Source organism: Canis lupus, chromosome 28 (assembly GCF_048164855.1).
Source record: "Canis lupus baileyi chromosome 28, mCanLup2.hap1, whole genome shotgun sequence".
NCBI lineage: Eukaryota > Metazoa > Chordata > Mammalia > Carnivora > Canidae > Canis > Canis lupus.
In genome coordinates this window covers 33,638,300-33,782,478 of record NC_132865.1, presented here as the reverse complement: position 1 = coordinate 33,782,478, position 144,179 = coordinate 33,638,300, and the positions used below count along the sequence as shown (strand labels likewise).

General features: G+C 38.7%; 2 protein-coding genes and 1 long non-coding RNA gene across 8 annotated transcripts; all 3 read right to left on the bottom strand.

Annotated features, from left to right (window-relative positions):
* Positions 1-29,356: 29,356 nt before the first annotated feature.
* On the bottom strand, positions 29,357-68,066 carry BPNT2 (3'(2'), 5'-bisphosphate nucleotidase 2). 5 transcript variants are annotated; one of them, XM_072804577.1, is made up of 8 exons: positions 67,036-67,296; positions 66,203-66,346; positions 59,780-59,994; positions 50,126-50,293; positions 49,485-49,647; positions 48,107-48,202; positions 37,210-37,371; positions 29,357-35,411 (listed from the first exon to the last, which is right to left on the bottom strand). In XM_072804577.1, the coding sequence occupies exons 3-8, from the start codon at positions 59,882-59,884 to the stop codon at positions 35,140-35,142; spliced, it is 966 nt and encodes a 321-aa protein (XP_072660678.1). In that variant the 5' UTR covers positions 59,885-59,994; positions 66,203-66,346; positions 67,036-67,296; the 3' UTR covers positions 29,357-35,139. The 5 variants fall into 5 exon arrangements, with proteins under 5 accessions (XP_072660678.1, XP_072660680.1, XP_072660679.1 ...); XM_072804579.1 differs by having other exon boundaries at positions 67,039-67,296; XM_072804578.1 differs by lacking the exon at positions 67,036-67,296 and adding an exon at positions 66,644-66,903.
* A 14,527-nt stretch (positions 68,067-82,593) lies between these two features.
* Positions 82,594-83,079, bottom strand: LOC140620012 (large ribosomal subunit protein eL43-like). Its single transcript, XM_072803803.1, has 2 exons — positions 83,059-83,079; positions 82,594-82,851 (listed from the first exon to the last, which is right to left on the bottom strand). The coding sequence occupies exons 1-2, from the start codon at positions 83,077-83,079 to the stop codon at positions 82,594-82,596; spliced, it is 279 nt and encodes a 92-aa protein (XP_072659904.1).
* A 32,443-nt stretch (positions 83,080-115,522) lies between these two features.
* Positions 115,523-123,968, bottom strand: LOC140620383 (uncharacterized). 2 transcript variants are annotated; one of them, XR_012020182.1, is made up of 5 exons: positions 123,673-123,968; positions 122,421-122,577; positions 119,799-119,990; positions 118,143-118,492; positions 115,523-116,090 (listed from the first exon to the last, which is right to left on the bottom strand). It is a non-coding gene; the product is annotated as an uncharacterized lncRNA (long non-coding RNA). The 2 variants fall into 2 exon arrangements; XR_012020183.1 differs by having other exon boundaries at positions 118,143-118,297.
* Positions 123,969-144,179: the final 20,211 nt, after the last annotated feature.

Genomic DNA, 144,179 nt, shown 5'->3' with positions numbered 1-144,179 from the left:
TTTATACTGAAGCTATAGCCAATATTGGCTAAAATTTGCTTCTTCAGACTCTCATCAAAATAGACTTCTACCATTAAGTTTAGACAAAGGATCAGGAAATATCAGTCCTAGAGGCAGAGAACAGCTAGTAGAAACTAATTCAGAATTTGAATTTCTAAATTTAACTAACTCAGAAGCTGGTTATTATTATTGTAGAAACCACAAAGCATTAGGATAGAATTCAGTAAACAAATTGGTGAATGAAAATGTCGAGAGGTAAGATGGGAATACTTAATGCTCTGTCATTGTCAGATTCATTCTTTCTCTTGTCATTCCTCAGAATTCTCCCTTCATTTCTCAGAGAAGATAAGAAGTTCCCCATTAGTCATGACAATCAACAGCTCAGCTCTGCAAGTAATAGAATTGAGCAATGTATAGAAGCATCACCATCCCTGGCCCCTTACCCTATTTTAGCACTTTGTCCCTGGGTGACATTGTGGGAACGGCATGACCAAGAGTGGGGTGCAGATATTCAAATAAGTAAAACTGTATATTCTGAGCATTCAGTTGCTCCAAAACAATGCACAATAATCCAAAGGTAGGGCTACACACCACTGCTGCTTAGGGGCAGAGCGCCACAGTAGAAAACCTGAGAGGTCCTGATGGAATTCTAGATTGATTGATTTTGCGAACCCTTCTTGTTCTCCTTCTACACACATTTCTTCACTAATGACTCTTAAAACTGGTGGCCAGAACTGAACACAGTACTGCAGGTGTGGTGTCTCCGCCATGCGGGCAGCGCAGGCTTTGAAGTCAGACAGAATCTGGGTTCCAAGCCAGGCTCCACTGTTAATAGTTGGGGACTTGGTCAGGTGTGGTGTCTGAGACTCAGTCGTCTTATCTGTCAAAAAAGGCAATAAATACTATAAAACATTACTGTAAAAATAAGTAGTGTAATGACATATTAAGTGGCTATTCCAGCTTTTTAAAATAAAACTATAGATCTTCTTATTATGTTGTCTATGTTTTTACAAACTACTCACTTATCTACTGCATGACGCAGGACCAAATACAATGCCTGTTTCAGGTTAATACTGAATAGTCAATTGGCATTTTAAGTCATTCATTTACTACTATTCCAACCTGAATTTATTTTCATCCACCTTACCCATATAGATCATATGGTAAAATGAAGAAATAATGTTTAAGAACTTAAGATCTTTTTTTGAAAAACGAGCAGAGCAGGGAGCCTGACTCAGAGCTCAATCCCAGGACCCTGGGATCATGACCTGAACAGAAGGCAGACGCTTAATGGACTGAGCCACCCAGGCACCCAGAACTGAAGCTCTCAAGTCAGACATAGCAGGTTCAAATCCCAGCTCTCTCACTAGCCGCAAGATGCTGGCCACAGTGCTTAAATTGCCCAAGCCTCAGCTTCCTCCTGTCTGAGGCGAGCATTGGGACCTACTAAACATGTAATATGTATCAGCTCTTATTCATAAGTGGCTTTCAATATTAAAATATCCTTAGTCTATACCATATTGCATACCCATAGTTAATTGGTCATGAATGCTGGCCCCTAGACTTCATATTCTTTTAAAAATGGTCATAAGTCATTTACATGTCTGAGCACATTCGTTACGGGAGCCCAGCCTACCCTTGAGTAATACAACCACAGATCAATTTATCAATCCCCTCCCAAGCTCTGTTATCCTCTTGTAATAATTCTACCCATACTGAAGCCTAGCTCACAATCTTCCCTGATGACGTTCTTCTTGGTCTGTATTTCCAAAGCATTTCACAGCATCTATCACTTTCCCAACACCTATCAGTACCATACATTATCCTTTTTTGGATGGGGGCTCTGCAATCTCTGAACTAGAACATAGGGTCATGGAAATAGAAACTGCTGTTTGTTTTAATACCTCAATCGTGCTCTGCTTATCATCAGGTTCTGAATAAACTTGCAAAGCAACTGAAAAAGTGAATGAATCCATGGTCTAGAATTCTGTTTGGTTATCTGAATCAAAATAACTGATCTAGAATTTTGGATTTCTCATCCTTCTTTGTATTTTCCTAAAGGTTCAATGCATTCTGGATTGCCTACTTGAGTCTATTTTATATGTTATGCCACATTTTGAGTCTCATTTTTTCTTTTCACTTCTGGTTATGTGATTTTTCTTACTACTTTCATATATGTATTTTAAATTAATGTCATCTGAGAGCTTCTTCCTGTGCAACTAAATGTGAATTTCTTTGGCTGCCTATACCTTTTTTTTTTTTTTTTTTTTTTACAACTGGGAACATTGATGTTTGTGTAGCTTCTTTTCAGAACTTTACATTCCTTTTAGGTGATATTTTCTGTCGAGTCTATGCCTGAGAAAGATCTGGGACCCATTATTGTCTGTGCTTTTTAAGAGACACCAGTTAGATATAGCTACATTATCATTATACTCCCAGGCACAGAAGTCTTCCTTCCTGGGGAAAGAGGCCTCTGGGCATTATGTGAGTCTGAGAGGCTAAGAACTGAGGGTCATTCATAAGAATGTGTGTTACTTGCTCTGGGCTTCCCAGGATTTCTACCCAAGAGAAGTTTCCATACCATAGGAAGCTAGAAAGCAGCAACTACCCTCCCAGAACCTGTGCTCATTATTTACTCCTCTAGCCCATCCACCCTACATGTCATTTTCCTTGTCAGTCTCTTCTGTTGGATCTTTTTTATTTCTTCATTTCTGGATTGATCTCTGTCTATCTCTCCTCTATTTGCCTTGCTCTCTCCATCTCTGCCTCTGTTTCTGTCTCTTTCTTTCTCAACTCTGTAATATCCATACTTTTATGTCTATGTTCCTTTAAATAATATTTTTCCTACCTCTTTTTGCTCTTGTATTTCCTTTCAGAGTCTCTAGCCATGGAATCATGCCAGCTTTTTTTATGAACTTCTGAAAAATCTGTTTTCCTAAAGTCTAGAATGCATGTCTGACTATGCCCACTGTTTCCTTTTTTTCACTGTTATTAATTCCAAAATGACTTGATTTCTCCCAAGGTTCATATAACTTTTACCTCAACAGTAGGCTCTTTCTTGTTAGTTAGAATTAAATACAGAATAGCAATTTTCCTTACTACTTCCTCTACCCACTACAAGATGAAATTGTCAATAAAGAATGTCAGATGTTCTACTTTCCACAGAATGTTTCCAGAATTGAATCCCCTTCTCTCTGGTACTTCTTGCCTCTGAGCTGATCTATATTTTCAAACAAGATCCATCCCCTGTACCTTCCACCTGGCCAGGAAATCTGTCCTATACATCACAATATTATCACCTATTTCTTTCCCTTTTGTCCTCACCTGAATGGTCTCTACTATTCTTTAAACTCACGGTAGTTTGTAAGTTACATGTATTTTTGGAAAAACATCTATTGAAGCTACTTCTTTTGAAAAATTTATCTTTTAATAGTCTTATTTTGGTCATGAATTTCACACCATCCATAGCTGGAAATACTAAATTTCTGTATTATAAACTACTTGAGGTCAGAAACCATGTGATATTCATCTTTGTATTTTCAGAGGCTAGAATAGTCCTGAAACATACCCAACATGAATTCATTAAACTGACCCAATGCTTGTTTTAAAATCACAAGTTTAATCGACTTTTACCATGCCCTGTGCACAGATACATAACCCTTGAGACCTTTAGCAACTTCCATATCTTCTGATTTTTCCTGATGATAACCTAATATTTCTTTCATATTTTTTTTATCCAGTTTTTCATGGTCTACAACATGAGAATTTTGTTTGCATTTTTATCCCTAGCTTCATACTTTAATTTCAAGAGCTTTTGAAATCTATCAGCCACTGATAGGAGATTATTATTGAGAAGCATCAATGTGCCCAGAACTATATTAAGTGTTTTAAGAATGTCATTCTTAATCTTTACCTCAACCTTACCAAACAGCCATTAGTAAACAGCTATTAGTATTGTTATTAGTATACATATATATAACAGTATATATATATATATATATATATATACTGTTATATATAAAACAGACTCAGGTTAAATAGCATACGCCAATCAGTGTAGCTATTGAGTAAAAGAACATACCAGAATTAGATCTCAGTGCTACCAAAGTTGTATTTCTTCTTCTAATACCATCCTTTCCACCTGGCTGATTGGTTAGATGCTCAGCATTATTTTAGGGCCCTTTCAGATGTCATAATCTTCTTAGCTTGACTATGCAAGTGAACAAAACTAGAATGAATATCCGCTGGTTCTGCAAGGGGATATTTCCATTGTGATTAAAGGTATGGTGACTCTTTAAATACTACACTATTTTGGGAAAACCATGGCTGCCAACAGTGACACCAATGGTGGCTTCAAGGACAGAATGCATAGTTATACCCTTTATCTTTATCATGGCAGACAGAGGAAAAAGATAAAAAAGCAGGAGGCAGCTCACCCATCCTCCTCCATACCCCCAGCAAGAGGGTAGGAGTGAATGATTCACTCCTCTCTTTACTATTTTGATCTGGCCTGGACTATAGTTGCAGGGCTGTTGGCACCAAGAATAGTCTCGGACCACTGCTCAAGCATGCAAGAAAGACATGCTTTATTTTGATATAATTCAACCTAATTATTATTTCGACCTCCTAATCTGCTGGCGTGACAAAAACTGAATTGTAGTTATTTTAAGAATTCTGATCTCACTTCTGATCTTCCCTTCTCTTGGGGTTGTGTCTAAGTTTCTGCAACATACATAGTACTGAGGTTGGGTTTGGACAGTACTGTGCTCTATCTCTTCCTCCTGATCTTTTGACCACATCACCCCTCTGAGGACACGTCTGTCACTCACCTGGTCCCTTGTCATCAGTCTGCACTAGTGATGACACAAATGCATTTTTTCTCACTTTTATTCAACTAGCATTCATTGAGTGCCTCTTATGTACAAGGCAAAACATGAATTCAGTCCTTCACATATGGATGTAAACGAGACAGGTGGGGCAGAGGAAAGCTGCCTTCTCCCCAGTGCATGCCAGCCTCATGGGTGGGGGGGTTAAAAGCCAGTGTTGCTATGAGAATGCAAAGTGAGGAAGAGAGGGGCCCAGGCTGAGTCCAACATGTGTAGAGTCAGAGCAGGTAAACCACAAGAAAGTTTACCATCTTTACCCTAAAGATAATGCAAACCACTGAATGGTTTTAAGCCTAGGCTAGTTCGATTGCCAAAAACATCTCTGTGGCTGCATGTACAGCCATGGTTCAGGGGAAGATGAAGATGGGTCAGGAGGTCATTACAATTATCTCTGCAGGAAGTAATGGTCTGTTAAAGAGAATGGAGAGAGTCACAGATACTTCAGGATAAAATATGCGGGATGGTATTGAGGGTTATGGAAGAGGTGGAGGAGGGAGGAGGAGCAGTCTTTTTGGGAATCATTCTTTTGTGATGTGCTTTTGTTTTCTGTAAGTCATGCCCAGGGCTGCGTATAACCAAACAAAAAAGCACAGCGAGTTAATGGCTTACAGTGTAGGAAGGAAATATGACATACATTAAAAACAATAGCCAACATTTATTGACATTTAATAAATTCTAAGAGCTTTGCATATATTAATTCATTTGACTCTTAAATGATCCTAACATGATGATACAGGGATAATAATACTCATTTTATAGATGAAGAAGACACAAAAGGAAGCGAGGTAATCTAGGCAGGTCTCACTCCAGAACTTAGACACTTTAACCATCATGATGGAATTATGGTCAGATTAGGGTGGCATAAAAAAAGGAAAGCATTGATTCCAGTCTGAACAAGGGGCTGAGGAGCAGTGAGAAAAGCTTTCACAGGATGAGAAACCTCAGAGTCTGCTCTTGAAAGATGAGTTGAGTGCACATTCCACAGGCAAAAACAATGACATCTGAGCTAAGTAAAGTACCCTGTTAGTTCACAAAACTGTTGGTCTAAGCAACATCTTTGACGAATACAACTGGAACAAATGAAGGGCAAAGTGGTAGGAGACAGAAACTCACAATTCAATTTACCTTGGATTGCTATGTATGTTTGGGTGAGTCACAAAGTTCTCAGTAAGTGAAAAGTTCTTGAGGATTAATGAGGCTGACTACAGTAACAATGAACCAGGAGCTAGATGTCTAAACAATCTTCTTCATTATATTTAAATAATATCAGAGGAAAGATGAGAAGAGGGAAATATTTAGATAAATGTCACTTTTTGAGATAATAAGTGTCACATTAGGTTATTTTTTTTAAAAATTATGTTATATTAATTTACCATTCTAAGGACTGGAAAAGTCCAGAAGAGTAGAGAATGGTTTTAAAATTCACTTCATTTCAAATTTGAATTCAAACTCAGATTCACATTAGACCGTATTTGTCTACTATTTCCTGAACATTAGCAGGTATTAGCTTTTGCTCTTTGCATTAGAGCGCTTTTGTTCATTGCATTAGAGCGCAATGAACATTGTAGTACCATTTGGACAGGATTCAATTATTTATTAAGTTCCAAAATTTCTCCCCTGACAATGTAAACAGCATGTAGTGATGTGGAATCAAGGTGCATATAAGAAGTTAATTGGAAGGAATGAAAGACTGAGTAAATCTGCTTTCCTCTCCCACTAATGACCCTCCTCTCCCAACACTGTGGTTTTAAGGAAGACTTTTCTAGCCTTTCCTCCCATTCCTTCCAAATCCACTGCAGTTTAGTTCTGAACACATTTCTATTATCTGTTATTGAAGGATACCAGGGCCTTGCAAACTGCCAGGTAGGAGGACCTCTCTCAGTCAGGGTTCAATAGGTTTGACTTGACCTCCACACATCATTCCCTGCTTCCAAACTCCTCAAACTCTACTCAGCTCCTCAGTGGATCATCCTTGACCTTCCCTCGAAATTAACAGCCCCCAGGCTCTGTCTTCAAAGCTTCATATCATGGCTTCACGGACCCTGGGCACTTTGGCCTTTGGGGCCCCTTCGTCCATAAAGCCATATTTAGAAGTTATATTTTACAACTGTGTTGGTATAAAGTAAATATCACCTTTGACCTTAAAGTTTATGTTTTTCTTCTGACTTTAAATAAATTAAAGGGGATCCCTGGGTGGCTCAGCGGTTTAGCACCTGCCTTCGGCCCAGGGTGTGATCCTGGAGTCCCGGGATCAAGTCCCATGTTGGGCTCCCTGCATGGAACCTGCTTCTGTCTCTGCCTCCCTCTCTCTCCCTCTCTCTTTCTCTCTCTGTCTCTCATTAATAACTAAATAAAATCTTTAAAAATAAATAAATAAATTACTTAATTAATTAGAGCACTAGGTGGTCAGTGCCGTGATGTCAGGGAATCTGTTACCACAGTCACTGTTCTATTCTCCACCCTTAGAAGAATGTCTAACATATTTAGTCTTTTTTTTTTTTTTAAGTTTTTAGGACTTTTTATAAATTGTAGTGTTTTTTTTTTTCAAAGATTTTATTTATTCATGAGAGACACAGAGAGAGTGGGAGAGACACAGGCAGAGAGAAGCAGGCTCCCTGTGGGGAGCCTGATGTGGGACTCGATTCCAGGACCTGGGGAACATGACCTGAGTCAAAGGCAGATGCTCAACCACCGAGCCACCCAGGTGTCACTAAATTGTAGTTTTAATAAGTGCCTATTGGATGAATCGATGAATGGATGACTTTCTCTATGTTTTTGAGTTTCTTCTGTTGGCTTCTGGGACTACTCTTACTCAGCCTTGTCTTTTTCTTCCTGTTTGTGTCCTCTTCCTCCAATGTTCCTTTGAATATAGTCTTGATTCTCTCCAGAGTTCCAGGCTCACACTTTTGCTGGCTATTTTACATGGTTCTCTCCACAGTATCATCCTATAGGAAACAAACTCACCAGCTTCTCTGGCTCTCATTAATGTTATCATTAATATCATCATCATCATTATCATTATTCCTATTAGTGGCATCTCCATAATGGAGGCCATCATTGTCTTTTGAGTTTCTCATGCCTGGTAGACAGAAGTCATCTTCCGATTCCCCTTCTACTTTATACCAGGTCCAATTTGTGCCCAGATTTTTGCTAATCCTATCCTTACCATGTCAGGTACATCCATTTCACCTTCACATTGACACTGTCTTTGCTCTAGACCTTTGGTAAACCTTACTAGTACAAGCACAGCAGCCTCCCAATCAGTCTCTAGGTCTCCTGCCTTTCCCTTCCCTGTTCTAGTGTTGTACCACTTCTTTCTAGAAAATTCTCTTGGTTAAAATATTTGGTTGAGTGCTCGCTTTGGCAGCACATATACTAAAATATTTGGTTGATATCCATTGCACACAAAGTGAATTCTAAACCCCTTAATTCAATATTCAATTCAATTCTAAGCCCCTTAATTTGAAATCAATTCAATTCAATATTCTTGGCCCCAATTTATACACATAGCTTTAATTCTACCACCCAAACAGAATCCTATGGTCCTGCCACACCATACTGCTTGATAGTTCCTAAAAAGGATACTATAATTTTCTGAATTCTTTTTTCAAACGATTCTTTCTGCTCCAAAGGCTACTCCTCTCCCTCAACATACATGCACTATCTGAATATTCCCTGAAAGCACAGAACACTAGCAAGTAGCAATTAGATCTTAATTCTGTGCCCCTCCCTGGTACTAACACAGGGCTTTATAGAGAGGAGGAAATTCGTAGATGTTTATTCAGTTAAAGTTAAAATGAACGAAAGGAAAGTAAACATAAATAGCATTAGTTTCTACCATGATATCATACTTTATGTCAAAAGATGACAATTTTAACTTTTTAAGAAAGAATAAAGCAATAACCAAATAGCAATAGTCCATGCAGGTAAATCTACTTATATCAGTATCATTCTGTATCAGTATAATCTAAGCTGTATAACCATTTAGCATGACAAACTCAGGCAAAGCTAATTTCAACATGGATGAATATTTCCATTTCAGAGTTTAATCTAATCAACCTGAGTAAATTAATCAGAAACATCTGCCTTGTCTCAAGAAATGCCTCAATCACTAAAACAACTTCAATGAGACAAGCAACTAATTATATTATACTTCTAATACAAGACAAGGAAAGGTTAGGGTACAGGAGGAATAATGGGCTTTTATGTAAGAAACACAGATGATGTGAAATGATAATTCAACTATCTAAGGATTTGGAAATGAACTTTGTAATAAGATATAAGACAATTCCATCCTTGGTAAACTGGAAATTTTCTTATTTTATTAAAAAAAAAAACAAAAATAAGTGGGTTTTTTGTGAAAGTTTTGGATAGCACAGACAGGTAAAACTAAGAAAATGAGAAGAATAATAATCTCACTATCCAGAGAAAAATCACTGTTTATATTTTGTCGTAGAAATTTCTAGTCATTGTTTTGCTTTGCCCTTTGTATGTATGTGTGCACATGCGTGTGTATGTGTGAAGTATATGTGTGCTGTGCATGTTGTGTATTTTTAACAGCTGAATAATAATCCATTTCATTACTGTGCTATTTTCAGAATGTTTTCAATCTTTTATATAAACAGTGCTTTGAAAAGAATCTTATACTTTATTTTATATATATACTATCTTTTTAAATCACTTTAAGATAAATTCCTATACAGGACCAGAGATACAAACTATTAAGTCCTTTATAAGTAGAGTCAAACTCTTCACAGTTCTCTTATATCAAATCACATCAACATTAGCATTCTCACAATCTTTTTTTTAAGATTTTATTTATTTATTTATTTATTTATTTATTTATTTATTTATTTAAGAAAGAGAGAGAGCACAAGCAGTGGGGAGGGGCAGAGAGAGAGAGAGGGAGAAGCAGACTCCCCATTGAACAGGGAACCTGATGCAGGGCTCAATCCCAAGACTCTGGGATCATGACCTGAGCCAAAGTCAGACACTTAATCAACTGAGCCACCCAGGTGCCCCCATTCTCACAATCTTTTCAATAACGGTAGTAAACTGTTATACAGATAAGACTGAGTTATTTAATATGCTTATTCATCATTTGTATTTCTTCTTCTGTGAGCTTCTTTGCATATCACTTGAACATTTGTCAACTGGAAACATTTTTCTTTTTCATTTTGAAGGGCTCTTCATATTCTTTTTATTATGAAATATTTCAAATAAAGTATAAGGACTAATATAAAATGCATCAAACCTACCTCTAGCTTTATTAGTCTCAAGAATTTTCCATACTTACTCCAGTCTTTTTTTTCTTAAGCTAAAATAAATTATGTATCAAGTACAAGCCCTTGTTAATCTCCACTCCGAGACAATCACCTTCTTCCCACCTGAAGGGAGTCCCATTACTTTCTTTGCTCCCTTTGATATTATCGCGGTTGTAGGTATTTATATACTTATAAATTACAAAGTTTAGGTTGATAATATATATAATCACTGATGGATTTGACCCACTGGTGTGGAGTTTAAGATTTTGCAATCATATTTATAAACGAAATTGGTTTATAGCAACTTTTTCTTATGCTTTCATTTTCTGGTTTTAGTATTAAGCTTATATTAACCTCATAGTCAAGTTGGCTATGTTTCTTACCCTTTTTGATATAAAATATTTTAAGACATTGATTTTTTTGTTCTTTGAAGTTTAGACAAAAATTTACCTACAATATTAAGTCTCTGTTTCATCTATAGTTATATTTGTCAATCATTGGAAATATTATTTATTTATCCATTTTCTCTCTTTTCCTTGCTAATAGTTGCTAGAAGTCCTTTCAGTTTATTTGGGATATTACTTTTTTATCTGTCCTGTATGCTGCAAATATTTTTTTCTAATTGGTATCTCAAGGATCAATTTTAGTTTTGGTGCATATTCATGTAAGAGAAATTATAAATTTGTACCTTTGTTTATATTTTTACATGTAAAAATACTTACATATATCTTTGTACTATTTATTTTTAAAATTTAAACCCTAACATACTTAGAGATTTTTAAATTTTTAATTTATATTAGAAACTGGAGCTCTCAAAATAACTTTTTTTCTAAAAATGCTGCCAGTCTTCTAACATTATTGAATTTTTACTTCACTAAACTGAAAAGCCAGTTTATAATTTCCTAAATTCTATTTATGTTTGGCTCTATATCTATTTGAATTCATAGATCTGCCCCATTGTTTTATTATTTAATATTTTATTAAATGTTCTTAAATGAAAGGAAAAAGGTTTCCTCCTCCATTTTCTTCTTTCTTTAAAATTACATGGTCTTTTCTTTCAGACTCACTCAAATCATTTTTATATTTTAAATTTAACCAAATTTTGTCTTAGAATATAAACCAATTTGCATTAAATATATTGACTAAGATGGATTCCAGTCACATTTTTATGGTATTAAGTTTTCACATCCAGGAAAGCAGTACGTCTTTTTTATTCATTCAAATTTCTGCCTTCACGTTTGTTGGTAAAGTTTTGTTGTTTTTTCATAAATATCATTTAAGTTTTTTCTAAAGTTCATCCATATATTTGATATTTTCCCAACTATTGGGAATGGCATTGTTTCATTCAGTTTTTTATTTGTTTGTTTTCACCAATTTTCATACATATTCTAGGTGTTTGTTTTCTTTCCAGAAAATTTTAAACCAATTGCAAATAATTATTGACATACATTCTCCAGCCTGAAAACATTATTTGAAATCTACCTTTTAGCACATGTTGCTGAAATTCAGCCATGGGAACTTTTTCATTTTCAGGTGGCTTGTGATGTTATTAAAGATCCCACCCAACTGGGGCTTGGGGCACTTGGTGAGCTTGTCCCTTGCTTTGGGGAGGTTCCTAGCCTTTCCCAGCCACTCATTTCAAACAGCTCTATATTCAATTTTACTCTGTTCCTAGGACTGTGCTAAATGACTCCACTTGCCTTACCTCATCTTCTCCCAACAATAGTCTTGTGAGGCTAGAAACATTTTTATCACTCTGAGAACAGTCTATGGTTCAGGAGACATGTCAGGGTCAGGCCACTCTTCTTGTCATGTAAGATGTTTTGGCAATTTCATCAACTGCTTCCAAGAGTTGAGAGAAAATAAAAATAATATTTTGAGTTCTTTCACGGAGTTTAGACTAGCTTTATGCAGCTAATTTACTACCACAAGAAACTTGGGAATTAGAGAATCTAACCCTAGTGTGCATGCTCATAGAAACTATGCAGCCTAAATATTGCCACTAAACATGGCATGTTGCTCCAGCCCATATGAGGAGGTCTCTTAGTCCATTCCAAACAACTGGTATTCTGTTCCCAATTATACTATTTGCTTATTGAATAAACAAGTATTAAAGTCTGTTGATCTTCAATAAGAACTATTCTTATATTCCTAAGTGGCAAATTATACTCGTATATTCTTTTTTTCTCATAATTGCTGACTGAATGTGATCCATTTTTTTTAAAGATCTCTGTTTTACGCGTATTGTTTTTTAATGAGAATCACCAGGGCCTGACCTTTAAAGGCTTGAAGAACTAATCATTAGTTTAGAAATAGAAAAGCTTAAAATGACATAAATCCATGAGTATATAGCAGAAGAAATTGAGTTAGGGTGGGCTTGGTTTTTTTTTTTTTTTTTAGCAGTATTCTCATCTAAAGATATTATTAATGAAAATTTGAAACTCTTAAAAAACTGGACCACAGAGAAGAATGGGGTCAGCCTATATGATTTATTTTCAGCCAGAGATAGCTTTTCAATTTTAAAAAGAAAATGTTGCTACTCAACTGTTAATACCTATCGTTTCTGTCACTATGATGAAGTAAATTAACATAACTGAACACCTCTGTGTACCAGATGCTTCCACCATAAATTGTCCCACCAAAACTTCAGGATCTAAGCCTCACATATTCTGCTCTTGGGAGCTGAGGAGAGAGGAAAGGATTCCTCTCTGGCCTTGACAACAAATCAATCTCAAATGGAAGATTGGACAGTACATGGGGAGAAATTATACTTTCTGTCCCGGAGTCAGGCCCCTTTGCCGACCCTTTTGGAACAGTGTAAGATCTTTGTTCGAACCCCAGAAACACTGGAAGTGACACAGAGAATCCAAGTCCTGAAAGATAAATTCTGAAATTTAAGCAAGGGACAGGCTTAGATCACCCCTGGAGCTTAAAAGCCTTCCCCACACAAAGTTCAAAGTATGAGGACTCATATGCTTACCTGAGGTGAGAGATTCCCAAGGCCTCCCGGCCCTGCCCACCAGCAGGTCTTTCTCTAAGAGACCTTTTGAAGGGAACTAAGGTGAAAGGGGAAGAGTGGGGCAGGGAGTTTGAGCCTGAGAGAACTATCATACCTCCCTGGGTTTCCCTGGGCTCCCCTGGGATGAGGGGATGTTCTAAGTGGTACCCACAAGCCTAGGTCAGCAGAGAAGATGGTTAAGAAGTGACAGCTAGAGAACTAACCAAAAGGATATTTAAGTATAAGCCAAAGAGCCCCGAAGCAGAAGCTACAGAGTTGGGAGTCCCAGTCAGGTCCAGAGAGATGACAAGGCTGAGCCTTACAAAATCAGCATGCACTACATTCTGAGATGGGGCCAAGTCCAGAGAGAGACCAGCAAGCTCCCTGGAGAGCTCCCCACTATTGCCTGTGTGGAGAGAATTGGCAAGGGTTTACTTTTATTGCATGCACTAGATTAACCCAGAAGCCAGAGATTCCTCCCTCAACCCTGGGGCCACACTCAAAGCGGAGGACAATCATCGTATGGTTTCACTCATATGGGAAATATAAAAAATAGCGAAAGGCGTGAGTCTTTTGCAAATAGACCTTGCTTTTCTCTGCCAACACCCTTTTTTTAGGAACCCTTAGCTAATTACAAGTTGTGCTGAGAAATTATGCAGGGTTTTGTGCGTGTGTTTTATTTGTTTTTGTATGTTTTTGTTTGTTTGTTCGTTTTCCTAGTGTTTGGCTTTAAGAGGTCTCAACCTACTTCTTAGCCTTTGTGTGGTTTTGAGACTCTAACATTTTGGCTTCTTATTTTCTATGGAGTAGGGAAGAGATCCCCCAAATTAGGAACACAGTAGATAGAAAGGTCTAATTTCTAAAAGAGAGACCAATTGGAAAATTGTCAAAAATGCGAGTGGAAAGTTTGTCCCGTTCTCATATCTCAGAAACAAACATTTACTTACTATGGTTTGTGAGCTACAAGGTGCTTGAAGCCTCTTAGAATGTTTGGAGTTTTTTCTTCCCATCTCTTTTCCTTGAGAAATACGTAATTTTAGCTAAAAGGAAGGCAGACTAGAACAGATGAAGGTTAAATAGAAAAATAAATTTTCTCAATGCACCCAAAGGAGGGAGGAAGTGGTTGAGAGCGACAAAGGAGTTGTCTTCTCTGGTGTGGTACAAATCCAAATCAAGTGCAACTTGGTTTCTCTTAAGTCCAGCAGAAAACTTCATTTGTTTTTGAGAGTACTCTAAATTAGAGTTTGAAAATAACTGGCTAACAAGCTTAAAGTGTACCTTTGTACTTTCTCTGGGATAACAGCTTACAAAGCAACCTAAAACTGTAAGCAAAGGAAATGCTAAAAGCTCAAAAGTATTTTAGGGCAATTTAGAAAACCACTTTATATGTAAATTTTGTTCCTAAACACTGAATATACTCATAAATTATCCATTTTTTGAAGCATCCACTTACTTAGGAGTTTTTTTGTCACTACCCATCAGCATTTGCAGTGTACTTAATGTATTTCAAAAAAATTAAATAAGATTTCTTAATGTTTTAAAGTCAAAATTTTTGCCTTATCATATCAATGATTATCAAATTTTGCCCTGCAATGGATTTGCAGACAAGGCAGTAGAATGATAAGTGAAATCCCATGAGTAAGTGAGAGAGGATACAGCTCATTGAAGGACTCTCCTGCATGTGTGGGTCACAGACAAACCAACCACAGTAAGACATGTGGCAGTCCTGAGGAAAAGTTAGTGCAACCCATTCATAAGCTATTCTTGTTGAAAATAAATTCTCCTTTAGTCTGTCAATTATTTTGAGCTCATGCTAAATGATAGCAGGGTTTCCCATATTATCAGTCTAGGGCCAAATCACATTTGATCTGAGTGTCTACCAGTTGATTGGTCATGAATTGAATGGTGCCCCCCAAAGAGATGTGCCCTCACCCTCAGAAATTGTGAATATGGTTTTTAAAAAGGTGAATATTATCTTATATGGCCAAAAGATGTGATTAAGTCAAGGATTTTGGGAGGGATCTAACCTGGATTTTCACCATGGTCCCTAAATCCAGTGACAAGGGTCCTCATTAGAGTGAGGTAGAGTAGTGTTACACAGAAAAAGAGGAGCCAATGGGACCCCATGGCAGGGATTGGAGTGAGGCAGACACAAGCCAGGGAATGCTGGCAGCTGCCAGGGCTAGAAGAAGCAAGAGATTCTCCTCTAGAACTTCCAGAAGGTGGAGGCCTCAGCAGCACCGTCATCTTGGACTTCTGACCTCCAGAACTGGGAGAAAGTAAATCTATGTTGCTTTCAGCCATGCAGCGTGTCGTAATTTGTTAGAGAAACCCAAGGAAATGAATGCAGGGTCTCACTTTACAGGTGAGGAAACCAAGACCCAGGGAGGTCTCTGCCTCCAGTCACACAACTACTTGTGACAGAGGCAGAGCTGCAAAGCAGACCACCTTTTCCCATAGAGCTCAGGTCAGCCCTGGAAGCTGTCCAGCCCTACCTGACCTGTCTACTACCACGTTGAACCCAATTGATCTTTTGCTCCCGTGAGTCCAAGCTTTACAGATTGCCTCCTTTTTCTGACCTTGTTTTGTCTCTCTGTTTCTTTTCACTTCTGTCTCTGGTTGTTTCCACATCCACCTTGTATGGCTCACCCCAAAGATTGCGCCCTCTACTTCCCAGGCTAACCACCGCCCCCCCAGGTGCCCCCACTCCATGCCAAGGTGGCAGGGCCCTCCTATAATGCTGTCCTGTGGTGACAGCCTTGACTTCCCTGAACTCTTAACCCATGTTTGCAACTGGTTACCCCATGGCTGGCTCTAGTTGGAGGGCCCCTGGCATCTCGATTGCAATATCGGAACCGGAACCCGTTCTCACCCCATACACTGCTCCTTCCTCCCCCCTTCCTTGCTCAGTTACCTGTACCAACCTGGCAATCCTGCAACCATTCACGTGCCTCTGTCTCCCTGGGCATCTGCAGGCAGCATTTTCATCTCTTCCCACCATTTGCATTTCTTCTCTAAGCTAAGCACTTCTCTAACAAATCTCACTAACTGATTCAACCAAAGACTAAAAAGTAGCTAGAAAATAACCAGCTTCCCCTTCAAGTCTGCCTTCGTATGTCTCCCACATCACCCCTTGTATGAATTAGCAGATTGCTGCTGTAACAAATTACCACAAACTCAGTAGCTTAAATGACGCATATTTGTTATCTCACAGTTGCAGAGTGCAGAATTCTGACAAATGTCACTGATCTGAATGACATTAGGGCTGTGCTCCCTTCTGAAGTTTCCAGGGGAGCACCTACTTCCTTGGCTAGTCCAATTTCTACAAGGCGCCTGTGGTCCTGGCTTTCTGGTCTCCATTCCTCTATCTCCAAAGCCAGCAGGGACATTAGGCTGAGTCCTTCTCCTGCTGCCATCTCTCTCATTCTCTCTCTTCTGTCCCCCCACCTTACTGTTTTTAAGGATGCTTGGGATTGCATTGGGTCCTCCCTCCAATAACCCAAGAGAAACTCCCCATCTCAAAGTCAGTAGGCGAGAAACCTTAATTCCATCAGCAAACTTAATTCCCCTTTGGCATGTGGGGTAACTGGAAAGTTCTGGGATTCCAGACACAGACATCTTTGGCCTGCCCACCCTTCCCCAGTTCCTCCCACAGGCCCTGCTCCTACAGTCCCTCAGACCACACAGGCCTAATTGCAGTTGCTCAGGCCTGTGGTTGACAGAACTTTCTCTCATGTTGTGCCCCCTCCTGGCTCACCCAGCCCTCCATCCCTCCCGGTTCACAAACCCTTTCATCCCCAAACTCACCTCTTTGCGGGATTTCCGAAAGCCTCCCCCAAACCCAGCACAACTAATTGCTTCTCTCTATAACACTTACTCCACTCCGTAGTACTGTGGCTGTTGGGTTGTGTGTTTTTCTCTCTAAGCTTGACAGTGAGCACAACGCTCACCCACTCATCCATCCAGTCCACACGTTTGTGGAGCACTCGCTGTTTGCTAAAAGTAGGAACCATATGAATGGATACAGTGGGATCCTGGCATTCAAGGAGAATATAGTCTCTTGGAGGAGGTAGACCAATGATGAGACAAAATTCATGGTTCCTGTCTTAAAATATGAAAACATGTTGTTGGTAGCACAGAATACAGAGCAAGTAATTCTGTGAGGGGACTTAAGGAAGGCTTCATAAATGGTGCTATTAATCTGGTTCCTAGGTTAAGAAAAAAAGAAAAAGAAATACTAGACATAATTGAAGTAAAAGGATATGTCTCTCCCCTTTATAGTCCCAATGACTAGGAGGTATTTGCTAAAGTGAATGTTGAATGGACAGAGTTTGGAGACTCAAATGGCATGCCCGGGGTGGCTATTAAGTGGAAAATAAGCCTGGAATGGAAAAGCACGTGCAGAAGGGGGCTTTTCAAAAGGCAGGACTCAATACCACTCAAAATGCAGCCTGCAGCCTGCAGACCACCCCAGGGGTGTGCACGGTGGGCTCGGCCGGCTGCTCACCTACAGATCAGAATCTCTGCAGGTGGGGCACATGAACAGGGTTGTGCACCAAACTTCAGCACGTTTCGGCTCTATAGCCACCGAACCAAGCCAAGAAGACAAGGTCAAGAATGTAGAGTGAAATGAAAAGGAGGCTTAATTAGGCTTAACGGAAAGATACGTGAGGTGCTGTTTGTAAAATTCCTTCAGCAAATATTTACCGAGCAGGGATTATGTCTTGGGCACTAGTCCAGGGGAATAAAGAGCAAAAAGGCTCTAATTTCAAGAAGCGTACCTTCCAACGAGGCATTGCATACAACAGGCACACATAGTAGGATCACCTTGTTTGGCGGGGGGTTCCGTGAAGGACCGTGGAGTTGACAAAGCCAGCGTGTGAAGGCTGGGGGAGAAGTGCCACACAAGAAAGAGCAGGGACACTGAGGTCAAGAGGAGCTCAGCCTACTGCAGGGGCCGTGTGGAGGGCAGCATGGCCAGAACCTGGAGAGTACGTAGCCAAGTGAAGTGGGATGTGCCTGGAGAAGTAGGAAGAGAAGGAGTCACAGAGGTTTAGATGACTGGCCAGCTGGCCCGATCTGTGGGGATCAGGAGTGTCCTGGGACAATGGACTTCACTAAAACCCAGAAAGTCCCAGGAAACCAGGACAGGACTTAGGGACTTCCGAGAGAGGCCATTGCAAGACATCTGCATGACATAAGCAATGGGCTTAACCCAAGGGCCTTAAGTAGGTCCAGAATATGCTATGATTTATGTTTCCCAGGACCACTCAGAACTTCGGGTGGAAGATGGGCTGGGAAGGGGCAGCCAGAGAGGACAGTCTTCCTGGATTTGCACGCGATCGTTCTGGGATGTAGTCGTGGTAATGGAGATGGAGTGAGGCAGACAGGCTTGAGGTGCGTTTTGAAAGTAGAAAGAAAAGTTGTCGGTCACACACAGGGGAGAACGAGGAACAGGGGAAGAATCCAGATCTGCTCTGGTCCTGAATTAGGCAGCCCTCAGGAAGCCACGAGGTTAACTGGGAAGCGACAGCTTCAGGGGGTGTCTCAGGTGGGCAGCTGCATTTATGGGTTTATGGGTCACCTGCAGCTCAGAAGCTAAGTCCCAGCTGGTCTGATGAAATGTCCTGGAACTGACGAATTTACTGGATTTACCAGCTGGCAACCCCCACACTGGAGCACCCTCTGGCTGCAGGTCACCTCGGAACCCTGTGTCTGTGATAGGTCTGGGGAACTGTAGCCACGTTTTCAGCCAGGTGACAGGGCTGTGGTTGCCAGAGAGCCGGGCCCAGCCCCACATCCCGACTCTACCCTGAGTTACCCCAGGAACCGCCGAGGGAGGCTGCTATCACAGCCATTGGGCGGCCGGCACTGCTTAAAGGCCCTCCTTGGCTTCAACCTTCCAGCCTTGAAAGACAGGAAGGGGATGCCCTGAGAATTTACACCTCCCTTAAAAAAAAAAAAAAAAAAAAAAAGATATTATTTGTTTATTCAAGAGAGAGGCAGAGACACAGGCAGAGGGAGAAGCAGGCTCCCTGTGGGGAGCCTGATGCGGGACTCGATCCCAGGACCCCGGGTCACACCCTGGGCTGAAGGCAGATGCTCAACTGCTGAGCCCCCTGGGCGCCCGAATTCCTGCCTTCCTGCAGAATGTAGCTTTCCCTGCATGACGCCAGGCCACAGCTGAGTGACAACGCAGAATGAACCTGCATGCATGCGTTTTCTGGAACCTCAACCACCCCTCTTCTGCCTGATTCTCTACCTGAGAACACAGATGAGTAAGACGGTGTCAGTTTGCATAGAGACAAAATACAAGTACGTCCAGAGCTGAATGCCTCTGAAGGCCAGCCTCATAGCCTCAAATAAAAAAATACAAATAGACGCTATCCCCTTCTGGAACAGCCGGCACTCTAGATAGCGCTTCAAATGATCCAAATGTTTCCAAACTGATTCTAACAGGCAAAGTTGTTTTTCTGTTTAAAATGATTCTTTAAGATTGCCTTTTGCTTTTGCTCCTTAGACCCAGTAGTCATCCAAATCCGTTTTCTTTCCTCAAAGGCTTCGTGTCTCTTTTTCTGCTCCTGAATTGAAATATCCTCTTGTATTTTGCTAGAAACCTGTGTGGGGGCATCCTGATGTCCTGGGCTGCAACTAAAGTCATCGGTTCCCCACTCTTTCTGCACCACCTCCCCCATCCTAACGGCCCCGTCAAGACAGGTAGGCCCAGACATAGTCACAAAGAGACACCAGCTGCGCCCCCCAAAAACAGAGTTTACTTTAAACATGAGTCTTCAAGTAAACTTATAAGTTAGAAAGTTATACCTGGGAATTTCAACCAGCCGAAGAAGGTTATGACTAGCAAGATCATTTCTGTTATTTTCAATACTGACTTCAAGATTTTGAAATTCAGATCCAAACTCAAAACACAGCTTTTTTGTTTCTTTCCCTAGTCAGTGTAGAAAGAGTGATGCTCTGCTTCCCCTTTGTGGCAGAGCTTGATACTTCACTCTCTAGAAGCCAGATTTCTAGCCAAGACAAAAGGAGGAAGCGGGCGCTGTCAGGAGGTTTATTTATTTTTATTTTAAATTACCCATATCATTATTTCCTTTTTTGAATAAAAGAAGCCAATAGCTATTTCATAATATCCTTAGAGGAATTTCCTTTTTATTTTTCTTCTAAATTTTGAAAGTCAGCGAGTAGCCCTCTACAACTATAAAGGTGGAGGGTGTTATTCAAGGTTTCTTTTTAGCTCATGGGACACTCAGGGGAAAGCCAAGGTGAGGTCATATATCTCTCCAGATTCTCTACTTTGTAAAGTAACAACAATAATATCTATATCAATGAAATAAAGTTCCTATTGAAAAAAATGGCATATATGGCAAGCAGAAAATGGAAGTTTAGAAGTTCTGGGAGCTGGGACAGTACCACTTGCTTCAGGAACTTTTCTCTGGAACCCCTGAAGCTGAGGGCAGGCAGCAGGCTCTCTTGGGTGGTGTAGCCTAAGATTCGGGCCCTGTGGCAAGAGTGACACCTATTGTGTGGGATCCAGGGAGAGCCACACAGAGATACCCCATTTTCTTGAGCCTCCTGTCTCTGAGTGTGCTTCCTATACAGGCAGCACAGCAGTCCCCTGGGAGCATTTGGGAATGAGGCCTCTCCATCCACCCCAGCAATCCAGAGTCTGAACTCTAGCGAGATTCCCAGGTGATTCCCAGCGACTTTAATGTATGGGAACCACTGGCTAGAACAATTGGAAGAACCAAGACCCACCAGCTGGGAATGTGGTGGGAGAAAACTTCTGTGGTTAGAATGTGAGCCCCAGACTAAAAGGAACATTTGCGTAAGGCATCCGAACCAGCAGGGATGATTTGCAATCGAGGCTAGTGTGGAAACTTCCAGGGAGACTAGAGGCAGGAATTTGTTTATTTAGTGGTGACGATTAATTCTCCTGAGCTCTCCCACCCAGGTCAACGCAGAAGTCCTGGTAAGAACAGGTGTGGTTGGGACGCCTGGGTGGTTCAGTGATTGAGCATCTGCCTTTGGCTCAGGGCGTGATCCCAGGGTCCTGGGATCCAGTCCTGCATCAGGCTCCCTGCAGGGAACCTGCTTCTCCCTCTACCTATGTCTCTGCCTCTCGCTCACGAATAAATAAATAAAATCTTTAACAACAACAACAAAAAAAACCAATAGGCATGGTAGTGATAAGGATGATGGTGGAATTAACAGTGATAATAAATACATAGTGAGCACTCAGCAGACTGAGCTCTGTGCTGAAGGCTTAACGTGCATTGTTTAGCAGGACACTTGGAACAATCTTTGAGGTAGTGGAACTGGGGTACACTGGTATTGTGCCCAGATCAGGAACTATGAAGTAGATGAAGCAGGGTTCAAACTCAGACTCTTAGTTTAACATGAATTAAGCCAAATATGTGCCAGAACATATATTAAGCTAAAGAAAGAAGCAACTCTCAAACTTTAGTGCATATATGAAAAATCCTTGGAAGTGTGTTCAGATGCAGACTCCTGGGCCCCAAGAAAAAAACACAGAATCATGGAGTCTACCTAGGCCCACTAATCAACCACTTCAGGGATCTCCAGGTAATGCTGAGGGTAAGGATACAAGGACAAGACTCAACAAAACACTGCTCTGGTGACCATGGAGAATGTTGGCTGCAGTCTCCTTTATAGACTAAGTTTACATATTATTTTTGCACAAAAGTTCTGTAGTTAAAAGGTGTTGGAAAAACGATCTCAGCTAAGCATTCAAAGCCCTCACAACCCACCTCTCAGATCCAGCTCCTGCCCTGCCCAACCTAGGATATGGCAACCCAGAGCATGACTCTTGTCTTTACTGAGAGGATGGGAAGTGGGCAGAGACATTTGTGAGTTTCAGGATACTCCATATCAGATTCTTTGCTGCAGCCTCCTACTAACAGATTCATGAATATCTTTGGGACTCTCTCTCCTGGAGAGGAACACTCAATACTATTTTTCTAATATTCAATTTCACATTTTGAGTAAATTATATTCATCTAAATATGCTCATACAACTTATATGAAAAATACACCAAGTATTTGAATTTAATAAATTGAGTAGCTCAAAGCACTGAGACATTAATTGAAGCTTAAACTTTTCAAAAGCCAAAGATGTCAGATGCTTTGAAATAGTTTTAATTCCTTAAAAAGCAAACAAAAAACTCATAAAGTATTAAGATCATGGAAAACTGGCACTAAATGCTACTACCATGGATTTAGAGTACTTCTACATAATCTCCATTTCATTTTTATCCTTATCCTATTTCTTCCTAGGTGTATTATTAGGAGGTACCTTGTTTCCCCATCAAATACTTCATATCTTATAATGTTGACCTTATTTGGAAACAAGATCTTTGCTGATGTAATTAGTTATGATGAGGTGATACTGAAGCAGGGTGAGCCTCTAATCCAATATGGCCAGTGTCCTTCTAAAGAGGAGAAATTTGGGCACACACAGGAGAACACCATTGTGAAGATGAAGGTGGAGATCAGAGTGATGTTCTACAAGCCAAGGAATGCCAAAGATTGATTAGAGATAATAGAGGAGCTGAGGAACAAACTTCCCTTCACATCTCTCAGGAGGCACCAAACTTGCTGACACACTGATTTTGGACTCTGGCCTCCAAAACTATAAGACAATATACTTTCTGTGATTGAAGACACCCAGTCTGCGGAACTTTGTCATGGCAACCCAAAGCAAACTAATGCAGGTGTAATTTTATTCCCCATAACCAGAAGAGTCGGGGCAAGGACTCCAGTTAATCAGGACTGTGGGTTCAGGTTGGCATAAAATAACTGAATTCATGGAACTGAACAAAATATTTATTCCTAAGGATAAGGAGTACCTCCCTGGAATGTTTACAATCTTAGAAATTGCTAACAGAAGTCAAGAATATTAAATAAATAAATTTATAACCAAGTTTTTAAAAATGCCTTTTTATTTGCCCATTATAATAAAGAATTCTTAGGATGTAGGCCATTAAAAAAATCACTTCAAACTGTTAGTGTTTTGAAAGCACAGAACTTTTAAATGTCTTAACCCTTAAAGGACTATTTTCTGGTGCCCTCTCAATTCTTGTGGTTGGCTCTTATCAGAAATATCATCTCTGTTCCCACAGTGCTTCACTATGCACTCAAGTCCTCCCAAAGGAGGGCTGATGTTGACTCTAGGGCATTCCTGCCCTAGTCTGTTATCCATTTCACAGGGCTCTCTCATGCTTACTCTTTGCCTGTTAGTTAAGAATTATTAGATCTGACAAATCTGGAGTATTCCATTTTTTTAAAACCTCTATCTTTCCTAATACTTCATCTGAGTTCATCTGCCATAATGAAAGCCCACAAGAGGACTTGGGACCTCGCATTCTCCTCTTGCCAGGATGAGACCAACCCTTTATGCCAACACGAGAGAAAAGCAAGAAAGACGGACTCTGGCCTCTGGCCACCCAGTACTCAGCACACTCAAACCTTCAGTGCTCACTGTTTTCCACTTGCCTTCTTCCCTGTCCACCGACTTCCACACAGGTCTCCACATGCCAGCAGGGAGCACAACCACCTGCTACTCAGACCAACATAGTACTAATAACTTTTGCTTTGATTCCTAGAAATCGTTAGAAGAAGGATGGGGGATCTTGAGAGGAATACAAATTCTGAGCATTAATACAAGGGTGTAGGCCAATCTCTGCATCTTCTGCCTCTCTCCAGCCCAATACCTCACAGAACAGCAAGGTACCAAAAAGTGGCCTGTCGGGCTTTAGGCAATGGAGGCCATAGCCTGCTGCTGCAGAGCTGTGGTGTTGTTGAGACCTGGGCCTCCAATCAGAAAAGCACAAGTGAGAAACCTGATGGGACAACAGTTGCCAGCTGCTCTTCACAGGCAGGCACTGGCTAAGGATGACTGGAGTTCCTTCACCTCATCCTCACAAATAAATCCTTGATTCGATTTTAGTAGCCACTGTTTCCTCTGTCAGACTTTCTTCCTTTTCTTAACAGATCCTTGCTTGTCCCTTGGACAGAGAGCTTAGGATGGGCAAGGGTATGCGTCCCAACCAAACCAATCACTGTCCTTTCCAGGACTTCCCTGTAAAGTTACTATAGAAGACTGTTGTGTGCATGTGGGGACTGCTGGAATAATGTAGATCTGGACTCAGTGACAGCCATGGTCCCTGTTTTGTGGAGCAAGACAGTCTATAGGAGCAGATGAGCATGACACACTAGCAGATAGAGCCAAGGGAGAGACAGAGAGAGACAGAGAGAGAGAGAGAGAAATGACCACATCATCTAAACGGTCCATCTTCTCACCCCTGACTTCATCTTTCTCAGACACTTGAGCCAATAAATCATTTTCTGCTTAGGTTAATTTGAGCTAATTTTTGTTTCGAGAGAGCAAGAGAGCCTGCCAAATAAATACAGCATGGAACAGAAGCCTTCAGAGCAATTATTAAAAATAGCTCAGGGGGCCCGGCGGGGGGAGTGTGCATCCTTCAGGGCTTGCATAACTGTCTTAAGGTTGTTCCCTTATTTTACCTCTTTTCATCTCACAGCACCCCTGTGCGTGGTACTGCTGTTATGCCCCTTCACATCTGAGTGCCTTTGTCAAGATGGTTACAGCTAGTAAGAGACATAAGGGTGTTCAGATGCAGGCACTGCTGCACCGGATTCCCGGTGGTGAACGTCCCTACGCAACACTGTCTCTGGACGTTCCCAACTCCTGTCTCTCATACTGCTCAAGAAACATGGGCCACAAGTTTAGGAGATCTACCCTGTCACTTTCCAGGGGTCAGGGCTGAGGGTGACCTATCTCTACTGGAAATCCAGCTCTTACTGTTAGTACAGTATTATTTTGTTGTCTGACATACTTTACGATTTTAAATATTTCCTTTTGTTGAGATTTTTAATCCACTGAGGTTTCCAGGACGTATTTGGCTTGCAGTCCAAAACAACCGTTTGACACGCTGAAGAATGTTTTATCACTTCCCCAGAGAATAAAAAGTGTATTCGAGAAAGATCATTTTCCTCCTGCCCCATGACACAACACTGCTTACCTACCAACAGCTGCTTTAGGCAAAATTACATCCACTTTTAAAAATATTTTCCATGACAATGTTCTCTTTGAAAAATTAGGTCTGGTCTTCTGCCAATTGGAGATTTGATGTAACCAAAGATCTTAATCCAGCTAGAGAACTAAATTCACTGAAAACAGAAAGAAAACTTTCACAAATGTGCTGTTTGCATTCCTACCGTGAAATAAGATCTGACCTAGTACTTATCTGGGAAGAACTCCCACCAGAGCTGTGGAAATCTTGTTTCATGATCAGAAATCTTGTTTGAGAAAGAAACCACTCTGCTCTCTGTCCAAAAAGACGGACTCCTTCGTTTCCTGATGTTCTCATGTTAATCCCCAAAGCACGATTGGCTGGTAAACAGCACTGGCTGGGAGGAAGGGATAGAAGTTCTAGAGAGTAAATGGAGACCATGTGAGGTGCTGGACTCCACCAGTGATTTCACTGTGAATCATGTTTTTTTTGTTTTTGTTTTTGTTTTTTTCTTCATGGTCTGAGCTCCAAAATGAGCAAGACAAGTTAAAATTTCTCAGAAATTGTAAAGAATAAAAAAACGGTTATAATCTCTGAAATATCAGGTGGCATTTGGCATTCACAAGGTCACCCTTTTCTGGGAAAACTTGAATCCATGTTGAAGTGCTTTGGAAACTCTGAAATGATATTCCTAAGAGCCACCCAAAGGGATGTCTGGGTGGCTCAGTCGGTTAAGCATCTGCCTTCAGCTCAGATCATGATCTCGAGGTCCCAGGATCAAGCTCCACGTTAGGATCACTGCTCAGTGGGAGTTCTGCTTCTCCCTTTCCCCCTGCTTGTGCACTCTTTCTCTCTCAAATCAATAAATAAAATCTTAAAAGAAAAAAAAAAAGAGCCACCCAAAAGAGTTAAAGGGGAGAAAGGAAATAATCCTTGAAGTTATTAAAGAGCTGAGACATTTAAAAATGTTTCTTTGCTAGTCTCATATTTCAAGATATACTACGAAGCTATAATAATCAAAACAATATGGTACTGGCACAAAAACAGACATGTGGATCAATGGAACAGAACAGAGAGTCCAGAAATCAATGGAACAGAATAGAGAGTCCAGAAAGAAACCCATACTACATCAATTAATCTATGACAAAGAAGGCAAGAATATACAATGTATATTGTATACACAATATACAATTAGGTCTGGTTTTCTTCCAATTGAAGATTTGATGTAACCAAAGACCTTAATGAAGCTAGAGAACTAAATTCATGTGTCCCTTCAACAAAAGGTGCTGCATAAACTAGATAGCCACATGCAAAAGAATGAATCTGGACTGCTTTCTTATACCATACACAAAAATAAACTTAATGGACAAAAGACCTAAATGTGAGACCTGAAACCATATAACTCCTAGAAGGAAACACAGGCAATCATATTTCAGACATTGGCTTTAACAACATTTTTCTACATATGTCTTCTCTGGCAAGGGAAACAAAGCAAAAATAAACTATTGGAACTACACCAAACTAAAAAGCTGTTGTGCAAAGAAAGAAACCAACAAAACAAAAAGACAACCCATGGAATGGAAGAAGATATTTGCAAATGGCATATCCAATAAGGGGTTAATATCCAAAATATATGAAGAAATTATACAGCTCAACTCCAAGAAAAGAAATAATCCTATAAAAAAATGGGCAGAAGACATGAACAGACATTTCTCCAAAGAATGCATTCGGTCAGCCAACAAACACATGAAAAGATGCTCAACATCACTTATTAGGCAAATGCAAATCAAAACTACACTGAGTTATCACCTCACACCTGTCAGAATGGCAAAAATCAAAAACCCAAGAAACAAGTGTTGATGAGGATGTGGAGAAGGAACCCTCTTGCACTGTTGGTGGGAATGCAAACTGGAATAGCCACTGGGGAAAACAGGATGGAGCTTCCTCAAGAAGTTAAAAATAGAACTATCCTAACATCCAGTAATTGCACTGCTGGGTATTTACCCCAAAATACAAACATTAATTTGAAGGGATACATGCATCCCTTTGCTTATAGCAGCATTATTTACAATACCCAAATTATGGAAGCAGTCCAAGTGTCTATCAATAGATGAATGAAGAAAAAAGTGGTATATATACACAATGGAATATTATTCAGTCATAAAAAAGAATGAAATCTTACCATCTGCAATGACACAGAGCTGGAGAGTATTATGCTAAGCAAAATATGTCAATCAGAGAAAGACAAATACCATGTGACTTCACTCATATGTGGAATTTAAGACAAATGAACAAAGAAAAGACACAAACCAAAAAACAGATTCTTATCTCTAGAGAACAAACAGATGGTTACCAGAAGGAAGGTGGGTGGAGGGATGGGTGAAATAGGCGATGGGGATTAAGGAGGGCACCGGGTGTTATATGGAAGTGTTGAGTCACTATACTGTACACCTGAAACTAATATAACATTTTATGTTAATTATACTGGAATTTTAAATAAAAAAAGGATCCTTCCAGCTCTAGTGTTCAGTGTTTCTTAGAAAAAAAAAATGGGCACAGGAACTTAAAAAAGCATTATTACGAAGAAGACATACAGATGGCCACCAGACACATGAAAAACTGCTCAACATCACTACTGATCAGGGAAAATGCAAATCAAAACCTTGGGATATCACTTTATACCTGTCAGAATGGCTAATATCAAAAGGACGAGAAGTAACAGCTGTTTGTGAGGATATGGAGAAAAAGGAACCCTCGTGCACTGTTGGTAGGAATGTAAATTGGTGCAACAAGGTTGGAAAAAGGTATGAAGATTCCTCAGATTTAAAAATAGAAATACCATGTTAGACAATAACTCCACTACTGGGTATTCACCAAAAGAAAAAAAAAAACCACATAATTTAAAGAGATATATGAACCCCTTTGTTTATTGCAGCAGATAAGATATAGAAGCAATCCAAGTCCACTGACAGATGAAGGGATAAAGATGCGGTATGTGTATACCATGGAGTATTACTCAGTCATAAAAAAGACAGATCTTGTCATTTGTGACAACATGAATGGACTTATATTACTGAAGTAAGTCAGACCGTGAAAGACAAATACCATAGGATTTTACTTATATGTGGAATCTAAAAAACAAATGAACAAACAAAAAGCAGAAACAGACTCATAAATATAGAAGAGAAATTGGTAATTGCCAGAGGAAAGTGAGTAGGAGAAAGGGCAAAAAATAGTTGAGAGTAGGAGGTACAGGCTTCCAGTTATATTTGCAAATGGCATATCCAATAAGGGGTTAATATCCAAAATATATGAAGGAATTATACAACTCAACTCCAAGAAAAGAAATAATCCTATAAAAAAAATGGGCAGAATCCCTAGGGCTGTAGAATCACTGTGTTGTACACCTGAAACTAATGTAATACTGTGTCAACTACACTTCAAACAAAAGTTTCTGGGCTTTCAAAATACTCAGAGTTTTAGAAACAATTCTTAAAATAATGGTCTATATCCTAATTGTTCCATTAGGATGTAGCATAGAATTCTCTATTTGTATAAGCAAATAATATACATCTGCTGATGCATGATATAGAATAACCAAATTCATAATACAGGGCTGATCTTTTTTATCATCATGGACTTGAAAACAATACCCTCTGGTATCTTTCTCATCATACTGTTTCTATTACTACTTTTCTATATCCTTGTCTCTGCTTCTTTTTTCTATCCTCCCTCCATCTTAGAACAAATCAAAGAATACAAGATATAATTTTGTTATGGCTGTTTGCCTTGTAAGCCCCTTCTCAAACTGATGCCTTTTCTGTACATGGTGAGAGAAGACAGAGACTCTCAGAAAACTAAGACTTCAAAAGCAGATGCATTCATAGAGGAAGCAGAATAGTTCCAGGGTGGAGGTGAAAGGGTTATGAATAAGGAGGGACTCAATGGGTAGGGTTTATGTTTGGGATGAACAGGTTCTTTAAAAGCACAGTGGTGATGGTTGTACAACATTGTGGATATATTTAATTCCACGGAATTGTGCACTTACAAATGGTTAAGATGGTAAATTTATAGGTTACCCTAGTTAAAAAAAAGAAAGAAAAAAAAGAGGGGAAAAAAGCAGATGCAGCACACAATCTCTTGCAGACATGACCAATTTATTCCGAAAATTCAAATTTCAGTTTGGCAAAGTATATCCAGGGACAGAGCATTTGGGATAGTCATTTCATTGGAAGCAATCACATTTTCTAGAGCTAAATGTCCAGGGGGTAGTATCTAAAAGAAAGAAAGCCAAACTTTAAAAAATAATTTAGTGTGTGTGGGATGATAATCATAAATATTTGCAAAGTCAACAAAACAATCAGCTTATACAACCAAGGCATGAGAAATGCTTATGCTAGTAGTACTCTTTTATTCAATTTAGTTCAACATAAAGTAAGCACCTAATTTATTCAAGACACTGGGCTAGCTGCTGGGGTTGAGGTGGAGATACAAAAATCACCAAGACACAATCCCTGTCCTTAGGAAGTTTACAACAACACATATAAAAATGAGTACTATAGGTGAGGTATAAAATAACTTCTAAAAACATGGAGGAGAGTTTACTTCTCAATAGAGATTAAAGTCAGGACTCCCTTAAATTTGGTGCTGTGGGTGACACAGGATACAGCATGCCAAGTGAAGAAAGTCTGGTGTTTTATGCATGGCTTGGCAACAGGAAATGGACTAGCTCCTCTAGAGCAGCTTTAAATGTGTGAATAGGGAAGGTATTTATTTTTATTTTAATCCCTCTTGTCAATGTTAGCCCATTACAAGAGATGGACTGGAAGTGAGATCCATTAAAAAAAGAGTTTGAGGAAGCAGGGACATGAACAGGAAACACCATTTCATAGTTCAGAGTAAATTCAACCCCGTGTGTATGTACATCTAGTAGCTTAAGGAACATCATCAAATGGGGGGTAAATCCATCTGGAGCACCACAGTTCATCATGGCAGAACATGGTGTCTCTTGTCAGACTGTAAAACTAGCTTTGGCTCTTGCCAGTGGAGGATGTAATGCTACATGGAAATTGGGAGTCCATATTTTTACGCATGAATTAAAGTCTTTAAACATTACTATGTCCTCAACCCCGCAAAAATGAAGAGAGCTTAGAAGAGAGAATTTGGGGAGAGAGAGAAAGTCGTTCTAGGCTAACGGATCTAATGATGACTTGGCATGCTGTATTTCCTATTTAAAAAATACAGGATGAGCAAGTCTTTCCTGAATAACTTACTATGTGTCGAACATACCTCAAGAGGAATTTTAACGGAACATACTACTAATCAAACATCACAGTTTCTGCTTTTGTAATTTACACAAATTACCTTAATTATAATACTTTAGGGAACATTTACAAACACAGTATGTAACATTGTTTTAATATTATTCATCAGCCTTAACTTCTAAAAATTTGGCTTATATTATCCCACCCCCCCAAAAAGAAAAACCCCTACTTATAAATCTCATTTTCCCACAGAATTAATTCACCATCCAACTTTAAAAATAACTTTAAAAATAAAAAAAGAGACCAATAGTAAATTGGAATGCTAATACCTGCCAGGCTTTGATAAAATAAAAATAAACAACTTACATAAACAGCACCTCATGAAACCAAAGCTTTCTTTTGAAATACAAAGTTCAATTCTTCTTGCCCTCTTAGAAACTGCTAATCAGAATCCCCCATTCGCCCCCCACTTCAATCCAGGAGCCATTCTGGTTAAGTCACGTAACACACAATATTTTTAAATTAGCATTAATAAATTATTGACATGGTACCATGAATAGCTATTTTTAAAAACCAAAGCAAGTCAGAGGACTAGTAGAACAGATATAGTAACACACTGAAATGATTTAAAAGAAAAAAAAATTGTTAAATGTACCTTATCCTGGTCTTGTATTATTTCAAATTAAAAATCAAAGGATGAAGTATCATTTCAGACCTATATACATCAAGATGCCAGTTCTTATAAAAATGTACTTTAGTTGTAAATGCTAGGTTATGCAAAAATAAGTTTATATCAATTGTATTTAACTTCAATGAATTTCCCCCAACTCTAATATTAAAAATGTTAAAAGAACTTAAATTTTAATGGCAAAAAGTTCCTATTTTCCCCATCTATTAAAAAAAGATTTTGTTTTCCCTTATTAACATACAATGCCCTATTGTTAAGGCACAACTTTTTTAGGATAAAAATGAAACCATAGTTCAGGTTTATTTTATACAACAGTTACGAGACAGACTTTTTGTAGGCATATACTGAAAATAACACATCTCAAATTCAACCAAGATCAAAAATGAAAATTCAGTTTCTATCCAGGACCAGTCAACACATAGCAAGATAAACAGTTACAGCTAGAAAAACCCAAGTAGTTTCTATTTTCAACCTGCCAAGGATTGTCTCCATAAGGCCATTTTCAAGGTGTTATCAAGGAGAGGCAAGCTGGAGAGAGATATATATACATATATATATTTTTTTGAGGAATAGGGGGTGGTGGCGCCCCAGCTTTACTTATGCTTGTCACCTTCAAAACCTAAGTGAGATCCAATTTTTGAACATCTGAGACAGCGGCAGAGTTCCTGATTCCAAGGCTCAAGGCAGATGTTTGCTCTGCATCCTCCCTCTGCTACTCTTCCCTGGAGCTGTCTTTCCTCTTTCCCACCCTCTTCTTAGCCACTGCCCCTCCCTTACTTCCTCTGACCTAATTTTCACAATATTCAAAGGGAGCGCCCAGCAAACAGAATTTGCACAACTGTTACTTAAAATACATGAATCAAAACATTTGTTAGCTTCATCATACAGCCATAAACAGTTCATTTGAATGTTGCTTTAAAATCAAGAAAACACACTAAAATCAGAGGAAAGAGGACAATTGAATACCAGACAAGTATGATCCACCTTGTAGGCCCTTTGTAATCTCAACTGAAATAAGGACAGAAATATGAAAACAGAAAAAGTAAGTTTTCTTAAGCAGGCTTATATACCTAATTCTCATACTTTCTGCATTTTTCATTCTATGAAGAATGGATCTGAAGAAATGCTTTGTAAAGACAGAAGCACTAGATTAGACTTGACAGTGTAAATATTATGGTTTTGAAGGTCATTTTCCTTTACCTTTTGAGAATAGTCTTTGAGAAGTAATGATGAACCAGAACTCTGGCCCGGCTTCATCTCCCTGACCAGGAACTTAACTAGAATCTCAGTTCCACCATAAGACTTCAGCAGTCTACCTTGAGAGAAGTAGGTCCAGGAGAGAATTCAGGGGTTTAGTGTTGGGAAATAATACTAGTGAAGAAAGAGGGGCAGATTTGGAAGAATATCAATGGGCTGGGGAACCAGGGAACGAGGTAGAGATGAAGGGCAGAGCAAGGAGACAGCTAATAAACACTGAAATCACTGACGCTACTGCTTTTACTAAATGTGATGTGTAAAACTCAAAGTTTAAGGGAACATTGTGCTCTAAATGAGGGCAAAGATAAAGGGAACGGAAGGAAAGACTAGGAATTGGAGAGGTGAGGCTCACTAAAAGTTCAACTCGTTATTTTTCTACATTTTAAAAGTAATTTTATTTATGTAATTCTGGAAGATACTACATGCCTCACTTATTCATGGTGTTTTACTTTTACTGGTATGTTCTGGCACAATAATGTCTCACATAAATAAATATAAATACTGTTCTTTGTACTTATATTAGTTCTGTGACGTTTATCAACTTTTAGAAACAAAAAAAAAATTAAAGATGAATTTTCCAAAAAAGCACTTAAAAACCATTAGTAACTAGACTATCCCCAATAAATTATAAAAATAACACATTTAACTGTCAGCCAATATCTTAATTTTTGCACATGACACAAGCCCTTTGCAAAGTTATTATCTACATGCAGATTAATGGAATAAAAATAAAAACAAAGCAATCATGCTTGCTAATATGATCTAGTTTCATTTCCATTAAATTAGAAAGTTTCCATATATTGAAAAAAAACTCCAATTAAATGCCATTTCCTAATATGCCAGCCTTCTTGCCCCATGTTTGACACATTACAATTAAAATAAATGTTTATATCATGACTCTGGAAACAGTATATGCCTTTGCCATCTCTCCTGAGAAAAAAATGCTCTCATTTCATTGCAAAGTAAAAAGATGAGGTCTCTAGTATTCTGTTCTAAATCCCTAAGTCCTGTTTAAATATCAAGTGATCCAACTACCAAAAACTTTGTATTTTCGCTGAACAAAATCATACCTATCGAGGCCCACTACACTATCAGGTTTGTGACCAGATGCTAGAGACTGAGTGGAAACTTGTGCATCATGCTTGATTCAGTTCCCAAAGAGCAATTCAAGGGCTCTGGAAACCGTGTAAAATGCAGACCTAAAGTTGTATGCACATTCCACCAGATGAGGATGTCCATTCTTTGGTCAATTTTACCTCCAAGATAGGAAAAGAAACCATTGTTTTAAAGAAAGAAAAGAAGACAATGAGCAAACCCCTCTCCCCCTGCTATCAGTAGGTTATAAAATATAAGGACATCTAAGTCACATGAAATAACAGTATTGTTTACACGAAATTTCAATACCACACAGACAAATCCAACATCCCAATGAACTTTCACAAAGCAAGGTTCTGATTACAGTGACATAGTGAACATGCCACCACTTTTCTTCAACCAGATTCTGCCTACTGAAATAAAACAAAAATTAATCAAAAAGTAACATTAACCTTCATTATTTTAACCTGAACAGAAACTTTAAAGTATCTTAAAATTTACTACTTTGACACTATGTTAGATCCATTTATTAATGGTAAAAGCAACCATGTATCATTCTTGATGAGAGAATCTCTACATATAAACCTGGCAAATTTTTTAAAAAGTACTAAAACAGAGCTTTTGAAAATAACGAAAGCTAGCTCAATTTATATAATATTAAATGACTCAATTAACAGAATAATTTATACTTTTATAGTGCATAATTTATCCCTAAGGAGAAAGCGTACCAAAATCCTAGTGTTAGCCCTGAAACCTTAATCCAAACCTTACAAGTTAAAGACTAAATGTTGGTCAGGAGGGAAAGGATGGAACCATGCATTGTCCACAGAGCAAACAAAAGCAACAGTAAGATGGCAGAAATGTTGACCCCATGGGTACAAATACACTTTTCTGTACCAAAACAAAACACACGCACACGGAAATTACAATTACAACGCAATCATCATATAGCTATACTCTCGACTAGCTGGTGAACCTGTTATTAAAATTTCAAAGAAAAAAAAAAACAAGTTAAGCGTTTTCTGTTTTAATCCATAAGAAATATTCATTAACAACAGATAAATAGAGCACTTGTTGCATATTAATGAACATGTGGCTTCTTGTGCTTTCCATCTGAATTAGGAGTAAAAACCCCCAATTACTTTAGTTTCAATGAGATACAATTGTAAAGTAGTATTAAATCTACACAAAATCAATCCTTTCTTCAGCCCAATTATGTAGGAAAGTACTAACAAATAGTGAAGATTCATGATGTTGTGTGAAAATGGTGACTCATAACAATGTAGACTCAGCTATAGATTTTAATTCATATATATGTGTGTGTGTATATATATATATACACACACACACACACATATATATATTTACCTTGTGTATGACAACCGTACGAAAATAGTCTCAAAAATAAAGACAATACTTGAGACACGAAGCAACCCACTTTCCCTGATCTTGCATCCTATTACAGGGAAAATAAGTCTCTGATGCTTCATAAATACTTTAAAAAGTTCAGGATGGCCTTAACCATGCATAGTCTCCACCGACGCTTTGAATTTGAAGCCCCCAGCGTTTCAGGCTGATTGTTCAACTCAGGAAGAGCTGTGACCTGTGATGGACTTTGCTTATTTATGTCCTGTCTTGTCTAGATCTGGGAGTTTTCTGACCAGAGCTTGGTGGTTCATTCTGATGCTAGCAAGGAGCCCTCCTTCAATGCCATCAGAACCAGTGTAACTGATTTCTTCACCACTCAGGGTAGTCATATGTCCCCCAAGGGCTTTTAAGATGGCATTCCCAGCACATATATCCCATTTTTTGATGTATGTCACATGGATATATAGATCAGCTTTTTCTTGACTCTTATCAGGTACATCCAAGAGTGCTAAAACTTTATAACCTAAAAGATAAACAAAGAATTTAGGTTACTATTCAAAAGATTTCAAAAAGTAGTTTATTTAAGAGTACATTGTAAAACATAACAGCACAGGACATGCCAGAGTTCTCGATACTATCTCTGCAACTGCGAAATCTAAAATTACATAAAAAATAGTTTTGTTCTCCTGGTCAGTTGGTTAAGCATCTGCCTTCTGCTCAGGTCTGATCCTGGATCCTGGGATCCAGCCCTGCATCAGGGCTCCCTGCTCAGTAGGAAGCCTCCTTCTCCCTCTGCCTCTCCCCCTTCCCTGCTCATGAGCTTGCTCTCTCACTCTCTGCCTGTGCTCTCTCACTCTCTCTCTCAAATAAATAAGATTCTAAAAAAAAAAAACTCATTTTGTTCTTTTTTTTAAAAAAGTTAACAGCATAGACATTATATTAAACTCAAATGAGTAAAAGATACATTGTAAAGTAACTTATGAAGCTATTCTCAAGTAAAACATAATATACATCTATTAATCTTTTAAATTTAAATCTACCTTGTGGTTGTTTTCTACAGACCTATCGACGTATCACTATGTACCACTTCCCGTGGAATACTACACTGAAGCTCAATGCCCACAGGTTTCATTTGGATAGCTAGAACACTGGATTTGAAAGAAGACAAAATAACACAATCTTAAGCCCTTTTTGTAATGAGGCAGAATTTTTTTTAAATTTAAAAATAAACACAGAAGAAAACAGGTCTAGAGTCTGGTTTATCCTTCCTACTGGGTATTCTGAACATTACCTTTCCTAACTAACATTAACAGAGAGCTTATAAGAAAATAATGACGTCCTACTAAGTAAGGTACATTTATGTAATCACTAAATTCAAACTATTAGGCTTAAAAGTTTTAATAAGTATTACTTTTCCCCTTATTACTGTGGTGAAAAGATTTTCAAACACACATTTCTGGCCATACTTTGTTATGTATTTGAATTAAAACACTTCTGTCATATTAAATAGCACTCAAAACAAGGGAGGGCAAATGGCCTGTGAGCCAAATCCAGGCCACACACTGTTTTTGTACAACCCTCAAGCTATGAATGTTTTCTTTGTATTTTTAAAGGGTGGTAAATAAAACAAAAATCCAAGAATAGTATGCAAGGGAGTCCACACGTGGCTCATAAAGCCTAAAATATTTACTATCTGGCCTTTCAGAAAAAATAAGCAGACCCCTGATCAATAACACAGGTAATAAAATACTGCAGAATACTGTAAGCTGGGTGGCCACCAGACTCTGGCTCATCCCATACATGCAAGCTGGAGTTCAAAGGTGTTAAAAGTGCCCAGGGATTAGCCATTCTAATAACACTTCTGGTGACTCCTGGCATCTTTCTACCACATGAAACATCGTAATGTGCTTGATCTCCCTTCTTTCCCTGACATTCCTACAGTTAAGCTAACAGCACAATTATTTTGAAATTAGATCATATATAAAACCACTATCAAAAATAAATAAATAAATAAATAAATAAATAAATAAATAAATAAAACCACTATCAATGGCACATCACTGACATGAGGATGCTTTTGTAGTATTTGAGGAACAGAAATCACTGTTGTGAGACTATTGTCCCTCCTGTGAGGTTGTTTCTAATAAGAAGGCATGTAGGACTTGAAATCCCACCCTAGAAAATGAAGTAGGAGACTGTATCTGTCTGCAAAGCACGTCTAGCCTTACTTTTTGCCCAAGCACAGGACAACCAACTCCTTCTTCCAACGTAAGCCTTGACCATGCTGGGGACACTGGACACACAGGGGAGTAGGCACGTACCAGCACCACCAGCTGGGATAATTGTAGTCTGGTTTCCAAAAGTCTGAAGAGCAACTTGTTTGACCATTCCTGAATGCGAACGTGACACAATGATCCTTGGGGTCTTCTCATTGTAAGAAGTGCGGGCTTTCACATTGGACCCACCATCTACCATCGCCCAAGCTGAAAAACAAACATAGTATGCATGAAAAGCACTGAAGCTTTCTGAAATGGGAACAAAGTATCAAGAGTTAACTGACAGAAGATCCCTTTCCACAGAATTACTTGTATCACCCCCCCAAAACAGAAATGCTTATTTTTTTCCTGAGAACGAGTAACATTTAACATTTTTTACATTAAAATAGGCAAATATTAAGACAAAGCTAAAAAAAAAGAAAAAAAGGCCATGTGATCCTGCCCAACCAGAGATAATGACTACTAAAAACTTGGCTTAAGAACTCCTAGGCCCCAGAGCTCCCTGTGAGGTGCTGAGCTCTTACTGGGATTCACTGCAACTCAACAGCGCTTGTACCTAATCTAATCTGGCTTCCCTCCTCTCTTACACAAATTTGATCCCAAGGGCATTCTTTCCTGAACATCCTGCATGCTAATCTCCATCTCAAAGTCTGGCTCCTGGGGAATTCAACTTGTGACAACCTAGGACAGAAGCACAACTCTGTTACCCTGGATAATTCAAAATTTAAAAATAGGTTTTTCTCCTCACTACCTCTATTTTTTATATATCCATGGTTTTTCACTTACTCACATATTGGATCAATCTCCTAAAGAGCTTTATAAATATAAAACAGCTAAAGAGGTGAGTGAAGTTTACATATCTGCTATATCAGAGAATATAAAAAGAAAATGCTCTAGACTTCAAAATACAACAGAAATGTGTAAGGTGAGGAGACCCTAGAAATGGCTTGCAATGTTTTTCTAGGCTTGGAAGTTATCTTCATTGACTACCAAGCTACACAAGAAAACATACTTACTCAGTATTATCCCAACTAGACTGTTGTTCTAGCAGTCACTCATTAGAGGGTAAAACAGTCCACCATGGCTAGCAACGAAAGCCGCTGCATTACCACTTACTCTTGGTTGCAGGAAAACAATAAAAAAAAAATGAACAGAGTGTCTGGGTTTCTGGGTGGCCCAAGGATGATGGCAGTCCCCTGGATCCCTCTCACACTTCTGTCTAAAGACCACACATAGCCATAAGGAGAGCAACACCCTTAATCAAGAGCTAAAGAATGAGCAGGAGATGAAAAACAGTCATAAACACAAATAAGAAGGAAGGGAAGTAAATACTGAAGATCGATTGGTAGAGTAAGTGCCAAAGCTGACCCGAGTGTGGGGAATACAGCAGGAGCCGCACAGAAGTGCCAAGAAGCTGGAGGACTCTCAGCGGTGGTAGAACTCCAAGAACAACAGTCAAGATTTCCTCCCAGAAGGAAAGGGTCGCAACTAAAATGAGAAATACTGAAAGTAGGTCTGAGACATGGCAAAAGAGCAGCGACAAGAGGAGACATGGAGAAGACACAGAGCCAAAGTGAAGTCCTGACAACAGACCACATGACATCCAACATCTTTCAGAAAGTCTCTGAAGAGACAATTGAGAAGACAGCAAACAGAACTAAGAAAAAGAAGAGGTTAAAGATAAGGGCCTTCCTGAAACAAGACAGGATCCAACAAGACAGAAGAATGATGAAAACAAAACAAAAAAAAGATGCCTAAAAATAAAGATAATGCTTTCCTTGCTCTAACAGAAAAGAAAGTTCTTGAACGAGAACAACCCAAATTCCTTTTCTCCAGCCACCTTCCCACCAACTGCACAGTGGCCAGCCCAAATGGGAATAAGAAATCTGAACAACTGCAATGTCCACTGAAAAGCAGAAGAAGAAAACACAATGAATGACAGTTAAAATATTTCAGGCTACTTGAAAATTCTATAAAGCAGAATAAAACTGTAATACAACATTCAAAGATGATTAAAAATAATAAGCAACAACAAAAGAACATTGTAGAACAAAAAAAAAACAACTCAGGAAAGATAAATAAATAGGAAGATATGAAATTGGAACTCACATAATACAGGAAAGAAACCACAAACAATAACGACAAAAATAATCACTTAAGACTTAGCACTAGATCACAGGATACACAGAAAAGCAACAGATCGGTCCAAAGCATAGCAAGCAATGAGAAAAGCAAAAAAAAGTAAGTGAAACAAACAGATAAAAGGGACCAGAGAGAAAGTAATAGAGACAGAAGTCTGTGAAAGAGTCAATACACATATATTAGGAGTCCCCAAAAAAGAAAGAATGAAATAGAACTAATCTTTAAAACTTTGATTCAAAAGAATGTTCCTGAAATAAAAGGACCTGAATGTCCACACTGAGAGACATACTTTGTAGATATCTGCCCAGAATGCCAACTCTGAATCTGAGATATATCATAGTTCTATTATTAGACTTTCAAGATAAAGCTCTTTGGCATTCCAGGCAAAAATACCAAGCTACTTACAAAGGAAAGAAAATCGGATTATCAGCTTTTCTGCCAGCAAGATTCAACATGCACACACACACACAGATATTACATCAGTTCAACAGTTTCTACCAGTTAACCAAGAAACAAGAGTGTACAGTGGGTAAAATAGAGCCCTAGTAAAATCCCTGTCTACTGGGAACTTTCAGAATATGACCTCATTTGGATATAGGGTCTTTGCAGATGTAATTCAAGCTGAGGTCATACTGGATTCAAGTGGGCCCTAAATTCAATAATTGGTGTTCCTGTAAAAACAAGAAACAAATACCAAGAGAATGTAAAGTAAAGGCACAAACTGGAGTGATAGGTCTATAAAACCTGGGCATGTCAACAAATGCTGGGAGCTGCCAGAAGCTAGAAGAAGCAAGAAAAGATTCTTCCCTTGAGCTTTCAAAGGGAGCATGACACTGCCAACAACATAATATCAGACTTCTGGCTCTTAGAACTGTGTGAAAAAATAAATTTCTATTGTTTTAAACCTTCTAGTTTGTGGTAATTTATTAGAGCAGCCCAAGGATAGAGGGCTACACCAAAGAGTTTGTAAGCAATTGAGAGTCTTTCAAGAATCAAGGCTACAGAAAAAGCTTTTAACGTGTAAGAACAGGTAGTATGACCTCGATGAGCTAGCTCTCCTAAAGTAATCTATTAGAGGACAAGCTTTTATCCAACTGAAGGATGACTGAAGAACTCTTAGCAAAAGCACTGTTGGTCAGCACTGAATAAATTTAATTGTGGATTTAAAAGGAAACCAAAGATAGGAATAAAGGTGGAAGAATAAAAGTGTGTATGTGTTATCTTACACTTGATTGGTGAGAGTCAAAGGATATCATTTAAATCTGAAGAGTTGAGGAGGAGAAACACATTATCAAAAAAGGTATAACTGATTAAAATGGGATGGTAGTCAGATAGGCTAAAATGAGCAGATTTCACTGTTACTCACAGGGGAGAACCAACAGACGAGACCTAACCTAAAGGACCATATAATGGCATTTTAACAAAAAGATATATAAAAAGGTGTTAGTGACAGCAAGCAATGAGAAGAATAGACTGAACTTAAAAAATAATGCCTGCCCTTTCACAAAGATGGCGCCGAAGGCGAAGAAGGAAGCCCCTGCCCCTCCCAAAGCCGAAGCCAAAGCAAAGGCTTTGAAAGCTAAGAAAGCGGTGCTGAAAGGCGTGCACAGTCACAAAAAAAAAGAAGATCCGCACGTCACCTACATTCCGACGACCCAAGACCCTGCGTCTCCAAAGGCAGCCCAAATACCTTCGAGAGAGTGCCCCCAGGAGAAACAAGCTTGATCACTATGCCATCATCAAGTTCCCCTTAGCTACTGAGTCTGCCATGAAGAAAATAGAAGACAACAACACACTTGTGTTCATTGTGGATGTCAAGGCCAATAAGCACCAGATCAAATAGGCTGTGAAGAAGCTCTATGACATTGATGCGGCCAAGGTCAACACCTTGATCAGGCCTGATGGAGAGAAGAAAGCAGATGTTCGACTGGCTCCTGACTATGATGCTTTGGATGTTGCCAACAAAACTGGGATCATCTAAACTGAGTCCAGCCGGCTATAAATCTAAATTTTTTCACCGTAAAAAAAAATAAAAAATAATGCCTGTAGTTTGCATTGCACTGGATATACAAAACTCTGTGAGATCTTAAATATATTTTTTTAAAAAAGGGAAAAAAGTCTCCTCTTCCCTGAAAAAATAACATCTGTACCCCCTGGAGGTAGTTTTTACTCAAAGGCCTTACTTAGAAATTGGTGAAGAAGTTAAACATGTATTTTGTCTTTCTATTAGGAACTACCTTTCAGGATAAACACATAACCCCAGTTGATGAAGAAATTTCTCAAAAGAATTCTAGCTAATATATGTAGGAAAAACAACAGGATTAGAAAATCCCATTTCAGACTATAAGGGAGAGGAGGGAAACTGAGTGGGGAAAAATTAGAGAGGAAGACAAACCATGAGAGACTCCTAATTCTGGAAAACAAAGGGCTGCGGAAGGGGAACAAGTTGGGGGAAGGGGTGACTGGGTGACAGGCACTAAGGAGGGCACTTGATGGGATGAGCACTGGGTGTTACACTATGTGTTAACAAATTGAATTTAAATTTTAAAAAAGGAAAAAAAAATAAGAAAATCCCATTTCACATCTTTAATAGATCTTAAAACTATTATGCGAAACGTTTAATAGAATCCTGATTTCAAATGGCTCCAAAATATTTCTCCAGATACCTGCTAGCAGCAAGAGAAGCAAAATAATTTATAACAGAGATCTGGTCGTGACCACTTTAACTATCTTATAGCATCAATAATAATGAGAAAAGATAATTACATGTCATAAAAAATGATGCAGGAGGAAGTGCACAAAGGATACCTACAACATATTCCTGACAAAGATCCTTAACCTTAATCCAATCAAGGTTTCAGATCTAATTTTCACTTTATAAGAAATAGATGATGAAAAGTAAACAAGTTAAAGGACACTCTGAGGAAATAATCAGAAGAATCCAAAAAGCAGAACATTATGTAATAAGTAACTTGATCTCAACAAGTCAATGTCATGAGGAAGAACAGGACTAGAGGTTATTCTAAAATAAGAAAATTTAACACAGCAACCAAAAAAATGCATGTCATTTGACTGGATCTTGGGTTGAAGTAACCAGTTGTAAAACCCACTCCAGAAACAACTAAGGGTGGGCAGCCCGGGTGGCTCAGCAGTTTCGTGCTGCCTTTAGCCCCAGGTGTGATCCTGGAGACCCGGGATCGAGTCCCATGTCAGGCTCCCTGCATGGAGCCTGCTTCTCCCTCTACCTGTGTCTCTGCCTCTCTCTCTGTGTCTCTCATGAATAAATAAATAGTAAAATCTTAAAAAAAAGGGGGGGGGGAATAACTGTTACTTTTATTATATTCATAATAACATTATAAAATAATAGTATTACATTAACACTATATAAAAAGATGCATAGTGAAGTATATAGGGGTAAAATGTCACAATCCTTGTAATTTTCTTTAAAATACATGAAAATAAAGAAGGAAGCAAATATACAGAAATGTTCAACTATTAAATCTAAATGAAAGAGCACATGAAAATTCTGTACAATTTTGTTTGAAATTATTCAAAATAAAAGTTAAAAAGTGAGAAAGAGAAGAAAAAATAAAGTATCTAAATTCTTTTTAGAAATTATCAGAAAAAACACGGTTTTACTTAGCAGTGAATTTACAGTGCTCCATCTCTAGAGGTCAGTATTGTGTAAGAGAATAAAGACAGCATCGCTCAGTAGATAGTACCAGAAAAATTTTAGGTAAGAATTGCTAATTTAGTATTTTTAAAACATATTTCATGTTATAGAATCTCGATAAATCCTGTCCTAACATGTATATGGAAAAATTATTTCAAGCGCTTTAAAAAAAATCAGTAGGTGCTTATGAAATAAATAATTGGATGATGAGGTAATCATGAAAACATAAAATAGCAGAATGTGTTTATTTTATCTGTAAGATATGCTAAAAAAAAAAGTACATGGGAAATAAAAAGTGGTTAGTACTTTGCTACCAACTTCAGACATTATAACTTATTTCTAATAGCTACAAATTTCCACTGCCTGGATATCTCACACTCACATATTTATACATTATTTTGGTAAAATACCTGCTGCTTCTTAGAATTTCAAACTCAATTACTTCTAATTAAGTCTGATAAGGATTTTGATCAGTTTTGCTCTACCTATTACTACCAGCAATACCATCTAGCTCCCATTATAGTCAAGTGTAGCTCAATTCTGGTAAGCATATAATACTTGATAGTTGGTACTCTGCCAACATCAATATACAGTCTGGATCTGTAAATAACAGTCCAAAAAGAGGACACAAGCCAAACAAACCTTCGATCCAGGAATAGAAGGTCCACCCACACCTAATTAAGGACTTATTGATTATTCTAGAATGTTTGCTGACTAGCAAGCACCTTCCCAATTCTAGCATACTGCGCAACTCAGCTCCATCACAGAATAGGGCATTTTATTATAACTTACAGAAACCATCTGGAACACAACTTGTTCCTAAGTTAGAAACTTTTGGCTTTTTTATTTTAGAGGTAAGACTCTAGAGGGAGAGGATACACAGTCTTATGGAATAATTTTTTTTAAAATGGGCATTTTATAATCCTTATTATTCCCATCCTTAAAATGAACAGATGTGGAAATCAGGGCCCAAAGAATGTGAATCTCTTTGCCTATCCAGTAACAACTTCCTTTGCATTTCCTTTATTATGATTCTAATTCTCTGGAGTAGCAGGCCGTTTGTAGCTAAGTGCACCATGTGACACTTGGCCAAAGAGATCAAGCAGAGGACTTCAAGTTACTCTTTCCTAATGCAAAGAATATCTGGGATAGATTTTTGTCCCTCTTCTTTCCCCTTTCTTCCAGCCTGGAAGAGAGCCATGGAAACTGGAAGCACCCATCTAAGCATGCAAACAAAAAGCTACCTTCTAAGAAAAAAAGAAAAGGAGTCAGGTGTGTAACAGTATCATAAAAGCCACTGAATTCCCCTGCCCTTTGTCCATCTTACCAGGTGAGAAAAATAAAACCTATACTTGTTTAACTATTGTAATCAGACTTATTTTGTATGCAGCTAAATGCAACCCTAATTGATATAGACAGGGAATGAGGAACACTGCCAAAGAACGAGTCAACTATACTACAATTAAAAAAAGAAAAGAAAAAAAGTGAGACTTCAAAGACTTAAACTCAAGACCTGTACTTAACTTTTATCTGCCCATTTTCTCTTTCTTTAATTGAAAGCCACCATAATTACTCTTTTATATATTCTTTCCAGAGTTATCTTGAGGCTGAAATGAATTTATGCCAATACATTTCATAAACTGTGGAAATACTAAACAAATGTGAGATATTAATAAGCAGTGGTTAGTGCTTGCTCTAACATTATAAACTGTGGCTTTCATAAGAACTGCTAAGCCCCTTTTCTCATTTATAAAAAAGGACAATAACAATACTTTTCTTCATCACACAGTTATCACAAGGTTTAAATGAGATGACTTCATTTACTGCAAACGATTAACCACTATACGAATGTTAGGAATTATGATGGAGTTATTATGGAAGTAGTGTGATATACTGATTTGCATAAAATTCCTGAGGTTGCCTCCTCTAATTTAGCTGGATGACCCTGAGGAATGTATCAAACTTCTGAGTCTCATTTTCTCATCTGTAAGTGGTTGTATTGTAGTAAGTGTACCCCTTCCTCATGCATTATACACTAAGTGTAGCAATACTTCTAAGTTAAGTGATACTCCAATATCCACCTGCTTTATTTTCTCTAAGTGACAGAACCCCTGAACTGGATGCTTGGATGGTTACTGAAAATAAAGACCACATTTCTTAGCCTCCCCTGCAGCTGGGTTCAATTAAGTTTTGGTCAGTGGGATGTGAGCTGAAGTGATGTGTGTAACTTATAGGTCAAACCCCTAGAATGTCCTCCTTGTCTCCCTTTTGATCCTCTCCATTGGTGAAATGCGTAGAGCCATTCTCAGTCATGCAGAAGAGGGTAACAAAATTTAGTACAATGAAGCAGCAAGAGAGAATAGCCTGAGTGCCTGGACTGCTTCCACATAGGCTGTTAGAGAAGAGAGAAATCAATTATTTTGTCCAACCTCTGGTATTTGGTACAATTTATTACAGCAGCCTAAATTAGCAGCCTAACCTATACCCCCACTTATTCAGTAAGGATTAAAGGAAACATGTGAAAGCAATCCACAAACCACAAAGCAATTATAATTAACTTTAAGGCACATTGTCACAGTAAAGACATAAATCTTTCATGGCTCGTCAAATTGCCAACTGTAAAAACTATCTGAATTATGAAAAGATGATAAAAGGTCAGATAACACAAAGCAGAGTTGGTCCTGAAATGCAGAGCCAATAGTCAAGTACATGGTTCAGCCTATCTCAGAGGAGCTGGAATTTGGGATGCAATCAAAAATTAACCTTGTCTCCATTTCTGTCCACTTGACAGCCAGCCTTTTTTGTGCAGTGTCAGCCACACCACTGAGACACAGTAGAGAAGGATGGAGTCAATGACAGAACTGGATGGATGCTGGGTGGATTTGTTTCCTAGGGCTGTCATGAAAAATTACCATAAACACAGTGGCTTAGAAGGAGAAAAATTTATTTTCTCACAGTCTGGAGGCTAGATGTCCAAAATCCAGATATTGGTATTGGGAGGGTTTATCCCTTCTGGAAATTCTAAGGAAGAATTCACTGCATGCCTTTTAGCTTCCAGCAATCTTTGGTGCTCCTTGGCTTTTACGTATCACCCTAATCTGTACCTTCTCCACCATCCCATCCTCTTATCCTCTGCATGTCTCTGGAATCTGGGTTTCTCCCATCCAAGTATTAACCAGGCCCGACACTGCTTAACTTCCGAGATCAGACGAGATCAGGCGCATTCAGGGTGGTATGGCTGTAGATGGAACCTGGATTTCTTAGAAGGACACTCTCCATGATCTCATCTGGATACCTACCTTAATTACACTGGTAAAGACCTAACTTCCAAATAAAGTCACATTCTGAAGTTCTGATTGTTATTAGATTATGGTCCACCAAAATAAATGTTGAAGTCCTAATCCCCAGAACAGAAGAATTTGTCCTTATTTGGAAATGCAGTTATTGTAGATGTAATTGGCTAAGATGAGGCCATGGGGGCTAGGGTGGAATCTTACTCCAGTATGACTGGTGTCTTTGTAAGAAGAGAAGTGACACAGACACACAGATACATAGGCAGAATGTCATGAGGTGATGAAGGCAGAGACTGGAGTGATGTGTTCACCAGTCAAGGAACACAACAGACTCATGTTAAACTATTAGAAACTAAGAGAAAAATATGGAAGAATTCTCCCTTATATGAGGTTTCAGAGAGCATGTCTCTGCCAACACCTTGATTTTGGACTTCTAGCTGCAAAAACTGAGTTAGACTACATATCTGTTGTTTAAAGACACAGTTTGTGGGTTTTCTTTTTGTTTTTATGATAGCCCTAGGAAAACAATAAAGGGGTGAACATGAATTTGAGCGGGGGGGGATTATTCAACCCATGAGACGCCTTGTCATTAAGGCTGTTTTCAATGCCAGCACTGGCAAAATGGATACATACTGTCACCATCAAGAACCTCATGATCTGGGCAGCCCGGGTGACTCAGTGGTTTAGCACCGCCTTCAGCCCAGGGCATGATCCTGGAGACCCAGATAGAGTCCTGCGTCAGGCTCTCTGCATGGAGCCTGCTTTTCCCTCTGCCTGTGTCTCTGCCTCTCTCTCTCATGAATAAATAAATAAAATCTTTAAAAAAAAAAAAAAAAAAACCTCATGATTTTAGAGAATAGTGGAGCCAAAAGGCCATAATCCTTGCCCCATGTTCTTGATGGGAATTGCCAATTAAAAGTATGAGGAGTCCTTCTAGACTGTCAATGGTATAGCTTACACAACTCACTCTTTCCCTCAACTTCACCATAATAAGTCAGCATCATTCTGGAGTTGTACCACAGACCGCACTATCACTTCTATTAAGACTATGGCTAGCCTCTCTGGCAAACTACAGTATAATGGCTGTGGTAATACCAAAATGTCATGCCAGTATCCACTAGCACCGGAAGGCTCTGGGCAAGGTCATCCTGAGCTGCATGGGAAACTCTTTGGCATGGTGTTCCACACTGCCAACTCCCAACGTTGACGATCAAAGATCTGACCTGCCATCTGCACAAAGCTAACAAACATGACTACATCAAGAAATGAGATAGGCAAGGGTCAAATGGAACCCTAAAGAATGCCCAGAGATACTCTAGGATTAGCCTGATAAATAAGACTTTCACCATTAATACCATCGAATTTTGACACTGAGGCTGCCAACTTGCCATTTCCCTTAACCACCACAGTATCAAGCTCGTTTCCTAACGTGACAACAGATTTGGCTAAGGCCACTTGATGGTGGATCTCAGAATCCACATGGAATCCAATGTGTAAGAGCCCTGGGCCTTATCCCCAGCAACAGCACAAGAGAAACAGAAACTCAGCTGCTGGGAAGTTTGTGCCCGACTGTATTCCTCAGTTCCTCAACACTAACTATTCTTATTGTCAATCACAGTTTCTATCCTCTAAAGAAAGTTTAGAAAGCTTTGCTTCATCATATATTATCATTACCAACAAGAAAATCCTCACTGTATCCAATGAGAGGATAAGGTAAGGTAGGGGATTGACTTTAATAATTATTGAGCTACAGCTAAGATTCTGACAGGATAGTAAGTGCTACAGCAAATGACTTAATAGCATTAACTCTTAAAAGCTCTAGTGCATTTCTTACCTGTATATTCAGAAAATGGTTTATGTATTACTCCTAGCACAGGTTTACCATTCACAGCCACGCACACCATAGTAGTGACATACTTTCGAAGATCCTCTATGAGGAAAAAAGACGACAAAAAACAGTAACAAAATTATTAAAATAAATAATTTAAAATTTTAGTTCTGAATTTAAGAATCAAGTCAAATAATTAGAACAGTCCCTGTCCCTGCACAAGGGATGCACTCACTAAATATTACCACTACTATATGATGTGGTCAATTTTGGTTTAAGAAAGTTTTTTATTGAAAAAAAGCCCTCAATATTCCATATTTCTATTTCTTACTTCGGCAAAATATTTTCTAATTTTTACTATTAGACACCTAGGTCTTCCTCCTGTTCTCGAAATAGTTACCTACTGAGTGTCTATTATGGGTCAAGTTCAGTGCTTAAGGACGAGAATACAAAGATGAAAAAAAAGAAGGCCCCCAAATTAAGAGGACTTACCATCTAGAAGGAGCACACATAGATAAGCACGTAACTTTACCATATACACCAAAGGAACAGAGAAAAGGGAGGAATTGGATATCTCTCGGTAAGAAACTAAGCATAAAAGAGGAGCTACAGTAATGAAATCTGAGCTAGGATTTCAGGTAAAAAAACAAAAAAAATTGGGGTGAAGGCAGTAATTCTGTTTTGCTACTTAATTACCTCTGGTGCCTAGGACTTACTATTTTGAATCCCAAAGATAGATGTATATGTATAAAACCTAAGTTCCCCAAATCACAAGTAAATATTGTATCCTGCCTATATAAATAAATACTGAAACTCACATCTCAATATATAACTCAATATACAAATACCTCAATACATAGGTGTTCAATAGGAACCATTTTATTGTTGTGACTGCTAAAAATGTCCCTTCACTAAAGGGTCAGTGATAGAATGAATCACTATCAGGAAGAGAAGTATGGGGATCCCTGGGTGGCGCAGCGGTTTAGCACCGGCCTTTGGCCCAGGGTGCGATACTGGAGACCCGGGATCAAGTCCCACGTTGGGCTCCCGGTGCATGGAGCCTGCTTCTCCCTCTGCCTGTGTCTCTGCCTCTCTCTCTCTCTCTCTGACTATCATAAATTAAAAAAAAAAAGAAAAGGAAGAGAAGTATGCCACAATATGGTGGTTTTGAGGTCAGGGGAAAGGTTGAGAATAAATGACCAAGTCTAACAGTTTCATACCACACTGCATTAATCCAGCCAATTGGATTAAATTAAATTCTAATTGGAAAAGCTGTGTAAGACTGGTAAAGTATTTACCACCAAGTATACACTACTTGCCTTTGTTCTCATTTGCCAATATATAATGGCAATCAAAAGCTTGATCAATTTTAATGTAAAGTCACCTGTATATTCCTGGGTAGCATCAAGTGGATCAATCCAGACAGTAACACTTTCTGCTGGCACTTCTTTAGGGGTAGCTATTTCCTTTAGGATGTCCTCAGGAATCTTATGATCCCACAAGATAACCTCCTGATCAGCTGCATCCACATGTTCCTCAGTATTTATCTGCATCAAAAATAGATGACAGTTAAAAAAATTTACAAAGAAAAAAACACCACCTGAGAAAACACAAAAGAGGAAAAACATTTTAGACCAAATCACATAAACTGAAAGTAGATAAATCAGTATTTTTATTTTGAAGTATTTTATTGCAAAAAGGAAACCTATTATAGAAAAGAGATTCCAGCAACATCTTTTCATCAAGTACTTAACAATCTAATATTCAAGCTTAGCTTGTTGCCTAAGACAGAAAATCCAAATATAGAGAAATAGAAACTAAGAAACTATTTGAAGCTTAGTGATATTTATAAAAAAATAATAGATTTAAAGTGTTAAAATAGACAATATCACGAAACATGGAACATAATCAACTATTAAGAGGAGGAGAAAAGTGACAATGGACTTAAAATATATGCCTTAAAAAAGAAAATTCATGAACTCTGAGAGACACAATGTCTTAGAAAAGTAATCATCTAAAATAAACCTTTAGGGCAGCCCCGGTGGTGCAGCGGTTTGGCACCTCCTGCAGCCCAGGGTGTGATCCTGGAGACCCGGGATCAAGTCCCACATTGGGCTTTCGGCATGGAGCCTGCTTCTCCCTCTGCCTGTGTCTCTGCCTCTCTCTCGCTCTCTCTGAATGAATAAATAAATCCTAAAAAATAAATTAATTAAATTAAAATAAAATAAAATAAACCTTTAATTAATAAAAAAAACCCTGAAAATAATGAAATAGATAACAAGCTAGTAAACTACAAAATGTAAACAAAGCTGAAATGGGTAATCCAAAGGGATAAAACAAAACAAAACAAAACAAAACAAAAAACAGTCTTCTCTTCATTATAAACCAAAGGTATGTCACAGGATAAAATGCTAAAATCAGATTTTCTCTTTTTATTTACTAGGAAACAAAATTAAAATATGAAATCATTCTGATTCTCAACAAATATATAGAAGGGGTGAGTAGAGAATCACTTCTTTCAACAGTGAGCTTCTCAATGAATACTTAAAATATATTTTGTTTTATAAAACAATGACTTAAGTTAATGTGTTAGAATTGTATTTACTTCTAAAAATAAGGATGTACCAATAAGGTGACTCTGTCAGTTCTTAGAGGTTAATAACAGACTATCAACCATACTCATATACTACCTTACCAAGAGACGTCCTCTATCAAATCATAACATACATATGCAAGAAAAATGTCCCCAAAATGTGAATTTCCAGTAGGGACTAAGACTTAACAGGATAGGCTTTAGGGTACTGTGTTTTCTGACAAATACCCTTTCCACACCAGACCACTGTGTTTATAACTACACGTGATTCCATGCCCAGACCCCATACTACAGTGTCAGAGTGATTTTAACACTGATAACTATATAACTAAAAAGTCACACGTGGTGAAAACCCTATAAATACAAGCAATCTCTGGAAAGCGCCTTGATATATCCTAAATCGTCACAAAGTTAAAAATAGTTAATATTCCAGAAACATCAAGCCACTTAAATAAAAAATATTTTAATACAATATACAGTATTTAATACAGTGTACAGTAACATACAATCCATCCATTCACTTATTCCTTTATTGATTCCATAAACATTTACTGCCTGCAATGTACCAGACAGTTCCAGGACTTAATGTACAATAGTGATCAATTTCAGACAAAAATCTCTGCCCTTGTGGAGCTTATATTCTAGGGAAAAGAGATGAACAAGATAAGTAAAATGTGAAATTCTAAATAGTGACAACAAGGAAATACAAAATGTAGAAGGGAAAAACTGTGCTATAGGAAAGAAGCGTTGCTCTTTAAGAGTGGCTAGGATTATTCATACTAGCCAAAAATTAGAAACTACCAAATGTTGATCAACTAACAAATGGATAAACAAAATGTGGTACATCCATACCATGAAATGTTTTTCAGCCAAAAAAGGAAATGAAGTACTATTCATACTATAGCACTCATGAACCCCCAAAACATGATGCTAAGTGAAATAAGCATGAAACAAGAGATCACATAAAATGTCCATAAGAGGCAAATCTATGGAGTCAGTCGATCAGTAGATGCCTGGGGTTGGGGTAGGACTAGAGATTAGTGGTAAATGGGAACAGAGATATTATTAAGGTGATGAAAATGTTCTAAAACTGATTAATGACAAACGTTACACAACTTGGCAAATCTAAAAACTACTGAAGTGGACATCTGTAATGGGCAAAGTGTATGATATGTAAAATATACTGCAATAAAAAGCTGCTGTTTGTTTTCAAAGATACGGTAGCTAAGGAAAAGGCAAAATGAGAACGGTAATTTATTTATTTTATTTTTAAAGATTTTATTTATTTATTTATGAGAGATACACAGAGAGAGAGAATGGCAGAGACGACAGGCAGAGGGAGAAGCAGGCTCCATGCAGGGAGCCCGACGTAGGACTCGATCCCCGGTCTCCAGGATCACACCCTGGACTGCAGGCGGCGCTAAACCGCTGCACCACCGGGGCTGCCCAAGAACGGTAATCTAAAGGAAGTTAAGCCTCGCAAGCATGTAAAGGAAGCAACTTCTAGCCAATGGAGTAACAAATGTAAAAGCCCTGAGGTAGGAGTGTACCTTGATTATTCAGAGCAAAGAAGAAAGGAAGCTGGATGGAGATGAGGTCTGACAAGAACAGAAACTGCATGGTGAAGGACTCTGCAGGCATGACACAGTCAAGCTGCCTTCCACTGTAACCTCTGTTAACAATGCACAGAACGTCTAACCATTGCAGAAAGCTAAAGGAGGGTGGCGTGTGGGGGGAGGTACAGAGACAGAAAGGAAGAGTGTAATCATGACATGCAACTGATGACTTACTTACTACTGAGAAAATCCAGAACGTGTAGATAAATTAGAGAATTAAAATATAGCAGTTTCTAGATATAAAATCAATATTTAACAATCAATTGCATTTTTTATATACCAGCAACAAACATTAAAAGTATTTAACATAAAAATGGTACCCATTTAAATTAACAAAAGAAGTAAATTATCTGGACATAAATCTACCCAAGATGAGCAAAAACACTATGGAGAAAATAAAACTGTATGAAAACAAATTAATGACTTAAAAATGTTAAAGATGTCAATTCTCACACCAGTAAACCACAGATTTAAGAAACTGGTTCAATCAAAATCCCTATAGGCTGTTTTCTTCAAAGACCCTTTTTGGAGAAAGAACAGCAAAGAACAAGCCATCTTGGTGAAAGAGAGGGAAAAAAAAGAATTATTATGGTGGGATGACCTTCCTTACCAGATATCAAGATTTACTGTTTAATGCTAGAATAAAGACTATGACACTGGTAACTTATCTGGCTTTTCCCCCAAGATTCACTAAGAAAGCCATACATACATACATACATACACTTAAGTGTACAGGGTAATACTTTGTTATGTGTATATGCTGTAAAATGATTACCAAAATCAAGTTAATTAATGATGCATCTATCACCTATTTACTTTTTTCTTTTTGTGGTGAGATGCTTAAGATCTATTCTTGAAGCAAATTTCAAGTATATGGTACAATATTATTAACTATAATCATCTTCCTATAAATTTGATGCTCAGAATTTGTTCATCTTAGTTGTAACTAAAAGTTTATACTGTTAGACTGACATCTCCCCTATTCACTAATTCCCTAGTGTGGCAATCACCATTCTAGTGATTGGACCTAGTCACGGTTTCTAAGTCACAGTTTCTATGAGCTCGACTTTTTTTTTTTTTTTTTTTTTTTTAGATTCCACATATTAGTGATACCATGCAATACTTTCTCTGTGTGGCTTATCTCACTTATTAGTAATAATGTCCTCCAGGTTCATCCATGATGTCCCATGTGGCAGGATTTCCTTCTTCTTAATGGCAGAATAACGTTCCTGTGTGTGTGTGTGTGTGTATACACACACACACACACACACACTCTTTTTCTTTATTCATTCATTTACTAACAGATACTTAACCATCATTTCCATATTTGGATATTGTGACTATTCCCATAATGAACATGATGTGAGTTGCGAGTATCTCTAGATACTAATTTCATTTAAATATATATACAGAAGTGGGACTGCGGGATCATATGGTAGTTCTATTTTGAATTTTTTGAGGAACCTCCATACTGCTTTTCATAATGGCTATACCAATTTACATTCCCACCAAAAGTTCTCTCTCCATGTGCTAATAATATTTACCTCTTGTCTGTTTAATAATAACCGTAACAGGTGAGATAATACCTCAATTGTAGTTTTGATTTGTATTTCCCTGACTAGCGATGTTGAACACCCCTTCCTATAACTGATAGTCATCTGTAGGTCTTCTTTCGAAAAATGTATATTCAGGTTATTTGCCCATTTTTAATTGGATTACTTATTATTTTGTTATTGAATTGAATGAATTCCCTATACAATTTAGATATTAGCCCCTCATCAGATACATAGATTAAAAATATTTTGTCATTCCATAGGTTGCCTTTTCCTTTAACGGTTTCCTTTGCTATGCAGAAGCTTTTTAATTTGATTTTTTTTTTTTTTTTTTTTTACTTATTTTTGCTTCTTTTTAGAGGGTGGGGCAACAGGCAGAGAAAATTTTAAGCAGGTTCCACATTAGGCGGGGCTCAATCTCACAACCCTGAGATCATGACATGAGCCAAAATCAAGAGTCAGATGCTTTGACCAACTAAACCACCCAGGTGCCCTTATTTTTACTTTTCATTTCTGTACTTTTAGTGTCTTTTCCAAAAAATCATTGCTAAGACCAGTATTGAGCTTTATGGTTTCATGGGTTACATTTAAATCTTTTGTGCATTTTGAATTAGTTTCTGCTGAGTGGTATAAGATAGGGATAGAGTTTTATTCTTTTGCATATAGAGAACCAGTTTTCCCAGCACCTTTACTGAGGAACTCTTTTCCTTGTGGTATGTTCTTGATGTCTTGCTAAAGATTAAATATGTACATGTGGATTTACTTCTATATTCTATTCCTTTGGTCTACGTGTATGTTTTATGCCACCATCATAGTTCTGATTACTATAGCTTTTTAATATTCTTAATCAGGAAATATGATGCCTCTAGTTTGTCCCCCTTGCTTAAAATTCCTTCAGCTACTTGGGTCATTTTATCTTCTAAGATTTTATTTATTTATTTATCTATTTATTTGAGAGAGCACGAGGGGGAGGGGTAGAGGGAAAGGAAGACGACGACTCCCCACTGAGCAGGGAGCCAGATGCAGCACTCTATTCCAGGACCTGACCAAGATCATGACCTGAGCCAAAGACAGACACTTAACTGACTGGGCCACCCAGGCACCCAAGCTATTTGAGTCTTTTGTAGTTCCATGTTAATTTTGGATTATTTATTGTTTCTTTGAAAAATGCCATTGGAATTTTGACAGAGATTACACTAAATGTGTAGATTACTTTGGGCAACATAGGCAATTTAACAATACTAATTCTTCTAATCCAAGACATGTAACACCCTTCCATTTATTTGTGTCTTCTTCAATTATTTTCATCACTGACTTAAGTTTTCAGTACACAGATTTTACACCTCCTTGGTTAAATTTATTCCTAAATATTTTATTGTTTTTGGTCCTATTTTAAATGGAATTGTTTTCTTAATTCCCCTTTCAAATAGTTCATATTTATTGTTATTAATACGTAGAAATAACAATGATTTTTGTTGACTTTGTATCCTACAACTTTAGTTATTATTATTCTAATAGTATTTTGTTAAAAATTTTAGAGTTTTCTATGTATAAAATCATGACATCTGCACACAATTTTACTTCTTCCTTTCTGATTTGGATGCATTTTATTTCTTTTACCTACCTAACTGCTCTGTCTAGGACTTCCAGACTGGGTTGAGTGGAAATGCTAAGAGTGGGTATCCTTGTTTTCCTGATGTTAGAAGGAAAGCTTTTAGATTTTCATGAATGGGTAGCTGTGGGCTTGTCATATATGGCCTTTATTATGTTGAGGTATATTCCTTCTATGCCTATTATGTTGAGAGTTTTTATCATGAAAAATTATTGAATTTTGTCAAATGCTTTTTGTGTTTACATTTTTATACTGAGGTAATCAAATGATTTTTATCTATCATTCTGTTGGTATATCACATTGATCAAATTGCATATATGGAAACCATCCTTCATCCCAGGGATAAATCCCACTTGATCATGGTGTTTGGTTCTTTAAATGTCTAATGAATTCAATTTGGTAATATTTTGTGAGGATTTTTGCATGTATGTTCATGAGGAATGGCCCAGATTTTTCTTTTCTTATAGTGTCCCTGCATTGCTTTTGTATCAGGGTAATGCTGGCTTCATAAAGTGAGTTTGGAAGTCTTCCATCTTCTTCCATTTGGGGGAAGAATTTGAAAACGATTGGTACTTTTTTCTTAAAGATTTTATTTATTTATTTATTCATGAGAGACACAGAGAGAGAGGCAGACACACAGGCAGAGAGAGAAGCAGACTCCATGCAGGGAGCCTGATGTGGGACTCAATCCAGGGACTCCAGGATCATGCCCTGGGGCTGAAGGCAGATGCTCAACCACTGAGCCACCCAGGCATCCGGAAAAGGATTGGTATTAATTTTCCTTAAATGTTTGATAGAACTGACAAGTGAAGATATCTAGCTCTGGGATTTTCTTTACTGGGAAGTCTGATTAATGATTCAATCTTTTTACAGGTCTGTTCAGGTACTTGATTTCTTCATGATTCAGTCTTGGTAGGTTGTATGTTTCTAAGAATTAATCCCTTCTAGGTTATCCAATTTATTGGCCTATAGTTGTTCATAAGTAGTCTCTAGTGATCATTTGTATTTTCCAGTATCAGGTGTAATATTTATGATTTCATTCCTGAATTTATATATTTGAATCCTTTCATCTTTGACTAGCTAAAGGTTTGTCAATCTTATCTTTTCAAAAAAGAACAGCTCTTAGTTGGTATTTTCAATTGCTTTTCTAGTGACTATTTCTGCTCTGACCTTCTGCTAACTTTGAGCTTAGTTTGCTCTTTTTCTAGTTCCTTAAGGTATAAATTAGGTTATCTGAGATCTTTCTTTTTTCTCAATGTAAGCATTTATCATTATAAATTTCACAGAACCTTTGCTACATCCCATAAGTTTTGGCATGCTGTACTTTTATTTTTGTAAATTAGTTAATTATTTTTAAAGACGGGGAGAGGGGGAGGTGGCCAAGGGAGAGGGGAGAATCTTAAGCATGCTCCACACTGAACACAGGACTCAAATCCCTGGACCCTCAGATTATGACCTGAGCCAAAATAAAGAATTGGATGCTTAACCAACTAAGCCACCCAGGCACCCCCATTTTTGTTAATTTCAACATTTTTTTTCATTTCCCTTTCAGTTTCTTCTAAGATGTATTGGTTGTTCAAGGGTATATTGTTTAATTTCCACATATTTGTGCATCTTCCAGCTTTTGTCCTATTGTTGCTTCTAGTTTTATACCACTCTGGTCAAAAAAAAGACCTGTGATATGATTTTTAATCTTCAATTTGTTAAGACTTGTTTTCTGGCCTTACATGGGATCTACCCTAAGAGTATTCCATAGGAGCTTGAGAAGAATGTGTATTCTCTTATTGTTGGATGAAATGATTTGTATATATCTGACACTTGTATCAGTTTGAAGTATTTATTTATTAGTGATCTGTTAAATTGATCTATCCATTGGTGAAAGTGAGGTATTGAAGTCTTTACTATTATTGCATTGCTATCTGTTTCTGTCCTCAGATTATAAAAATTGATTAATAAATTTAGTGCTCTGACTTTGGGTGCATATGTGTTTACAACTGTTATATCATTTAGATGAATTGACCCTTTTATCATTACATAGTACCTTCTTTGTCCCTTCTATTTTAAAGTCTACTTTGTCTGATAGTAGTATAGCTACCCTGTTCTCTTTCGGGTTTCCCTTTGCATGGAATATTTTTTCCATCCCTTCACTCTGATCCTATGTGTGTCTGCAAAAATTAAGTATTTTTCTTACAGGTAGCATAGAGTCTTTTTTTTTTTTTTTAATCCGTTCACCTATTCTGTTTTTTGGGTTTTCTTTAAAGAATTTATGTATTTATTCATGAGAGAGACAAGATAAAGCAGGCTCCTCAAAAGGGAGCCCAACGTGGAACTTGATCCCAGGACCCTGAGATCACACCTTGATCCATAGGCAGATACTCAACCACTGAGCCACCTAGGCATCCCACCTACTCTGTTTTTTGATTGGAAAATTTAGTTCACCTACATTTCAATTATTAGTTAACTATGGACTTATTAGTTCCACCTTGTTACTGTTTCCTGGCTTTTTTGTAGCTTCTTTGTTCCTTTCTTACTCTCTTGCTTTCTTCCTCTGTGATTCAATGATTTTCCATGGTGGTATCCTTTGTCTATGTCTATCAGAGGTTTTTGCTTTGTAATTATCATGAGACTTACATAAAATATCTTATAGTTATAATGGTCTATTTTAAGTTGATGATAACTTAACTTTGATAGCATATAAACTCTTCCTTCTTTACTCCCTCCACAACATTTCATGATTTTGATGTTACATCTTTTTATATTCTGTATCCATAAACAAATTTTTGTAGCTATAGTGTTAAAAACACTTTTTTAAAAAGTGTTTTGTCCTTTAACTTTTATATTCATTAAATGATTTACACACTATTGGAATATTCTGAATTTCCCTATACACTTACCAGTGAATTTTATACTCTGTTTTCATATTACTATTTAGCATCCTTTCATTTCAGCTTAAAGAATTTCCTTTAACATATCTTGTAAGGCAGGTTTAGTAGTGATGCATTTATTTGTCTGGCAAAGTCTTTATTCTACATTTCTGAAGGAGAATGCTGCAAGTTAACGTATTCTTGGTTGGAAGGGTTGGGTTTGTTGTTGTTGTTTTTTCCTCAGAACTCTGAACATGTCATCCTATTCTCTCCTGGCCTGTAGGGTTTCTGATGAAATATTTGCTGATAGCTTTACAGGGGTTCCCTTATATCAGAGGAGTTTCTTTTCTCTTGCTGCTTTCAAAATTCTGTCTTTGATTTTTGATAGTTTTTAAAAAATATATCTCAATTAAATCCTCTTGGAGTTGAATTTATGGGCCTATGGGCTTCACCTTCCTGGATGTCCCTATATCTCCCCCTGATTTGGTAAGTTTTCAACCACTATTCCTTTAAATGAACTTTCTGCCCTTTTCTCTTTAGCTGGAACTCCCAAAATGTAAATAGTTACATTTGATGGTGCCCCATAATGCATACACTCATTTTATTTATTTTTTCTCCGTTGACTGGATGATTTCAAATCATCTGTTTCTGAGTTCACAGACTCTTTCTTCTGCTTGATCAAGTAGATTTGTTCTACTGCATTTTCATTTTGTATTCTTCAGCTCTAAAATTTCTAAAATTTGTGTTTTTAAACTTCTCTTTGTTGTATCTCTCCCTTTGTTCATGTATTGTTTTCTTGATTTCTCTGAGTTGTTTGTGTTCTCTTAAGCTCACTGAGCTTCCTTAAAACAATTATTTTGAATTCTTCGATAGGCAATTTGAAGATCTCCATTTTGCAGGGGGGAAGAAGATCAGTTATTAGGAAATCATGTTCCTTTGGCAATGCTTATTTCCTTAATTTTGTTGTGCTTTATCTCAATCCCATTAATGCCACGCCAGATGCCTCCCATTTGTTTTCTCTAGGGTGGTACCCTGAAATGCATAAGTTTATGAGCCTTTTACCAATTCCTCAGTTATGGTGGTTTTCTGAACTTATTTGCTAGCCATTTGCAAAGGCTTAGTCTCACCATCTACAGGAGCATGCACTAACATGGGTCAGTAGGGTGTGTTTGGGCAAGACACATAGAGTGTTGGGGGTGACTGAGCCAGTTGAGGCGATCTGAGGGTGAGGCATCCAGTGGCTCTTGGGCAGCCTTCCTGATGAGTGTCTATGAGGTAAGTAGCATCCTTTTGGAGTTTTGAGCCCTGGTTTATGTGCTCCCATAGCCTCTGTGCTCCCAACCCCTCAGCCTTACGGATCACTTCAGTAATGTAGGTGATAAGAGACAGAAGTGGGTTTCTTGAGCAGTGTCCTGCTTGGCTGGGAAAGCCACATACTCACTTGCACACTCCTGTGGGTGAAACTGCAGGATCCAGGGGTCTCTTCAGGCACTGATCTTGATGGAGGGGTAATGCAAGCAAAGTGAAAATGTTCCTCAGCTCTCATCAATGCATTTCTTCCCAAAATTCTTTTTTTTTTTTCTCTAACTTCTCCACGAGACTCCCAGACTCCTATAAAGGAGCTCTTGTCTGTGAATGACTACCAAAATCAATGTCCTGTGAGGGAATGACAATAGAGAACTCCTATTCTATCATCTTGCAGACATCACTTTAAAGTATTTTGGCTTTAGAGCCCATGCACTTAATAGTAATACAATGCTAGGCTATGTCAGATGAATGAGTGAAAGAGTAAACACCATGTAAATACCAGAGAATAAATTTAAAAAACAACAGATGTGATTCCCAGAAGCTACAAAGTAGTTTACAAATTACAAACCCATATAGTTTACAAAAATGGCAGTGCCAAATCTGGGTAGCAACTACTACTGTGCTTTTATAATTAAGATTTTTCCCTAAAATTTAACAACTCAGCTTCTCCATATCCTTTCAATGTAGTACGACCTAACAAATTACAGAACTGTATCCGAAAACATCTTCACTGAGAGTCAGGTGAGAAGAAACAAATGGAGCAAGAGAATAAGAACATCAGCACAATGTCCTCATCTACTTTTGCAATAAATGCTATTTGTAATTTGCCACTACCATTACACATCTACAAACTGAAAGAATCCACTATCCACACCATTGGAAACAGCCTTATAAACAGCTGGCAAGATCAAATCAGTAAATCTCAATTCTTCTCCACATTTCACCAGTCCTAAGTCCTAGAAATTCTATCTCCCAATTCTAAATGCATAAAACTAGGTATACCAAGCAAATCTTGATTTAAACATCTATCTCTCACTTGGATTTCTAAAATAGCCTTTATTTTTGCCTCCTATAATTCATTCACTGATCCATTCACTCATTCAACAACTATTAATGACCACATTCTAAACCGTTCGGGGCACTGGGATAAAATAATGAACAAAATGGACATAATTATTGCCTTTATGAAGCTTCCCTTTGCAACCCAGCAACCTGCCGTCTTTCTAAATCATACTATTGTCACTGCCTGCTTAAAACCTGCCAATGGCTTCTCATTACACAGAGATAAAATCCAGCCTCTTTGTCATCACCTACCAAGTAAGGCCTGGATGATCTGGTCCCAGGAACCTTTCTCTATTTGCACCCTTATTTACTACACTCCAGACTTGTCTTTTCTGGCCCGTTGACCTCAGGGCCTTTTTACTGTACTCTTCTGCTCAAATACACTTTTCCCAAATCTCTGCATGATGGTTGGCTTCTTATCATTCAGATCTCAGTTCAAATGACAGTGCTACACAAAGGTCTGCCCTGACTATCATAGCCAAAGCAGAAACCTCCACTCACTCTTCTGACATGGTCTCATTTTTCTTCTTCAAAAACCTTATCAGTATCTAAAATCAGTTTATTTGTTCACATGTTGTACCATCTATCCTGACACAACAGAATGTAAGTTTTAGAAATTTAAAGACACAATTTCCTTCAGACTATTGCCACATCCCACTGCCTATACCAGTGCCTGGCACAGTAGGTGTTGAATAAATACTTCTACATTGACAACATTATTCTTTGCCAATGTACTTTCATCTCTTTCCCCAACCATTTCAGTTCAATCCACTCTCCCACCCTCGTTGCTACTGCCTATCTGCCTCAGTCCTCAACAGGAATTGAGGAATAGGAAATCAAGACTCCAAACACAATTAATACTATCCATATGAAGTTCGGTTACTTTGGGGTTGAAGAAGCTTTTGGTTAATGCCTTAAGAAGGTACTAAGTACTGCATTTCTTCATAGATCATACTATCATAAAAAGTTTTCAGATATACTGCCTTTGCACTGCGCCTATCACACAGTAGGCATTCAATAACAATTTTCTAAATGGATAAACATGGCTCTACGTGTCTTCTTCCACCTTTACAGAAGTGTTTTACTATGTACCTATAAATATCTTTCACATATGTACCTATAATTGAACATGCTGTAGTGTCTTCCATCTTAAAAACAAGACCAAAAAAATCAAAATTCCACAGAAACTTCTCTTAGTCCCATGTTAGACCACAGCCATGCTCCCTAGAAGTCCGATTTCTTGAAAGCCTTGTCTTTACTATCTCCATTTCCCCCTCCTATCTTTTTCAATGTTGCTCCCTTTCCATTAAGCCACCAAGCAAGCTCTCAAAGTTCAGCAATCACCATTTACTATACAGAACCATTATTAAGAGTACGTTCTATCATTGCTAGCTTCTCAATTTATTGGGAATGTGACTTATCTAAGCTAATCTCTCTGAGCTGCTAAAAGTAGATGATAAATATATCTTCTTACTGAGTTTTCTGGATGAATTAATGAAATAAAATAGGTAAAACAAACAAGCCTAGCATAGTGCTAACACAGAGTCAGCACTTAATAAAGGGTAGCTGCTATTATTATTAAATGATTATTTTCAATCTTTGTTATCCTTGGCCTTAGACACTTTATCTTCCCCTTTCACACTATACTCTTTCTATAAGAAATACTGTCCAGGGATCCCTGGGTGGCGCAGCGGTTTGGCGCCTGCCTTTGGCCCAGGGCGCGATCCTGGAGACCCGGGATCGAATCCCACATCGGGCTCCTGGTGCATGGAGCCTGCTTCTCCCTCTGCCTGTGTCTCTGCCTCTCTCTCTCTCTCTCTGTGACTATCATAAAAAATTTTAAAAAAAATCTTTAAAAAAAAAAAAAAAAAAGAAATACTGTCCACAATAGGTTTCAAATAATATTGCAACGATGAGTCATAAATTCCTATTTCCAATTCAGAGGTCTCTTCAGAGCTTCAGACCCATATATTCAAATACCCCTATAACATGTCCCCTTGGCCATATCAAAGGCAACTCTAACTTTGTTAAGTCTAAGATAGCATTCATAATCTGCCCCCCCCTCCCCAGACACGTATCCCTCACTCTTCTTCACCTCCAGCAAAACACCAATTGTGAATGTCAGATATAGAGGGGTAATCTCTGTAACAGCCTTAAAAATTCTCTCATCTCTTTCCAATTCTACTTTCTCTAAAAAACACACCCCCAATTTAAAATGTATCATCTCTCTCTTGAAAAAACCTCCTAGAAGGACAAACATTATATGTTCTCATTCATTTGGGGAATATAAATAATAGTGAAAGGGAATATAGGGAAGGGAGAAGAAGTGTGTAGGAAATATCAGAAAGGGAGACAGAACATGAAAGACTCCTAACTCTGGGAAACGAACTAGGGGTGGTGGAAGGGGAGGAGGGCGGGGGGTGGGGGTGAATGGGTGATGGGCACTGAGGGGGGCACTTGACGGGATGAGCACTGGGTGTTATTCTGTAAGTTGGCAAATTGAATACCAATAAAAAATAATTATAAAAAAAAAAAAAACCTCCTAACTGGTTAACTTCCTCCAAACTATTCTCCAAGCATCAATCCTAAGGCCTTCCAATCATTCAAAATACTGTACGCTAGTTAAAAGTACACTGTGGTTACACCTCCTATACTGCTTTATACGCAGAATTAAACAGACCTATGAGGATTCTCAGACCATTAAGTAATTATCTCTCTGCAAGCCTAAAATTATTTTTTTTAAGATTTTATTTATTTATTCATGACAGACACGGAGAGAGTGAGAGGCAGATACATAGGCAGAGACAGAAGCAGGCTCCATGCAGGGAGCCCGATACGGGACTCGATCCTAGGACTCCAGGATCATGCCCTGGGCCGAAGGCAGATGCTTAACTACTGAGCCACCCAGGCATCCCCTAAAATTATTTTCTAGCTGTCTTAATGTTGGTAAATTATTTAGCCTCTCCAGGCTTCAATTTCTTTATCTACAGAATAGAGGCAATAGCACTTATGCTGTTGTCAAGTGTACAATAATAATATTAATAAAAAGCTTAAAAGCTTAATTCAGGGCTTGCTACTTACTGAAAGCTAAATAAATGTTAGCTAATAAACCAAGCTGAGTATAACTTTCCCACTGCCTGAGTTCTGGTCCTCATCTCTTGCACAGCCTATTTTAGCATACTCCTAACTGGTCTCATCCACCTCCAAATGCCCAGAGCCCAAAGTATGGCATACTGCAGGCTTCAAGAAAAGTCAGATAAATCTGGTCTTCTTTAGTACTTTAGGATTAAGCTAAAGATCAGGTCCAAAACTCTTTGAGCTTGTCATATGATCCAGCCCCTGCTTACATTCCTAATTTCTTCCACAGTAATTTCCCCCATTGTGCATCGGATTCAGATTCACCAGGACACTTGAATTTACTATACTACCACTTCTAATGGGCCAACTCCTTTCAACCTCGTTTTCTGTCTCCGATGCTTATGTCTGCACTAATAATCAAATTACTAGTTATCTAGATTTTACAGAAAAGGAAACTATAGCTCAAAGAAGTAAAATGACCAGTCAGGATCACATAGGTGGGTTGCTGGACAAGATATCCAGATAAGTGTTCCTAGCACTATATTAGGACTTCTCAAACTTTTCCAATGAACACTCCTGTTGAGAGAAGAGCTTTAACTCCCATCTTAGGGGTCAAAGGAGGCATAGACTCAAGACTCCTACCAGCGTGGAGTACCATGATTTAACTTCAAATATAATGAATCATTTTCAAAGTAAAAAATTTTGAACAAGTGAAGTCGAGGACAAGAGCCTCTCACGATTTAGAGTTCCCTGTATGTTACACTAAAAGTATAAATTTGAGTTTGTCTGTTCTGCGGCTCGAAATCCACTCCAAAAAACCTATTTCAGCCTTCATCACTATTCAGAGGATATAATTAAAGACAGTATTATACAAATGACTATAGTTACTATCACTCTCCTATAACAAAATCAAGCATAGGCAGAGTGTTTAGGAAGAGGAGGAAGACTGCCCTGAGCACTCTCCACAGATCCCTAACCTAAGAAAGGCTGAAGACAAAAGGAAATCCAGGGATTTTAGCCAAATCTGAGTTTTCCTAGGATAACACTCAGTTTTGCAGAGTAGGGCTTCTCAACCAGGGCACCAAATGAAAACAGGATCATTCTCTGTTATGGGAAGCTGTCCTGTGCATTTGTGGGCCATTTACAATCTACCTAATAGATGCCAATAGAATTCCACCCCCAGTTGTGACAAGCAAAAATCTCCAGACTTTGCCTAATGTCCCTTGAGGGCAAAACCACTCCCATTTGAGTACTCCAGAATGTATAGAGATATACACCTGGTATATCCCTGTACTGAGAAGTAAACATCAGGAGAGCTCAAGACTCTGATTCTAGACACGAAAATTGTGGGACAAAATAGAAGACCTTTTCTTTACTTGCCCTGGGCACCAGAATAAAAGAAGTATCTGTGGCTTCTCAATGCTAACTTTCCATAAAGAAGTAAATGGAGTGGGATTTGACTTAAACTCCTTACCAAAAAAATCCAGGTGACACTTCAAAAACAACCAGACAGCTAAAACTGTATTCTGGGTGCTGGGGGACAAGACAGGAAGAATCCAGGGCTGAGTTTCTACTTAAATGACAATATCTGGCCTCTAGAATAACAACAAATTGATAAAAGGAGGCGGCTCAACATGACACCACCCTACTCTGACACTGTATAAATGAACATAACCTCCTCTATTCCAGACAAAGTCCAACAATAAAGATCTACATGTAAACATTTAAACAGTCACAAGAAAAAAAGTTATTTTATTTATTTTACATAAAGGCAGAGCCTTCAACATCTGCAATTCTGAAAGCCTAGCTTTTACGTTTAATAAAATACAGCTCACCACCCTCGGCAGCTATTCAGCTATTAGCGTTCGCTAGTAAGTGAGAAAACAAATGCAGAATCCTGTGGAAGTTACCCAGAACAAAAGGTTTGGTAGGGGTGGGGTGGAGTTCACATGTGAACACACATTCACACACTTCCATGTTTTTGGTACTTAAGAGTATTTTTATCTTTATCTTTAAAACAAGAAATTCAACTCTGTTTGATATATTTTACTATAACTGCTTTTAACCTTCCACAATTTTATGTTTTCCCCAGGAAATTATACTGTAAACTTTAAGTAGCCTCCTAAAGAGCTGGCTAAAATGAAGAATTAGATCATTCATATAAACTCTGGAGTGTCACAAGCCTCAAGTTTCCCATCTGTAAACTGGCATAAATAAAATTTACTTCTTAAAGTTGCCATGGCGATCAAATGAAGTCCTGTGTGTCCAATATCTGGGTGCCTAAAATACACTCAAGAAATGGTTACCATTTCTACTGTTGTAACTATACTACATCAACTTCTCTGAAACTGTTTCTTCCACAACTCTTAAGAACGGGTGTTTTGGAGAAAGAAAATGTTTTAGAAGCACATCTTACATTTACGTAAACACGAAAGAAGTATTATTTGTGATGATAAAGCAGAGTAGGGCAAAAGAAAAGTGTTCAGTGTTTTGAGAATTCTCGTGTCAATTAACATCTGGTTGCCAGCAGCTCATGATATGAATCCGATGTTCCTTCCTCCTGCAAAAAAAAATTTTTTTAAAGGAAAGAAAAAAAGAAGTAAGCAAAAATGGCAGAAAGAGGAAAAAAGAGAATCAAAGCAATAATATGATAGACCAGAGGGAGGGTTACACAAGATAAGTAAGTTCTACAATAGTATGCTCCTAAGTCTTCCAAGAACAACAGTAAAAGGTCATATACCTTTCAAAGCAGCTGGGGTTCAGATTTCACTGTTTATCTAAGTAATAGAATTCCACTGGAAACATTTTTTTTTTTCCCCAGTAGCTAAGATCTACTGTGAGGTGAGTTAACACGTACACTTACAAAGCACTGCCATGCCATGTTAAGCTCTTCCTCTGGAATCACAATACGTTTTTAAAGTTTTATTCATTTGACAGTAACGCCACTAAAATAAATTCAAAGAGTATCAATAACAAATTCAAAAATTCTGGACTTATCTAAGAAAATGTCAATTCCTTCTCCCAGAAACCTGCCCAAATAAAAGGCAAATGTTCAATTCTTATTCTCTGCAGAAAATACGGGATAGATGGCTCAAATGAAGTGGCTGGGAAATACACTTCCACACACTTTTCTGAAGGGCCCCCCAAATGCATGCCATCAAGAGGTCACTCTACAGCTAAAGTAAAGCATGAGCATACCCCGTCCCCCCCCTCCCCCCCCCCCAGGGCCCGGCATAAGAAGAGCTGCACCACAAGACTTCCGCAGTTCGGGCCTCCATCGGCTCCTGGTGAGTTGAGTCTGGCAGAAAACGTGTGTGGTGCAGTCCCGACCCTCCCGGCAACTGCAGCAAGGAGGGCTAGCGGGCCCCTTCGGTTTAGACAAGGGCCTGCCGAAGGGAACGGGGCTCGCTGCCACAGCCTGGACTCCAAGGCCCCCCCAGAACGCAGGGCTCCAGCTCCCAGGCGAAGCGCCGACACACAGCCCGGAGGGGCCACAAGGGCCGGGGCTCGGGGTCACTCCGCCGGCCGCGTCCGCCCCGCCAACGCCCCCACGCGCCGCGCCCACGCTGCCGCGCGCGTCTCAACCTCCGCGTCCGCGAGCCGGGCCCCGGCCCGCAGCGCCCGGGCACCCACCTGCACGCTGGGGAAGGCGGTCTTGAGCAGGTAGAACATCTTGCGGTTGGACAGCACGTCCCCGCTCGTCATCTTGTCCTCGGCTCCCTCGCGCGTCTTCCCCTTGGACTTCTCGTGGAGGACGTTGCTCTCGCGGACGCGCCGCACTTCGTCGCCGCCGCGAACGGCCGCCAGCACCGACACGGCCAGCATCTCGCGCAGGTCCACGGTGCCCCCGTCGGCCGCGGCCGCCGGCCCCGCCGCCCCGCCGCCGCCCGGCTCGCCGCCCAGGCCGAAGAGGCTGAAGCGGCCGGCCAGGAAGCCCGAGTACAGGTGGTAGAGCACGCCGAGCCCCAGCAGGCAGAACACGGCCACCCCTAGCGGGGACAGGCGGATGCCCATCGGGGCCATGGCGCGGGAGGCCGGGGCTCCGGGCGGCGGCCCTCACAGGCCTCCCCGCGCTCCCGGGCCGGGCGCCGCGCCTCCTACACCGGCGTCCGCTCGCCGGCGCCCGCGCGCCCCATCGCTCCCCCCCCGGGCGAGGCCGAGCCGCGCCGACGAGCCCCCCCCCCGCCGCACTGCCGCGCGCCAACTGCCCCGGGCAAGCGCGCTCGGCGCTCCTCAGCCGGTCAGCGGCTCCGGCTTCCACGTTAGCCCACGGCGGCGAGGTGAAAGGGGAGCGTGGGTGTGTATCCGGGTTACGCGAGGGGGCGGGGCCACCCTGGAGGCGGGGCCACCCTGGAGGCGGGGCCACCCTGGAGGCGGGGGCTCCGGGCTGCGGAGCCGCGGGACCGCCCCGCCTCCTCTCGGTGCCGGGCTTCGGGGTGGCCTCTGCGTGCGAGTTTGCTGCTCTCCGCGCCGGGGAGGTGCCGACCTGCCCTGTGTACGATTTAAGTTAAATCCCTCTTTGAACAAAGATGTGCGGCCGACATAAAGTTTAGCCTTTATTTTGCAGTCTAGACTTTGCATCACTCCCAGATTATTGAGGAACGGAGGAAATTGCAAGCCATTTCCAAACAAATGTGCATGTGTTTTTCTCCGGCGTTCGTGGAGACAGAGCCTGTAGCTTTAAATCGCTTCTCCGCCCTGGGAGAGGTGGGCAGTGGCCGGTACTGGAGAATTTTACTTGGCTCTCTAGCGTGTTGATCTCTCTATGGTTAAATAAACGTGTGTGCCTTTATACCTGTATGTTGGTAGAGGTTTTCCCCTATATCTTCAGCCAGAATAAATCATCCTTTATGCAGGTGAGAAACATGGCTTGATTCTGGGCTTTCATAAGGAAGGGAAACGCTCAGGGCTTCTCTCCCTTCCAAGGGTACTTTCTTTACACGTAACATTCCTCCCAGAGGTTGAGATGGAAGAGGAAAGGTCTGAGAAATCCCACTTGATATAAAGATTATCACAGAATGGCCAGTGAATCTAGAATTCGTAATCTTTGAGTCGATATAGGTCCTTCAAATGAGCTTGCAGAAGCCCCTACCAGATCAGATATAACTGCCTTCAACTATGCCGCTTACCTTAGCAGTCATGGTTAATACTGACTAAATTTTAAGAAGTATTACAATAAGCAGCAGTAAATTTATTATGCTTAATGAATATTAAGATGTGCAGTATCATTCTCAACTGTGGGAATATTTATATAAAACTCAACTTAAAATGCAGCCTATTTTACAGATCATAGCCCAAAGTCATTGGTTTTAAATGGGCTTTAGTAAACATTAATGACCTTAAAAACTGCAAGTATACAGAATAGATTCTGAACATCCTTTGCTAAGCAAGTCCTTAGAGACAGGCTGACCTTCACCAGCTCCTTAGAGTTCAGAACATCTGTAGAATTTGCATATGGTTATATAGATACAATAAACAAAGACTATTGATTGCTTGGTCTCCCTGGCAGCCATCTGTAACTAGCTTAAAAATAATCACAGAACAAAATCAAGTACAAATACAAATCAATGAAAGAACAGTCTCTGGAGTGTTGACAGCACCAGATCTTAAAGAAGTGGCTTTGTTCTCACAGCTTTTGGGAACAAATTCACAATTAAGCAAAGCCACTTTCAAAAGAAATCTGAAAATGAAGGTCACAGGGTAATTATGGCAACCAAATCCAGAAATAAATATAAAGATCACAGCAGAAGTAGAAAGGCTCAAGTTCAACAGAGCCACTTCAAACTATACTATGAGATCAGTAAAAGTTATGGGTTGGGAGTAGTTGTGAAAATATTAAAAGCATCATTAGAAAGTATGGATGAGGTTAATAAAATAAACTGAATAATATTTTCCAAGGATATTAGAAAGGATTCCAGCCCCATTCACTGTGGCATTATACAAAGCACTAGTGAGACACCCAGAGAGATACTGAAAGCTCTGGCCATTTATACTACAGGGAAGGGATTAAAGTATTGAAGGAAAAGATACCCTGAAACAAATGGGTGAGTTCCAAAAGGGGCCCTAGTACAGGTGACCATAGAGAATAGGTAATAAATACTGATAAAATATAACATGTAATTATTAAACTGTGTGTTGAAGAGAAAATGTAATTAATTACATGTGGGGCACAGACGTTGTCTTAGAACCTTCACAAACATTTGATTGCAAGAAACTTGCTTTTCCAGTAACAAATTGGTACAGGTTCTAAAGAATGCATGCATACTGAGTGAGGGGCCTGGGTGGTGCAGTCAGTTAAGCATCTGACTCTTGGTTTTGACTTGGATCAGGATCTCAGGGTCAGGAAATCAAGCCATATGTCAGGCTCCCTGCTCAGTGCAGAGTCTGCTAGAGATTCTCTCTCCCTCTGCCTCTCCTGCTGGCTCTCACTCTCTCTCAAAAAGAAAAGAAGGAAAAGAATACATATGTACTAATGAAAAATTATATGAAAGTAAATACAAAATTACAGGTTTGGGAAATGAGGCAAACTGGACTTTCAAATATAACTTTTTTTTTTTTTTTGGTATTGAAGAAGATGAGAACTGCTCATAATTAGTATAAACACTAATAGTAACAAGAATTGACACATGGTAGGGACACTTGGGTGGCTCAGTGGTTGAGCGTCTGCCTTTGGCTCAGGGCCTGATCCCTAAGTCCCGGGATCAAGTCCAACATTGGGCTCCACACATGGAGCCTGTTTCTCCCTCTGCCTCTGTCAATGCCTCTCTGTCGCTCATGAATAAATTTTTAAAAATCTTAAAAAAAAAAAAAAAGAATTGACACATGGTAGAAAGTTTTTTAATTACTTTCTGCTTACCTGGCTTGGCAGACTCTACTTGCTACTATCTGCTTGTTTATACCTAGTAAATGCCACCTTTTGAAGCACTGTCCCCTCTCACTCCCACTACTAGAACTTTAAATACTTCTTAAGAGTCAGTTTTTTTTATTCCAACCTCCTTTTGCCATTGTGGTTACTATTTTAAAAAATAAGTTAAATATTATGTAAAACACTCAAATATGAATATAAATATAAAACTGAAAGCTTTGAATGATTTGATATGGGTTAGCTGTTAAAAACAAAAATTACAAAAAATAAAAAAATAAAAAAAATAAAAATTAAAAAAAAAATTACGGGGCAACTGGGTGATTCCGTTAAGTGTCTGCCTTTGGCTCAGGTCATGATCTCTAGGTACTGTGTTCCCCACATCTCCCTCTCCCTCTGCCCCTTCCCCTGCTCATGCTCATTCTCTCTCTCTCTCTAATAAATAAAATATTTTTTTAAAATTACCATCAACTTAAATGTTGGAGCAAAAACTGTACCCCAGTGTGAAGAAAAAGAATCATAGAAGCTCAAATGTTTAAATCAGATTGCTTGACTTTAAGGAAACCATCCGGTCATTTTAGATAATGCATTACTCATGTGGCTAAAGTGTAGCTAATGAATATACTCAAAGAAAACCCTTTGCCTTACATTAAAAGATAGACAAATGATTATATATCTATATATTTACATCTATAATCCACTCCTATATTGGTTGTATCAGACAAAGGCGCTCTCCTTAAAGTCCATATGCTGGTACAATACCATACCACCTTTCTTTATGTTCCCCATTAGGTGTGAATAATACCTATTTATAGAAAAGTATTAATATCTTAAATGATGAGGATATTTTGATTTGTCTGAATGAGTCCTGACCCCAAAGTTTATCTTATAGATTCTGTGAGCATGCACACGTATGTGTGTGTGTGTGTGTGAAATTTCTACCAGCTAGTTTTCTTGTATGTTTTTTCTTTTAAAAGAGCATTTAAGGGGGACAACAAAATTAATTAAGTGATCAGGCTAGCTGGACCCTAGGGAAAAGTGGTTTTACTACTTTTCCGAGAAAGCAAGAGAAAACAATTAATGGCAGTTCTTCATATTTAAAATATTCCAAGAAGAGTATTGTTTGTATGTTCTTCCTATAAATGATAGATCCAGTGATATGGTGCTTGGTGCTGCCATTAAAATTCTCTCTAGCAGATCATACAATTCTTGGGCAATGGCTTTCATATGTTAAGATTTCATACGTCTGTTTCTAAAACATGATCTCTATCCAGTCTTAGAATTGATTTTCCCAAAGATTTAGAAATACTCAATTTAAATGGGTAACTTTTTCAATTAATATAAAATAATGTGTTAGCACTGTAATCTTCTACTATGACTCTGATCTTAGCAATAATAACAGCACATACTTTAAATAAAAGCAATGTGGTAGGTATATAAAATAGAAAACACATAATTTCTACCCTTTGAAATTGTAATCACTCTAATCCATGCAATCCACATGACGTGAGGTATTTTACGTATCTTTCTTTCTTCTGACCTTTTGCATATACGAACTCAGTAGATATTTATGAAAGTGGACTTTTAAAACCTAGTTTTAAGGAAATTTTATCTATTGTATAAAGTGTTTTTAAAACTCTTGAATTTAATAAATACACTAAGGAACCCAACAACCATTTTGTCTATCCAGAACCTTCATTTTATAGGCATACAAGTCAGATGAAATACATATTTGCTTTGGAGCTGTTAAGATGTCAAATATTTAATTTTTGTGTGTGCTCCTTATTAAAGCCAATGTTTGGCAAAGCATCAATTCAGTTAATAATGTACATATTCCCACCCTCTATTTTATTCTCTAAGTAGTCAAAGTTCATACTATACATTTTGCCTGCTATCCACCTGAAACCTGAGGTAAAATTTACCATCTTAAAACATCATTTCGTTCAAAAAAAAAAAAAAAAACTCCACAATAGAGTATCTAAAATTTCCTAGTCTCCAAAAATAGCATTTGAGTATGTTTACTGATCATGATTAGAATATGTAGTCTATGGCATAGAATATGAAGTTTAGGGACACCTGAGTGGCTCAGTGGTTGAGCATCTGCCTTTGCCTCAGGGCATGATCCCAGAGTCCCGGGATCATGTCCCACATCGGGCTTCCTGCATGGATCCTGCTTCTCCCTGTGCCTATGTCTCTATCTCTCTCTTTCTGTGTCTCTCACAAATAAATAAATAAAATATATTTAAAAAGAATATGAAGTTTATGATATATTGTAGAAGAACCCCAACATAATACATGTTGCTATTGCACAGTTTGGGGTTTAATGCAAGCCAAGTCATGTCACCCAGAATGTAAGAACTCAATGTATTTAATAATATCCTAGCCATGTGTCTCAAACTTACTGCCAATGAAAAAAAGGTGGAAAAAATATTTTTAAAGGAAAGTTTCCCTAAACAATGCTTACCCTACTACATGAAATACTCTTCTATGTGTTTAAACCCTGTAACTTGATTTCATGATTCTATTAATGAGTCACTGTTTGGAGACAGTTGTCTGTGAGTCTCTGTTTCTGTTTGTCTTTCCGAAGAAGCACTGACTCCCTTTTCAAAAATGCTGTCCTTTCAAGGGTGTGTGCACAGCAAGCAGCCTTGAAAGACAGAGACAGTGTCTTCCTCCAGAGAAAAAGACAAGTTTGCTTCCTGCACATTAAAATAAAGATAATGGCAAGCAGGCTTGCCACCAATTATAAAAGTTTCAAGGTCCCTAAGCTCAAAGTTCTGCTCCTCTGGACCCCCTTAGTGTCACTCTGTTGGAAGTGAGGCCTGAGAAACGGGTGAATGCTGACTCTGAATGCCACAAATGCCTTGTCTCTGAGCCAAGAGTCTCGTGTCTTTTGCCAGCATCCATGAAACTAGTTGGCTAACTGGTTAGCTGCAAGGAGAGTGAAATCTCAGACAACATTCCCACATTGTCAATTTAACTATAAAGCCAATTTTGCCAATTTATTTCTTCACCTTAGTCCCAAAGCAAATAGAAAATATATTTTTCTGCAGCATTAACTTACTAATACTGTATTATGCTACAAAGAGTTTTCCAGGAGCACATATTCTTTTAGCAGAATGAAATCTCTTACTCATCTGTATTCACCCAGGAGCCTCACTTAGAGCTTCCTGCCTAGCCTTGGGACGTTCATAGTTAGCAGAGATGAGACACACCCAGATTGCTCTAGATGGAAAGCATTTATGTAAGAATATTTGCAGTAACGGAGGACATACTCAGCAACTTAGATTCATTCTGTGTCTCAGTTCTTCTACAGCGATAATATTCAGCAGATCCTGAAGCGCTTCAAGATTGACTCATAGTCACATAGAATACAGACACAGCTCCAGTGACCCACGTTTCTTCCATGCATTTTGTTTATACCAGAAAGAAAAGCTCCAATTAGGTCACTCATACTGGCCTTGTTTCATGCCAAGTTACTTGTCATGGTATACTTCTCACATACAATCTTTCTGGGTGCCTTTGGCTCTGGTCCAGTCATTCCAGACAGGATATGCAGGGTTACATTCATTGGTCATCCATACACACAGCAAAAGCTGTAGCCACTTGAAGAATAGCATAATGTTGCTTTCCTTTGCAGAGGGCCATGGGCAGATACGGTCATCATTACCCAACTATTAGTGCTTCAAGTAACATCTTAACATCCTTATGCCTCAGCAGAAAGTTACAAGCATCTGCCAGGTAAACATCAAATCAGAAAATTCTAGAGGTTAAAACACTAGAAAGATCATTTTGCTCCATCTCTTGATTATGTAGGTGAGTGGGCTAAGGTCCCCTATAGCTAAAGCCAAATCACCACACTGGTCTTCCACTTCCTATTCAGTGTGATTTCCACACAATGCCCACATATAGGCAACATACCCCTTCTTGGGAAGGCAGCAAGAGTATTAGCCTTTCAAATGCAGAGCTTGCATTTTCAGGCCCTGCTACAGTGCCTGCGCCATGGCATGGCATGGTATGGTCTCTCTGTCTCTCTTTCTGTGTCTTTCTTTTTCTTTCTCTCTTTCTCTCTCCCCCCTCCCTCTCTTTCTCTCTTTTCACATTCAATTGAATCACCCTTAGATTTGCATATAATCTGATTCAGATTGCATTTTTAATTTTTCTCACTTCTTGGCATGCTTCTGTATGATACCCCTTAATTTTAAATAGTCCCCAATTCCTACTTGATGAATTGCTTATTACCGTCAACAACCCTGAGAAACAAATTTGCCGGTTTTATACTCTTCATGATTTTCAAGCCTGGATATCATCAGTCTCCAGGAGGCTTCCCTGATGGATGAATGGACCCCACACTCTTTGATTGTGCTCCAGTAACCAACAGCATTGCCTGTCATTGCCTGATTCCATCATCTCATCATTGCCTGATGACCCGGCTGCCTCCCCTACTGAACTGTGAACTCCTAGTGGACAAGACCTACAGCTTATCCTGGGTTGATATCCCAGCACTCAGAATACTTGATACATGCCCAACAAGTGGTTTATAATGTACATTGTTCACACACAACCCTCACGATCACATCACCAGTACACCTTCAAGTATTCCTCCCTTAGCTTTGTTCATTACTTCTTATCTCTTCCTATTCCCATAGGGTAATACAGTAAGGGTAACAATCTAAGTAAAATCTAACCAAAAGATAATAGGAAGAAGAGTAGCAGGTAGAGTGTACTATGTTTAATTTCAACTGTGTGCCGCTTTGTCTTTAAGCTCAGATGGCTCTCTTTTAGCTCCAGAGAGATGTCAATAACAGGGCTGTCTCTTTGGAAACATGAACCAAATTTATCTATCATATATGTGGAACAAGTCAACAAAGACAATGAGCCCAGCTCCTAATAAGTGAAACAAGAGGGATAAATTTTAATGATTCCTGACTCTTCAGAATGCCAATTAGGAAATGACCAGCAAAATGCAATTTCTGTAGATTAAGAACAAGAAGCCTCAGGGAATATTTATGTGACCATGCTCTTTTCCAGCTGCTCGCATTCCTCTTCATATTTAAGAAAGGGACCCAAGTGTGCCAGGGACAGGGCTGGGAGGAGGAGGTCGACTGCAGGAAGCCCCGAGGGAACATCTGAGGTGACAGAAACATTCTATATTATTACTGTAGGAATGGTTCTGTGACCACACCACTGTCAAAATTCAGCAAATCAAAGAATACTTAAAATCAGCAAATGTTCTTATACATAAATTATACCTCAAAAACCTGATTTTTTAGAAGGAAGGCAGGACAAACAAATCAAGAAACAGATTCCATATGTGATATTAACATAACCCTTTGGAGACAAAATAGGGCAGGGGGTGGAGCTAACAACTGCATTTCAGCCCCGATCCTACTACAACTGCACGTTCCAACAAAACTGTCTTGATGTAATGTCTTAAGAGAAAAAGAAATCTCTTCTATTCCTCTCTAGTGTGATCTGCGAAGCTCATTCTCCCCATTGACTTGTGCAGGTAGAAGTAAACACAAAATAATCAAGAGAAAAAAGCCAGCCCTTTGGCCAAACTGGGATGCAGATGACTGGGGAGGGAGCAAACTGATATTTCTCTCGGAGAGGCAGGCAGCAGATCAATGTAAATCATGGGGGTGAATAAAGTTCCCCGTCTGGCTGGATTTGTGACCTAACATCCTTCAAAGATTGACCTGGATAAGAAAAACTAGGGCAACATTTGAAAGTAAAGTCACGTGTCTACATCAATCACAGCAAGGCTCCAGCCAAATAGAAGGAGGAGACAAATGCACGCCGAAGAATCTGGAAGGGGGCTCTGCTTGCATCCTAACTAGAGCACTCAGGGCAGACTCCAGCCAAAGCGGCGATGTCCAGGACAGGGCTCCCCCGAGTCTGAGGCTATAGAGAGAACAAAAACGCAGAGAGAAAGCAAATGGTTTTGCTTTCCTTGCTTTCTCTTAATGACGGTATGTGTTGTATAACAATGGGTGTTTCTGTCTGTCCTGGAAGCTGTTTCTTCTGCCGTGCATCCTCCCACCCTTCTGGGTTTTGCCAGATCGCCAACATCCTCTGAGCCCTGTGCAGTTGTCCCTCTGCCCGCCCCAGTGTCCTCTCAGCAGCTCAGACTCTGAACTTCTTCTGTGCTTCTAACCTTTCCCTGTTCAGCTCAGCATTGCATGGTCTTCCTTATTATTTCTGCATAATATTCCTAGTGATGTAGGAACCAGTTAGGGGCAGACGGGGCTAGGCAGGGAAAGATAAGGGAAAGCCCCCAGAGTTAGGCTCCTATCCATCTCAAGAAAACAGAGGTAAGACAGTAAAAATAGAAAGAATAAACCTGGCTCCCCAGCTTCAAAATGTTAGGGAGTATCCCCCTTTAATGGCTACTAAGTAATCACAGAAACTCAGCAGACCATAAAGAAATGTCATTAAGGTGTTACCAATAGTCCCTGCTCAAACCAAGAGGTCACAAGAATCTCAAGGCCATGGGGACCTGACTAAGGCTCACAGAAATCCCAGATGTAGAGAGATGTTATGGAGGAGATAACCAGGGAGAAGCAACACCTTGTTTGGGCTCATGATATTTATAAAAACATCTTGTTTGTTATTAGGATAGTTACAAGTCCTCCATGTTTGTTTTAAATACAGACGTGATATTGACAAATCCACCCTGATATTGACAAGAAATTTATCAAATTCCCTAATCAGTTTCCTATAAAAGACAGATCATTAAAGCCATCAGTGGCAAACTCATTGGGGCCCCTCAAACTTTTGAGAGCTTCCTTTCTATCTCTGTTTAATAAACTTCTATCACTTTGCTCACTCTCTGTTGCCTGCGACTTTCGTTCTTTGACTCCTTGAGACAAGAACCAAGCTCTGCCGTATCACTAGCACTCTACCAACAGGGTCTAGTCTCTTGTACTTGAAGAAACACAGCCCAGTAACCAAAGGATTGTTTCCCTCCAATTCTCATTCTTGACTTGCACTTCTCATACACTGCGAAGGCCATGCTTTTCTTGCTTTCCTCAGAGGCTGGGCACACATTGGCTCCCCTAGGCTATTTCTGGCTGAGGAAGTTCTTTCTCTGAGGATGAGGAACACTGTGGCCCATGCGCCCTGGAGTGGCTGGATGGCCCAGGCATCCTGTATTGCACACTCCACATTATCCTGCAGGGCGGGACAGGCTACCCCCTGCTTCCCCTCCTTGTGTCCTCTCCCTTCCCAAGACTCTGGCCTCTGGCATCCAGGCCACTGTTCTGTGGTTGTCGAGGAAAACTCAATGACCACAGAGAGCATCACCTCCTTCTTACCCTTCCAGGGACTGTGGCCTCGGAGGCACCTCCTCCATCCCTGATCTGACCAGCCTAACCGGGCTGTGCTAGCTGGCACAGCTCTGCTGTTGCCTCAATGTGTTGTGATTTAAATGGACACCATTTGTTTTATTTATTGGGAGGATTAGTTCTCAAAGGCTTGTAATCTAGCTTTTCTTTATAGCCTCCTCAGTACCTGGCATAGACCTGACCAGGTGTCGCTGTTGATTGATTACACTATGCCCTGTGTTGTGTCTGGGGGAAGAAAGGGGGCGAGTGGTGCCCAATTGCATGAACCCTATGCAACAGAGACTAGATGCGAGTTTTCTCAGTGTCTTGCAGTTTTCACTGAGATGCAAAAGCTGGGAACAATGAAGAAACTCTACATTCTCAAGAGAGGCACTTGCCAGCTCATCTCCCCAGAGCTATTGTCAGGACTCCCACAGAACAGGGCCAATTCCTCCCTTCTACCACCACATAGGCCAGGAGCATGATCAGAGAGGAAAGATGAGTGAGGATACATTTAAAGCTAGTTGCTGAATGCAGTTCTCACCTTGACCGCACCCCATCTCTGCCTCAGGCAGAATGAGAGGAGTTTGGATGGCACCATTTAGAGAAAAAAAAAAAATCTGTGTGCCCTAGATTGTGAGGGCATAGAAGGTAAAAGAGTCTGAAGGTAAGAGGTTTTCCTGCATGGAGTGGCTTGGGCTCAGAGTCAGGCAAGATAAAGAGCTGGGTTTTCTGTCCTAGACAGAGTAGTTGTCCAGCAAATAGCCAGGTTGGGGCTCTCTTGAGGTGATGCTGTCCATGAGGACTGGTAGCCAGCCACACCGAGGTGACTGTGACAGAAGACCTCTGGCAGATGAAGTTTCCAAGGCAGACTGGAGAGCCTGTCACCACCCCAGGGGATCCCCAGGAGACTAAGCTTGAAGGTACTTAGAGGGAATTGGTGACAGAAGGCTTCAGAGAAACCACATGAGTGACACCCAAGAGAAAAAAACAGAATCTGGGCTTCCATCATCCAGAGGGCAGCATCACCAGATCACACCACCACTGTATAAGCTCTTCTGTATTCCACTGCTTTTCTTCCCTGAGCCTCAGGAGAGTGGTGTCTATAAATGTCCATCTGAGGCCAGCCTGGAAGGTCTGGAAGTAGAAAAATTAACCTAAATCCTAGAAGTGCTTCCTCTGACATGCGGTTTCTTGTCTGTCCACATACCAAGTAGACAGCAGGGACATATTTCAAACATGCAGGTTTACGTGCATACTAGCTATTTTATTTACCTTTATATGGAGAAAAGAAAGAGAAGCAGACCTAAGGGAGAGAGAGAGAAAAGAATGGGAAATTTAAATGGATAAGAAGGCGAGAGTTTGTCTCATGGTTGTGGGTTCAGCAAATGGCTCGAGTCTCACTATGTATTACAGCAATACAGGGTACTCCCCTCACTTTTCAAAAGTTCATGTTAGGCTGCTTCACTGTTAGGTAAGACTTACTCCATCATTACCTGGTTCTGCTAGGCAGGGAAATCTGAAGAGGACTTTTGCTTTTACGAAAATAAGGCGAAAAGAGAAAGTAGCCTTAGCATTTGTTTTGCAGCCAGTTGAGCCTTTATGGAGGCAGTGTGCACCGGAGCAGTGAGACTGGCCCCGCCAGGCCCCGTCCCCAGGAACCACACACAGCACCTCAGCATCAGTCGCCGCAGCTCCCAACTGTGTCTGTGAGCATCTGTGCTTCATCTCTATTTATTTTGTTCATCTGTTAGCAAGATGTGTCTGAGGGTATCAGAAAAGCCTAAGAGAGGCTATTTTTTTTTTTGTCTGGGAGCACTCAAAAGAATTTTCCATACAAATTAATGGCAATTGCTGTTTCTCGTTATGGCTATTTCGGCTTAGGAAAGGTTTCGTGGGAATGCTCCACTTTTGGATGGGGTAGGGGTGGGAGGGATCTGTACTTCCCAGCAAGCTGATTTAACATGGTTATAACTGAAGTGGGCAGGATCTAATTGTAATCTTTACCAAAGTCAATAGTGACTCTGTGCACCTGTTTTTGCAATTTTTAGTCATAGCTCCTTTTGTTAGGCAGGAAACTAGGCATGAGTGACAGGAGGATGGATGTCCTGCTGTACTGAGATATGCTGCTGGATAGCCCCAACCCGGGACTGCAGAAGGTCCACCCCGTTCCACCCATCTATCAGTCAGTTTGCTGTTACAGCATCCTGGCAGAGGAAGAGTTAAGTGTATAGTGCTTGTTTCATTGGTACAGAAACCAGCTGCTTGTTCTTATTGCATGACCTATGTCTCTAGAATAGAAATAATGTTGCAATTTCCTACCCCATGCAGGTATTTTAAATACATTTTAGGGACAGACATGCATAGTTGGCTAATTATTATGTAATCCCAGGCATGTCACTCAAATGTTGGAACCCTAGGACTCCCCCAAAAGAAAAAAAATGATATAAGCCCACACCCCAGTTTCCCGGTCCTTTGTCTCTCTTGACTGGCCCACTCCTGTCTCTGAGCATACTTTAATAAAACTTTGCTCTGCCTCACTTTCATTTCCCCTTCCCATAATTCTTCATTGTGGCAGCAAAAGAACCGAGGCTTCTTTCCTTTTCCATCTCACTCTCTGTAACATTTTGATGCATCTAAATATTTCATTCACTTCAATATTGGACGATATTTTGAGAGGGATACTAAGTCTTAATCTACAACGCCAGAACTCCATGAAAGAAACATGATATCCCACAGCTGTGAGAGACAAGTGGCAAAGCAAGAGAAAGGTCAGGTGAGCATGACAGGTCCAGGTCATCAGGGAAAAGTAAAACTATTTTGGATTTTTAAATAATGCAAAATGTTCAGGGCCATTTTCTTTTTCTTCTGGATGGTCCAGTACCAATCATAAGATTAATAAACACAAAAGAAAGATGGTGAGAGGATAATAATGCCCAAAGTAAAACACCATCTTTTTACTTGTCAACCTTAAAAATTAAACAACCGGTCTCCTTACCAGCAAAATGGGGTTATTCGGGACTAGCAGAGAATTGCAATTCAGGACATGGAAGCTACAGCAAAACCACAGGCAAGTCCAACAAAAGAGAAGAACGTTAGTTTATGGTGAAGAAAGAGGAAACTGGGAGAGGCTATTTTGAATAAAAGTCAACTGGAGAAAAGTGAGAGTTCAGGGTGATGACTATTCCCTGTTGAATAGCGGGGGTAGTCGATTTCTTGTAAAGGAAGCCATGTGCATCTTTTCCTGTTGAGGATGTTTCAGTTGGATTCTGTAATTGACAATTCTTCCTGTAATTGACATTGAGTAGTAGGGCTTCCCCATTCCAGCCACCTGACTATTAATTTTCACATATTTATTGGGGGCATTTATGCATTTCTCATAAATAAACATTTAAATTTTTCAGATGGCTTTCCCTATTTTAAAAATGTATTTAATCTTTTTTTTTTAAGATTTATTTATTTATTTATTCAGAGAGAGCAAAAGAAAGGCAGAGACACAGGCAGAGGGAGAAGCAGGCTCCATGCAGGAAGTCTGATGTGGGACCCGATCCCGGATCTCCAGGATCACACCCCGGGCTTCAGGCGGTGCTAAACCGCTGCGCCACCGGGGCTGCCCAAAATGTATTTATTCTTAATATAGGGACTTGTCTTGATGTCATATTGGTTCTGGTACATTGGCTTCTGGTAACATTAGTAGCTGTCGGGCTTTCAGTGGGAGGGATGGTCCTCAGAGGATGACACTAGTGAAAGGGAGCCTAGAGATCAGGAGCTCCTGAAGCCAGAGAATTACAGGTGACCCTTGAACAATGGGAGGTCTGGGGCACCAGCACCCTCCCTAGTCGAAAACTTGAGTATACCTTTCGACTCCCCCAAAACTTAACTAATAGCCTACTGCTGACCAGTAGCCTTACCAATAACATAAACAGTTTATATATTATATAAAATATGTGTTATATATATGTTAATATATATCATATTGTATTCTTACAATATATATGTTAATATATATATTATATTGTATTCTTACAGTAAAGTAAGCTATAAAAAAGAAAATGGTATTAAGAAAATCACAAGGAAAATACATTCACAGTACTATACTGCAAAAATCTGGGTATAAATGGACACACAGAGTTCAAACCTGTGTTTTTTAAGGGTCATCTGTATTTCTTTAGAGTCACTGGTGCAGAAACTGAAGCTGGTTTAAGTCCAGATAGTATGCTTTAAACATTGTCTGACAGCATGTGACTATTAGTCCAGGTGACTGAAGTTGCTTTAGGCAGAAGCCTTCATGTTATCTGTTGGGGGAAGCTACTCCTCTGTATCTTCTGGGCTACTACAATAGCTGGCCTTAGAAAGTTGTAAGTTCTTACACTTGGGACCCTCAGATCCCAACATGCGCTATTGACTTTTCAGTCTTCGTCTTGGCCCCTTTCCTGAGATAGCATACCTTCACCCTTGAGCCAACAGTAGGTTTTTTACTTAAAACACAACTTCTTGACTTCTTGCTTAAGGGCATTGTGACCTAGACCACCAATCCTGGGATTCAGAATTCTTTTTTGTTGTTGTTATATAAATTAACCCATCTCTTATAGGCTAGCAATATTTCAAATGGTGGAGCTTCTACTGGTCTTTGAACTCCTTCAGTGTTCTGATGGCAGACTTTACTGTGACAACAGAAGTGGGGCTGTAGGTCCAGATAGCATTGGCTACTGTTTTCATGCAGGAACTGTGATGCCCGATCCCCACAGCTCGTCTTTTCATCTTGGTTTTGTCACAGAAGGAGCAAGTGCACTTGGCGTGCTGGCTTATTTCAATCCTCTTCACTGTTTTCTTGAGGGAGGCACCATCACCGGTCCTATATTTACCAACGATTCTGACCTTTTGGGGTTTTTGGGTTTTTTGTTTTGTTTTTAAAGATTCTATTTATTTATTCATGAGTAACACAGAGACAGACACAGGCAGAGGGAGAAGCAGGCTCCCTGCTGGGAGCCTAATGTGGGACTCGATCCCAGGACCCTGGGATCATGACCTAAGCCAAAGGCAGATGCTCAACCACTAAGCCACCCAGGTGCCCCTGATTCTGACCTTTTTGGTGCATTTAGCCATGTGGCTGCAAACTAGGTCTGAGCCCAGAGAGTAGGATTCAGAATTCTTAACTCTCAATATTCATTCATATTTCTTTCAGGCTTAATTTGCATATTATCTACTGAAGGAAATTTCTATTTTAAAAATATTTTATTAAACTCTATGTCCGCTTAATGAGTCCAAAGACCCTCATTACCACACAATGTAAATTTAAGAACTGAAAAGGATGTCTCAGAAATAACAAGCTTTTAAAAAAAACTTCTTTCCAGGAAGGGGCAGCTTTGCAAGGCAGCTAAGAGGAGAGACACTAGAAGCTTAGAAGTAGGCACACATTCCAGCTCTGCTGCTTAGTAAAGCTAAGAACATGGACAAATGACTCAGGCTATTGGAATCTCAAAGTTCACATCTGGAATCACAAGGTAATAGTTGAGTTTTCTCTAGGATTAAGAGAGATCATCTATATAAAGCACTTAGCACAGTGCTTGCCTGTTAGATGTTAGCCGCTGTTGCAAAATGAATCCTAGGTATTATGGTCCTTATCATGGGTTCAGTAAAACCAGTCTCTAGAGGAGTAATTAGAAGCCTGGCTCTGTTGCTGCTGTGTGAGTGGGAACCCAGGTTCTTCCACTTACTGGCTATATGACCTGAGGCAAGGTACTTCTCTTGTCAGTTGTCCACACATGCACATGCACATGCACACACACATGCACATGAGGACACTCCAGAATCTTCAGAGAAATAAACATAATCCAACTCATAAGAGTGGTAAGGATTAAAAGTCATATGTGTCGTTTTGTTAACTTCCCCACAAGTGCTTTACAACTGTATTTTTCCCCTTCTGGTGCCTGCCAGATGTCCTCCTCCATGCCCTCAAAAAACATTCATCTGAGGTCTTCCTCTGACCCTTACCCTCCTTGGCTAGTGCTTTAAATTACTTCCCTCCAGTACACTCTCTCCTTCTTCCTTGCTAACAGACCCTACTTTTTTTTTGTGGGAGAGGACAGATAAATGCCTAGCCCCAAGTAGTGGTTCATGATTCATCTGAATAATTGTGATAATATTGTTCTTTATTGCTTCCAGCTTCCTTAAAGCTAGAGCGTGGCTGTATAACCCACGTCTAGCCAAGGTACTGAAGGAAAGATGGCTGCAGGACATAATAAAAGGCAACACCTTAATCCTGGCAGGAAGAAAAGAAGGAAGGAAGGAAGGAAGGAAGGAAGGAAGGAAGGAAGGAAGGAAGGAAGGAAGGAAGGAAGGAAGGAAGGAAAAGAAGAGGAAAGAGAAGAAAGAAAGAAAGAAAGAAAGAAAGAAAGAAAGAAGGAAGGAAGGAAGGAAGGAAGGAAGGAAGGAAGGAAGGAAGGAAGGAAGGAAGAAAAGGAAGGAAGGAAAAGAGAGAAAGAAATCAAGTGAGCCTGGGTCCTAACACTAGGAATAATGAACAGAGTTTCAGATTCCTTTGCAGATATTTTTGTGGTTGTTGTTGGTTCTTAGAATATATCCTTCTAGGTATTAGTCAAATACTTTGTTTTAAACACATTATATGTTTTTTCCCTGTGTCATTAAACCAACAATTTGATACACAGGGTCATTTATTTATTTTTGTTTTCAATGTTTATTGATTTTTCCCCCATTTGGATTTAAATTTCTATTTATATTTACACTGTTCAAAGTCAAAAGCACAAAACGAGTGGCATTGTAAGAAGCCTAAGTGCCACCTCTGATTCAATCACTCCATTCTATCCCTCCAAACAAGGAACAATTTTTATTAGCTTTTAAGAATTGAGTTTTAAAAAACACCAGCTAAAATGTATTCCGTTTCTTAGGTATAAAGAAATATACTATCCATACTGCAGTGTGACTTGTCTTTTCATCTAGCAGTGCATATTAGAGATTTCTCCATAGGACAGCCTTTCTCCTTTCTTTGAGGAATAATACTTCATTCTGTGACTATTCGATAGTGCTCTATCATGTGAATGATATGATGATATCATCTATCATATCATAATGTCTTCACCCAGTTCTCTTAAGGATGGATATTAGGATTATTTCCAGTATTTTACAAATAATCTAACAACAACAACAAAACCACACAGTACATACATCTTTTCATATTTTTGTTCAAGTATCTTTTGTTCACTTGTTTGATTCAAGTTTTTATTTAAATTCCAGTTAATTAACATATAGCATAATGTTAGTTTTTGGAGTAGAATTTAGTGATTCATCACTTAAATATAATACAGGGCTCATCACAAGTGCTCTCCTTAATGCCCATCACCTATTTAATCCCATCTCCCCTCCAGAACCCTCAGTTTGTTTCCTATGATTAATAGTCTGTTTTATGGTTTGCCTCTCTTACCATCCCACTATGTTCATGTGTTTTGTTTTTTAAATTCCACATATAAATGAAATCATATGGTATTTGACTTTCCCTGACTGACTTATTTTGCTTAGCATAATACACTCTAGCTCCATCCATGTCTTGCAAATGGCAAGATTTCATTCTTTTGGGTGGCTCTTCTTTATCCATTCATCAGTTAGTGGACATTTGGGCTCTCTCCATAGTTTGACTATTGTTCATATGCTGCTATCAACATTGGGGTTCATATACCCTTTTAACCTGTATGTTTGTATTCTTTGGGTAATTGCCTAGTAGTGCAATAGCTGGGTCATAGGGTAGTTTATTTTTAACTTTTTGAGGAATCTCCATACTGTTTTCCAGAGTGGCTGTACCAGTTTGCATTCCCACCAACAGTGTAAGAGGGTTCCCCTTTCTACACATCCTTGCCAACATCTGTGTTTCCTGTGTTGTTAATTTTAGCCATTCTAACAGGTATGAGGTGGTATCTCATTGTAGTTTTGGTTTGTATTTCCCTGATGATGAGTGATGTTGAGCATCTTTTCATGCATCTGTTAGCCACCTGTATGTTTTCTTTTGAAAAATGTCTATTTATGCCCATCTCTTACCCGGATTATTTATTTTTGGAGTGTTGAGTTTGACAAGTTCTTTATAGATTTTTGGATAGTAACCCTTTATCAGATACATCATCTGCAAATATCTTCCCCATTTTGTAGGTTGCCTTTTTGTTTTGGTGATTGTTTCCTTCCCTGTGCAGAAGCTTTTTATCTTGATAAAGTCCCAATAATTTATTTTTGCTTTTGTTTCTCTTGCCTCTGGAGATGTGTCTAGTAAGAAGTTTCTATAGCCAATGTCAAAGAGGTTACTGCCTGTGTTCTCTTCTAGGATTTTGATGGATTCCTATCTCACATTTAGGTCTTTCATCCATTTTGAATTTATTTTTGTGTATGGTGTAAGAAAGTGGTCCTGTTTCATTCTTCTACATGTGGCTGTCCAGTTTCAACACCATTTGTTGAAGAGACTGTCTTTTTTCCACTGGATAGTCTTTCTTGTTTGGTCAAAGATTCGTTGACCATAGAGTTGTGGGTCCATTTATGGGTTTAGTATTCTATTCCATTGATCTATGTGTCTGCTTTTGTGATAGCACCATGCTGTCTTGATGATTACAGCTTTGTAATAGAACTTGAAGTCAGCTTTGCTTTGCTTTTTTAAGATTGCTTTGGCTATTTAGGGTCTTTTGTGGTTCCATACAAGTTTTAAGATTGTTTGTTCTAGCTCTGTGAAAAATGCTGGTAGTATTTTGATAGAGATGCATTAAATGTATAGATTGCTTTGGGTGGTATAGACATTTTAACAATATTTGTTTTTTCAATACATAAGCATAGAATGTTTTTCCATTTCTTTGTGTCATCTTTACTTTAATCAGTGTTCTATAGTTTTCAGAGTACAGATCTCTTACATCTTTGGTTAGGTTTATTCCTCAGTACCTTACGGTTTTGGGTGCAATTGTAAATGGGATTGATTCCTTAATACCTCTTTCTACCATTTCATTATTTTTGTACAGAAATGCAACAGGTTTCTGTACATTTATTTTATAGCCTATAACTCTACTGAGTTTGTGTATCAGTTCTAGTAAGTTTTTGATAGAGTCTTTCAGGTTTTCTACATAAAGTATTATGTCATCTTCTAATAGTGAAAGTTTGACTTCCTTTTTTTTAAACAGATGCCATTCTTTTTTTTCTTTTTAAAGATTTTATTGATTTATTCATGAGAGAGAGAAAGAAAGAGAGAGAGAGGCAGAGACACAGGCAGAGGGAGAAGCAGGCTCCGTGCAGGAAGCCTGATGTGGGACTCAATCCTGGGACTTCAGGATCATGCCCTGAGCCAAAGGCAGGCACTAAACCGCTGAGTCACCCAGGGATAGTCTTGACTTCCTTTCTAATTTGGATGCCTTTTATTTCTTTTTGTTGTCTGATTGCTGAGGCTAGGACTTCCAGTACTATGTTAAATAACAATGGTGAGAGTGGACATCCCTGTCTTATTCCTGAGCATAGAGAAAAAGCTCTCAGTTTTTCCCCATTAGGGATCATATTAGCTGTGGGTCTTTTGTACATGGCTTTCACAATATTGAGGTATGTTCCTTCTATCCCTACTTTGTTGAGGGTTTTTATCAAGAATGATGCTGTACTTTGTCACTTCCTTTTTCTTCATGTATTGAGAGAATCATATGGTTCTCTTCCTTTCTTTTAATAATGGCATATTATGGTGATTGATTTGTAAATATTGAAACACCTTGCAGTCCAGGAATAAGCCCCATTGATCTTGATTATTTGCTAGTGTTTTGTTGAGAATTTTGCATCCATGTTCATCAGGGAGTTGGCCTATAATTATGTTTTTAGTGGGGTCTTTTTTTGGAAATCAAGGTAATGCTGGCCTTGTAGAATGAGTTTGGAAGTTTTCCTTCCATCTCTAGTTTTTGGAATACTTTGAGAAGAATAGATTTTAACTCATCTTTAAATAGTTTGTAGAATTCCCATGAGAGGCCATCTGGCCCTGGACTTTGTTTGTTGGGAGATTTTTGGTTACTGATTCAGTTTCTTTGCTGGTTATCAATCTGTTCAAATTTCCTATTTCTTCCTGTTTCAGCTTTGGTAATTATGTTTCTAGGAATTTATCCATTTCTTCCAGATTGCTCAATTTGTTGGCATATAATCTTTCATAATATTCCCTTATAATTGTTTATATTGCTATGGTGTTGGTTGTAATCTTCCTTCTCTCATTTGTGGACTTTATTTATTTGGGTCCTTTCTCTTTTCTTTTTGATTAGTCTGGCTAGGGGTTTATCAACTTTATTTATTCTTTTGAAGAAACAGCTCTTGGTTTCATTGATCTATTCTATTGGGTTCTTTTTTTCTATATCATTTATTTCCAATCTAGTCTTTATTATTTCCTTTCTTCTGCTGGCTTTACACCTCATTTGTTTATCTCTTTCTAGCTCCTTTAGGTGTAAGATGAGGTTTCATATTCAAGATTTTTCTTGCTTCTTGAGGTAGGCCTATATTGTTGTATACTTCCCTCTTATGCCTTTGCTGCATCTCAAAGGTTTTGAAACATCATGTGTTTGTTATCATTTGTTTCCATGTAATTTTATTTCTTCTTTAATTTCTGGGTTGGCTCATTCATTCTTTAGTAGGATATTCTTTAGCCTCCAAGTATTTGTGGTCTTTCCAAATTTTTTCTTGTGGTTGACTTCAAGTTTCATAGTGTTGTGGTCAGAAAATATGCACGGTGTGATCTCAGTCTTTGTGTACTTCTTGAGGACTGGATGATTTGTGACCCAACGTGTGATCTATTCTGGAAAATGTTCCATGTGCACTCAAAAAGAATATGTAGTATGCTACTTTAGGATTAAATGTTCTGATATATCCGTTAAGTCCATCTGGTCCAGTGTGTCTTTCAAAGCTATTGTTTCTTTGTTGATTTTCTGCTTAGATGATCTGTTGATCAATGTAAGTAGGGTGTTAAAGTCCCCTACTATTATTGTATTATTAGCAATGAGTCCCTTTATGTTTGTTATTTACTGTTTTATATATTTGAGTGTTCCCAAGTTGAGAGCATAATTATTTATAATTGTTAGGTCTTCTTGTTGGATGGACCCCTTTATTATGATATAGTGGCTTTCTTCATCTCATCTCTTGTTACAATCTTTGGTTTAAAATCTTGTCTATTTGATATAAATATGGTTACTATGGCTTTCTTTTGATGTGTATTAGCATGATAGATGGTTCTCAATACCCTCATTTTCAATCTGCAGGTGTCTTTGGATCTAAAATGAGTTTCTTATAGGCAATATATAGATGAGTGCTGTTTTTTGTGGTTGTTTTTTTAAGTCTATTACGACACCCTGTGTCTTTTCATTGGAACATTTAGTCCATTTACAGTCAGAGTAGTTATTGATAGATGTCAATTTGGTGCCATTTTATTACTTGTCTTGTTTCTGTAGATTTTCTCTGTTCCTTTCTAGTATTTGTTGTTTTTGGTCTTTCTTTCACACTCAGAGTCCTTTTTAATGCTTCTTGCAGGGCTGGTTTAGTGGTCATGAACTCCTTTAGTTTTTGTTTGTCTGGGAAACTATCTCTCCTTCTATTCTGAATGACAGCCTTGCTGGATAGAATATTTTTGGTTGCATATTTTTCCCATTCAGCACATTGAATATATCATGCAACCCTCTTCTGACCTACCAAGTTTCTGCAGATAGATCTGCTTCTAAACTTATTTGTCTTCCCTTGTAAGTTAGGGACTTCTTTTGTCTTGTTGCTTTTAGGATTTTTTCCTTTTTTTAAAATTATTTATTTATTTATGATAGTCACACACAGAGAGAGAGAGAGGCAGAGACATAGGCAGAGGGAGAAGCAGGCTCCATGCACCGGGAGCCCAACGTGGGATTCGATCCCAGCTCTCCAGGATCGCGCCCTGGGCCAAAGGCAGGTGCTAAACTGCTGTGCCACCCAGGGATCCCTAGGATTTTTTCTTTATCAGTATATTATGCAACTTTTACTATGATATGTCTTGGTGTTGGCCTGCTTTTTTGATTTTTATGGGAGATCTCTGTCCCTTGTGTATTTCAATGTCTGTTTTCTTCCCCATATTAGGAAAGATTTCAGCTATAATTTCCTCAAATAAACCTTCTGCCCTTTTTCCCTCTCTTCTTCTTTTGGGACTTCTATGATATGAATGTAATTTTGCTTTATGGAGTCACTGAGTTCTCTAAGCCTACATTCATGACCTAATATTTTTCTTTCACTCTTCTTTTCTGCTTCATTATTTTCCATTTTATCTTCTATATCACTTATTCATTCCTCTGCTTCTTCCATCCTTATGGTCATTACATCCAGTTGGTTTTGAATCTTGGTTATTGCATTTTTCATTTTGATGTAACTAATTTTTAGGTCTTTAATCTCTGAGGTAAGGGACTCCCCAGATTCTTCTATGCTTTTCTTAAGCCCAGCTAGAATCCTCATGATTGTTGTTTTAAATTCTGGATCAGGCATATTACTTATATCTGTTTTGACTAGAGATCCCTGACTGTGACCTTATCTTGTTCTTTCTTTTGGGATGAATTTCTCCATGATGGCATTTTGTCTAGGTCTGTCTTCTTCTGTGTGCTAAGAAAGCCTGTTATGTTTCCTGTTCCTGAGAATAATGGCTTTATAAAGAAGAGGTCATGTACTATCCAGGGCTTGGCACTTCAGGAAGTGTCTCTGGTGTGTGCTCTGTGCACTCTGCTGCTGTGTTTTGGCTGCTGTTCCCTCAGGTCAGTCCTCTGTAGAGTTTCTCCTTGCCTGTAATGGAGAATGTTTGAAACTTGGGCAGAGTGTGGCAAGTTCTAACTATGTGTACACTGGTCTACCTGATGCTATTTCCACCAGAACTTCAACTCTTTGGTCAGTAGACAAGGTACATGTGGGGGGTTTGTGCTAGTCTTGCCCAGGAAAAGCAGCACCTGCAGAGTGCTAGAGAGTGGGGCTTGGTATAAGTGGTTCAGGTCATCACTGTTGGCACAGGCCTGCTTATTGAAATTAGTTGATGCTGAAGTGTGGGGGAAAGAAATGGCACCAGCCCCCTCCCACATCCCCATAGGGCAACCGCCACTGTCTGGGAAGCCCTCTCAGAAGAGCAAACAATCTCTCCTCCTGTGTCCTAGACATCCCTCTTATCGCTGCCCTCACTCTGTCTGTGTGTGGGCTGTCTACCTCCCCAGAAGGGCAGTGTACCTGTGTTTTATCCGAGACAGGCTGGCTGAGATTTAAAACTGCAAACTTTAGGAACCTGGCATGGTGCAGCCCCACATGGATCCTCTGGAGGAGGGTCTCGCTCTGCTAGGATTGATGCAGGTTTGTCCCAAAAGGTGGTTGCACCATAGTGCAGGGACATGGAGTTGGAGTAAAGTGCAGCAAAGAGCCAGTGTCCAAGTTAGCTGCCCTTGGCAGGGGTGCGTCTCTTTGGCTATGCTGAGGGGTGGGGGAGAGCAATGGGTCCCACTAGCTCTTTTCTCCCCGGAGGGGCAATACCACTTTTCCCAGATGTGCTCCAAAAAATGGGGAACCATCTCTTGCAGTGCATACCAGGGGATCCTCAGAGCACACCCTGTGTTCCCAAGCTATGTGGCCTCCTTCTCCACAGGAGCACTGCAGCACCCTCAGGACTCAATACCCACCATGCTGCAGACCTCTAAAACTCCAGTCTTTGAGTCCTGCTGGTTGTAAAAACTCCAGAAAATCAGCCCATCTTGTTTTCCCAGTCAACGGCTTTGGGGAAGTGTTTTCCTTGTGCGATACCCTTTGTTCTCCTCTCTCTCTCTCTCTCTCTCTCTCTTTCTCTCTCTCTCTCTTTCTCTGTCTCTCTCCTCTCTCTGTGACCAGGCCTTCCTACCCCTTGCAATACCTATGATCCATTTCTCCTGCAAATCATGTCTCCACACCTCCTCCTTTCCACCATGTGGCCTCTTCCCTCCGTCTAGTTGTGCCATTTGTTCTGTCAATCCTTGGGTCGATTTCTTGGGTATTCAGAATAATTTGATATTTATCTAGTTGTGTTCAAGGGGTGAGGGAAGCCTACTACTCTGCCATCTTGGCTCCTCTCCTTTGTTCAAATATCTTTAAGGTGGTTTTCTAAAATTGTAATTGTTTTGTCAAATGGTAAATGCATACATAATTTTGCAGGATACTGTTAACTTCCTCTCTATTGCATTGAACCATCTTGCATTCTAACCACCAAAGGACTTAAGAGTCTGTTTCCTCATAAACTTGGCAATAGAAAATGTGGTCAAACTTCTGTATTTTGGCCAATTAGGTAAGTGAAAAATTGTTTCTAAGTGAAATTTGTTCTTCATTTTCTTTTCTTTTCTTTTCCTTTCTTTTCTTTTTTTCTTTTCTTTTCTTTTTTCTTTTCTTTTCTTTTCTTTTTTTTTTTTTGAGGGAGGTTGAAAAGCTTTGTGTATTCTTAAAGTTATTTGCATTTTTTCTCCATAAACTGTTTATATCATTTGCTCATTTTTCTCCCCTATAAGGCTGTTGGTCATTTTCTTGTTAACCTTTAGAGGCTGTTTATTTATTTGGGATATTAATCTTTTGTCTATAATATAAGTTACAGATATTTTCCCCAGTTTGTCACTTGTCATTTTTACTTTGCTTATGATGGATTTTCACAATACACAAATTTTTATTTTCATGTGATCATATTCATCAATCTTTTCACCTGTTAGTATAGATTTTTGAGTCATGGTTATAAAAGTTTTCTACTCTAACAGTTTATAAAGCAATTACTCATGTTTTCTCTTAATATTTATACATTTGTATGTATTTTAACATTTAAATAATTGGATATATTTTACTTTATCCTGATTTACAGTGCAATGGATTCAATTTTATTTTTTAAACATACCTATTCCAACATTTATTAGAAAGTTCCATCTTTTCTCCATTTATTATATGCTAAATTCCCACATGCCACTGAATCCATTTCTAGATTTATTATTAATTTATCCATCTATTCATCTTCTAATACTATAGTAGCCATATTGTTATCACATGCTTTAATGTAATATGTTTTAATATTAGATAGTATTTTTCATGCTGTGGAGTAATTTCTAGACATATGGCTAAATCCCTAAACATTTCTCATTTCTCTTCTTTTCAAGATTTCTTTTTTGACTTTTATTGCTTGTTATATTCAACTTATTCTACCTTAGAAAATATAAGGATATTTTTGTAGTGAGTGCATTACATTTATAAATTAATTTAGAAAGAATTGACATATTTATAATGTTGAATTTTCCCATCTCAAACAAGGCATGTATCATTTCATTTGCTTGAGTCTGTTTTTTTGTATTTCAGGATGCTTTTAGAATTCTCCTTATATAAATATTAGATATGTCCTGTTAAGTTATGCCTAGGTGTTCTGTTATTATTTCTATTATTATTTTTAGTACTGTAAATGAGGTTTCTGCTTCCATTTTGTTGTTATGAAGACTAGTATTTTCTATATTCCTTGATTTCTATTATTTTTTTAGATTTTTACATGAATTTTTAGGTTTTCCATACATTTAAAAATTTCATTTTCTATAAATCCAGGTAGTTGTATCTCTTCCTTTCCAATTCTTACACCTTTAACTACTTCATATTGACTACAACATAATAATTATTTTGAGAAGTACCTTCAAAACAATTTTAGAGGGGATCCCTGGGTGGCTTAGTGGTTTGGCGCCTGCCTTCGGCCCAGGGCATGATCCTGGGGTCCCGGGATCGAGTCCCATGTCAGGCTCCCTGCATGGAGCCTGCTTCTCCCTCTGCCTGTGTCTCTGCCTCTCTCTCTCTGTATCTCTCATGAATAAATAAATAAAATCTTAAAAAAAAAAAAACAATTATAGAGAATAGTGGAGATGGTAGGAAATCCTTTGCTTATTTTTTATTTCAGAGGGAAATTGTTTTATGGTTCCCCTTTTAAAAAGGTGGAATACAGCTACTGTTATTCTTAACTACACTAAAAGAGCACCCACCCTTTTCAGCCTGAAATTACTAACAAGCCCCTTTTCTCATCTTAGCCTTGAGGGTGGCTAGTCTCCAGCCTTTAGGGAGATGGGTGTGGAGATAAGTGTCCATCCCACTCTCTATACTGCTAGGGCTTGTAGCTGAGAACTGCAAAACTGGCTCTCTGCCACCACCACCCACTGGGGAGAAATAGCACCGCCTCCCTCATTCTTTAGTAGAGGCACATATCCTTAACTATTCCTTTATTCTTGACCCTTCCCTCACTGCCTTTCTGAAGCCAAACTTTTCTAAAGAACAGGTTAGATTAGTCTATTCTAGTACTCTTCTGCTTTTCTTTTCTTAAATTAAATTGGACCTAGTCACACAAAAGATTGATGTCTTAAATTCTTAACATTCCCCTCTCTCAGTTCATTCTGTCTATCCTTTCAATCTGATCAGAAATCAAGGGACACAGGAAACACACAAGTGGAAACAATGACAATAAGCCTCTGACCTCAGTCCTCCCAGGAACAGAAATACCTCGGTGGGAAAAAAACCCAAATTTCAATGATAAGTAATACATAATTGGATTTCATTAGTAACAGGAGATATAGAAGTAAATAAATATGCTTCATATGACTTGCTATTGCAGCTTTGAATGTGTAGCTTTGGTCTGCCTGATGAGTGCTCTTAACTGAAAGAAAGGTTGTGAGGACTATGACTACAGCCTTGAACTCACAGAGTGCGAGTCTGCAGTTCCATGAAAATACAGTTAATGAAAACACAGTGACTTGAAATGGTCATGTGCGTGGCTATACTTTGAGACAGAATCATTTAAATCCCTTGTGCTAAATAATTGTACCGTCTATATCCTATTTAATAGAGCACCGTGTATTTCTCTATACAATTATACAGTAACGCACCATTTGGGAGGCTTGGAAACTTGGCAAAGTATTTAACCTCCCTATGTTAAAATTTTTACTTTGTAAAGTAAGAATACTACACCCACATAACACTTCTTGTGGGAATTAAATGATGAAATACACTTTCAAAGAGCCAGCACTACACCAGAGTACAGATTTTTGTGTGTGTGCTCCAGACTTCAAGAAATAAGTGGCATGTATTTGAGAACAGAGTAGGAGAGGCACTTAGTAGAAGAATGAGAAGGTAGAGATCAAAAGTCAGGGATGCTTGTATTTTCACTGTTAATAAGAAACCATGAAGGGCACCAGCGTGGCTCAATCTGTTAAGTGTCTGCCTTCAGCTCAGGTCATGATTCCAGAGTCCTGGGATCAAGCTCCACATTGAGCTGCCTGCTCAGTGGGGAGCCTGCTTCTCCTTCTCCCTCTGCCTGAAACTCCCCCCGCTTGTGCTCTCTTTCTCTGTCAAATAAATAAATAAAGAAAAATCTTTATTAAAAAAAAGAAACCATGTAGAAAAATCTTTATTAAAAAAAAGAAACCATGTATATTTACAGGTTTGTAAAGCCTGCAAAACCTCTGATGATAGCTGTTTTATTACAGGTAGGAAATAAATAATATGAGAGATAATAGCTTTATTATATTTTGTAATGCTCATACCGCATCTGGATTTCCATATTAAAATCTGGATGTCCTATTAGAGTAGGCTGTTAACAAGTTTCAATGTACATTGTAAGTAAATTTTTTCCTACAAATCCATCGGTTATGAAGACTCACTCAGTAGTCATTTCCAGGCTGGAGAAAGGGCATTTTCCCCTCAGGAAGCAACATAGAATCTTAGGAGGAGGCGACCATGTGGGGGAAAACCCTCTTCTCCTCTTAGGTGAATCCCAAGTCCCTAGATGAGAATCATTAATTCAGAGGATAACCAATGTAGTAGGGAGTCTCCAGACCGTCTTACCGTTAATGGTTGGAGTATTGGATTGTATTTGGGCTTCAGATGAGATAAAAATTAAGGGCAGACATCATGGCTATCTTGGGAGAAAGAAATTGCAGTACTAAAGAACATTACGTATTACAATTATGTATAATATATATTATTATATTATTGTGTAATTAAGATCAATTGAGAAGAAGTTATGTAAAGATAAGTTTTCTTCAAAAGAAAGTGAGCTTGAGGGACTCCTAGGTGGCTCAGCAGTTGAGCATCTGCCTTTGGCTTGGGGCGTGATCTGGAGATTCCAGGATCAAGTCCCACATTGGGCTTCCTGCATGGAGCCTGCTTTTCCCTCTGCCTATGTCTCTGCCTTTCTCTCTCTGTGTCTCTCGTGAATAAATAAATAAAATATTAAAAAAAAAAAGAAAGTGAGCTTCCATCCAGCAACTAACTTTAACAGTTTAATAGCTGGGAGAAACTGGGGACCCCTGTCTATTAAAAACTTCCCAGCAGAAGCCAGATAGTTATTTGGTGGTAATGCTACCACCAGGTAATATATTACATGGTGAGTTGGAGAGTCGACTAAATCTTTAATGATTCTGTGATTTGTAACTGTACTAAATATATGAAGTATTAATTTTCTCATAGATACCAAAATATAATGTAGTACTTCACAACTATCTTCAGATGAGTAGTTTGAAATATTCTTATTCTTGAAGAATTTAAATACTCTTAAATTTGAGTGAACTGTTCAAGTACAGATAAGAAAAGTTTCTTTAAGGAGACAAGGAATAATTTTATCATTTACTTGACAAAATATTAATTTATCATTATGTCATCTTGGTCTTGTTTAAGGGTCATTGCCTTATGTTCATAATATTGCCTGAAAGTGGCCCAACTAACCTTTATTGAGAGCTCATCATCCTACTTTATGAACCACATACACTCTTCTAAAATTATAGATATGATTAAATATGAATTAATGAGCTTAATGAATCTTCTCTCTGAGCTCTTAAGTACTAAGTAATAAAAAAGCATCATGTTATGATGGGACAATGATGCCATCTAGAGAGATGTATGCATTGTTCATGTAGTATAGAGCTTTTGAAATATTATATCAGTAAGGCTATGGTTCAAATGGATTTTTAATTAAACCTAACAGGGAAAACAAGGATGTTGGATGGAAGAAGCAATCCATTAATAATTAGATTTGTCATAGAAATATCGTAAGCTCTCGCTTCGTGCTTGAATTGGATTGAAAACATTAACAAGTATGTTTATAATCAATCTTGATGCCTGTTAAACTTCTCTATATAGAATAAAGGAAATTAGGGAAACCAATAACATTTATCATTTATAAGAGGAGATATAAATGGATGCAACTGAGTTTAGAAAGCAGTTGTAAAAAGGCAAGAATTCTAGCTACTGGTATGTTAACACTCCATCTTTTTTTTCCTGTATATCTGATTAATCCGGTATTACACAGAATATGGATATTATGTACCCAATCTAATATTACTAAATGTGACTCTTGTAGGTGAGTTTTTCTTCTAGCTTTCTCTAACTTGTAATGGTTTTACAACAGAGACATTTAATGCTTATCATATACCAAGGAGCAACCTTTCATTTCCTAGTCTCCTTTGCAGTTAGTTGGTGTCATGTAACCGGTTGTGGCCAATGGGATGTAGGAGGAACTGAGCTATGCCACATCTTGGCCATAAAAGTGCCATAAGCCCCCTGTGTAATCTCCAGCTCCCACTTTCCTTCCACATTGATTGGGTTGGCCACCAGGAGAAGATAAAGCTTGAGTCCCTTTGTCATTATATGAAAAGGCAACTAGCCTGAAGAGCTCATGGGATCCCAGTGGACTCTGAATGAGTAACTACTTTAATCTGTTAAACACCTGAGATTTCTGTAGATTTGTTATTATAGATTCTTAGAGCAGTGTCCTCTGATTGAGAATGTGAATCTGATTCCTTAAAGCCCTTTAAAAAAAAGTGAGGCGTATTTTATTGGTCAGTCTAGAAAATTCTTTCTGCAACTGAGGGTCCTGCATTCACCACCTCCTATTGCCTAATATGGAGTCTCAGTCAACTTCATTGATGTAAACACTTCATCATTCAAAACTCTCTTTATTTCTTCTAGCCATAGATATAATACACTAAGAGAAGTGAAATTTTCTTACCGTGTATCATCACATTCCCACTCATTCTTGTTTTCCTCCAAAAGATCCTTGAGTGATATGCTGCATAATGGAAGGCTTCCTATCTAAATGGTTAGGCTGCTCCATCTACTTCTAAGGTTGCCTAGGGATGATATAGCATACTTTTTTGTCTTCTCTTTTATCTTCAGGGCTCAGAAGGATTTGGAAACACTGAAGTAGAGTCAAGGGATAGAATTTCAGAAAACTTTGTGTCCCTTACTAGGGCTTCCATGGGCTATGGGTATAAACCATGTAAATCTCATGGTTGTCAACGGTTTAACCCCAACCAGATAACTTTCTCCATCCTCAGTGGGGATGCCTCCCACCTCCCCAAGTTTTTGTGGGGGGAATGTTCTACAAAGACAAATTGAGCCTGCCACATATTGGGCACTAGCTAGGGAGTATGAGTGGAAGAAAACAACAAAATACCACATTACGAGGGAGCTCTATTGGGGAAACATAAGCATATACACAGTCTCACAAAGTACTTACCGAGCTGTGGAGAGGATACAGGGAGCTGGGCACAGCTGGATGCAGCATGAGCCATAAAAACCTGACAACAGGACCTGGGAAACCACTAGTACAGTCCCTTAATGGCAGAATTCCATATTCCACACCCTACAAGTTAGCCACCCCACTTTAGCTGAATAACTTTATTGAGAGAGCACTGCTTAATTATGGCTGTTATTTAAATAATAAGAATGGAGGAATTGAAGAATGTAATAGTGGGGAAAAAAGGCATTACAAATAATAACACCTGGACAACAGACATAAACCAGGACTGTAGTGGGCTAACTGAGGTATATGGTCATTGCACCTTTAACCTCAAAGTAGGCTATTTTATATGCAGGTAGTTTTAACTTTGGTTGATGTTCATCTTGTCACACATAAAGGGCATTGCCAGGTTTTTTTTTGTTTGTTTGTTTTTTGTTTTTTTACAGCTGGCATCCCCTTGGATGTTTGGAGAATATGTAATAACAGTTTTTACATATTTCACTGTCATCACCATTTAGAATGTGCGTCCATTTATGGAACCAAAATCTGTAACTTAACTCATTGGTTCTAGTTCTCTTTCTTAGAGCCATGCAAAGTTGGCTTAATTTTCCAACCCATATTCTGCACACATCCCATCCATTTAAATATTTGAAGATAGATATTTGAGAAACCAATGTCAAACTTGAAATAAAGTTTTAGGCAATCTGAGACTTCCAAAACACTGTAATAATTTCATTAAGGGATTAAATATAAAAGGAAAAAGCAACTCTAAAAAAAGTAGAAGAAAATATCAATGTGTATTCATTTATTCACCCTGTAAATTGGAAAGAAATTTCTTATATTAAGTTACGTTAGAGAAAAATAGAAGAGGTTAACTTTTTTGAATACATTAAGATATAGAACTCCTACTGACAAACTGATGAATACTAACAAAGTCAAAGAAACTAAAAAATAAACTTGACAGATGTGCTAAAAGATCAACATAGTAATATCATATAAGTCAATAAGGAAAACACTAATTGGCCAAATTAGGTAAAAAAAATTCACAAATGCAGAACTGTAAGTGATTAATAAACTTGTAAAACTGTTTTATCTCACTAATAACCAATGAAATGTAGATTAAAAAACAAGTTATGAATTTCCTCTCTTTAATAGAAAATATTTTTAAGTAATATCAAACCCTAGAGAAGGGTTGATGAAACATGGATTCTTAGCCATTTATCAGTGAGAGAAAAATATTGGAAAAAATTTAGCATACGCTTGAAGATATTTTATGCAAGTAGACAGTACTTTGATGAAATGAATAGGAAAAAGGCTTCTGCACACAAACATGCATCCCAATGATATTTATACCAGTGAAAATTTAGAAGCAATCTAAATCTTGAGTGGTGAGTGGCTGTGATATATATCTTCCCAGTGAAACAGTATGTGTTTTTAGGAAATGGTATTTCTGAAGACTTTAAAGACATAAAGCAAATGCTTACTCTCATAAATGACAAAAACATGCACAAATGGGAAAAATAGATAAAATGCAAGAGTATCTTAAAAAGTTGTGCATAGAAAATAGTCTGAAAGGAACTATAAAACAGTTATATTAACAGGGTTTGTCTTTGGGTGGTGAAAATATAGATAACATCCCCACTCCCACCTCCACCAGGCAATTTTGTTATCAGAAAAAGCTTATTTAAAAAAAAATTCATGTAAAGACAATTACAGCCTCTCCATTGATCCTTCTTTGCTCTTCTATCTGAATAACTCCAGTTCCTTCAGCTTCTCTTCCCATGGCTTGGTTTTGTGACCCACCTTATCCTTTGGCAAGTGTGATGGAAACTGAATGAAATACTTCATGTTTGAGATAATCATTGAAGAGCAATAAAGATCATCTCTCTCATTCTGGATACTATTGATATGAACTTTATTCCCTTTTTACAGTCATTTCCAGTATTGATTCGTACTGAATATAACTCTCTAAGTGAATGGATCTGAACAGTTTTGTTTTTTTTTTCTCTTCACCTCACCTGAGTAATGTAGCCTTATGCTCACAAATGGCGAAAGGGCAGGGCAGGGTCCATCAGAAATTAGGATGAGAAAGAATGGTGGGAAGGTGCACATACATATGAGATGCTGGAGTAAAAAGGCTTAGCCCTTGGCCGTTCCCTCTCGTTCCTTTCTTCCTAACACATAAAGAGTTCCCAGCCTTCCTTAAAGTCGGATAGTCCTATAACTGAGTTTTAACCCATGGAATGAGAGAAAGAGACCGATGCTTGCCATTTCAAAGCTACATGAGTATATCTCCCACACAGAATCCTTTATGGTCCTTCCCCCTCTGGCCAGCTGAAATAGAGAAGGGATACTGGATTGAATTGGATTCTGGGAGCCAGGAATTTTGGAAGCCACATACTGAAGACGGCAGAGCTCTGTCAGCCTAGATTCCTGAAAGATTGTATGGAGGAGGGCCACTCTCTCACATCTGCTCACCTTCCCAGTATTGTAACAAAACTAATAAATAGTGTCTTTTTTTAAAGATTTTTAAAAAAATTTATTCATGAGAGACACAGAGAGAGAGAGGGGCAGAGACACGAGCAGAGGGAGAAGCAGGTTCCATGCTGGGAGCCTGACTTGGGACTCGATCCTGGATCTCTAGGATCAGGCCCTGGGCCAAATGCAGTGCTACACTGCCGAGCAACCCGGGCTGCCCAATAGTGTCTTTTTATGTGCTAATAATTCCATAATTTACAATCTACTTATCAGAGCATGTAGCCAACATTAACTAATACAATATCCAGTGATGTCCTCCAAGTGACCTTGTCATTTCCTTGTGTGTGTGTTTTTTTAAAGATATTATTTATTTATTCATGAAAGACACACAGGGAGAGAACAGCAGAGAAAAAGGCAGACTCAGGACCCCGGAATCACAACCTGAGCCAAAGGCAGACGCTCAACCACTGAGCCACCCAAGTGCCCCTCCTTGTGTTTTTTTCTCATCTTCTCTGCACTAAAGGAGATAATTTGCCCAAAATGTTTATCCTCAAATGCTTCAGATGAGACACAAGAAGCCATGCAATATGTATGCTGTAGATATTATAGACTAATGACCTCAGACTCCATATTTAATATATTAATGAATTTCAATTTGTTGAATATATCTTATTTATTATTTTGGCTTTTCAAACATCCATTTCATCTTAATTATATCATTCATTCTTAATTTCCTGCCCTCTTCACATTTAATAAGCATCCCTTCAATATCATCAGGAAAGTTCATTACTAAAAATTATGAACTGGTTACATTAGTGAAAAGTTAAGCAGTTTGTTAATAATATAATTCAGAATATGGCAGTATATTTACTTTCAAGTATTTTACCTGGAGAAAACGCTATTGTTTTTATCAATTAGCTTTTATTATCACAAGCCATGCCAAAACTTAGCAACATAAAACAAAACACTTATTATTTCCCATTGTTCTCTATCTTGGCCAGAGGGCTTTTTGTCTGGACCAGCTTGGCTGCAGCTGGAGAATCCATCATGGCCTCATTTCCAGATCTGGGACTTAACTTGAAATGGTGGGAAAATCTGGAAAGCTGGAATCTCTCCCTCCACCAGGAGGCTAACTTGGGCTTGTTTTCAGGATTAAAAGAAACGGAAAGATCCTTAGAATCAGTGTGGGAGGCCCTACCCATAGACCTATCCACAGAGCGAAATCATGGTGGACACTTTGCAAACAATAACCACAGCACCTTTGTTTGTTTGTTTGTTTGTTTGTTTGTTTTTAAAGATTTTATTTATTTATTCATGAGAGACACAGAGAGAGAGAGAGCCAGAGAGAGGGAGAAGCAGGCTCCATGCAGGAAGCCCGACGTGGGACTCCATTCCAGGACTCCAGGATCAGGCCCTAGGCTGAAGGTGGCGCTAAACTGCTGAGCCACCCAGGCCACCCTTTATTTGCTTATTTAAATGTATTTGCATTCTATATCTACACCCCAAATGGAAGTGTAGCATGTAAAAGAAGTACAGATGCAATATAAGACTTGAGTAATGAAGTTACGAGGTTTAAAGGACTATTCACACCCAAATGCCTGGGCTCATGGAAGCTACTACAACTGAATATGAAACTTAGCTTTGAGTTTGTTATTAGGCAGGAGAGGAGGGGGTAGAGCTCCTGATGAATTCCAACTTCACAGATTCAAGCCTATTATATGACAGCACGCAGCATCTGCAGTAGCACGTCATATCTTGTCTTCCCCTCCCATTTTCTTGACTTTCTCTCCCATTTGCTTTCCCCATCCTCTCCCCTCGTGCTCATACTCTCTGGTGAAGTAGGAAATTGGCAAGAAAAGGCACTGAGAGAAACAGAGAAGGGGACTGAGAAGAAGATAAAGCAACATGGAAGGGTAACAGGGAAAGAATCAGTAATAGGGTAGGCATGGAGTCCTTGAGAAAATTCATATAGAAAATTAATGTTCAGATGAATCCAAGCTTGCTGCAAGGCCTTTATCTATTCATGCTGTTCTCTCCTCCTGGGAAGCAGTTCTTGCGTGCAGACCTTAGCCTGGTTCTGGTTTTCATGTTACCAAGACCTCTGCTCTGACCTCACCTTGTCCTAGAGGCCTTCGGTGGCCTCTCTTCCCCCAGGCTCGTCTCATTCTCTAGTGCCTTATGCGGAGGCTCTTTTCTTTCTGGCCATACTCAACCTCTGAATTCATTAACTTGTTCACTTATTTATTTTGTGACTCATGCACTAGAACCTGTATAATGGTTAAGGTCTTGGGCTGGGGCACCTAGGTTTCAAATCTCAGATCCATGTCCTTCTGCTATTTAACTTTTTCTCAGTTTCTTCATCTACAAAGCAATAATGCTATTACTGAGTTGTGAGTTTGAAATGTGTCATTGCATAGCGTGCACTTGGCACATGGTCAAAACTCAGTAACTTGTAGCAATTGTTGACTCATTACTGTGCCTTTAATTATTTTTTAAGATTTTATTTATTTATTTATTTATTTATTTATTTATTTATTTGAGAGAGAGAGAGAGAGTGTGTGTGTGTGTGTAAGAGAGAAAGAGAGAGAGAGAGAGAGAGCACCAGCAGAGGAGAGGGGCAGAGGCAGAGGGAGAAGCAGGCTCCCCACTGAGCAGAGAGCCTGATGCAGGGCTTATCTCAGGACCCTGAGATCATGACCTGAGCCAAAGGCAGATGGTTAACCAATTAAGCTACTCAGGCACCCCCATTGTTGTGCCTTTAGCCCTGGAAGAGTATACCTGCCATACAGCAAGATGCTCAGTAAATATTTTTAAGATGAATAAATATTAGCTAAATATTGAATAAATATAATAATCACAATTAACTCTTACTGAGTGCTACTCTTTACTAGACATCATACCGTACAACAAATCTATGAAAAAACAATTCCTCTCCTTCCTCTTTTACAGCTGAGGAATCCGAGCCTTGGGTTAACTATCCAAGGTCATAAAGCCGGTGTATATAGCAAAGCCAGGGCACAACAAACCCAGGTTTTGTGTGATGCAAAACACATATTCCTTACCATTTTTCTATGTTGCATCCTAATTTACTGCATTTCAGACTATGTTATAGCTGTTTGATCTTAATTCTTGAAAGAATATAATTCAAAAATACCTTCTTGATATATCCTAATATTTGTTAATCACAAACATTTTTTTGGTCTGACATTTTAACTCGAACTTAGGTAAAAGCAAGACAGAAATAATTGACTTAGAATAGAAGCATAAGCTAATTTTGGTCCAGAATAGCTCTTTATTCTTAGAACTTCCTGACCAGTGTTGCCCATTGGCGTACCTCATGTCTCCATTTCACAGTCTATAGTAGCTAGGCTAATATGGTGCTAGTTATGGTTACTCACATCTCACAGCAGTGAAATTACTAGCTTTTTTGTGCAGGCAAAAAGGGATCTGTTCAATTTTTTCTTTCTCTTGGATAAAGACCAAAATATTCAAATTTCTGCCTTGTTGTAGTCTTTGTTGTAATTCTCTGCCTGGTTCCTGTTAAGTTACAACAGTCAAAACAAAACTGAGATACTTGAACAAAGATAAGCATAGGGGGAAAATTCTATGAAGTATACCTGGTATGCAGTAGCTAAGTCAATTTTATTTGAAATTCACTTCCAGGTTGTGTTTGTTTGGGTTTTTTTTTGTTTTGTTTTGATTTGGTTTGGTTTGGTTTGGGTTTTGGTAGGCGCTTTTGTTTTGTTTTGTTTTGTTTTGTTTTTGCCATCAGTGAACAGCTGCTAAACTCAGGGGTAGTTAACAAGTTCTCGTGGCACAGTTAGTGAAATGGTTAATTAGTAGAATTGTGACTGGCAGGAAAAGGAGATTTGAGGTGTTCTTTTCCCATTGCCAGGACATGAAGATAGTCTAAGCAAGTTATACACTCAGTAAAGCCCAAAAGCAATGCTTAAGCACTACTGAACACAACCCACACCCAGACCTTCACAGAAAGAGGTATGTAATGATGACCAGGGTGACCTTTGCCATAAAGTGATATCTTTAAAATCATAGCATTCTGGAATATGCTGTCAGAATTTGAAATTGCTATCATATTCAAAGACATTAACATTTTCTTTTTTTTTTTAAGATTTTATTTATTCATGACAGACACAGAGAGAGAGAGAGAAGGAGAGAGGGAGAGGCAGAGACACAGGCAGAGGGAGAAGCAGGCTCCATGCAGGGAACCCGACATTGGACTTGATCTCAGGTCTCCAGGATCACACCCTAGGCTGAAGACAGCGCTAAACCGCTGGGCCACCAGGGCTGCCCAACATTAACATTTTCTTAAAAAATAACCAGAAATCCTCTACTACCAACAAAATGTTTTTTGTTACTTTAGTCTTAGGTAGACCACTCATAACCCAGAATTGAGACTGACCCAGTCCTGATTGTCAGAGGACTCACAATTAATTAAAATGCAGAATTTTAGCAGCACTTTTCAAGTATTCATTCCTAGCATATACTACTGTACTGCCTTATCGTTGTTCTCTATTGGAATATGTTGACTCTTGGGTGGTAGATAATATTTTTGCTATTGATACAGTGTCCAGAAATTAATTTTCAAACATAAAGCATGATCTGCCATAGTTGTCTCAATAGTTGATATGATAATGATGACGATGACGATGATGATGATGATGATGATGATGATGATGATTTTATCATTTGCCCACTATAGGGAAAATGATTCTTATGCTTGGTTTTGGCCAAGTGATAAATGATTTCACTGTATGTAGATATTAAAAGGAGCAGAAGGCTTACAGGAGAACTTGAAGATCCTCCCTGTATGTAGAGGTACAGCCACTAATCAGGCTACTACCACAAGTTATACATGGACACACACTCATGCATGCATTCATACACATATACACTCGCACACACTTATGAACACAGGCATACACACACACACACACATACACCTATGGGCAACACACACCATATATATCTTTTAATGAGTACCTTTTTAGAATCAAATAATCTGGTAAAATAAATATTAGTAAATAATATATTTAAATATTGATAAAATGAATATTGTGTCTCTCATTTAGTTATTGGAAGTGGTTTACTCAGTAAGACTAATCACTTAGTAAGACTAAGTAAGATTCAGTTAAGAATAAACATTAGGAAAAAGAAAAGAATAAACACTAGAAAAATGACTATGCTGCCCCTAAATTTTTTTTTGTTCACAGGATATTTATTAATGAAGTGATTACTTTAGCTGGCCAGGACAAAATGCCAAGTGACTAAGTGACAATGAAATTTTTCCATGAACTCTAATTACTAAAACCAAGTAGGATGAATTTTTTTCTTATATAAAAACCAATGTATCATTTTTAAAGTCAAATTAAAAGAGGTATCTATATGATTATTAAGAATTCATTATTATTCCCCATTTTTGTATTTTGTATGCTCTATTTCCTTTAGGAAAATGTGAAGACTAGAATTCTAAAAAAAAAAAAAAAAAAAGTAGTTATATTATAGCACTTCATCATAGGGAAGCATGATCTACTATTAACTTGTCTTCACAGTCATTCAAAAGCTATTTGGAGCAGTCTTTGATGAAGAGGGTTGATTAGTCGCCTATTCCCCTCCTTCACCCTGAGTGTGCATTTGAGTAAAAATGTAGCTACTTTTCCTCAGAGGGCTACAAATGAAATGACCTCTAGTAGATCATGGAACTAAAAGGTCAAGAGAAGAAAAATGGTCTGTTGGAAATGTCCTGGTTTCACAATTTTAGAAGACACACTTCCATTTTTAAAGCTTGACATTTAGTTCCCATTTACATACTAAGAACATTGTTTCTCCTCCAGGAAAAACCCCATATATCTCTTTTTTTCCTTTTCTTTCTTTCTTTTTTTTTATCTCTTATATTTCAAAATCATTGGTCGGGGGTGTGTGAGATGGAAGGTGAAGGGAAGAGGGAAATAGTAATTTTAAATATCGCAATGATAAATTGAATGAGCACCCCAGATTAACAATAACATACTACCAGTTAAAGGCATATTGGAGAACCCTGAGAAATCACTCACGAGGCCACTGAGTCTGAGGTAGATGTTGGTTTGGTTGAGACAGCACTGATGTGTGTAGTTAAATATTGAAAGCCCACAGGTACTCTTTCAAAGCAGAGTGGCACATAACAACACAATAGAACTCATATAGGCTTGTCTTTCTTTTTTAATGGCCTTCACTTGTTTTGTCAATGTAAATAATAAAGCAATTAAGGTTTATTAATATTACATCAGTCTTGACTGTTCTCTACCAGGCTTGCATCCTTGTTTTGAAAAGTAAACAGGATTTATAGTCTTTAAAAATTAACGCACTTGGCTGCTGGTTTGATAAATTATACTATAAATTATACTCAGTGTGTTTGCCATTCTAAAACATTCAGAGGGAATATAGTTGGGGGAAAGTGAGTGATCCTAGGGGTCAAGGGCCTCTGTTCTGTCTCCTTACTGACATTGCCCATGACCTGGAAGAGTCATTTTTTTTGGTCTTTGAAAATGTCAATGTCCTTGCTTGGGTAAAAGTATGAAGTTAATGGGAATTTCAATTTCCTTTCATTCAGTTTTCAGAGGGCAGGGGAGCAGGAAGGAGGCTGAGGGAATAAAGCAGGTGTCTGCCCAAGGCTGGAAGTCCTCACTCAGTATTATCCCATTGCCATCTTCTTTCACTACTCACCCCACCTTCCTCCTGGCTCCCTGCTGGGTGGCCAGGACTCTGAGCACCTTCTCACTCTTCACTTGTAGGCACCCATCCTCATTTACAGATGTTTCCTCCCCACCACAACAGGGTGGCACTGTTTCTTGGCCTTTGTAAGGTGGTTTGGTGTTAAAAACATGGGCTTTTGGAGTTAGACAGACCTGGGTCTCCTCTGCTTTACCTCCCACCATCTTGGTTTGGGTCAAGTTCCCCAAGACCCAGAGGTCGGAGCTCCCTTCATGATACCAGGTTAATAATGACTACCATGCAGGGTTGCTGTCAATATTAGAAAAGGCTATGCAGTATAGCCTCTGGCACAACTCAGCTATAATTCCCTCCTCCCCTTTCCCCTGTGTGCCTTTACTCCATGTTAGACTTTGGCGTCCTGTACTTTACATCCTCGATGTCACATACTTCATATACACAGCCTCATTGAAGTCACTTGATATGACTGTAACCTCATGCTAGAGTATATGACTACTCATAGTCCATGTTTTCAAGGATAATTTTCGAAAAGGTAAAATCATGACTTTTCTGTAAAATCAACACACAGTGAATATTTTATGTAAGTCATTAATATAAATCATTAATTAAGGGGAACTGCTAAAAGGTAAATAAAAACTAGTTCAAGGGTAGCCCGGGTGGCTCAGCGGTTTAGCGCCGCCTTCAGTCCGGGTGTGATCCTGGAGACCCGGGATCAAGTCCCACATCAGGCTCCCTGCATGGAGCCTGCTTCTCCCTCCGCCTGTGTCTCTGCCTCTCTCTCTCTCTCTCTCTCTCTCTCTCTCTGCCTCTTATGAATAAATAAATAAAATCTTTAAAAAAAAAAAAAAAAAAAACTAGTTCAAATTCAGATTTGGTGTATAGAGACTTACATTCTCAACCAGACAAAACTGATTTGTGTTGCCCTAAGTAAGACTAATACATGTGTCTATAGGCACCTTATAAATTTTCTATAGACTCACTTCTATCTCTACCAAATTGTAAAACAGTCTCAGCAGAGACCATCCAAAGCACACACTCCTATGGAATCTGATAACCCTTGAACTTCCACGGAATGTCCAACATGCCATTGAAAAGACACTTGAGGTTCCCACAGGCCCATTTTGAAGTCTTTCACAATTTCCTTGGTCTTCAGCATTCCCATTTGATGAACAAGTAAACTAAAGATTGAACTGTTGGATAATGTGCCCGAGGTCTTTGCATAGTATGTCTGGGTGAGGCTTCAAGTTGGCCTGGCTCCTCACCAGTGGTGACTTTGTCCATGGGCCACACGAAGCCTGCTTTGTTCTCCATATTGGCCTCTCATCTAACTCTGGCAGGGGATGTGGACAAAAAAATAGAAGGAATTCTCAAAGAGGGTCTGGCAGAGGGGCCAAGCTCTGTGCTCAGCTTCCCAAGGAGCCATGTGTCTCATGTCCATGGGTCCCTGGAGTAGGGGACTCAGGGCCCTCTCCTACCTCACCCTTCAGTCTCTCTAGCATGAAGTTACAGAGCAAGCAAGCATAGGGACCCCCATTCCTGCATGCAGGGGCTCATGACAAAATGTCCCCAAGATTTGCCTGAAAGCAGGTAACCCATTTCATGGGGCCTCTGGAGAACGATAAGGGTCCAAAATGATAATGGTCCTAAGCCATTATATTTTTGGAGTATTAGAATCTGTCCTCAAAAAAAAAAAAAAAAAAAAAAAAAAAGAATCTGTCCTTCCCTTTCTCCCCCTATACTTTCTGTGGGTAATAGAGCCTCCTCCTCCCAGGCTCCCAGCATTAGACTGAGCCTGCAAGCATCACAGCTCACACTATCCTGGGAGTGAAATCTGGGGAAGCTGTGATGAGGGCAAACATAGGGTGAGGCCCAGAAGGGGAGGGAACAAATATATCTCAATCTGGTGTGTTCCCAAGTGGGTTACCCAGTCTCATGGATATTGTCAGGGATGCCAAGACTACTGCCTTTCCAAACAATCCATTATGGGGGATGGGGACAGGAAAGGGGAGAATTTATCTGTTGGTTTCCATCTGCTATTGGCCTCAGTTATTTGTACCCAGTCCATTAGAAGTCACCAAAAAGCTGGATCATAAAACCACAGCAGTGATAACTGCTGCTCTGGCCACAGAGGGGTGGGGCCAGGGGCACACCCTGCCAAGAGCAACCCCTGGGTGAGGACCTCAGTGAGAAGGGAGAGCTGCGGTGTAGAAGGTTGGAACATGGGAAAGGTCCTGACAGGATGTGCTTACCACCCCAGGAAGGGTGGGGACTGGAGACATAGCAGGCTAGTAGGAGGTGAGTATGGTGGTCTTCCACTGGCCATGGGCCTCAGCAGCCCCACAATAATCTGAGAGATACATCTGGAGTTCACAGAATTCCCACTGGAATGGGGTTTGTACCAAACCATCTCTCTAGCATCTGGAAGGGTAGCTCTAACATGGAGCAGAAAACTGGATCTGAGGGAGTCCAGGGAGGCCCACACCCCATGGCTGGCATTCTAGGCACCAAAAGTTCCTAGTGGTGTCTTTGCTGGCACTCCTGCCACAAGCTAGTTCTGGACAGAGAACCTGTGTCCATTCCATTCACCTCAGAATATCAAGGCATTTGCATTTGATGTTTGTAAATTCTCCGACTTTGTGATGGGTGGAATTTCAGGCAGGGTAAGAGAGATACCAGTTGGCAATTAGGCCTTCCAACTTACTTACCTTGACCTCAAGGGCTTCATTATAAAGGCTTATCTGTGATGGGGAAAGTCAAATGACAGAGAGGCCCTTGGCAGCCTTCCCCCCAAGGAAGCTGTGGGCTGATTGTGCCTCCTTCTTCTCAGTCATTTTCCCCTCTGACTGGAAACAGTTGCTTCTTCCAGCCATCCCTGCTCTAAGAGGTCCTGTCATCAGTGACTCAGGACCCTTTAGGTGAGAGTTGGCTTGGTGCTCAGCAATGTGTCCTCCCTGCCTCTTCTGGTTAGAGACCGGGAATTGTTTCCTTCCTCATTTTCCTTTTCCCAGTAGGTCCTGGAAATCCACACTAGTTCTTACAGCATACGACTCAGCACCTGCCCTGTACTTTCTTCTTCTGGGAATCTGGGTGGGAATGGGAGTCAACGTGAGCCTCTTAACAGGAGGTCAGCCATCCAACATTTGTCAAGTACTGATTTTATAGCAAACATTGGGGCAGGGGCTGAGGAATCTGACAGCAAAACAAAGTCCATGTCCTTTCAGGGCTGGAGAAGAAATTCTTCATGCAAATGAAAAGGTGCACCAATCTCAATGGAATATATCTACATACAGTGTACCTGAGCACTCAAAGGAGAGAGTGGCCAATCCTACCCTAGGCAGTGGGGTGGGGGTGGGGGTGGAGCTTCTGAACTGAACATGGAAACATGAGTAGGTGTTTTGCAAGAAGAGGGAAAAGAAGGGGCACCCAGGTGGCTCAGTGGTTAAGCATCTGCCTTTGGCTCAGGTCATGGTCCTGGAGTCGTGGGAACAAGTTCTGCATCAGGCTCCTCACAGAGCCTGCTTCTCCCTCTGCCTATGTCTTTGCCTTTCTCTCTGTGTTTCTGATGAATAAATAAAATCTTTAAAAAAAAAAAAAAGAAGAAGAGGAAAAGGAAGAGCAGTAGGCTGGGGAGGATCTTCCTGACAGAAGGCACAGCATGTGATAACAATGGCAGGTCTGGATGCCCCGCTAGGGTGATTGCAACTCCTTCATGGGTAACTTTTTCCCTCTCAGCCTTCTGCCAAAGAGAGAGATGTCTTGCTCTGAGATGTGTGGTCACCCTCACATCAGATCTAAAATTTTCTATTAATTTCTATTGCCTCTCAAAAACTGCATATTTTATATGTTTATATTTTACTGTCATATTCTTCAAACTAATTTGAAGTTCTTCCTTTCTAGGGCACAGCACTGACTCCTGGCTGTCTCCAGTTTCTGGAGCATAATGTGGCCTCAATGGGGACTCTGAAGTGCTTCCTGGTCGCAGCGCATTTTCAAGACCTTCAATGTGGAGACCCTTCACCAGCTGAAGCATGGCTGCCAGGGTCTGCCCTACCCCTCAAAAAAGACTCTCAGTTCTTAGGAGTTTCAACATGTCTTAGAGCTTGACTAAACACTAATCTCGATTTCTGAATTTTAGAAGCTCCACTGAGGCTGTCTGCAACATGTGCTCTGGTACAATGCAACTCCCCTCAAAACTGGACAGAAGGTCTGTTATGCAAGCTCCCTGAGCCTTTGAGGTAACAATGTAAGGATTTCCACAGCTCCTCCAGTCTAAGTCCACTTCACAACACGTTGACAGTCATGAGGATGCCTGGCTGGTGACCAGGACAACGATCATCCAGGATGTGATCCAAGCCTCCCACACAAGCTCCTCATAGCATGACCAGATGTTGGTTTTCCCATATGTTGCCACTGTTCTCACCCTATACTACCCTTATAGTGTGCAGCATTACAGACAAATGTATATTTTATAAGGGAAATTAACTCTATATATGCCGAGCACTCTCCAACCCCCACATTGATAGAGCTCCTCCAAGTCCCTCTCTCATAAGGCACACTCTGTTACACATACCTGTACCTTACAAACTCCTGGCTCCTACCTTCACGCCTACACACCTCCATCCTCTAAGCACTGAGGAAACAAAGACCTCTCCATTTACCAGCACCCAGAATTATAAAGAATGATAGCAAGACACTTGTTCTGGCCACACAGGCTTCTCCCATTGCCCAGGTCTCACAGACCAGGCCAACTATACTCAGGCAGCCCAGTGTCTGCACTCACTCAAAGCCCTGCTCCATGGACCTCCCTTGACCACTGAGGGCTTGCTTGATTTCTCCTCTTTTGATCCCATCTTCTATTCTACTTGTGCCTGAAGTGTGTTTCTGATTCTTATTGGGATCTGTGCTCTTCTCAGGCTGTACATTCACCTTGAGCCAAGTCACCTACATCTTTGGTGGCAACCAGTCTTATGGATTAGGACTCCTTATGACTTTTCACCCTCCACAGTACATAGGCAAGTGCTGAGCATACAGTGTTCATTCAATAGATATTTACTGAATGGTTTGATGTTCTGTAGAAATTAAGTATTCCCCAAATAAAATCCTACGATGTACTGGGAGACTGTTCTCCGTGGGTCTCTTATGCTTTGCAAGTTTTATGAGGAGAGGCACTGCCAGCTTTTGTTCTAGATTCCCTTTTCAAGGATATCTGTATAATGAATGGCCTTGGAAAAGATAGATAGCGACCCCCCCGGAGTGAAAGGCAGGTTTGTTTGCTGCCCAGTGTGATAAAGATTATGTCTCCCTCCAGGGTAAAAGCTGGGTAAGCTCACTTGCAGCCCATTATGAAAGACTGGGGGATTTTAACCTCCAGGTTTCTCAGCTGTGATGCACACCTGCTGAGTCCTCAGACCTGTCCTTGTGGAACATGAGAGACAAGTGGAAACCACAGGAACATGAAGCTCAGCCTGCTTGCTGTGTCTGGGGTAATAAGCTCCTTTGTCTCTCACCCAGGCATCTCGTGTCATCTGGAAGTACCCATGACACTGGGGCAGGCTCACAGCTCACTTGCTAGCATGCAAGTAGGATAAAACTTCAGACTCTTTGCCGTGCTCAACATAATTTTGAAATGAATGTTAAAAAGCACATTCATTTAGTTGCAGGGTTCTGTATTGTTTGGACTCCATTCACTGTAGGGAGAACTAAGTCAATGGGACATCCAGGTGTAAATTCTCCAGGCACTGCACCTTGGAGTTCCAGTTTCTCACACTGCTTTCAGTATCATGGGGACGTGATTCTGACCTGCAGAACAGAACCCAGGGAAGAGATCAAATCACTTTGCTTTGAAATGTGCTCTCATGCACAGGAATGGGCTGGAGAACATATTGAGACTACTTTGATCTAGCTATACAGTCTGGGGAGTTTATGTGGCTGTAGATTTGCCAGAGGGCAGAGTACAGGGTGGATGAGCTATTTTGTAAAGAAAGGGGCTGTGCTGTGCTTGAAGCACAATAGGATATGTGGCCAGGATATGGCCACACCAATCCGGTAGCATGGTGAACATGGAAGGGACTGGAGAAGTTAATGCAGGAGCAGTATAGACGATCCCATCAAATATTTGAAGATTGGTCAAAAGTGAAAAGTACCAGATTTGGCTCCGGAGTGTGGAACTTGGTCCAAAGAATGTAAGCACCAGAGAAATCCCTTTCAATTCAGTCAAAGGGATAGTCTCAAGCTGAAATGGGTTACCTCAAAGGACGGCGATTTCCTTACCATGGGAAGGGGCAGAATGACTTAATGAGCCAGGTGGTTGACTGGATAAATTCTAAGATTTCCTAGGAGTTTAAGAGAGCTTAATGTAAAATGATTGTTTTCGTTGACTTAATTTAATACCTATGATATTTCTGTCCATATAATTGATATGTTTTAGCCACTGCTTTGATAAACAGAAGAGGCTCTTACTCTTTGAGTTTGTGTAATCCATTGACAGATGGTTTTGTTGACGATAACTATTATTTGTCTCTGACACTATTTCTACAAGTTATAACAATGCCACCACGGTTTTTTGCTACAGCAACAAAACAGAAGACTCTTAATGCTCCATTCATTCCCCAATGACACAAGAATAATCCTTAATCATAAACAATATTATTGATCATTTTCTAAATGCCAGGCACTGTGCTAAGTACTCTCCAGGCTGTGTCCCATTTAATGAGCCCCATCATGTGGTTGACTCAAAGTCACACAACTAAAGTACCAGAGGGGAATTTGGGTCCTGGGCCTTTTGAGTTCCAAGCCAGCGCTCATACCAACTACACATTTCTTTAAAAATATTTATTTATTTATTTATTCGGGGCAGAGACACAGGCAGAGGGAGAAGCAGGCTCCCTGCAGGAAGCCCGACGTGGGACTTGACCCCGCGTCTCCAGGATCACACCCCGGGCTGCAGGCGGTGCTAAACCACTGCGCCACTGGGGCTGCCCCCAACTACACATTTAAAAAGCAAAATCAGATGTGGAGAACAACCTTGCAAGTTGTTGAAAAGGCATGGTATGTGACAGTTCAAGAGGAAAAGATTCACATGCTTTTCCCTGAATATCAAAATAACTCAAGTGCTACTCGTTCATTTCTGTAAATTGTGATGTTAATGCTGAATTTTTGCAGGTTATTTTAAAAGATGAAGTATTTCACAACATGGACACTATGGGAACATTTTTTTTTTTAAAGAAAATTTTGTTTTCTGCTGACGCTCTTTTGAACTTGGCTGCTCAGTGGGGAACAAGTAAGCTTGGAAAAACTGAAGATTTCTAAATACAGTTAGAAACTTGTGTACTTTATGCCTGGGGAGAATCTTTTTCATAGTACTTAAAGGTTTCTAGTCATATAACAGAATTATGCTATAGTCATGTAATATTTTAGGACTCTTCAAAAGCTGGACGTGTTGCAGTTCTTTTTCCAGACCAGGGACTCCAGGGTCAACGCTGATGGATTTTGGGGACAATATCATTATCCCTTCAGGCTCAGGAATGTGATTGTTAAGTCTCACATGATTGCTCTTGTGACAAGTAGCTGAAAAAGGTCTATTAAGAGTGGATCTTTAAAAAAATAGCAATGCTACTTTTCCAATGTGAAAAAAGCCATTAAATAAAGTTGGCTTTAAAAGGGGCATAGCCTTCCATGAACTTAACAATATTTTCAAAACCATTGACAACTATTAGGCCCAGATGGTTTATACTTGGAGTTGGCAAACTGAAGCCAGATAGTAAATAACTCTGGCTTTGTCTTCAGGCATACAGCCTTTGTTGCAACCATTTAACCCTGTCATTGTGGTGTGAAAGCAGTTATTAGACAATACATAAACAAAGGAGTATGATTGTGTTCTGAAAAAACTTTATTTATGGACAATGAAATTGAATTTCATATGTTTTCCAGTGTCACCAAATATCATTCTTTCCTTTGATTTTTTTTTCAACTCTTTAAATGTGAAACTGATCCTTAGCACCCAGGCCATACAGAAACAGGCAGAGGGCTGGGTGTGACCTGTGGGCTGTGGTTTGCTGATCCTGGCTTCACCTGGCTTCAGTCTGGCTATAGCATGTAGAATGAGAATGGCTCTTCAGAGCCAACAAGTGTGGTTGGTCTTGGCACATTTCCACCTCTTCTTTCTGTATCTCATCTCCATTCGTGTACCTCCCAAAGATTGCTTGCTTCCAGTCAGTAGAATTTAATACATGCAGCATGCTTCAACTGCTTTAATGATTATAACTACCAATAAATCCTTGTTGGTACTGTTACAAGTGCCATTACCTTTTCTTTAACTCTATTAGTTGTCTTCATAGGAAGTGATTCAGGTATTGCTACTGAGTTTTCCTCAAGCCAGACTTAGTGCAACCTGCAAGGTTTTGATACCAAAAATAAAATGTTCTATTTTTCTACCTGGTCACACCTGCTGTTCACATTGTCACAAAGCCTAGCCAGATAAATGCTCCATTGCCTCTTCTTGGAAGACCAAATTGCCTAACCTCCCTTGCAGTTAAGTAGAGACTATGTGACTGGTTTTGGCCAATGGAATATAGACAAATGTGATGTATGCCATATGCATGCCTGACTCCTAAGGCATCCAGAGCTATCTTTCATATCCTTTCCTTCCCTCTTCCAGCCATCCAGATGAAAGCAAAGATGGCAGAGATACTGGCACATCAAAATACAAAGAGTCACAAGATAGAGAGGAAGCCATCCAGAATTGCTACCTGACCCACGCTGGATATTGATTGGGTAAGAAACAAACTTTTACTGTTTTGAGCTATTGGTTGTTTGTTAGAGCACCTATCATTAATTATCTAATAGATAATTATCTAATAGATAATCTAATTATCTTGACCAGTATAATTTTGCAATATTATCCAAAGAGTTTATTCAACTTCTCTTCATCTTTCAAGGAGTTTATTGAGAATCTTTTGTACTGAAATAATTACACATTTGTGGCTTATAATTATGTCAGTAAGGAAACTGTTAGAAAAGTTCACGAAACCCAGCAATCATGCTCCTAGGAATTTATCTCAGAAAAAAAAAACATTTATATTCAGACGAACACCTGTATAGGGTTGTCATAAGTAGCTTTATTTGTAATAGCTCCAAATTAGAAACAACTGAAATGGTCCTCAAAACATGAATGGTTAAAAAAAAATGGTACTTTCATATTGTGGAATGCTACACAGGTATAAAAAGAACAAACTATTGAATTAAATACCTAAATGTGAGATCTGAAATCACAGAACACCTAAAAGGAAACATAGTTATCTCTTAGAAATTGGCCTTAGCAACATATTTATGGATATGTCTCTTCAGGCAAGAAAAATAAAAGCACAAATAAACTGTTGGGACTACACCAAAATAAAAAGTTCTGGGACAGAGAAGAAAACCATCAAGAAAAAAAAAAAAAAAAGAAAAAAGAAAATGAAGAGGCAACCTACTGAATGGGGGAGGATATTTGCAAATGATATATCCAATAAGGGGTTAATATCCCAAATACATAAAGAACAGCTTATACAATGTAATACCCCCCCCCAAGAAAAATACCTCCAAATAATCTAACTTAAAAAAGAACAGAGGATCTGAATAGACATTTTTCCAAAGACATCCAGATGGCCAACAGACATGAGAAGTTGTTTGACATCACTCATCATCAAGGAAATGCAAATCAAAACCACAATGATAGCTCACCTCACACCTGCCACAATGGCTAGAATTAAAAAGACAAGAAATAACAGGTGCTGGTGAGGATGTGGAGAAAAGGAAACCTTCATGCACTGTTGGTGGGAATGTAAGTTGGTGCAATTACTGTGGAAAATAGTATAGAGATTCCTCAAAAAATTAAAAATTAAAAAATTAAAAATAGAAATATCATAAAATCCAATAATTCCACTACTATGTATTTATCCAAAGAAAATAAAAACACTAATTTCAAAAAGATATATGCACTGCTTATGTTCATTGAAGCATTATTTATAATAGCCAAGATATGGAAGCAACCCAAGTGTCCATCGATAGATGACTGGATAAAGAAGATGTGAAATGTATATATGGCTATTACTTGGCCATAAATGAGAGTGAGATCTTGCCATTTGCAAAAACACGGATGGACCTAGAGGATATTATACTAAGTGAAATAAGCCAGAGAAAGACAAATACTATATGAAATCTAAGAAAAAAAAAAGAGAACATGAGCAAACAAATGGAACAGAAACAGACTCAAATACAGAAGCAAACAAGTGGTTGCCAGAGGGGAGCAGTGAGGGAATGGGTGATATATGTAAAGGGGATTAAGAGGTACAAACTTCCAGTTGCAAATAATTAAGTCATGGAGATGAGGAGTACAACATAGGAAATACAGTCAATAATACTGTGATAACATTGTATGATGATAGGTGATAAATATACTTACCTTACCATGATGAGCATTGCATGATGTTTTTAATAAAACCCACACTTTCTGATACATGCCATGACTTGGCTAGATCTCAAAGGCATTATCAAGAGTGAAAAAACAGTCCATTTCAGAAGGTCACATACTATGTTATTCTATTTATAAAAACATTTCTGTAATGACAAAATTACAGAGATGGAAAACAGATCAGTAGTGGTTGATGGAGGATAAAGATGGTGAGGGCTGGAGTGACAGGGTGTGTGACTTCCTGAGTAGCAAGTGGGAGCCTTTTGGAGTGATAGGATACTTCTGTAGCTTGATCATGGTGGTGATTAGATGAATCCATACATGTGATAAAATCCATAGATCTATACACATACATTATACTGATGTTAATTCCCTATAAAATTATGTAAGATGAAGCCACTGAAAGAAACCAGGTGACCTTGCCATACTCTTATTGTAACTTTCTGTAATAATCTATAATTATTACAAAACTGCCACTGATGAAGTCCTCACTCTATGTTGGGGTCCCTGTGTTATCTCAGTCCTCACCACATTATGAGGTGGGTATTTTTTATCCTTGTTTTCCAGATGTAGAGACTAAGGAATTAAAAGTGAAGTAACACAGTGAAGCCCACACAACTAGACAGTAATGGAACCAGGAGGTGACTTAGTTTACCTGCATCCACAAACCTGTTCCTCACACCTACCTGTATTCTAGCTACTATGTATTTTCTCAAGAACAATGCCCTATCACTTTAGTGCCACTTGGTAAATGTCCATTATTTTGATAAGAAAGCAAAAGCAAGATACCTGAATTTGAAATATTTTTATGGCAGGTAGCAGAGCTAGATGACGCTTAAATCTATAAAGATGGGTGGCTAAATAGTGTCAGATCCAGGATGTCTCCATAGTTATATGTTCCAAAATGAAAACGGGAGCACAATTGCTTATCCAGATCCAACAATGTTTGTTAAATAATTATGGCCCAACTTTCCTTATTGGAAAACTCTGAATTTCCTTATGTAAACTCTGAATTTCCTATCCTGGCATGGAAATTATTTTATTTTTGCTTTACTTTTCTGGTTATATTTTATATCCAGGAAAGCATATACATCCATTTTCCCCATAACTTTAAACAGAAAGATTCTGGGACTTCAAAACAATTCCCCCTGGTTGGTTTTTGTTTTGTTTTGTTTTGTTTTTCTTTTTAAATTCAGTGGAGTGCACTTGAAAATATAAAATAGGCTATGGGAATCGCATGTTTGTGGATATCTGAGGCATGTCCTCGTCTGGCCCACTGTATTATCTAGACTGGACTTGGGGTTTGTGACTGCACGTGAACATGGCATTAGCCACTCATGCTGGGCTCGAGCACTGCCATTTAGAGACCCCTGTAGGTTGTGGAGACAGTGAAATGGACTTGTGGCCAAGAGCCCCACAGGGTGAGTGATGCCAATTTTTACTGCATGGAGTGGCTATGCTGCCTGTGACAACAATGAATAGTTACTTATAAGGCACAGAGTGAAAATCTGTGGTAACCAAGAAGTGTTGGGGTTTAATTTTAGGAGAGAGTCAATGAAAGAAATATCTCAACAATAAAATCCAAACTCCTAACCTGGGGCCTGTCAGACCCTCAAAATCTTCCCAGTGTTTCTCCAAACTCATCACCTGCCAGCCTTGCCTTGCTTCCTTGGCTTTCAGCACGCTGACCCCACAATTTTTCAAGCACATCATACTCAGTACCGCCACAGGATCTTTGCACTTTCTGTTCTCTCTGGAGCACTCTTCCATGGGATCATCACATAGCAATTTCCCTGGCTTTAATGAGGTCCCTCCTCAAATTTCTTCTTCCTAGAGAAGCTGTTCCTCAAATACAATACATATATTTAAAGTGGCCTCCTTTCTATTATCTCTATCCCCTGGTTCTTAGTTTATTATTTTATTTGTAATTTTTTTAGCACTTACCACTACTTGAAATTATGCTCTGCAGTATTTGTAACTTGTTTATTATCTTTCTCAATATAATTTCCTCTTAGGCAGAGAATTGTTTTCATTCCCTGCTGTATCCTCAGTACCTAGAAAATTGTCTGGCACATTATAAGTTCTATGTTTTACTTGAATGAAAAAAATAAGTAAGTGTTGTGCCCACCAGAACTTGTCTCTGGATCCCAGCCAAGGGATTACATTTATCTTTACCTACCAGCCCCAGGCTCATTGTCCAGATTTGATTATTGTCTTTACAAGAAGCCTGTGTAAACCTCAGAACTAGACATGGTTTGTTTTCAAGGTCTCCTTTTTTGTTAGTGTCCTGTATATTTTCTGACCCATCCCTATGAGTTTTTGGCTTCTTGTTTCCTTCTGGTCTTTTCTGCCTATTCTGTTTCTCCAGGTTCTAGGCCCCTTGCTGCTAATTCTGACCCTGCAAGCCTGGCTGATGATTGGTGCCTGGACCCCAAGCTGGCAGTGAACTTAAGGGCCAGAAGAGGCCCCTTCTTTACACTGTATATCTGCTGACCCTCCAGTGGGTTCTCTCCACCTGCTCTTGCTTATTAGTCATCCCAAACCCTTAGTTTTCATTAAAATATTTAGTCCAGCTTTTCCTTCACATATACCTCCCCCAACACCCAAGAATACTGTACCCTCCCATCCTGACACAGCTAACTTTCTGGAGAAAAATGCTCAGGGAAGTCTTATTGAAATTTAATTTGGGCTCTAAGCCTGAAAACTTAGTGTCAGAGCAGTAGAAATTCTGCACACCAAAATATGCCTTTATCACCTATTGTATTTTTTAAAAAATTTAAAAAACATTTTATTTATTCATTCATGAAAGACGCAGACAGAGAGGCAGAGACATAGGCAGAGGGAGAAGCAGATTTTCCACAGGGAGCCCAATGCAGGACTCGATCCCAGGACCCCAGGATCACACTCTGAGTCAAAGACAGACGCTCAACCACTGAGTCACCCAGGGGCCTCATCACCTATCATATTCTATCAAATTTCCTTTTGCTGCTTGGAAGTGAATCTGTTGCTCTAGGCCTAAAGATAGACTTAGCGGATGTAGGTTGTCAGATTTCATTGTTAAAAGTACCTGGGTGGGAGTGGGGGTGGGGAAACACCCGGAGGGATTCTTAGATGACAATATCCAGATCTGAACACCAGCCCCACTCTTTGGAGCTTATTTTGCTCACCAGCCTTTTATTTACATTTTAAAGTTATGTAATATGGAGTCCCGCATTGGGTTCCCTGTAGGAAGCCTACTTCTCCCTCTGTCTCCCTCTCTCTCTCTGTCTTTCATGAATAAATAAATAAAATCTTTAAAAAAAATAAAGAAAACCTTCCAATATTCTGAGGCTTCCTTCTCAAGACTCATCTGTGAATATAAGTACCATGACACACTGAAAAACTGTGGTATTATCTGTACCTCAGACAACCCGAGAGAATTATAATGGTGGGAAATAGAAATAAAATTAGAATGCTGGGATCCCTGGGTGGCGCAGCGGTTTGGCGCCTGCCTTTGGCCCAGGGCGCGATCCTGGAGACCCGGGATCGAATCCCACGTCGGGCTCCCGGTGCATGGAGCCTGCTTCTCCCTCTGCCTGTGTCTCTGCCTCTCTCTGTGTGTGTGTGTGTGTGTGTGTGTGTGTGTGACTATCATAAATTAAAAAAAAAAAAAAAAAAAAAAGAATGCTTAGAGGTTTCAGTCATTAAGCATCTGTTCAGGTCCTAATCCCTGGGTCCTGGGATCAAACCCTGTGTGGGGCTCCCTGCTCAGTGGAAATCTTTTTAAAAATTATGAAATAGGGATGCCTGGGTAGCTCAGTGGTTGAGCGTCTGCCTCTGGCTCAGGGCGTGATCCTAGGTTCTGGGGATAGAGTCCTGCCTGGGGCTCCCTGCATGGAGCCTGCTTCTCCCTCTGACTATATCTCTGCCTCTCTCTGTGTCTCTTATGAATAAATAAAATCTTAAAAACTATGAAATAAAATAAAAATACAACAATGGCAATATGAACTACCCTCTCTCTTTTTTTTTTTAAAGATTTTATTTATTTATTTGAGAGAGAGAGGGTGTGAGAGAGAGACCTTGAGTGGGGTGAGGGTCAGAAGAAGAGGGAGGAGCAGACTCCCTGCTGAGCAAGGAGCCTGATGCAGGACTTGATCCCAGGACCCTGTGATCACAACCTGAGCCAAAGGCAGACACTTAACCAACTGAGTCATCCAGGCTTCCATAAACTACCCTATTTTCATGATATAAGAAAAGAGTGCAAAGTGTGCCAGACACATATTTCTATACCTCTTCATAGCTCCTTCCAGGACTTGCCCGGCCTCATTGACCAACTCCTTTTGATAAAACACTTCAGATCTTGATAATAAAGATAAAACACAATGTGATCATTTTTCCTGTTGGAACTTTCTGCCTGTGGTCCGCTTGGAAAGTATAAAAGTTGAAGCTGTCACAATGAAATAAAGAAAAAGAAAAATGACTATGTGAAATTATTGTGGAAGAGGCAGTTTGGGAAGTGCCTGAATGTCAGCTTATTTGACAGGAGCTTGGCTTATAAATTTTAAAGTGGTGACAGCTTAACATGCTTCCATCGTTAATCAAGCAATTAAAAGTTATGTAATATTGTCTGCTTAGGAAACTTAAATCATAAATTGCTGTGAATTTTTAGAATTTTGAGTCTCAGTCCTTATTTCTATGTTTAGACAGGATTAGATTGATGATATCTCAGCAAATAAGTATCTGCCTGTTTAAAAAAAAAATTCTCTACTATTCTTGTCACTTTTCTTTACATCTACTAGAGGGTTTTATCTGAGATTCCAGCTCTTGGTATCAATGGAAAAGTCATGGGAAAATCACAAATCTCTTTGTAATTTATATTTTTAAAAATGATTTTCATTTCATGTTGCAATACATTCATTTATGTATTTAGCTATCTAGTTAGTTATCTTAATCTGGTGAATATGGAGGAATGAGTAGTTGAAAGATATAAGAAGTAGAAGTCTGTATGTCATAAGTTAGGTATTTAAGAGGCATAATAGATGAATCAAAATACAAGATACAAGTTTTTACTGAGCAGTATTGAATGGCCAAAGGAACAGAATGTGAAGAAAGAAAAAAAGTGCAACTTCTCCTTTCAATAAAATGAGGTAGTTGTGTTTTTCCCTGTTTTCCCTCTAAAAACTACTAACTCCCCTGGACATTAGATATAAAATAAGCATGCTCAAGATTCTAAAATGTGGTGAGCAGACAGTGGATCAGGTAGGGTCCTCAGGATTGAGGAACCACATGGGGGTGAGTCCCTGTGTTTGCTTTGTGCATTATATATCCCTGATTGAGAAAGAAGATGGAACCTGATATTGCCAACAGGCAAACAGAAAAAGCCCCAAGAAAATTCCTCTCTTTCTAGCCAAAGAGGATGGAAGGAGTAGGGGAGCAAGACAGAAAGGTTTGAGAAGATAACAAGACCTCTAAGCCAACTCCCCTAACTCCCAACAAAGACTGAGGGTGGAGTGTAAACCTCCACCATGTGAAAGGCACATACCCCCTCCTCCATGAGCGTGATGTCAGAGAAGGAGCCAGATGACAAAAAGCTCTCCCACTGTGGTCTCAGTAAGTGCTCCTCTCCAGGGAGCCTAATCTTCCACCCCATCGTGGTAATGAGGCCAAGAAGACCATCCTTTACCCCTGTACCTGACACACAGTGTCAGTGGGCCTGTCCTCCTCCTTTCAGCAAGGGAAATTAGTAGGATGCCATGTGGGGAGCCTGAACTCCTCAGTGCAGAATGAACTTCGATCTTCTCCCACCACCGTAATGGAGGCCCAGGGGGGAATCTGGAATTTTACCTGTACTGGGCTTTAATGAGGTAGAGTGATGTCATAGGAGTCCTGATAGAACACAAAATCTAAATGAGATCCATAGCCTTATACCATAATATCCAAAATGACCATATTTCAATTAAAAAAAAATCACTTGGTACATCAGAAACAAGAATGATGTCAAACTGAATGAGACAAGACAATCAACAAATGCCAACACAGAGATGACACAGAATGGCTAAACAAAGTTCTCCAAACAAAAAGGAAATTATAAAAAAAAGGACTCTTGAAATATAGGAAGGAAGAGAACACAAAGATATAAAAATATGAATAAATACAAGTAGCCTCTGCTCCTTGTGAGTTTTCTTAATTATGTTTGATAGCTGAAGCAAAACTACAACCCAAATATGGTTCCCAATGTTTGTAGATGGGGGAAGGTAAAGGGCCATAAAAGGAGGTAAGTTTTCTATTCTTTACACAAATGGGTAAAACACCTATAACACTAGACTTTAATAAGTTATATGTATTTAACACATACCTAGAGTAACTCTAAAAAATCTATACAAAGAGCTACACTTAAAAACACTGTAGATAAATCTAAATGGAATTCTAAAAATCCAATCTAAAAAGTCCAATAATCCCAAAGAAGGTAGGTAAAAGAAAACTGGCAAACAAAAATCAAAGAGAACAAGCAAAACAAAAAATAAAATGGAAGACTAAGCTATAACATATCAATAATTCGTAACAGTAAATAATCTGAATGTACCAATTAAAAAAAAGATTGGCACAATAAATAAAAATAAAACCCAGTTACATGCTGTCTACAAGAACCACACTTCAAATATAATGACATAGGTATGCTTAGATTAAAAGGATGAAAAAAGGGCAGCCTGGGTGGCTCAGTGGTTTAGCACTACCTTCGGTCCAGGGAGTGATCCTGGAGACCCGGGATCAAGTCCCACGTTGGGTTCCCAGCATGGAGTCTGCTTCTCCCTCTGCCTGTGTCTCTGCCTCTCTCTCTTCCTCTCATGAATAAATAAATACAATTAAATAAAAAACTTTCTAAAAAGAATTCTTCATTACTATATAGTTTCACTGGAGAGTTCTTCCAAATGTTTAAGGAGTTTATACCAATCTTACATAATCTTTTGCAGAAAACAGAAGAGGAAAAAACATTTACCCTCATTCTCTGATTAAAAAAACAACAGAGGGACACAGTATAAAACCAGAAATAAAAACCAAAAGCTATGAACCTGTATCATTCACGGATACAGTTACCAAAATTGTTAATAAATTATTAGCAAACAAAATTAAGCAGTATATAAAAGGAATTATACATCTTGACTTAGTGGAGTTTATTACATGGATGCAAGATTAGTTCAATTTTGAAAAATCAGTGTTACTCACCTTATTATCAGGCTAAGGAAGAAAGATCACATAACTTTATCAATTGAAGCAGAGAAAACATTTGACAAAATTCAACAATTATTGATTACAACTCTCAGAAAAATAAGAATAGAGGGGAACATCCTCAACTTGATAAAGAACATTTATTTTTAAAAAAATTTAGAGGTAACATCATACTTAATGGTGAAAGATTAAATGCTTTCCATCTGTGACAGGAAACAAGACAAGCAAGGATGTTTGCTCTCACCATTGTTATTCAACATTGTAATGGAAGTTTGAACAAGCATCATAAGATAAGAAAAAAAGTAACAAAAGTCCTATAGATCAGAAAGGAAGAAACAAAGCTGTAGCTATTCGTAGATGAGATGATAGTCTATGTAGAACAAACACCTCAAGGAATCTATAACAAGATTGGAAATAATAAGTTAATTCAGCAGAGTCACAGGCCAACATACAAATATTCACTACGAAAAAAAAAACACAAATATTCACTACGTTTCTGTATACTAGTATACTATATATAGTTTATTTCTATATACTACCAATAAACGCATGGAAACTGAAATGAATTATGTGATACCATTTATAATTGCTCAAAAGAAATGAAAAGTTTGCATGTTTGTATATTAACAAAACATATATAGGACTTATATCCTGAAAGCTACAAAATGCTAGTGAGAGAAATCAAAGATCTAAGTAAATGGAAATATATACTGTGTTCATGGATTAGAAGACTCAACAGAGCAAACTATGTTAATTATACCCAAACTGGTATATATATATACTGCATTTCCTATAAAAATATCAGCAAGGATTTTTTTTTTTTGGTAGAAATCCCTTCTTTTGTTGAGATAGATAAGATTACTCCAAAATACATATAGAAAAGCAAAGGAACCAGAATAGTTAAAAGAACTTTGAAAAAAAAAAAAAGGAAATGGGAAGAATTATACTATCTGATTTCAAGACTTGCAGTAATCAGGACTGTATGGTATTGGTGGAGACAGATCCATGCAACAGAACAGAGAACCCAGAAGTAGCCACCCACAAATACCACCATCAACTGGTGCTGTTCTTGTTTTTTACAATGGTGCAAAAGCAGTTCAATGGAAGAATAGTCTTCTCAACAAATTGAGTCAGAGAGGCACCTGAGTGATTCAGTTAAGTGTCTGCCTTAGGCTGGGTTCATGATCCCAGGGTTCTGGGATTGAGCCTCGTGTCGGGTTCCTTGCTCAACAAAGAGCCTGCTTTCTCCCTCTCCTGCTCACTTGTGCTCTCTCTCTCTCCTTCAAATAAAATCTAAAAACAAAAATGAATTGTGTGGGAGAAATAATACGTGCATATCCAAAAGAAATCCATAACTTAAAAACTTTTTTAATTAAAAAAACTAACCCCAACCTAAACCTCACACTTTGTACAAGGATTAACCTCAAATTGATCACAGATTCTAGCTGCCACATCCATGAGCATGCTGGGGGCACTAAAGGACAAGCCTTTTCTCATACAACTAATTGACCCCCTTGGACTTTCCTCCTTCTATCTCTCTTTTAAAGATTTTATTTATTTATTAATGAGACACAGGCAGAGAGATAGGCAGGCTCCATGCAGGGAGCCCAACATGGGACTCAATCCCGCGTCTCTGGGATCACACCCTGGGCTGAAGGCAGCACTAAACCGCTGAGCCACCCGGGCTGCCCTACCTCCTCTCCTTTCAAATCCTGGTTGACCTCTTTCAACAAGCTGTACTTAGCCAGAAGGAACATAATAAGGTTATATACACAGTAATACCTTATTAGCTGAGTCCTGATACCCAAAGCTACTATAACTATGGATGATAAGTGATCTGATACACCAAAAGAATGAAGGACTTATAACTGATGCTCCAATAAGAAAGGGAACTTTGTTCATGTCATACCCCCTGCTAAAGACTATCTCCTGCCAAAGAGCAGCCAGGGGTATGACCCAGGGCAGCATGGGGAAAGCCAGACCCTTGTCCCTATACTTGAGGGACAGGTGGCTTGTATATTTCATAGAACATTGAAGGAGGACATCTTTTGAAATTCTAGCCCTTTATAATTTGGACAGTATTTTGAGATATAAAAATTTAGTTGGAAGTCTAAACTCTGAGAATTATAAATTGAAAGACAAAAAATTACCTAAACGTAGTAACAGAAATAGATCCTGATGGGATCCCTGGGTGGCGCAGCGGTTTAGCTCCTGCCTTTGGCCCAGGGCGCGATCCTGGAGACCCAGGATCGAATCCCACTTCGGGCTCCCGGTGCATGGAGCCTGCTTCTCCCTCTGCCTCTCTCTCTATCATAAATAAATAAAAATTAAAAAAAAAAAAAAAAAAAAAAAGGAAATAGATCCTGATTAGAACTAACATCTACTGAGCGCTCTACCAAAAGCCTGTTGGAATGGATACAAGTATTATTGCTATGTTACAGATAAAACCAAACGACACACCCTAGGTCAGAGGGCAAGTAAGTGGAGAAGTAGGATTTGAACTTAGGGCCACTCCTGCTCCTCACCACTGTTGGGTACTGACAGAAGCAACCTTTCCTCATGCAGAACTATGTGATAAGTGAATGGGGAGAGACCTAGAAACACTAGGAACTGTATTTCATACATCAACACTTAGATTTTGTATTTCATACATCAACATCAATTTAAAAAAAAAAGAAAAAAGAAAAAGAAGAGGAAATCAATATAGAGTTGCCAGTATTTATTGTGCCAAGAAAAAATATTGTTAAAGACAAGGATATTTTAACATCAAAATGTGTTAGAAGGATAGAACTTAATAAAAGAAAGTCCTTTAAATTGAATAGATTAGTTTTAGGAAAATCTTACTGCAGCAATTTTTAATTTTTTTATCTCTTTTTTTAACTTAACTACAAATCAGTAAAAATGTTGTCACAGCTCAGCACAGGTCTACAGACTGTCATTTGAAAAACAGTAGTTTAAAGATGATGGAGAAATTCATGTGAAATGTATAGAGAATCTGATCAAGACAAGACAAAAAATTTAGCCGTTTCATCTGGTTAAGAGTTGGCACAGTTCTGTTCGGAGCCATAGAAGTTAATATCTCTCCAGCCCTGTAGAACCTTTTTACATGAGCCCTTGAAGCATCTTATGTGTGGCCATTGGAAATACTCTGGGAACAGAAAATCAGGAAATATTTCGTCTTATTCCTATTCACAGATTTAATCCTGAACTGGATGCTTTAACTTTTTCAAACCAAATTCATCTTGGTCTTTATTTTCACAGTCTCTAATTTATGCTAACTTTGGTTTCAAGTTGTTCTTTAGAATTCAATGGCCAAGTCTTGCCTTCTAGGACTTTGGCTCCCCTTCCATCATAATTCAGATTTCCCTACAGGCTCAAATGTTGTAGATTGCTTTGGGTAAACCATCCCCCTCAGCTCTACCATTCTAGGAATCCTTATCACAGGACCACACCCTTGGCAGGCAGCTTGACCACCTGTTTTACTTCTGTTTCATAGGAAGGAAATAGACAGTAACAGAAACTTATCTTTATCTTGTATAAAAGGGTTGGCACAAAACCTACATTAAGCTAATCAGATTGTCCACCAGGAATTCAGAATTTGAATATCTACCCTAGTAGCACAGGGCAGAAAAATCATTACAGCTGAATCATTCTAATCATAGCACCTTGAAGAGATTGTATTTTATTTATGAAAAGTCGGTTCTCAGAGTTGCCCTGCTTCCTGTTTTTCTTGATTTAGTCTTTTTCTTCTGTTCTCTGCTGTTGTAGAGTCTTCCAGTTTTGCCATCTGCTTCTTCACTGACGCTTCTGCTTTCTAAAGTGGAATCTTACCATCAGATGATAACAGTCAAATACTCTAGCAGGTACACTTTATTATTCATAATATTCATAATGAAAATTGCTAAGGTTTATTGAGGCCTTACCAGACCAGCGTTGTGTAAAGTGTTCTGTATGTTTCCTAATCTCCACAATGACCTCAGGAAATGATGATATCCTAACATCCTTGACACTTTCCTGGTGAGCACATCAAGGTTTAGAGACAGAAATTGTTTTATCTGAAATTATGATACTACTGGGTAGAGGAGACGGGTTTGAATTGCAGGTCAGTCTGACCTCTGACACTGCCTCTAGTCATGACATGTGTGCTTCGTTCTGATTCTGTGGTACAAGCAAGATCTTCTCAATAAAATGTATAAATCTTGGAATTAGGGCAGCCCAGTGGCTCAGAGGTTTAGCGCCGCCTTTGGCCCAGGGCCTGATCCTGGAGACCCAGGATCGAGTCCCACATCAGGCTCCCTGCATGGAGCCTGCTTCTCCCTCTGCCTGTGTCCTCTGCTTCTCTCTCTCTCTGTTTTTTTTTTTTTCATGAATAAATACATAAAATATTTTAAAAAATAAATCTTGGAATTAATAACACCCTTTTCTGATAGCATTCTGATTATTTGAGCTCTTGGTTTAAGACCCATATTGAAAAAATAAAGTGTGGAGAATTTCTGTCAGCATTGCCTTATTATTAAAGCCATTTTCCCTCTTTTTGATAGATATGACATATATTGCACAAAGAACACATCTAGGCATCTAGAGCAGGCTGCGATACTCCATGATAGGCCAGAGGAGAGTGTAGGAGGGAAAAGGTACATGGCAGGGTCCTGATTATACTCAACCAACAAATGTTAACTTAGTACTTATTCTTTATGTTGTACACTACTAGGCACTAGAAGTACAGAGCAGAAAAATACCTAGCTCTATGCAGCCCAAAGAGTTCATGGTCAAGTGGGTTAAGAGATAAATAAACTAGAAAAATGATTGAAGTATATAACAATTAAAGTAATAAATATTTCAATTTAATTACAAATTTTGATTTATATAAGTATACTGTAACTTATGCTCCACACATAAAATATTCAAATAAACACATTACAATGTTATATCAATGGCTACAAAAAAAATTGCTTAAACTGAAATAATCCTTTGACAATGACTAAAAATGGACAGTATAACCAATGGCTAAAAATGGACAATATGCCCTTTTTTATACAATAATAATGATATCTGAAATGTTGCAATGGTTGTAAAAATGGTTTTACCAGAACAATAAAGTTATATTTAATGGGAAAGTATTTAATACATTATCTAACATCAGTTTTAAAATATAAATTTAAATTAACTATAATTAACTAAAATTAAAAATTCATTTTCTCAGTTGCATTAACCATATTTTAAGTGCACAGTATCCACAAAAGAGTGCTTACTACATAGTTAAATAGTATTTCAGTGTGATTCACATTTTCTCACTGATATCACACTGTGTATGAGTGAGCTAAATTTGAAGTCCAAGGAGGGAAATGTTTATTCATGACCTAGCTATGCAGATATGAGAATTTATCTTGAAATAGAAACTTTCTATAATACACATCAAAATAATGATTTTGGGATGCCTGGGTGGCTCAGCATTTGAGCGTCTGCTTTCAACTCAGGCCGTGATCCCGGGGTCCTGGAATCAAGTCCCTCATCAGCGGAAGCCTGCTTCTCCCTCTGCTATTTCTCTACCTCTCTCTGTGTCTTTCATGAATAAGTAAATAAAATCTTTAAAAAAATGATTTTATAGAATTTTTTGACATGACTCAATATGCAGAAGATTTTAATTATAATTCACAGAGTTATATAAATTGACTACAAAAATTACAGGAAAATTTTGAAGATTTTTTTGTTGATATTTGTAAATGTAGAGCTACTTTTCAAATTTATGCAATTCTCTTTAGAATTTGTGATTATTACTAAGTTGATATAGGGAGAAATTTACTAAAGTTGGAAAGTGGTTATGTCTTTGCTTCAAAGTCAAATCTATTCTGTAAACATCACAAACTAGTTTTGTCAATGTGGATGGAAATATGAAACAATGATTTTTGGTACTCATTCAATTTTACTGGAAAATTTAAGTATGTTTCAAACATGTTGAATAGCTAAAATTACTTTAACTGCAAATTTTTTATTTATTTATTTATTTATTTATTTATTTATTTATTTATTTATTTTAAAGATTTATTTATTTATTCATGAGAGACACAAACTGAGAGAGAGAGGCAGAGACATAGGCAGAGGGAGAAGCAGGCTCCTTACAGGGAACCCTCAACGGGGGACTCAATCCCGGATCCCGGGGTCATGACCTGAGAGCCAAAGGCAGGTGCCCAACTGCTAAGCCACCCAGGCATCCCAAATTTTACGAAATTTAAAGACAGATAAAACATTTTAATGAAATTTAGCATGTGAATTGAAACATGTTGTGTAAAAGATGGTGATATTGATTTATAATAAGAAATCTATATTTGATTTTCCTTCATGGTTCCTGGCACATGGCCCCTAAAACTTTTATGATTTCTTAAGTAATGACAACTATAGGGGAACCTTTTGTTTCTTGCTTGTGAAATAGCTCTAGAAGAGAAAAAGGCGAAATGGTTATTCATAAGAAGCTCCTTTCCACTACACCTGAATTGACGATAATGCAGTGACTTTTGGAAAGCCCCTAAAAATGGGTTCTGGTTGTCCAAGAAACCAACCATGGTTAGAAGGTTGGAATTTTCAGTCCTACTGAGGTCTGAGAGAGGGACTGTAGGTTGGTTGATCACCAATAGCCAATGATGTAATCAACCATGTCTACATAATGAAGACTCCATAAAAACTCAAAAGGACAGATTTCAGACAAGTTCCAGGTTAGTAAACATACAGAGGTGCTAGGAAGTGGCATACCAAGAGAACATGGAGGCTCTACACCCCTTTTCCACATATCTTGCCCTATGTATCTCTTCTATCCAGGTATCCCTGATTATATCCTTTTATAAAAAATTGGTAATCTAGGAACTAAATGTTTTCCTGAGTTCTGTGAGCCACTCTAACAAAGTAATCAAACCCAAGGAAAGGATTGTGAGATCCTCTGATGTATAGCTAGTTGGCCAGAATCACAGGTGACAATCTGGATTTGGGATTGGCACCTGAAGTGGGGAGAGGCAGTCCTGAGGAATCTGATACCACCTCCAGGTAGGTAGTGTCTGAATTGAGTCAAATTATAGGGCAGCCAGCTGGTATAGCAGAATTTTTTGAAGTGTGGGAGACTCACACAGTTGGTATCAGAAAGTGAAATAGTTTTGTGGCAGAGTATTGAGAGTAAACACTTAGGAGGAGTGTTTTTTTCCTTCACAAATACACACTACATTTTGAAGATTTTATTTCAAAACCTAAAATATAGTCATTAATAAGTTTCATTTTGATTATGTGATGAGAAATAATACTTTGAATATAGATTAAATAATATGTATTACAAAATTAATTTCATCTATTTTTACTTTTTATAATGTGGCTACTAGAAAATTTAAAATTACATATGTGGCTTGCATTATATTCCTATTGGATAAAACTGCTCTAGAGCATAGGGTGAGGTTAAAAACAACTTTTTAAAATGTGCAGAGCACATATGGAAACACAAATGGAAACACAGATAAGGAAAAAAGATGGAAATGAGGGAGAGGGATCAGTGAGGAAAACATTTTATGAAGGAAACAGTGAAAATATCAAATACCATGGAGAGGTTAATTAAGATGTAATAGAGGGGAATAAAAAGAATATTCCTAATTGTTTTGGAAGGAGGATTTGATTTTGCTAAATGGAGATCTGCTAGTTCTTTTAGGTTTGCTAAGCTTACTTAGGTAGGCCCAGTGCAGTGTTTGGGAGGACTGGAAAGTCCTTCACTTAACATCAGGGAAGAATTTGGTGTCTCTGTGGTGGAGGAAAGTAGGGCCAAGAGACATGTAGGAAAGATAAATGGGAGATATCAGAGGGGAAGGAAGAGAGAAGAGCTGGTGAGATGTCTTGACACTAAATGACAATGGGATGGAGGAATGGTGTACTGGTTCAGTGATGAAGAAGCTGAAGAGCTCAAAAGAAGGATGACTAATGTTATATATGAAGTTGTTTGCTTTAGCTCAGTGTAATCTATCTCTTGTGTTTTGGCCAAACTATCAGTACATTCTACTGCCCGTTTGCAGACCTATATGAGCGTATTTTGTATAAATAACAGAAAACAATTACATTGCAAGCATGGATTGTTGTGATATAAAACAACAAACATAGGTTGTAAAATGCTCCACATAACTGAGTTGAATGAGGCCATGAATCCAGGATCACAGTGAGCCTGAAAAGATGGGAGTGTTTTCTGTCCGGGGGAATGGACAATTCCAATCTGTTCTAGCCATCCTGTTCCACTTAAGGGAGGGTGGAGGGGTGACTAAGAAACATTTGTGAACTTCATAGTCCAGAGACATAAGTACTCTAAAATACTGAAACCTAATCATTGGACTATAAATTGCTTTACTAACTCCACACCTTAGCACCAAATTACTAAAGAACTATTTATATAAGTACCTTTTATCCAGCACATCACATCTGCCTGTCAAGAAAAAATATATATATTTACCAAAAGGCCAAAAACACCATTTGAAAAGGCAGAGCAAGCATTAGAACCAGACATGGCAGGGATGTTGGAATTATCTGACAGGGAATTTAAAACACCTGTGATTAACATGCTAAGGGATCTAATGGATAAAGTAAACAGCATGCTAGAACAAATAGACAATATAAGCAGAGAGATGGAAATCCAAAGAAAGAACCAAAAAGAAATACACAAGATAAAAACACTCTAACAGAAATGATAAATGTGTTTGAGGGCTCATTACTAGAATGAACACAGCTGAGGAAAGAATCTCTGAGCCAGAGGATATATCAATAGAATTCTCAAAGCTTAAAAAGTTAAGAGAACAAAGACTTAAACAAAACAAAAAACAAAGAAAAGCAGAATGGAACAAAACATTCAAGGACTGTGGGACAGCTACAAAAGATGTAGCACATGTGAAATGAGATGGCAGAGGAGCAAAACCAACAGAGGAACAAAGAATTACACCTGATTTCTCCTCAAAAACCATGCAAGTAAGAAGAGAGTGGATCACAATATTTAAAATGTTGAGAAGAAAGCCCCCACCAACCTAGAATCCCATACCCTGCAAAATTATCTTTCAAAAGTGAAGGAGAAGTAAAGACTTTCTCAGACAAGTAAAAACTGAGGGAATTTGTTACCAATAGACCTTGCAAGAAATATTAAAGAAGTTCTTTAGAGAAAAGAAAAATAACATAGGTCAAAATCTCAGATCTAAAGTAAGGAAAAACATCGAAGAAGGAATAAAAGAAGGAGAAAAAAAACCTTTTTATTTTTCTTATTTTATTGATCAAATAGTAGTTTATACAAAATAATGTCACCAATGTGTTCAATTATGTATGCTTAGATATATATGTGCTTATATATATGAAATGAATGACAGCCAGGATATAAGAGATGGGAAGGAGGAATTAGGATTATTTTGTTATTATAAGATACTCACACTATCTGTGAAACAGTATAGTGTTATTTTAAAGTGGGTTTGGATTAGCTATAAATATAGATTACAAACTCTAGAGCAATGACTAAAAAAAGTAAAAAAAAAAAAAAAAAAAAAAAAAAGAGAGAGAGAGAGAATATAACCAATCAGTATACTAGGTAAGACAGGAGAGAAAATGGAATGCTCAGTTAAAACCACAAAAGGCAGAAAAATATTGGAAGACAAAAATAGAAACAAAGAAAAAGGCCAACAATAGAAAACCGTAATAAATTGGGTAGATATTTATGCAACAATATCACTAATCACTTTGAATGTCAGTGGTTTTAAGTGCACCAATTAAAAGGCAGAGATTGTCAGAGTGGATCAAAAATGTGAGCAGCAGAAAGTGAGTTTCATCATCACTGTTCAGTGCAGACAGAAATGACGTTAGCCAAGAAACTAAGTGCTGTTAACTGTGGACTGGAATGTCAGATAGCATGGCTTCTGCTCAGAACTAACATACGCTGACGTTGTGATAGTTGTGAATTACAAACTGACACTGAGTCAACTGGTAGATCTGAGAGATTAATCTGTGTTTGGCAGATCCTTAACTAAAATTTTTTAGGCTTTGCTTAGTGTCTTTCAATTCATAAAGCAACTTTATTTTTATTACCTTATTTACTGAAAGACTGAAATTAGTGTCCAGGTATGTGTTTCGTTACGAGAGGAGTGCATCATGTTAACAAGAAAATCACACTAGTGATTAAGGTAATGAAAGTGATTAATAAAATGTTTAAAGTAATGGAGGCTATTTAGCCTGGAAAAGACAATCCAGTGCAGTTCCTTCCTAAATACTGGATGGGTGTGTGTGGATGGATGGTGGATGGGTGGATAATGGGGTAATGGACTGGTGGAAAGAGCAACCATGGAGGAAATTTGACAGTGACCTTCAGATTTGCAAAAGTTTCTACACAAACCATTCATAGAACTTTTAATATTTCTTATAAGATGAGTCTACTGGCAATGAATTCCCCCTTTTCTTTTTAACCAAGATCTCCTGAAAATTCTTTGGGCACAAATTATAGGAGGACAGGATTTTGATCTGCAATTAAAAGTAAAGCCATCAAAACTAAAGATCCTTCACACATTGGATCTTCCTTCCAAGATCCCTTCTCTGTATCATTCAGTTGTCATTATCTGACAGTCTCATATTCTGTTGAGAGCAGCTGGCTCTCACTCCCAGATCATTTTGTGTTGGTGAGGAGTTGTTTGGCTTATAAGAGGGGGTACATGCCATCATAGGAGGGGGTACATGCCATCAGTGTTGAATGAGAGAGTGCTGAGCATCTATATAGTCTAGCTTATCTTAAATATAAACTCTTATGCAACTTATTAATTCAATTGATTTTATTGATCCCTCTCTGTGTGCTAGATAAAGAAACAAAGATACATAAGAAGGTAGACCAATTGAAAAATAACTGGGTTAAGTGCTGTTCTGGTGGTTCGAAAGTTACATAAGCTCAGAGAAACTGTATTTTTGCTTGGGTGGTTTCACTGAAGAAGTGTGGTCCCAAAAGGACCTTGAAAATAAAGAGAACTTTATGAGATGGAAAAAGAGTAAAACAGTAGGAACAAAGACTCAAGGAAAGAAACATGGATGTCATGTCAGGGATGGATTTAAAGCTGGAGAATGGAGCACATTATCGAGCTAGAGGCATTGATGGAAGATGAGGGGATTGAAAGACTTAGAATGAAGTTTAGATATTATCTTACTTGCAAAGGAAAGTCACCTGGGCCTTTGGAAAACTGACTTGACCAGAGTCATTTATAACAAAAAAAATATATTTGGTCTTCATCAAATTGCTAGTACAGAGCTCCTAAAACTGCTGGAATTTCCTGTGATGAGAGTTCTAAAGATATCTTTTGCTATGTTAATGAGGTGTCTTTTTGAAGCACCAAAGGATGGGGGGCTGGCTGTCAATTGAACCAGCCCTGTGATTGGAGGCTTGGAATTTTCACCTTCACCCTCCTGACCTCTGGTTATTAAATCAATCTCCAATATCCAATGATTTAATCACTCATGCCTATGTAATGAAACTTCCATGAAAACCCAAAGGACAAGGTTCAAGAGCCTCCGGGCTGGTGAATACATGGAGATTCAAGGATCCTGGCACACCTATAGAAAGTATTGAAGGTCCATGGCCTTTCCCCATACCTTGTCCTATGTGTCTCTTCCATTTTGCTGTTCTGAGTTAAATTCTTTTATAATAAGCAGATAATCTAATAAATAAAATGATGAATTAGAGAGGCTTATTCTAAGCCTTAAACAACAGAAAATATACAACTAATTATGGCTAATAAATCAATAGTGAGGATAAAATAATAAATACTAAAAAGAACTAAATTAATCCAAAAAGACAGGAAAAGAATAATAAAGAAACAAAACAGATGGAATCAGTAGAGAACAAGATGGTAGTCTTGAAAGCAATCATATTGGTAATTCTATTATACAAAAGTAGTCTAAAGATTCTAATTAACCAGCAGAAATTTACAGACTGAATATAAAAGCAAAACTTAACTATATACTATCTATAAGAAATACATTTTAAATATAAAGACAGTTCAATTAAAAGTAAAGATAGAAGATAGACCATGCAAGTATTTATCATAAGAAAGCTGTACTATATTAATATTATATAGCATGGAATTCAGGACAAGAAATATTTATTACCCAGGATAAAGAATTACATTCTATAATGCTAGAACACTCAATTCCTCAAAAGACAAAATACTCTCAAATGTGGAAGCACCTATTTCTATAGTACCAATACATTTTATGAAATAAAAACTGGGAAAACTAAAAGAAATAGACAAATACATGAGTGTGAAAGATTTCCACATTCCTCTCGGTGTCATCATTAAATAGAGTTCCCACCCCAAATTAGCAAGCCATAGAAAATTTAAACAATACTATCAACTGGCTAGACCCAACTGACATGAATAAAACACTCCATCCAATATGGCAAGTAACATATTCTTTTAAAGTGGGTTTGGATCATTAAGGAAGATAAACCATTTACTGGGGCATTAAAAAAACAGGTGAGCAGATTTCAAAAGGTTGAAATCACATACTCAGACCACAACAGAATTAAACTGGAAATAAGTAACAAAAAATAATCTAGAATATCCTCCAATAGATGTGAATTAAATAATGCTTCTTAAATAATCCATGGCTCAAAAAAGTAAACATAAGGGAAATTAGAAAATATTTTGAACTGAATTATTAAAAAAAACTGCATGTCAAAAGTTATGTGATGCAGCTAAGGCATAAAATTAATAGCTTTAAGTGATTATATTAGAAAAGACAAAAGATCTAAAACAAATGGCCTAAAATAGTGAGAAAAAGAAGAACAACGTAAATAAAAAAAAAAAAAAGAGAAGCTAAGAAATAATAATGTCTAAAATCAACGTAATAGAAAACAGATAAACAAGAGAAAACTAGTGAAACAAAAGCTAATATTTTAAAAGATAAAAAAAAATTGATACACTTCCGGAGCGCCTGAGTGGCTCAGTCATTTAAGCATCTGAGTTTGGCTCAGGTCATGATCTCAGGGTCCTGGGATAGAGCCCCGCTTCAGGCTTCCTGCTCAGTGAGGAGTTTGCTTGTCCCTCTCCCTCCCCCAACTTATGTTCTCTCTCACTCTCTCTCAAATAAATAAAAATATTTTTTTAAAAAAGATATACTTCTAGTTAGACAAATAAAGTAAGCAAGATGGGGATCCCTGGGTGGCTCAGTGGTTTAGCGCCTGCCTTCGGCCCAGGGCATGATCCTGGAGTCCTGGGATCAAATCCCAGGCTCAAGTCCACGTCAGGCTCCCGGCATGGAGCCTGCTTCTCCCTCTGCCTGTGTCTCTGCCTCTCTCTCTCTCTCTCTCTCTATGTCTATCATGAATAGATAAATAAAATCTTAAAAAAAAATAAAGTAAGCAAGAAAAGAGATACAAGTAAGCAATATCAGAAATCTAAAGGAGACATCACTGCAAATCTTGCTAAAAATTAAATGAATAATATGGTATTATGAGCAATTTTATGCCAATGAATTCGATAGCTTAGATGAAATGAAGACATTCTCTAAAATACACGTATTACCAAAATGCAGAAAAGAAGAAATAGGAAATATGAATAATCCTCTATCTATGAAAAATTTGATTTTTTGGTTGAAAATATTCAAGGAACAACCTAGGCTCAGAAACAACCCAGATTTCATTTATGAATTGTACTAATTCTACACAAAAACTGCTTCACATAAGAGAAGTGTTCTGAATACTTCTATACTTATCTATTGAGACCCAATTTATCTTAATAGCTAAACAAGACAAAGATATTGCTGTCTAAACATGTAAAAATCTTTTAACTGCTAGCACATTGAATCCAGGACTATATAAAAAAAGATAATAAAACATCAGTAGAGTCAATCTCAAGAATATAAAGTTGGCTTAACATTTAAAAATAACCAATACTCACCAAATTAACAGAACAAAGGAGAAGAATATATTAATATTTTGTATGAAAATTAAAACAGGGAAATGCCAGTATAATACCAATCAAAATTGCTACAAGTAAAAACAAAATATGAAATGTTAACAAGAATGTGGCACAAGTGGACATTCCTTTATTGGAGGGTACATACATGTTACAATTACTTTGGAAAACCACACAGTCATTTCTTACAAAATTATACATATCTCACAATACGACTGAGCAAATGGTCTCTTAGATGTTCATATTTACAAAGAGCAAATGAAAACATGCTCACACAAAATTTGTGTAGAGACGTTATTTATAATAGCTTCAAACTGGAATAACTGATTCATCAAATGTGAATTCATAACAAACTGCTGGATATCTGCACAATAAACTACTGCTCAGCAGTAAAATATAATGGAATTTCAGTACATGAGGGCAGCCCCCGTGGCTCAGCGGTTTAGCGCCACCTTCAGTTCCTGGAGGCCAGGGATCGAGACCCACGTCGGGCTCCCTGCATTGCATGGAGCCTGCTTCTCCCTCGGCCTGTGTCTCTGCCTCTCTCTCTCTCTCTCTCATGAATAAATAAAATTAAAAAAAAAAAAAAAAGAAATTTCAGATCATGCAACAATGTAGATAAATTTCAAAAATTAGTTGAACAAAAGAAATCAGACTAAAAAAACACATATTGTATGATTCCATTTATACTATTTTGGAATAGGCAAAGTGAAAGTCCAAGTATACAAAGCCCATCAGGGGATGCTTGGGGGCTGTAGCAGGAGAGGGGAGTTGACTGCAAAGGATCATGGGAAAATGTGCAGGCTAATATATCCTAAATCTTGAGTCTGACTGTGATTATATGGGTGTATACTGTACAGTTTTTAAACTCATTGTATTATATGTTTTAAATGAGTGTAATAAATCAATAAAATTGATTTAAAAATTTAAAGAGAGCCAGTAGAAGACAGTAGCTGACAAATATAAAGAAGAAATCTTGTACAGGGACTTTCTGAGGAAATGAGAGTCCAATTCATTTTTGGTTTACCTCTGCCAACACAAACATAAAATCAGAAATTTCCAGGGCTGATTTATTAAGATTTAATAATAAATCAATTATCATAAGATCATCAGCAGGCTTGTTCTGTATTCCACCTCATTTTCACTTTGTCAGTCTCTTTTCCATTTACAATATTAAAAGTTGCATCTCACTTGAATGAGTGATCTATGTTGTTCCAAACCATGGCAGAAAGAAGTACTATGTAAAATATTCATATGGCAAAACTACATTGTAAAATAGAGCTTTGGGGGAGCCTGGTTGGCTCAATCTGTTAAGTGTCCTACTCTTGATTTTGGCTCAAGTCATGATCTCAGAGTGGTGAGATAAAGCCCTCTGCCTAGCTCTGTGTTGGGCATGGAGCTGCTTAAGATTCTCTCACTCCAGGGGATCCCTGGGTGGCTCAGTGGTTTAGCACCTGCCTTCGGCCCTGGAGTCCCAGGATCAAGTCCCACATTGGGCTTCCTGCATGGAGCCTGCTTCTCCCTCTGCGTGTGTCTCTGCCTCCCTCTCTCTCTGTGTCTCTCATGAATAAATAAATAAAATCTTTAAAAAAAAAAAAAGATTCTCTCACTCCCTCTCCGTCTGCCCCTCCTCCTGCCCTGTCTCATTCTCAAAAAAATAATATAAAATATAGTATTGTATTTATAAAAGGAATACATTCTATTGTAAAAAAATTTAGGAAACACAAAAAATAAATGTCATTTATTTCACTTACAGTTATGATTCTCAGTAATCACGAATATGCATATGTATAAACAAATATTTACTGAGTGACTACTGTATGTCAGGCATTGTGCTAGACTTAGTGAGCAAAACAAAGTCCTTTCCCAGATGGAAGAGACAGCCATTAATCCAATAATACACAAATGAACATAGTACTTTATACTGTTTTATAACCTGTTTGTGTACTTGACTATATATTGCAAATATATTTCCATGTCATTTATATTTTTTTCATAATATTTAATAATGTCTGCATAGTATCCAAGGTCACCATTTTATCTATTTTTAGCCAGATTTTCTTTTATTGGCTATTTAGGTAGTCTTCCTCCTCCTTCTATTTTTGCTGTTCTTGTTTTTGCTAGTATCTACAATACTAATGTAACAAAATCTACGTACCTATCTTAAGTATTTTCCAAGGATGATAATTCTAAGAAATGAACTTAGTTAAAAGATATAGATTCTAAATAATTTGACATATACTGCTATATCTGTAATTTTATGTTAGACATTTTATCAACTTAGATATTTGTGTGGTCAGTTTGCATGTGGTCTTGCATCATCAGTGCAAAAGAAACACATTTAATTGTGTCCACTGAGATTTTGCTACCCTGAACTTTATCCCTCTAAAATGTTGCTGTCTGGGGAAATGAGGTACAGAACTACTGGTTTTTCTAGTTTTGAATGTTCACAATATAACCTTTAAAACTTCTATGTTTCTGCTAATTAGCCCACGTGAACAAATGTATATCTCAGGCAGTATTATGAAAAAATAATTATGACATGAGTTCCTCCGTTGTTTCAATCAATCAAGTTCTCCATAATTTAATCCAGGAAATACAAATGCAGAAAAATAATAGTCGGGACTAGTGGTGACTGAAGACTAACACTGATTGTCCAGAATTTCTTGTTGATTGTTTTTGGCAGATATTTTTAGGCTAACTCCATTTCTCAGAAAACACATAGAAGTGTTCCCTTCTCATTCAGTTTCTGTAATTCTTTTTGACATTAATGAGAGACTATATAAAGATCAAGTACACAAAATATCATCAAATAAACTGATAGCAGAGAAACAACAATTTACACAAATAGAATTTACATGAATTCTTTCTGCCGTGTTTCCAACAAATAGAGCTATAAAGCACTCAATTTTGGATGTGATCTAACTTATTACACAAAAGCAGATTACCATAAAGGGGACTGTTTTCTTCTCCACCTCTTTAGGTAATTCCTTTTGAGATTGAAAGGGGCTTTATAACACTTCCAAGGAAGGAAGTGCTTCCTTTGAAAAGGCGTTTATCTTTAAACGTAACAAATAAGGCTTTTTTTTTTTTCCAGATTGTAACATTCTGAAGATCACAACATGTTCAGAATTAAAATATTCTGCTCATCACCAGAAATTCAGGAATGCTAAGAGATGGTAGTTAAATGTGCTAGAAAACTCTCCTCATACCAGGCCAGGTTCTCTTTGTGATAAATTTCCTAATTCCCATCCCCATAAACCATACTACTTTTTAAAAAAATATAAATCTAAAATGAAAAGCTTACAGGTATAGACAAATATTGACCTTCTGTAGAATCCACAAAGATCTCTATATTCTGACAATGGCAATCTACTCACAGCCGAAGAATAGGAAAAGATTATGGAAAAATACATTTTTTCCTTAATGACACTCAACATTGTTACCATATTCCTCTAACCTTAGATGTTCTTATGCTTAGTGATTGTTGGTAATAATCATTTTAACAAGAATAGTAATCATTTCTTCATTAAAACTGTCATAATTTAAGGTATTTTAGACTGCAGTCTATTAAACATGTATCTTCTAATCAAATTATGACTTTAAACTACAGATTGTATGCATTTATAAGCCAAATAAATTTAGGCTATGTTTGTATTAGACGTTGTATGATACACTATGAAATTTAACTATATAATCCAAACAGTTCCCCTAACACAGCAAATTAGACCTTGTAGTCATATAATGCAGAAGAATTCTAAGTATTTAAACCATTTGATTTATCCTCTTATCATTTAAAAAATGAATATAGGATCCCTGGGTGGCGCAGCGGTTTAGCCCTTGCCTTTGGCCCAGGGCCCGATCCTGGAGACCTGGGATCGAGTCCTACATCGGGCTCTCTGCTTGGAGCCTGCTTCTCCCTCTGCCTGTTTCTCTGCCTCTCTCTCTCTCTCTCTCTGTGACTGTCATGAATAAATAAATAAAATCTTTAAAAAAAAAATGAATATAATTGTGAAATTGGTCTATTGAATATTCCGAGTGTTGTTGGGTGTGGCATCATTCCCTAGCTGTATCCAAGTCCACATTTGCATCAATTGAGATGCTTTGGTTTCAAGAAAAAGAATACTGAATTGTAGGTGACTTCAACAATAGAGGTTCGTTAATGAAGCTAAAGCAAAAATCCCAGGTTTGGGATTTCAACAGGTTAGCAAGGCAGAGGTTTCAGATAGGCTGAGTGCACCTCTCAGATTTCACTCACCACCCTAGAAGGTGGTGGTCACAGCCACACATCATACCTCCACTTATCAGAATCGAAGCCGATAAGACACCAGCAGAGCATCTTCTGTGGGCATCTCACTCTTATCAAGGAAGAAAAAGTGTCAGAGAATGATCCTAACACCCTACCCACCAAATGGATTTCTTCTCAGGTCTCCTTGGCCAGAACAGGGTCATTTAGCAAAGCCTCACTTGAAAAGGAAATCAGAAAACTAGTTTCTAGAATTTCAGCCTTAGTAGTGGGAGGCAAGCTTAGGACTACAGAGGAAGAAGAGCTGGAGAAAGGCTGTTGGCCAGACAGCCACGGCACTTTCTGAACAAGAGCAAAATATGGTAAGAAGTCACTCTTAATATTTTGGGGGTTTTGCTAGAGGCTGCAGAGACAGAGAATAAAGCATTTCTGATGTAAGTTTACTTTCCTATGTTGTCAACTGTTTCACAACTTCCTCTTTCCTCAGACTTCTAGAAGCCCCCTTCTGTACCATCATTCTCCAGTCTGTGGACTGGGTCCTTCTTTCAGGTACAAAATAGAAGGATTCCAAAGAGGACATCCAGGTGCCCTTGTCATCCAACCTGCTGTCTTACTGGGACCTGAACACAGGAC

Excerpts from the sequence above, each read along its gene's own strand:
- BPNT2 (XM_072804575.1), bottom strand. The coding sequence starts at position 67,809 with ATGGCCCCGATGGGCATCCGCCTGTCCCCGCTAGGGGTGGCCGTGTTC. Across the intron at positions 48,203-49,484 it reads TGCTACCCAGGAATATACAG|AGGATCTTCGAAAGTATGTC; the intron begins GTGACTTTACAT and ends TTTTCCTCATAG. Across the intron at positions 35,412-37,209 it reads TATCCCAGCTGGTGGTGCTG|GTTATAAAGTTTTAGCACTC; the intron begins GTACGTGCCTAC and ends TTTATCTTTTAG.
- LOC140620012 (XM_072803803.1), bottom strand. The coding sequence starts at position 83,079 with ATGGCTAAATGCACCAAAAAG. Across the intron at positions 82,852-83,058 it reads TGGCTAAATGCACCAAAAAG|GTCAGAATCGTTGGTAAATA; the intron begins GTCAGAATCAGG and ends AAACCCCAAAAG.